Source organism: Arvicola amphibius, chromosome 8 (assembly GCF_903992535.2).
Source record: "Arvicola amphibius chromosome 8, mArvAmp1.2, whole genome shotgun sequence".
Lineage (NCBI taxonomy): Eukaryota > Metazoa > Chordata > Mammalia > Rodentia > Cricetidae > Arvicola > Arvicola amphibius.
Genome location: NC_052054.1, coordinates 78,286,012 through 78,424,481, shown reverse-complemented (window position 1 = coordinate 78,424,481; position 138,470 = coordinate 78,286,012). Strand labels below are relative to the sequence as shown.

At 50.8% G+C, this 138,470-nt stretch overlaps 5 protein-coding genes across 12 annotated transcripts in view; 3 read left to right on the top strand and 2 right to left on the bottom strand.

Moving 5' to 3' along the window:
* The window catches only part of Ryr1 (ryanodine receptor 1), a 124,667-nt gene extending 110,635 nt beyond the window's left edge, over positions 1-14,032 (top strand). For 3 of the 5 annotated variants that reach the window (XM_038339323.2, XM_038339326.2, XM_038339328.2), the window contains 14 exons: positions 390-543; positions 1,356-1,442; positions 2,425-2,676; positions 4,136-4,266; positions 5,346-5,388; positions 7,040-7,170; positions 7,270-7,330; positions 7,687-7,833; positions 8,393-8,527; positions 12,356-12,512; positions 13,026-13,090; positions 13,180-13,280; positions 13,597-13,648; positions 13,824-14,032. In XM_038339323.2, the coding sequence (XP_038195251.1) occupies positions 390-543; positions 1,356-1,442; positions 2,425-2,676; positions 4,136-4,266; positions 5,346-5,388; positions 7,040-7,170; positions 7,270-7,330; positions 7,687-7,833; positions 8,393-8,527; positions 12,356-12,512; positions 13,026-13,090; positions 13,180-13,280; positions 13,597-13,648; positions 13,824-13,919 (1,612 nt within the window). In that variant the 3' untranslated portion in view covers positions 13,920-14,032. Of the gene's footprint in view, positions 1-389; positions 544-1,355; positions 1,443-2,424; positions 2,677-4,135; positions 4,267-5,345; positions 5,389-7,039; positions 7,171-7,269; positions 7,331-7,686; positions 7,834-8,392; positions 8,576-8,664; positions 11,124-12,288; positions 12,513-13,025; positions 13,091-13,179; positions 13,281-13,596; positions 13,649-13,823 lie in introns of those variants that run through there. The other 2 variants (XM_038339325.1, XM_038339324.1) reach the window with 2 other exon arrangements.
* Positions 14,033-14,110: 78 nt separating this feature from the next.
* Positions 14,111-39,084, bottom strand: Map4k1 (mitogen-activated protein kinase kinase kinase kinase 1). 3 transcript variants are annotated; one of them, XM_038340305.1, is made up of 32 exons: positions 38,118-39,084; positions 37,899-37,956; positions 37,690-37,780; positions 37,003-37,067; positions 33,957-34,012; positions 33,821-33,868; positions 33,639-33,681; positions 33,479-33,551; positions 32,594-32,725; positions 30,953-31,015; positions 30,773-30,854; positions 29,793-29,909; positions 29,495-29,573; positions 28,417-28,475; positions 28,290-28,333; positions 28,163-28,207; positions 25,544-25,586; positions 24,663-24,825; positions 24,503-24,585; positions 21,993-22,016; positions 21,025-21,109; positions 18,982-19,058; positions 18,836-18,896; positions 17,522-17,630; positions 17,377-17,435; positions 17,114-17,217; positions 16,283-16,457; positions 15,620-15,682; positions 15,454-15,543; positions 15,299-15,369; positions 14,903-14,958; positions 14,111-14,288 (listed from the first exon to the last, which is right to left on the bottom strand). In XM_038340305.1, exons 1-32 carry the CDS (start codon positions 38,214-38,216, stop codon positions 14,219-14,221), a joined length of 2,487 nt encoding a protein of 828 aa, XP_038196233.1. In that variant the 5' UTR covers positions 38,217-39,084; the 3' UTR covers positions 14,111-14,218. The 3 variants fall into 3 exon arrangements, with proteins under 3 accessions (XP_038196233.1, XP_038196234.1, XP_038196236.1); XM_038340306.1 differs by having other exon boundaries at positions 16,283-16,454; XM_038340308.1 differs by lacking the exon at positions 21,993-22,016.
* A 308-nt stretch (positions 39,085-39,392) lies between these two features.
* Eif3k (eukaryotic translation initiation factor 3 subunit K) lies at positions 39,393-50,469 on the top strand. 2 transcript variants are annotated; one of them, XM_038340555.1, is made up of 8 exons: positions 39,393-39,548; positions 40,453-40,551; positions 43,173-43,293; positions 44,154-44,228; positions 46,570-46,636; positions 47,426-47,503; positions 49,154-49,279; positions 50,403-50,469. In XM_038340555.1, the coding sequence occupies exons 1-8, from the start codon at positions 39,490-39,492 to the stop codon at positions 50,432-50,434; spliced, it is 657 nt and encodes a 218-aa protein (XP_038196483.1). In that variant the 5' UTR covers positions 39,393-39,489; the 3' UTR covers positions 50,435-50,469. The 2 variants fall into 2 exon arrangements, with proteins under 2 accessions (XP_038196483.1, XP_038196484.1); XM_038340556.1 differs by lacking the exon at positions 44,154-44,228 and having other exon boundaries at positions 43,173-43,287.
* Positions 50,470-56,499: 6,030 nt separating this feature from the next.
* Positions 56,500-121,760, top strand: Actn4 (actinin alpha 4). The gene is made up of 21 exons (XM_038338783.2): positions 56,500-56,788; positions 98,833-98,947; positions 99,099-99,218; positions 100,921-101,007; positions 101,810-101,897; positions 103,281-103,359; positions 104,123-104,204; positions 104,889-104,974; positions 109,240-109,332; positions 110,785-111,015; positions 111,708-111,855; positions 114,917-115,067; positions 116,529-116,637; positions 116,750-116,890; positions 116,977-117,159; positions 117,249-117,383; positions 118,063-118,242; positions 118,822-118,968; positions 119,503-119,583; positions 120,354-120,512; positions 120,625-121,760. The coding sequence occupies exons 1-21, from the start codon at positions 56,627-56,629 to the stop codon at positions 120,781-120,783; spliced, it is 2,736 nt and encodes a 911-aa protein (XP_038194711.1). The 5' UTR covers positions 56,500-56,626; the 3' UTR covers positions 120,784-121,760.
* Capn12 (calpain 12) lies at positions 121,688-134,113 on the bottom strand. Its single transcript, XM_038338784.1, has 21 exons — positions 133,877-134,113; positions 132,843-132,912; positions 132,595-132,713; positions 132,289-132,422; positions 130,440-130,608; positions 129,809-129,883; positions 129,625-129,710; positions 129,455-129,529; positions 128,095-128,258; positions 127,777-128,012; positions 127,405-127,416; positions 127,030-127,238; positions 126,729-126,771; positions 126,592-126,651; positions 125,917-125,974; positions 125,519-125,589; positions 125,358-125,420; positions 124,345-124,423; positions 122,357-122,473; positions 122,208-122,266; positions 121,688-122,125 (listed from the first exon to the last, which is right to left on the bottom strand). The coding sequence occupies exons 1-21, from the start codon at positions 134,111-134,113 to the stop codon at positions 122,099-122,101; spliced, it is 2,163 nt and encodes a 720-aa protein (XP_038194712.1). The 3' UTR covers positions 121,688-122,098.
* Between the last annotated feature and the right edge of the window lie 4,357 nt (positions 134,114-138,470).

The following is a 138,470-nucleotide window of genomic DNA, read 5'->3' as shown; positions in this document are numbered from 1 at the left end:
GTGGTAATCCCATCTAAGGGACATAAGAGTCAAAAGTTGAAGGCCTGCTTGGGCCAGAGCAAGTTCAAGACCATCCTAGACAACTTACTGAGATATCTCAAAATAACAAGGAAAAACAGATGCATTTCAGAGGCGGAGCACTTGCCCAGCACGCTCCGGTCCCAGCTTTAACCCCTACTACTGCAAAGGAGTAGCTTTGCTTTGTTTAGCCCCGCCCCTACCCGCACCACTCAACTGTTTTACTAGAGTTTGTGAGGGCAGGGCCTCGGTTGTCTGGGTCCCCAGCACCATCTAGACCTGGCCTGCCTGGCATAGGATGGCCCCCAAATGAGTGACTTTGAATGAATGACTTGCCCAAGCATCCGCTGATCCCTTTCTGTGTCCTACAGTACTGAGAATGGAGAGAAGGAAGAAGTCCCCGAGCCTCCTCCAGAACCCCCCAAGAAGACACCCTCTCCACCCCCTCCAAAAAAGGAGGAAGCAGGAGGTGCAGGCCTGGAAGAATTTTGGGGGGAACTGGAAGTACAGAGGGTGAAATTCTTGGTGAGGACACAGCAGGGGCACCCTAAAACTTTCTCTTCTTGTGAGGACTCCACTCTCCCAGCTCCAAGCTCATCTCAGAGAGGAACTCACTAAAGAAAGGGCAGGATGGTCCCCAGGCACAGCTGGGAGGTCTAGACCCTCAGAGGTCCTGGGCAAGACCCATCTCATCTGTCCCTGAAGAAGGAAGGTGTCTGGGAGATAGCATCCTGTCTCCACCTCAGGCCAGTCCTGACTTGAGTTGGGGACCAGACAGGAGGTTGAATGGAAGGCCGTTCTGTGAGGCGCTGTGAGAATAGGGATAGGAGAAGTGGGGGGTGGGGGGTGGGATGGCGTGATGAAGAAGCCATCTTCTACTTCCGGTAATGCAGACCATGAAGCAGTGTGGCATGGGGGCTGGGACATGTACTCCCGTTGACCTGGAGTCAAACCCCAAGTATGGAATCGGGGTGTGGCTCAGTGGCAGAGAGTTCGCCTCTTATGAGAGTCCCAAGTTCCATCTCTGGGATCCCTTCTCCCAAATAATGGGTTTGCAGCTCCTTGGCTGTATGACGTTGAGAAAGGCAGCACCTCCCTCCCCGAGCCTCAGTTTCTTCATTTGTAAAGTGCCATCACGTCCACAAAGCCATGGTGTGAGCCAAACAAGAGCCTGGCATTTTCTATGCTCTCGGCAGAAGTCTTGGCACCCAGTGAGCGCTCTAGGGGAAGGAGATTGTGGGAGCTGCCCGTTGAGGCTCGGGTCCTTTGGTTGTGGTGAGCAGTGAGATGTGGTCAGGGATGAGGCTGCACTGTGACCGCTCTTCCTCCCTTTCTAGAACTACTTGTCGAGGAACTTTTACACGCTGCGGTTCCTGGCCCTCTTCTTGGCGTTTGCCATCAACTTCATGTTGCTGTTTTACAAGGTGTCTATGCAGTGGTCCCAGGCCCCGGGGGAGGGTCAGATCCTCGCCTGGATGGGAGGTGGGAGGCTCAACACACCACAGGGCCCAGCCCCTTCAGGGAAGGGATGAGGTTCCAGACTGAGACTTCTTAAGGGAGTCTGGACAAGACAGTTGGGTCTGGACACGCTGTGAGTCTGAGTGGGGGTGGCTGGACCCGTGGGGGACAGATGCCTGCATGCATTCAATGAGGGACACAGAACTGCTTTCCCAGACAGCTTGACCACCTGCCAGGCAGTACCAGGTGTGAGAGTCCCCTCTGCAGCACCCATAGGCCCATCGAGGCTGCTTTACTTTCAGGGCAGCTGAGGAGACGTGTGTGCAAAGAAGAAAGTGGGCAGCTCGTGGAACAGAGAGGAAGGGCTAGGAACCAGGCCTCCTGAAGTCAGAGAGGGCTTCGTGGTCCTGTCGGGGAGGGGGCTAGATAACACACTGTGTGGTAGAGATGGGCAATGGTAAGAAAATGCTTAGCTTCTCTGTGCCTCGGTCTCCTCATCCTCAAAATGGGGTCGAAACCACATTTATAGGTGAGACTTACGAAACTTAAAAGCAGAAGCCAGGATCAGGTTTGGTGGCGCATGTTTCGATCCCAGCACTTGGGAGACAGTTTGAGCTAGCCTAGGCTATATAGCAAATCCCAGGCAAGCCTATGCTATCAAGGTCCTATGTCAAAAAACAAAGTGTTGATGGCAGTGGTGGTGCACACCTTTAGTCCCAGCACTCAAAATGCAGAGGCAGGTAGATCTCTCTGAGTTTGAGGTTAGCCTGGTCTACATAGTGAGTTCCCGGCTAGCCAGGGCTACTCAATGAGACTCTGTTTAACAGAGAATTGAGGAGAGAGAGGAAACAAATAGTGTCTTATAAATATTACTACTGATTGTGAGTTCGGCATGACAGGCCAGGAGCCACCAGGGTCCCCTCTGATTAACCTCTGACCCCACTTCAGGTCTCAGACTCCCCACCAGGGGAGGATGACATAGAAGGCTCCGGAGCTGGGGATACATCAGGGGCAGGGTCTGGTGGCGGCTCTGGCTGGGGCTCCGGTGCGAGCGAGGACATGGAAGGTGATGAGGATGAGAACATGGTGTACTACTTCCTGGAGGAGAGCACAGGTTACATGGAACCCGCTCTGCGGTGCTTGAGCCTGCTGCACACGCTGGTGGCCTTCCTCTGCATCATCGGCTACAACTGTCTCAAGGTGAGACCGGACCTGTGACTGTGGTCCTGGGCAGGGAGGGCACCTAGGAGAACGGTGGGGGCAGGAGACTTTAGGATGGGTAAAGATCGCCAACCAGGACAGGACTGAGGTCTTCGGCGAGGATACTCTGGCAAATGGGAGCTAATGCTGACCATGGCTGGCGTGCTAAGCTCCAACTTATCTGCACTGTGCGTACATGGCTGTTCGTTTCCCCATCAAGGGGGCAAATTTATCATGGGGAATATTATTTTCTGCCTGTTAATCGCTTGAATTAAGATCTCTGTGAAGCAGGGAGGTGAAGAGGTGGCGCAGCAGTTAAGAGCACATACTGCTCTCGCAGAGGTTCCCTGTTCGGTTCCCAGCACCCGTGTAGAGTGGCTCACAGACTGTGACTCCAGCTTCAGGCAATTTGATGTATTCTTCTCACTTCCATGATCACCTACATACACATAATAGCATGCACTCACAAACACATAGACACACACTTAAAATTTTTTTTTAATAATAAGATCTCTGTGAAGTGAGACCCATACTGGTGTGTGCTTATAATGCCACCAAGGCCGGAGGAGATCAAGTTCTGGGCCAGCCTGGCCTACACAGGGAGATTCTGTCTCCAAAATAAGCGGGGTATGGGCATACAAGCCCCTACCCCTAGCCAAGTAGCGACAACTGATGATTGCTAGGGGGGAAAGAGACTATTTTCTTTAGGAGTATGGTCTGGGGTAGGTTGCCCATGCTCCGGGGAGGGGCCCACACCTATGTGTGGAAGGAAGTAAGGAGGAGGGAAGGAAAGGAGGAGGGAGGATGGGAGTGAGGGAAGGAGGGAGGGAGGGAGAGAGGGAGGGAAGGAGGAAGGGAGGGAGAGAGGGAGGGAAGGAGGAGGGAGGATGGGAGTGAGGGAAGGAGGGAGGGAAGGAAAGAGGAAGGAAGGAAGGAAGACATAAATAGATCTGTCTGTCACTGGGGCGTCTCTGGGGTCTCAGATGTGACTGAAGAGTGGAATCTCATGTCAGATATGCCCAAGGTTTGTCGTGCCCCCCAAGGCACATCTCAAGCCATGTCTCACGGGTTCTGCATGTCCAGAAGTTTGTGTAAATCTTGTAATTTTGCTGAATGAGCAGAGCTCTGTGCACACTGTGCCTGCCTCTCGCCTCTCCTTCCATGCCCTTCCACTTGCCTCTGTGTTATTCACCTTACAGCCTGAGTTAACGCCTCTCCACCAGAGCCCCACCTGCAACAGACAACTGGGGTGCCCCCCCAGCTTGCCCTTTCCCTTGTAATGTCACCCACTTCTGCCCACACCTCCCCACCCACCTGGCCACCCTCTGCCTGCATCTCTCCCCCTACCCTACCCCTAACCTCCACTTTCTACCCTGAGAACTTCACTAGGCTCCAGGCAGGTCACACGGCTTTTGCATAGCTCATGCCAACCGTCACCTCTGCCTCCCTCCGTGCCTAGGTTCCCCTAGTGATCTTTAAGCGGGAGAAGGAGCTGGCCCGGAAGCTGGAGTTTGATGGCCTCTACATTACGGAGCAGCCTGAGGACGATGACGTGAAGGGACAGTGGGACCGCCTGGTGCTCAACACGCCGTAAGTGCCTAGCCCCACCTCAGGGTGGCAGAGGGAACAGGGCTAGATTTCCACTCCAGTCCGGGCTTGGATTTCTGAAGAGCAAGGCTCCAGCCCCGTGGCCTGACTTGTTCTCCCTGAGCCTCATCGTTCTCTCCATCCAATGGACACTTGAAGTTCCTGTGGGTGGGGGGGTTGGGGTGACGACTCAATGGGTAAAGTCCTTGCTGCTCACCATAAGGACCTGAGTTCAGATCCTCGAGCAGTGACATAAAAATCTGACTGTGACTGTCTGGTGCAGGGAATCCCAGAGCTAGGAAATAAAGGTAGAAGGATCGATGGAGCTCACTGGCCAACTGGCCTAGCCAATTGGTGACCTTGGGGTTCAGTGAGAGAACCTGTCTCGAAAAGTAATGTGGAGAGGGCTGGAGAGATGGGTCAGCAGTTAAGAGCACTGACTGCTCTTTCTGAGGTCCTGAGTTCAGTTCCCAGCTCCTACATGGTGGCTGTAACTGCAGTTGCAAAAGATCTGACCCCCACTTTAATAATCATAGTTAAATAGATTCTAGAGTCAGGTGTAATTGCTCACACAGGTACCTCAGCACTTAGGAGCTCGAGGCAGGAGAATAGTTCAAGCCCAGGAATTTAGAAACAGCCCTGTCTCATGTTGTTGTCATCCCCAGGCCTGGCCAGTGGCTCCTGACCCTTCCCGCGGGTCTTAGTGTTCTATTGCTCTAAAGAGACACCATGACCAAGGCAACTCTTATCAAAGAAAGCACTTAACTGAAGGCTTGCTTATAGTTAGTTTCAGAGACTTCGTCTATTATCATGGTGGGAACATGATAGTGTTCAGGCAGGCATGGTGCTGGAGAAGTTGCTGAGAGCTACATCCTGATCTCCACACGGCAGAGAGGGCTTGGGGGACTGAGACAGACCTGGTGAAGGATTTGGAAATCTCAAAGTGGCAACAAGACCGCACCTAATCCTTTCCCAACAGCTCATCAGCTGGGGACCACATATGCAAATATGCGAGGCTGTGGGGATCAATCTCAGTCAATCTGCCACACCACGCTAACCTCCCCACGCTTCTCTCTTGACAGGTCTTTCCCCAGCAACTACTGGGACAAGTTTGTCAAGCGGAAGGTGAGGGGACAGTGTGGGGAAGGGAGGGCTCCTGGGCTGAGTCCCTTGCTGCCAGCAGGCCACTCCCAGCTTTGCCAAGAACTTGTTTTGTATGGTACTCTGGGCAAGGGGCAGTGCCACTCTAGAGAACTTGTACGGGTGATCATGTTCCTTCTCTAAAGAGAAGCTGCACATAAAAGGTACAGGGCGAGGATTCAGTCTGTAGGTGTCTGAGAGAGGAGATGAGCAACAGTGTGGTGAGCACAGTTAAGAATCGTGTCTTTGGGGGCCCGAGGATGTACCGCAGTCGGTAGAGTGCTTGCCAAGCATGCACAAAGCCCTGGGTTTAATCTCAACACAGTATAGTTAAGGCAGTACATGCCCGTGCTCAGATGGTGGAGACAGGAGGATCATAAATTCAAAGTTGTCTTCATCTACACAGTGAGTTAATGACTAAATTGTGCTATATGAGACACTGTCTCCAAAAAAAACCCAAACCAGCAACTACATAGATGATGGATGGATGGATGGATGGATGGGTGGATGGATGGTGGGTGGATGGGTGGATGGATGGGTGGGTGGGTGGATGGGTGGGTGGATGGTGGATGGATCATGGATGGATGGATCATGGACAGATTTTTGGATGATGAACAGATAGATGGTGGATGGATGGGCTGGAGAGATGGCTTAGTAGTTAAAAACCCTTGCTACTCTTCTAGAGAGTCCAGTTTCAGTTTCCATTCCCACATCTGCAGCTTATGATGTCATGTAATTCCAGATCCAGGGGATCTGATACCCTCTTCAGGATTTGATGGTCACCCACACATATGTGACATACACTCACACAGACAAACACACATACAGCTAAATAAACAGTAAATCTTGAAAGAAGTAAACCCAAATAGAATTTGGCAATAAGTATTTGAAAAATAATAGCGGCTTTAGTACTGGCTTTAGTGGCTATGAGCCCTGGCTACTCTTACAGTGGAGCTGGGTTCACTTCTCAGCACCCACATGGTAGTTCACAACTGTCTGTAACTCCAGCTCCCGTGTATGACATGCCCTCCTAAAGCCCCTATAGGCACTGCACACACATGGCAACACACATATATAAGACTTAAAAAAAATAACTAAATATCCCGGTGACACTATGCCTTTTATCTGAGCACTTGGGAGACAGAGGCCAGTGATCTCTGTGAGTTTGAGCTCAATCTGGTTCACAGAGTGAGTTCCAGGCCATCCAGAGCTGCATGGTGAGACCCTGTCTCAAAACAACAAAAAGTATTTAAAAACTAACTCAGCGAGGATACGCAGGAGTGTGTGTTGGCCAGGGAAGGTTGCTGTTTTGTTGGAGAGGACTGGAGTGAGCCTGGTGGAAATGTGTCAAGTGCCTGGGGTAGGAATGTGGGAAGGACGCTGGTGTGGCTGGGATGGTGAGCAAAGTGGACATTCCACCAGTCCTGATATCATGATATCAGCCTCCCTCCCCAACAATAAAGTTTGGCTACTGTCACTGCCGGATGTTTCCTCCTGCAGAAACCAGGTCCTTCTTCCAAGAAAAAGGCTCCCCCTATTTCTCATGCAAAGTTGAGCGTCCTTGGAACCCCTATACAGGCAATGTCCCCTTTTCCAGCTCCAACCTGTCTTCATGGCCTGAGGCTTTCTCCTGCAGGTTCTGGACAAACACGGGGACATCTTTGGGCGGGAACGGATTGCGGAGCTCTTGGGCATGGACCTGGCCTCTCTGGAGATAACAGCCCACAGTGAGCGCAAACCTGACCCTCCACCGGGGCTGCTGACATGGTGAGAGAGACACATCAGCCGGGGGGTGGGTCAGGGGGCACAGGGGGCTAGTGTCTGATGCCCAGCCATCTGGCTGTGTCTCCCTCCCTGTTCCCTCAGGATCATGTCCATCGATGTCAAGTACCAGATCTGGAAGTTCGGAGTCATCTTCACAGACAATGTGAGTGGGGCCTCTGGAGAGGGAATGCGGCAGGAGAGCAATGTGTCCGGATGAGGGAACGGTCCACGCAAAGCCCCTAGGATAGCAACGTTCTGGTTGTTTGAAGGGTTTTGAGAGTTCCAGGTCTCCTGATCCCAGAAAGATTCTAGGGCGCCTTGCTCCTACAGTGCCTTCTCACCCTGAGGTTCCCTGTCCCCGAAGCATCCGCTGCCGTGGGTCCTTCTTAGTTCATCTCCCACCCGTTCCCTGGCTCCCTAGGTTCTGAAGCAGATGCTCCCCTGGACAGTCCCCTAGGCGTCTGTCCTTGCTCTGGGGCATCCTTCCATGTTTCCTGACCTCATCCCTTTCATACTCAGTCTTTCCTGTATCTGGGCTGGTACATGGTGATGTCCCTCCTGGGACACTACAATAACTTCTTCTTCGCTGCCCACCTCCTGGACATAGCCATGGGGGTCAAGACGCTGCGCACCATCCTCTCGTCTGTCACCCACAACGGAAAGCAGGTGTGCAGAGGACCTGGCAGGGACCTGCGTGGAAATCTAGGAGCGGCAGTCGGGGCGGGCGGTGGTGATCAAGAACTCTTGGGGAAGACCACATGATAACAGCCCATGAGTGCTTGCGTGCTTGCGTGCCTGCGTGGGAGGGGGAGGTGAGGGTGGAGCAGTCTTTGAGGGGCGGGGCAAAGGTGCATTTTTGAGGGACAGGGCAAAGGGAATGGCAACCTGGAAGGGTCTTGAGCCAGGAGGTTAGGGCATTCTTTGGTTTATTTTTGTGTTTTATTTGGAGGTTATTTGAGATGGGTTTCCCCGTGTAGCCCTGACTGTCCTGGAACTCGCTTTGTAGACCAGGCTGTCCTCAAGCTCAGAGATCGGCCTGCCTCTGCCTCCGAGTGCTGAGATTAAAGGCGTGCGCCACCACACCAGACCTAGGATAGGGCCGTTCTAGGGGCGGGGAGAGCCAAGCAGCTGGAGTGCAGAAGAAGCTCCAGTATCCAAGGAGTCAGAGAGTTGAGGTTGCTGTGTAGAAGGAGCGAAACGTTGACCCGTGCCTGCCTCTCCCCAGCTGGTGATGACCGTAGGGCTCCTGGCCGTGGTGGTCTATCTGTACACGGTGGTGGCCTTCAATTTCTTCCGCAAATTCTACAACAAGAGCGAAGACGAGGACGAGCCCGATATGAAATGCGATGACATGATGACGGTGAGCCCCTTGCCGCGCTGGTCTAAGTTACTAACTAAGTGGCTTAGCTAGCGCTGTGGTCGCTGCGATGAAACCCCATGGCCCCAGCGCTACTGTCCCTGTGATGAAACCCCATGACCCTAGCGCTGTCGCTGCGATGAAACCCCATGACCCCAGCGCTACTGTCCCTGTGATGAAACCCCATGGCCCCAGCGCTACTCTACCTGTGATGAAACCCCATGACCCCAGCGCTACTCTACCTGTGATGAAACCCCGTGACCCCAGAGCTACTGTCTTTGTAATGAAACCCCATGATCCCAGCGCTACTGTCCCTGTGATGAAACCCCGTGACCCCAGAGCTACTGTCTTTGTAATGAAACTCCATGACCCCAGGGCTACTGTCCCTGTGATGAAACCCCATGGCCCAAAGCAACTTGGGGAGGAAAGGGTTTTATTCACAGTAGTTCCATGTAACAGTTCATCATCAAAAGCAGTCAGGACAGGAACTCAAGCAGGGCAGGAACCTGCAGGCAGGAGCTGATGCAGAGGCCATGGAGGGTGCTGTTTACTGACTTGCTCCCTGCAGCTTGCTCAGCCTGCTTGCTTGCTTATAGGACCTCTCAGCCCAGAGGTTGCACTACCCACAATGGGCTGGGCCCTCCTTCATCAATCACTCATTAAGAAAATGCCCTGCATGGCAGTTGTATGGTGGCATCTTCTCAAACGAGGTTCCCTCTTTCAGATATCTGTGGCTGTGTTAAGTTGACATAAAACTAGCCCAAATGCTAAGCTTCCACAGCCTGTCTCGAAGGGGCTTAAATAACAGCATCTCTGCCACGGGGGTGTGAGGAGGGCTCTCCAGCTGGTGCAGCAAAGACGCTTTGAACAGGACCAGCCACAACATCATTTCAGCTGTTAAAACTGTAACTGTCGCCTTGAATCCCAGCACTCAAGAGGCAGAGGCAAGGGAATCTCTGTGAGTTCAAGGCCAGCGTGGTCTACATAGAGAGTTTTCCGACAACCAAAGCTGCACAGTGAAGTCTTGTTTCAAAACAAACCAAAAAGCCTTCGGATTGTCGGTTAGGAGGCTGCGGCTGGGTAGTAGAGCTGTGACCTAGCAGGCCTGGGTCCATCCTCAGCACCAATGGTGTGTTATAGTTGGAAAGGAGAGGCACTCTCTGTACTCTTTGAGTGGGATGATCTGGAGCAAGCAACACACCTACGCTCGCTAGCCTGGCCACCTGTTACTTCACAGACAGATCTGTAGGCCTGCGAGGGACTGCCTAGCCCCACAAGCCTTGAAAGCCTTAGACTAGGGGTCAGAGGTGTAAGTCAGTGGAAGAACACAAAATGTGCTCATGAAATCCCAGTATTCAGGAGACTGGGGCAGGGGCATCATAAGTTCAAAGCCAAGCTGAGCTACATTGGTAAGGCGACTACTCCAAAGGTTTTGTGTGTGTGTGTGTGTGTGTGTGTGTGTGTGTGTTTGGTTTGGTTTTTCGAGACAGCATTTCTCTGTGTAGCTCTGGCTGTCCAAGAACTTGCTCTGTAGACCAGAGCTGACCTCAGACTCACAGAGATTCTCCTGCCTCTGCCTCCCAAGTGCGGGGATTAAAGGTGTGAACACCACTGTTCAGCTAAGGATTTTTTTTCTCCCATTGTTCAATCGTAAGCACATAGTTCTCTTTTTCTAACAATGGCGATGATAACTCACTAACTGTGATTGCCAGAGGCGGGGCCGCAAATCAAGAGAATCATTTTAGGCGTTTGTGCCAGAAGATGACTTGTGATCGTGATCTGACTTCATGGCCCTGCTCGTGGGCCGCAGTCCAGCCCCACAGCCTGCTCCCCATCACCATCACTGGCCTGAGCTCTTAGTCAACACAACTGGGACCTCTCACCTCCTGGGAACACAGAAAAAGCGGGTGTGAAGTCTCTCCCATGTGCCAGATGACCCAGCCCTTCCCCCGCCTCTGCTTAGAAACTTCTGGTGACCCACACACCCAGTGGAGAAGGCTGAATCATGTCACCATGGCTTACAAAAGCAGGGAAGAGCTGGCGCTACCTGAGTCTAACCACAGTCCTTTCTGCTTTCGATTTTTGGCTTTCTGGTTCTTTTTCAGTTCCTCTAGGACCATGTGTTTCCTCCCACTTCTGGTCCACTGCATTGACCTCTCTCTGCCCTGTACCAGGCAGCAGCCATACCCCTCACCTGACATCTTACCTTCCGAATTAAATGCTGCCTTCTACAGGAAGTCCTCTTTCTGACCATTGCTTGAGCCAGGGCCTACAGAACCCACATGACTGCCACGCCTCATCTCCCTCCTGATTCTTGCTCAGAGTGCCGCCTTGCCTCAGGCTCACCAACCTTATCTCGGTTCCTCATGGAAGCAAAAGAACGAAAAACCAAAAGCAAAACAAAACAAAAAAAAACCACGTTTTTTTCTTTTCTTTTCTTTCATGTATACATGGTGTTTTGCCTAAAGTATGTCTGAGTTATGGATGGCTGTGACCCACCATGTGGGATCTGGGTCCTTTGGAAGAGCAGCCAGTGCACTTAACCACTGAGCCAACTCTCCAGCCTCCTACCTCCCAAAAGAAATTTTAAAAAGTTTGGTGTAGCCAGGCATACCTTTAATCCCAGCACTCGATAGGCAGAGACAGGAGGATCTCTGTGAGTTTGAGGTCAGCCTCGTCTACAGAGTGAGTTCCAGGACAGCCAGGGCTGCATAATGAAATGAAACCCTGTCTCAGAAAAATACCAACCAACCAACCAACCAAACAAACAAACAAACAAAAAACAGAAAACAAAACAAAAACTTTGGTGTCTGTGTGTGTGAGTGGTGTGTGTGTGTGTATGTGTGTGTGTGTGTGTGTGTGTATGAGAGAGAGAGAGAGAGAGAGAGAGAGAGAGAGAGAGAGAGAGAGAGAGAGAGAGGTTAGAGCCCAGGCCTTGCTGCACACCCAATCCCCAAAATTTATCTTTTCCTCTTCAATGTTGACATATCACATTGTTTTTGACTGCCCAGCACACTTTCTCCCATCACCCAATCTATTCTCATAACACTTCCTTCAGCTTCCAGCAGAGGCTTGTCCTCCTGCATGAAGTCATTCTGTTTGCCGTCCTGAAGCAATCTGAGCCATTCTGATCCTCACCCAGCCTGTGAGGGCTCCTGTGCCTTCTCCAGTTCACAGTGACCACAGTGGCCCTCCCCAACGCAGCCTGACTCCTTTGTTCCTGTCACCTGTCCTGTTTCCAATCCCCAGTGTAGCCAAGGATGACTCTGAACTTCTGATCCTCCTGCCATCACCTGAGATGACAGGCATATACCACCATTTCTGTTTCATGTGGTGCTGGGAATCAAACCCAGGGCTTCATGCAAACACGAGACATACCAACCGAGGTACATCCCCGGCTGTGACCACTTGAGTTAGTCACACTTCTGCCCAGTGTGACCAAATACCCAACAAAGGCAACCTGTGGAAGAAAGGGAAGATTTTAGCTCCTAATGTCCAGGACGTGAGGTGGCCGGTCACTCTGAGACCCCAGTGAAGAAGCAGAGGAAGGGAGTGTTTTCTCCTTTTGATTCACTTTGGGACCCCACCTCACACTGGGTCCACATTCAGGATCTATCCTTCCCTCCTCAGTGAACGTGCCCAGAAGTCCCCTCCTAGGTGAACCATGAAGGCCCACAGGCATCCTTCGGTGACAGCCCTGACACTTCCCCAACTGTGAGAGACAGGGCCAGCCAGGGTGGTGTGTGTCACTGCTGTATCTCCAGGTCTGCCTCGTCCAGGCTTCTGGTAGCTGATGGTGGCTGTCTTCTGAGTGAACCCCTCCCTCCGCAGTGCTACCTATTCCACATGTATGTGGGTGTCCGGGCTGGCGGAGGCATCGGGGACGAGATTGAGGACCCAGCAGGTGATGAATATGAACTCTACCGGGTTGTCTTCGACATCACCTTTTTCTTCTTCGTCATTATCATCCTGCTAGCCATCATTCAGGGTCAGTGCCGGCTGGGTGTGTGGGTGTGAGGAATGCCTAGTGTCTGGGGGCTGGCTACTTCCCTGGCTTAGCCTCTTCTTACCCTAAGACCTCACGCTGGTGGTCTCTCTGAGCCTCAGTTTCTCCATCTGAAAAAATGGAGGCATTAAAACCGGGCACAGTGTCACATGACTGTAATCTTAGCTCTTGGGAAGCAGAGGCAGGAGAGCTGCATAAGCTTGAGGCTAACCTGGTCTACATAGTAAGAGGCAGGAGGGTTGCATAAGTTTGGGGCCAACCTGGTCTACACTCCAGACCAGTCAAAGCTGCAGTGTTTAAGATGCCATGAAGATTAAGCCATGCATTTCTTTGAAGTGTCTGCCCCGTAGGAAGTACTCAGTAACCGCCTGGTTCTATTCTGCTTGGGAAGTGTGGTAAGATCAGGGAACCCATGGAAGAAAGGCAAGGCCCAGAGGTGCTAGGTGTACAGGGTCTTGACTTGTATCCTGCCTGATCTGTGTTCTGCCACCCTAGGTCTGATTATTGATGCTTTTGGGGAGCTCCGAGACCAACAAGAACAAGTGAAGGAGGACATGGAGGTGCATCAGGGCAAGGATGACTCTGAGGGGTTGTGGGGTACCAGGGATGTCATATGGAGCTTGACTCTGACATTCTTCATTGTCCTCAGACCAAGTGCTTCATCTGCGGGATAGGCAGTGACTACTTTGATACGACCCCACATGGATTTGAGACCCACACTCTGGAGGAGCACAACCTGGCCAATTACATGTAGGGATGGGAAGTGGTGGGTGATCAAGAGGGCAGGAGGGAGGCTGTCAGCAGCCAGGGCAGGGCTACTGAGCCTGGGCCAGTTATGGAAAGGAGTGTGGGTATCCATGGTGTTTAGCCAATCAGAAGGCAAGCATCATTGTGGTTCAGTGATAAAGCAAAATCCCCCAGTGAGGGGCTGGGGGTGTGGTTCAGTGGTAGAGCCCCTGCCTAGCATGCACTGGGCTCTGAGTTTCATTCTTAGAACCAGAAAACAAAACTAAACCTCAATGCAAGTATGGTTCTTACCCTTCCCCTGTGGTCCTCTGTCCCTCAGGTTTTTCCTGATGTATTTGATAAATAAGGATGAGACCGAGCACACCGGTCAGGTAAGGAATGCTAATGAGGGATGAGTGGGCACATGGCTGAAAGAAAGCCATTCCAGCAGGCTGTACTCGAGTTCCACCCTGAGTGTACTCAATAAATTAGTCTTCGAGACGACAGTCAGCAGGCAGCAGAAGCCTCGGAGACATGACCAAAGGACTCTTGTCCCCTCAACCCTAGGAGTCGTATGTCTGGAAGATGTACCAAGAAAGGTGCTGGGACTTCTTCCCTGCTGGAGACTGTTTCCGCAAGCAGTATGAGGACCAGCTCAGCTGAGGTCTGCAGCTGGCCCTCCCCACCTCAAGTGCCTTAGTCCCACTGCAAGCTCCTGGCCAGGCTGCTGGAACAGGTGATGCTGAACTAGACAATAAAGCCTGTGCTGCACCCCAGCCATTGTTGTGTTGGATCATTTAAATTAGGGGGACTGGGAATCCAAAAATCCCACCCCCCAAGAAAAGCAAGATGACAACAGTCTGAAGTCATGTTTATTATAAGATAAGGGCATGTTGTGACCACTAGTGTGTCTGTTAGGAATCTGCAGAGGTCCGGTAGTCATGGCATGCCCTCTCAGATGGTCATTCCTGGATGTAGAGGTTGCTAGGGGCGGTGGGGTCATCCGAGGGCCGAGTCTCCACCACAACAGGTCTGAAGAAGAGAGAGGTCAAGTCATTCTCTAATTCATTCCCAAAGTAGTCACCAGAAACTGCCATTCCAATGCTGGGCTGTGACAGTGACTCAGCATAGTGGGACATGCCTATGATCCCCAAAACCAGGAGGCTGAGGCAGAAAGACCTGGAGTTCAAGGTCGTCCTCAGCTTCATAGGAGTCTGAAGAGGGCTGGTGAGACGGCTCAGGAAGCGAAGGTGCCTGCCACCAAACTTAATGACCTGAGTTCAGTCCCTGGGACCCACATGGTAGAAGGAGAGAATGGTCTCCCAAAGATGCCCTTCCCCCAGCGTAACAAGAGAGAAGAGAGAATGGAGAACAGCTGGGGCTACATGGTGGGACTCTGACAGCAACAACAGGAAAGGAGCCCTGGGAGTTCACACTCCCAACGCGAATGGTAAACAAAGGGACCACCCCAGGACGTCGGCCAAGGCTCCCAAGAATCCCAAGAATCACGGTGGCCGGAGCCTTAGGAGGGAACTTAGTAATAGAGTATGGGAGGCTGCTCTAGGCCAAGGAAGAACCAGCCGCAGAAAACTCCACTCCACACCAGCAGCCCCTCCTATTCCTCTGTCCCTCTCCCACAGCCATACCTGGGGGAGCCGAGCAGACGGAAGGTGAGGGTGGGGTCTCTCAGCTCCTGCAGCATCTGTGGAGGGAGCGTGGATGTGTCTGCAGGGCGTCCCCTCTCTACACACATGGCTTCCTACGGAGAAGTCTAACCCCACAGCCACTTGCTAAGTTGTGTGAGACTTTGAGCAAATGGCTTCGCTGCCCTGCATCCAAGACCACTAACTTGGGGCATCACAGTGCCCTGTCTGATAGGCAGCTGTAAAGGGCCTGGGAAGCCAGCAAGGTACCTTTAGCCTTCCAACTTCCCACTTCCGATGGGAGTGTCTGTTCTGGGACCCAGGGTTTCTCTGAGCCCATTTAAAGGAGGGGAAGACTGAGGAGAGGGCAAGGCAGTGGTGTGAACTGAAGGGGCCTACCTGTTCCGAGCCTGGAGCCCACACCTGAACTCCATGCTTCCAGAAGGCCTGGAGCCGGTCTCCCACCATAGCTGGAGAGAAATCAGTTGCCTGTGACCCTCCAGGTCACAGAACTCTCACCCCTGACCCCGGGGTCCTCTCCTCCCAGCACATACCTACAGCCTCCACGGCTTCCGTCATGGGAATCTCAGGGGTGCGAAGCCCGGGAGCTGGGGCCCCCTCTGGGGTCACTAGCTTCAGAGAGCCTGGGAGGAAATGGGGGGAGGGATTTGAACACAGTCCTGGGCTGAGGACCAGGAAGGGGAGGGAGAAAGCACTCACCGTCCATCAACACCATCACCATGTCTTCATTAACTTGGGTCACCTGCACTGGTCCCTTGTGCTCTGTGTGAGAGGCAGGGGCTTAAGAACTAACTGCCTGGCCTTCTGTTCAACTAGCGCCCCTCAGGTCCCTGCCTGCCACACAGGCCCCACCCTGTTATCCATCTGACCCCGGTCCATCTCTTTCTCAGTGGCTCAGGCTTAGCCCAGCCACTCTGACCCTCCCCTCCACAAGAAATAAACTGTCTCTCCCGCTGGCTGCCTTAACCGGTAGTCCCACCATCCTTTGACCCAGCCTCTTCCCACAGTCCAGTCCTCTCCCACAACCATGCCTCTTTTCTGAAGCCCCGCCCTCTCCTCGCAGCCCCACCCCTTTGCTGCCGCTTGAACCTTGTTCCAGCATCCCTGCCTTTGTCTGCAACCTTTCCCCAAAGTCCTTTATCCTGCAGCTCTCCCCGTTCAAGCCAACCTCTTTCTTCCCTACAACCCCGCCTTCTCCAGTAGTCCTTCCTCTCCCTTGCAGCCCCTCCCTCCCTTGCAGCCCCTCCTCTCTTAGCTCCTCCCTCCCTTTCAGTCCTTCCCTCCCTCCTCTGGAGCCCCCTCCCTCACTTCCAGTCCCCATCCCCTCTGCAGCCCCGCGTCTCTGTGGCACAACCCCCTCACCGGTGCTGGAGTCGTCCAACCAGCAGGACAGGGCACCAAAGCGCACGGTGTGGAAAAGCACCGACCTCGCCGCTTGCCCTGGGCTCACGCCGATGCACACCGCCGGCAGCTCGGAGCCGGGCGCTGTCAGCAACGCGAACACTGGCAGCGGCGTGGGCAGCGGGAACAGCACCTGCTGCGGGCCACAGGGAGAAGGGCTGCTCAGGGAGGCTCTCAGGGAAAACAAAATGTGCATCTCTCTCCTCTCTCTCTCTCTCTCTCTCTCTCTCTCTCTCTCTCTCTCTCTCTCTCTCTGGTGTGTCTGTCTGTCTGTCTCTGTCTCTCTCTCTCTTTGTTTTTCGAGACAGGGTTTCTCTGTAGCTTTGGAGCCTGTCCTGGAACTAGTTCTGTAGACCAGGCTGGCCTCGAACTCACAGAGATCCGCCTGCCTCTGCCTCCCGAGTGCTGGAATTAAAGGCGTGCACCACCGCCCGGCTAGGTGCAGGTCTTATGGATCAGAAATGTTTGGGGTTTTTTTTAATGATTTATTTATTTTTATTTTATGTGCATTGGTGTTTTGTCTCCACGTATGTCTGTGTGAGGATGTAGAATCCCCTGGAACTGGAGTTAGTTACAGACAGTTGTTAGCTGCGGTGTGGGTGCTGGGAATTAAACCAGGTCCTTTGGAAGAGCAGCCAGTGCTTTTAACCACTGAGCCATCTTTCCAGACCCTCGGAGTTTTCAGAATGCCTCAGGATGGGCAGGCCCTGCTGGGAGAGGGTTCACCCAGTTCTTTCTGTAAGTGCGAATGGTGCAGGTCCAGAGTGCAGCACCCTTGCCCCGCAGCCTTACCCGAACAAGCAGGAATTTGTTCATCGGCTGGTACCACTGGAGCAGGACCACAGACGTCTCCAGAGCTCCACACAGGAACGGGCCCCCAGAGCTAGCGCTCTCAGCTGTGGAAGCAGACAAGAATGGGTCGGGGTCAGCCTCCTTCCCGGAGCACTCCATCTTTCCCTGGGGCCCTGGACACCTTGCCCCAGCCTTACTGAGTGGATAATGTCCAAGCACCAACCCCACCCACCCTCCCAGCCCCCCCTGAGCCTGGCTCTCACCCACACAGCAGGCCCGGCAGCCTTTGGTATCCTGCACCTTAGTGGAGACCATGTTCTTTCTGAAGAAGAAGGAAGTGCGAGTGACCACAAGGACAGCAGGAGGCGGAGGGGGGGGGGAGCCAGTGGTGCCCTTTGGGGCTGGTACCTTGCCAGTAACCGGTGGGGGCTAATGTGAGCGATGGGGCTTCCTGTTCGGATCTCTTTCCTCTCCAGCAGGCCCAGGATGCTATGAGAATATAGGTGGGGGGTCTTCCCTGCAGTGTGTGTATGGGAGGGGGAGGAGGAAGCAGTTTTAGGACCCCTTACCATCTTGTCTCCCAGCCCTTGGCTAGCCCCAGGCCTTTGAAAAGCCCCAGAACGCAGATCCCACTTTCCTTCCACACATGACTACCCTTCCCGGAGATCCCACTTTCCTCCCACACATGACTACCCTTCCAGTCTGAAGGGACCGGTGTGATCAGGCACAGTGGGTGCTCTGCTGGGGGAGGGGGGACAATGTAGCAGGACAGGCTCTCTGTGCTCTGTTGGGGGGGGTGGGAGACAATGCAGCAGGACGGGCTCTCTGCCTGCACAGCACAGCAGCAGCCAGGTGAGGAAAGTTTAACTAGCCTGGGAAATTGCACCTGGGGTTTATTTATTTATTGCTAGTGTTTGTTTCTCAAAACAGGGTCTCATGTGGTCCAGGCTGGCCTCTGACACCCTACGTAGCTTAGACTGACCTTGAACTCCCATCCTCCTGGCTCCATCCTGAGTGCTGGAATTACAGGTGGGTGCCACCACACCTGGTACATATGTCAAAGTTTCCAAAACAAACAAACAAACAAACAACAAAAACCTACCTATGCCGGGAGTGGTAGCACTTGCTTGTAATCTCAGGACTCGGGAGGCTGAGGCCAGAGAACCACCCCAAGTTCAAGGCTAGCCTGGGATATTTAGTGGGAATTCTGTCTCAGAAAGCATGAGGGAAGGATGCTGCTGGACACACAGCTCAGTGGTAGCACATCTGTAAGCATACACTTGCCCTGGTACCAAACACCAAGCAGCAAGAAGTCCTGAAGCTTCTTCAGTCTGTGTTACAGACTTGAAGGGGGAGTAAGTCCTGCCTTTCAGACCCCCGGCCCTGTCTCTTCTGCTCTGCGATTAAAGAATGCACCAGCTACACCCAGAGATGGCCGGGATAGCCAGGTATTTAAAGACGAATTTATTGTAAAAAAATGAACTCACAACCAACTTGAGGGGGTAGATTTCCGAGATACGGAAAAGTCTGAGATCGTACAGATATGAAAACCGAGGCTCAGGGAGAGCAGCCCCGTGCCTTCCGCTCACCCAGTAGGAAAGTGGTGATTTAAACCTCAGGCTCAGTGAAGCTCAAGACTCATCCACACGTTACCCCCCCCCATCCTTACCCCCCCCATTCTTTGCTCCTGGCCCCTGCCCCTCCCCCAGCCCACAGGCTGACCTGAGAGAGACATGAGGAGGTTGTTGATGCAATACACCCAGGTTGTCCGGCCAGGGAAGAGCTGCAGAGAATAGGGGTGACTCCTGTGATTACTGGTCAGCCCTATGCCACTCCGCCCCCCTTCCAGCACTGTCCCCATCCCTCACCATCTCCAGCGTGGCCTCCTGATCATTCCGGTTCAGTATGAAAATGCCTTCCTCTGCACCCAGGAGCAGGTGCTGGTCTGAGTGGGCCAGACAAAATGGTTGCTGGGATCTCTCATTGTGGGAGCAGAACCTCCCAGATCTTTGTCCCAAACTGGCCCTCTACCCTACCCCCACCCTTTCATACTAATTCTCCCTCAGACTGACATCCCCAGTTTGTATCTCCTCAAGTCTGAACTGAAACCCTGCTCAGTCCCCTAAGCAGCCCCCACGTCCCCGCTCTGTGACTTGCCAGTGCCTGGCATTTCTTTCTTCCAACTCTAATTTTCACACCAGCTGCACACTTGCTTCCCCAGCAGCAGCTCTCTAAGCCCTGCCCCTTCTTCCCCAGCGCTCAGCTCCAACTGCTATGCCTGTCTGTGGGCTGGCTTTGACTCTGGACCCCCAATATGCCATTTTCTACCCAGTGAGACTGCTTAGTCCTGGTGCCTGTCTCTCATTTAAAAAAAAATTATTTGTTTTTATTCTATGTGTACGAGTGTTTGTCTACATGTGTGTTTGTGTACCATGTGCATGCAATGCCTGCAGAAGCCGGAAGAGGGTGGCAGATCCCCTGGAACTAGAGTTAGAAAAGACTATGATCCACCCTGTGGGAGCTGGGAACTGAACCTGGGTCCTCTGAAAAAGCAGCTGGTGCTTGTAACTGCTGAGTCACCTCCCAAGCCTGTCTCTTGTTTTAAGAGATCTGGTCACAAGACTGGCCCTTGACCTCCCTATGAAACCAAAGTTGACCTTAAACTCCTGATCCTCCGGCCTCTGCCTCCTAAGAGCTGGGCTACCAGTGCTCTGCTGTTTGTTTTTAAGGAGGCTCTTGCCATACAGCCCTGGCCGGCCTCAGACCTGTGATGATCCTCCTGCCTCAGCCTCAGGAGTGCTGTGGTTAAAGGTGCACACCTGCATTCCAAGCTTTTTACGTCATTTAATAATGACCTCCCCCAACCTTATCCCCCATATGTCATCTCCAGACTCTGTCCTCTTCCGCTGTAGTCAAACCCGTGGCCCCCCCAAAGCTGATCCCAGTCATCATGTACCCCTGACTCTAGACTGTCTTATTCAGACACCTCTGGCCTCTAAACTCCACCTTCTCTAGTGTTCATCTGTGACATCATCCTTTCACTTCCCCTCAGAGATCTCCAGATCTGACAGTAACCACAGCATCTGCACCGGACCTGACTTAGCCAACATCACTCCATTAAGACCCTTCCTCCGGAGCTAAGCACCTACCACTCCCTGAGGGCCTCTTTTGATTTGAGTTTGATTGGTTCCCAGCACCCATACCTGGAGGCTCACAACCACCTGCAACTGCAGGTTCAGGGGCTCTTGCACACTATTCTGGGTTCTGTGGACACCTGGGCTTATGTGCACAAACATGGACACAGTATCCACCCATTGATGGCTTCTTGGGGAGGAAAAGTCAATTTTCTTTAAGGGCTAACTACGTTCTAGTGGCTGGCCGCACAGTCATGAGTAAGGGACAACACAAATTAGACTCCATGACTTAAAAAAAAAAAAAAAGGACAGTAAGTTGGGAAGGGATGGAGAATAGGACTGGATTTGGGAGGAGGGGCGAAGATGATCAAACTCAAAATATATTGTATTACATTCTCAAATAATAATATTATATTTCAAAAAAACTCACATTATCTTAAAAATAAAAACCTAAGTCCTAAATAACAAAAACGATCCTCCTGGGGTTGGAGAGGCGGGCCAGTGGTTAAGAGCGCTTGTTGCTCTTGCAATTCAGTCACCAGCACCCATGTGTCAGTGAACAACCACCTCCATCTCCAGTTCCGGGGATACAGCGCCCTCTCCTGGTATCTGCCAACCCTACATGCACGTGGTAGACAAGCATACTTGCAGGTAAAATCACTCATAAGTAGAATCAAAATAAAACTATTCTTCCTGTACCCCTTTGTGCTTCCGTTCAGGTCCCTTACCCCAGCTGGCCCCTCGCTCTAGTCTCTTTTGGTCCTCCAGAATGCCCACCTTTAGTAGAGGGATGTGTCCAGGCAGCTGTGCTGTGGATCTGGAGTGGGCAGCCGTTGAATAATTTCACGAGAAGGGCACATCCCTGGATGGCCATGGTCAGTGTGTAGAGCAGCAATGAACAGAGAACAGGAAGTTGAGCACAGGGTTCAGACTCTCCCTATCCTCAGAGACCCCCACACTCCCCAACCCATCCCCCCATCTGTGTAGGCATGATCCAAAAACTATTACATGAAAGATTTCAAAGATAAAAATTTCATTTTGGGGCTACAGAGAGGGCTCCGTGGTTAAGAACACTGGCTGCTCTTTTAGAGGACCCAGGTTTAATTCCCAGCACCCACATGGCAGCCCACAACTGTCTGTACCTCCAGTTCCAGGGGATCTGATACCTTCACCCAGACATATGTGCAGAGAAAACATCAATGCACATAAAATAAATAAATAATTTGCTGGGCAGTGGTGGTGCATGCCTTTGATCTCAGCACTCTGGAGGCATAGGCAGGCAGATCTCTGAGTTCAAGGCCAGCCTGGTCTACAGAGTGAGTTCCAGGACAGATAGGGCTACATAGAGAAACCCTGTCTTAAAAAAAAAAAAAAAAAACAACAAAACAAAAATTGTTTTGTTTTAGCTTTTTCTTTATTTTTATGTGGGTGTTCTGTAGTCCAGACTGGCCTTAGCTTCTCTATGTAGCCCAGGCTGGCTCTCAACTCCTGACCCTCTTGCTTCTGCTTCCGCAGTGCTGGGTATTACAGATGTGTGCCACCACACCCTGACTCTTCAGTAAACCTCTTACTGTATCTATCAACGAGCCCCCCTTGTAGGTACATATATTGGTGGAAAATACAGGATTGGGTACTAGCCAGTTTGAGGCATCCATGGCTCGCGGGGGGGGGGGGGTCTTGAAGTGGATCCTCTGTGGATAAGGAGAATGTTTTGTTTTATGGGTGACCCTGGGTTAGCTGCTTACCTCATGGCGTTTCGCTTTATCCATCTGTGGAACAGAAAACAGCCACCTCTGGGGTCCCTCTCCTCCCATTTTTTTTAAACAGAGTCTCCTATGTACCCATTTGGCCTGGGAAGTCCCCCCCCCCCCCCCCACAACTCGTATCTTTGCATGTCCTGGAGATAGAATGCAAGGCTTTGCACTAGCAGCTGAGCCTCCTCTGAGCCACACCCCCAGCCCCTCACTGTTGAACTAGACAGGCTCTATAAGGTAAGCTAGGGCCCCAGCCTTCTCCTGCAGAATTCTAGGTAAGCTCTCTTGTGCTGGTCAGGCTGTTGGTTTGGTTTTGGTGTTTGTCAACTAGACACAAACTAGAGTTATTTGTAAAGAGGGTACCATAACTGGAGGAATAGCTTTTACCCGATTGTGGGACATTTTTTGATTACCGATTAATGTGGGAGGCCCCAGCCCATCTTGATGGTGCCACCCTTGGGCAGGTGACCTGGGCTGTGTAGAAAAGCAAGCTGAGCAAGCCCTGAGGAGCAAGGCAGAAAGCAGTGTTCCTCCTTGAGCTCTGCTTCAGTTCCTGCCCCGACTTCTCGGGATGGTGGACTGTAAAGTGGAAGTGGAAACCAAACAAACCCCTTCCTCCCCAAGCTGGTTTGGGCCGGAGTTTTATCACAGAGATGGGAAGGCCAAACTACACTTCTATATTCAGATTTCCAGCACCCTTATTAAAAAGCTGAGCGTGCAATTGTTAGTAGAGAGGCATAATCCAGCAACCTATGGAAGCAGATGCAGAGACCCACAGCCAAACACTGGCGGAGCCAGGGGAACCTTGAAAAAAGAGGGGGAGGAAGGATTGTAGGAGCCAAAGGAGTCAAGGATACCATGAGAACACAGTCCACAGAATCAATATGCAGGACTCACAGAAACTGAAGCGACAGTCGCAAATCCCGTATGTGTCTGAGCAAGATCCTCTGCATATACCTATGGTTGTGTAGCTTAGTGTTCTTGTGGGGGTGTCTCTGATTCTTTTGCCTATGCTTGAGGCACATTTCCTCCTACTGGGTTGCCTTGTGCAGCCTTGAGATGAGGGGTTTTGCCTAGTCTTATTGTATCCTGTTAGGCGGATACATATTTGGTGGATACATTGTTTGGTGGATACAATGTTTGGTGGCTATCCCTGGGAGGCCGGCTCTTTGTCTCTTTTCTTTTGTTCTTTTTTTTCCTTTTTTTTTTTTTCTTTTTTAAGGGAAACAGAAAAGGAGTTGATCTGGGGCCAAGAGGAGATGGGGGCAAACTGGGAGGAGTGGAGGGAGGGGAAACTGCAGCCGGGATGTAACTAATATATGAGAGAAGAATAAAAGTTTAAAAAGCTGGGCATAGCCGGGCAGCGGCGCACGCCTTTAATCCCAGCACTCGGGAGGCAGAGGCAGGTGGATCTCTGTGAGTTCGAGACCAGCCTGGTCTACAAGAGCTAGTTCCAGGACAGGCTCCAAAGCTACAGAGAAACCCTGTCTCGAAAAACCAAAAAAAAAAAAAAAAAAAAAAAAAAAAAAAAAAAAAAAAGCTGGGCATAGCTACGCTCCTCCCAGAGACAGGCAGATCCCTGAGGCTTGCTGCAACCAGCCTAGCTCCAATTTTAGTGAGAGACTGTCTCAAAGAAATAAGATGGTGGTTGACAGAGCAGGTCACCCGGTGTCCTCTGGCTTCCATGTATGCATCCACCAATGTGCCTGAGCATCCACCCACGTGCCTGTGTTGTGGAATAATAGTCTTTTTGTATACTGTGAAGATGAGTTGTTCTCATTGGTTTAATAAAGAGCTAAATGGCCAAAAGCAAGGAAGGAAGAGGTTAGGTGGGACTTGCAGACAGGGAGAGAGCTCTTGGATGAAGGGCAGACTCGCCAGCTGACTTGAGGAGAAGCAAGATGATAAAATGAACATGCCATGTTGAAGAAAGGTACCAAGCCATGTGGTAGAATGTCAATAAGAAATATGAGTTAATTTAAGTTGTAAGAGCTAGTTAGTAACAAACCTAAGCTATCGACTGAGCATTTATAATTAATAATAAGTATCTGTGTGGTTATTTGGAAGCTGTCTGGCAAGACAGAAAACTATGCCCATACACCTGTGCATTCACCCACACGTCTGTGCATCCGCCCACATGCCTGTGCGTCCACCCACATGCCTGAGCATCCACCCACATGTTTGTGCATCCACCCACATGCCTGAGTGTCTACCCACATGCATGTGCATCCACCCACATACCTGAGCATCCACCCACATGCCTGAGTGTCCACCCACATACCTGAGCATCCACCCACATGTCTGAGTGTCCACCCACATGCATGGGCATCCACCCACATGCCTGAGTGTCCACCCACACGCTTGTGCATCCACCCACAGGCCCGTGCATCCACCCACCCACAGGCACAGACACACATCCCATAGTCAGTGTCTGACACAGAGGAAGGACCATCTCCCACTGGGCCGCCCCAGCCCATCCCGAGCCTGTAGCTAGCTCTCACCTTTCTCCTCATCTTTTCCTTCTTAGGGGGTAGGAGTGGGGGCTGGCCTGGCTCTGGAGCAGGTGGGTTCCATAATGAGGGATCTGATAGGGGTTTAAGCAAGATCAGGCCGAGAGACTTCCAACCCTACCTATCTTCCTCCCCAGGGAGGGCCTGGTACCTGAGTGGGCTGTAAGATGGGGGTTGCGAGTGGCTGGGGGAGGCCCAGGACGGGGAGTACGTGGAGGAGGCCCACTGGCACACCGGACCAGCACCCCTGGGCTCAGTTGTCCGTCATCTCCTACCCCTCCAGAACCGTCATCAGATGGAGACCGGAACTTGGGCTATGGAGACAAGTGTAGAGGAAGTAGGCATGTGAGAGGTCCCAGAAGAAATACACCTCACACCCCAATGCCCGCCTCTTCCAGGACCAAGAGTCAGCCATAGCTATGCATGCCCTGTGACATCCTGACTTGTCCTCGTGGGAAGGGACGTCAGATACACCAGAACACAAAGGGTTAATGCTGGGCACTAGGCCAGCTACCTGACAGATCCCACAGGACCCTTCACTCCAGGCTCCCAGCCAGCCAGCCTTGCTTTAAACAAACAAATTTTTGTTTTGGGACATTGTCTCACTATGTCACTGTGTAGCCCAGGCTGGTCTTCAACTTGTTACATACCTAAGGATGATCTTGACCTCTTGATCATCCTGCCTCCACCCCGAGTGCAGCACCACACCTAGCTTCAGCTGTGTTTCTCTCCACCCATCCTGTACCCCAAAGGCTAAAGTTTTCTGCAATGTTCAGACATCTCTGACTTCAAACTCTAAGTACTTTGCTTTGTTTTGCTTTGTTGTGTTTTGAGACAGGGTTTCTCTGTGTAGCCCTGACTGTTCTGGAACTTACTCTGTAGACCAGGCTGGCTTGAACTCACAGAGATCTGCTTGTCTCTGCCTCCCAAGTACTGGGATTAAAGGTGTGCGCCATGACACCCAGACAAACTGTAGACATTGAAAGCACCCCAGCACCACAGGACTTGACCTCAGGATCCCCAGGGCCTTACCTTCGGGGGCAGTGGAGGAGGCACGTCCTCTGCTGGGGCAGGGCTGGAACACAAAGATAGAAAAAGCAGGTATGGGTGCAAGGGACAAGATGGGGTGTTTCAAGCTGGTGGCCTGGGACTGAGGGATGGTGGAGCTGGAGCAGGGGTAACCTGGAGTGACCGGAGCCAAGGACTCCATGGCTGACAGTCATGGCCACATCAGCAGTAGCAGCTCCGGGCTGTTACGTGGTCCACAAGAAGACATGAGGTCCGGCTCCATTCCTCACCCTCTCCCCCTCCCCCACATGCCAGTGCACAGAAGGTGGGGAGTGAACAGGGAAAAGGCTCGAGACTGTCCCCTAGCCAGGGCAGGGAGAATATGGGGGCTCGACATGACTGCTGGGGTGCAGGGCGAGGCCTGGGACTTAAAGCCTGATGTGGGAAATTTCTGAGGGTCAAGATTTAGTTTGAGGTTGGGTCTCCGGTCACAAGCCTGTAATCCCACCTACACAGAAAGCAGAGGCAGGAGGATTGAGAGTTCAAGACCAGCTTGGGCTACAGACAGAAGCTGGGTGAGGCAATGACAAGAGATGGGGGAGAAGAGTAGGGTCCAAGCTTAAGTTGGCAGGTAGGCGGGTAGGCTGCGGACCCGAGTCTGAGGTGGGTGAGCTACAGGAGGGTCAGGCCCAGGCCTGAGGGCAGCTCAGGGCCAACACTGGCTGGAGATCAGATACAAAGTTGTAGAAGGTAGAAGTAGCGGGCCTGGTTGGGCAGGTAATGCCAGTTCCTTAGAAAGCTGAGGCAATAGGATTGCTTGGGCTACAGAATGAATTTAGTTCCAGCCTGGGCAACCTAATGTTACTCTGTATCAAATACGAAAGTAGAAGAAGTTCGGCATGCCTTTAATCTATGAGTCTGAGTCCAGCCTATTCTAAAGATGTAGCTGGGGATACATAGTAAGATTCTGTCTCAATTTTTTTCTGTTTTTTTGTTTGTTTGTTTGTGAGACAGGTTTCTCTGAGTAACCCTGGCTGTCCTGGAACTCACTATGTAGACTAAGCTAGCCTCAAACTCAAGAGATTGGCCTGCCTCCTGCCTCCTGAGTGCTGGCATTAAAGGTAAATGCCACCACTTACAAGATTCAAAAATTTTTTTATTTAATTAAAAATTAAAACAAAGTCGGGCGGTGGTGGCACACACCTTTAATCCCAGCACTCTGGAGGCAGAGGCAGGCGGATCTCTGTGAGTTTGAGGCCAACCTGGTCTACAAGAGCTAGTTCCAGGACAGGCTCCAAAGCTACAGAGAAATACTGTCTCAAAAAAACAAAAAACAAAACAAAACAAAAACAAAAAAAATTAAAACGAGGGGCTGAGGAGACAGGTCAGTGGTTAAGAGCACTTGTTATTCTTTCAGAGAACCTGGGTTTGTTTCCCAGCTCCCACAAAAACAGCTCACAACAGCCTGAAACCCCAGTTCCAGGGATCCAATGGCATCATGGGCACCAGGAGTATATGTGTCAAAACAGGCAAAACACTGATACGCATAGAACAAATTTTAAAAATATGTTTTAAGGCTGGGTGGTGGTGCACAACTTTAATCCCAGCACTCAGGAGGCAGAGGCAGGTGGATCTCTGTACAGTCTAAGCCAGCCTGGTCTACAGAGTGAATTCCAGGAAAGCTAGGGCTACACAGAGAAACCTTATCTCAGAAACAAAAACAAAAACAAAAATATTTCAAGTCCAAATGGATCAAAGACCTCAACATAAAGCCAGCTACACTGAATCTTATAGAAGAGAAAGTGGGAAGTACACTTGAACGCATTGGCACAGGGAACCACTTCCTAAATAGAACCCCAGCAGCACAGACACTGGGAGAAACAATTAATAAATGGAACCTCCTGAAACTGAAAAGCTTCTGTAAAGCAAAGGACACAGTCAACAAGACAAAATGACAGCCTACAGAATGGGAAAAGATCTTCACTAACCCCACATCAGACAGAGGTCTGATCTCCAAAATATACAAAGAACTCAAGAATTTGGACACCAAAAGATCACATAATCCAATAAAAAAAAAATGGAGTACAGACCTAAACAGAGGACTCTCAACAGAGGAATCTAAAATGGCTGAAAGACACTTAAGGAAATCCTTAGTCATCAGAGAAATGCAAATCAAAACAACTCTGAGATTCCATCTTACACCTGTAAGAATGGCCAAGATCAAAAACACTGATGACAACTTATGCTGGAGAGGTTGTGGGGAAAAGGGAGCACTTCTGCATTGCTGGTGGGAATGTAAGCTGGTACAACCCATTTGGATGTCAGTGTGGCGATTTCTCGGAAAATTAGAAAACAACCTTCCTCAAGACTCAATAATACCACAGTGGAGGGCTGGGGCGTGGCTCAGTGACAGAGAGCTTGTACATGAGAAAGTTTAAGGTCAATCTACAGTAGGAAGTGAGAGTTTGGGGAAGAAGGCATGGGAGATCTAGGGGTCAAAGGTGAAGACAGAGGGTCCAGTGGGCTGGGGGCCAGGGATTGGAGAGGAGGGGGGAAGGTTAAGAGCTATACTGAGGTCATCAGAGCTCAAGCCACGGGGTGACAGGAAAGGTTGGGGCTGCAGTGATGCTCGTGGGGTCTTACATGTCCACGTCATCATAGTCGTCATCAGACTCTGACAGTTGGCTCCTGAAGAACGACAGGCATGAGCTTCAGGTGGCTCCCAATTAACCCATGGCCCCCCCTCCAGCCCAGGGGAGGGATCGTGGACCTGGGGCTGGTGCTCCTGCAGTCTCCAGGGGCCTGTAAGCAAACCTGTGAGACCAGGAAAGAGTCAGTGTGGCTCAGGGCAGAAGGGAGAAGAGGGGCGCAGCTGGGGTGAGCATAGAGGGTCTCACAGTGTCAGCTGGAGGTCTGGCTTCCACTCCTCTGAGCCTCTGGAACTCCATGTGCCGCCCTGAGAAATGGGGGTGAGACAAATAAGTGGGGGTGGGGCAGGGAGATGGGCTGAGAAAGAATCAGGGTGGGGTGGGGGCCTGGAGCCAGGACTTTAGGGGCGGTTACTGTTCCTTGTGGGAGGGGCCCTTGATACAGGGGTCTTACTTGGGGGTCCAAGAGTGGCATCAGAGGGCTAGAGGGGCTCAAAGCAGGTGCGGGATGTTTGTTTTCAGACTTAGGTATTAGGGGTTCTGATAGGTTGTTTTTAATTTATGAAAAAATGCATGTATTTATTTGTTTTGTGAGAGCAAGAGGCACGCACATCCTTCCACATGTGGGTTCGGGTCATCAGGCCTAGCCGTGAGCACCTCCATCCACTGAGCCATCTCACTGGCCCCCCTACTTATTTTTAAGACAAGATCTCATGGCCTCTAACTCATTACACAGTCAAGGATGTCCAGGAAGTTCTGATCCTCCTGCCTCCACTTCCCAAGGAAGCACAGCTAAATTTCATCATACCAAGTCTAGTCAATGCTGGAGCTGGACCCAGGACCTTGTGGGTGTAAGGCAAGTACTCTACCAATTAAGATACAGCCCCAGCCTGTTTAGCCTTTGTTTTTGGTTTTTGTTGTTGTTGTTTGTTTGTTTGTTTTGTTTTATGTTTTGTTTTTGATCTTTGGGTATTTTTTTGTTTTGTTCTGGCTTTTTTCTTTTCTTTCATTTTTTGTTTTTTGGTTCTTTTTTTCTTGTCGTTGTTTTGTTTTGGGATAAGGTCCCATTGTGTAGCCCTGGCCTGGAACTCACCATGTAGACCAGGCAGCTTGAACTCACAGGGCTGGGATTTGAGGTGTGCACTACCATGCCTTTACATAGATTCTCAACGTATCTTTGGGGTAGAGCTGGGAGGTCTCATGGGACTGAGCGGAGGAGACTCTGTGTCAGTTTGAAGGTTACAGGGCCAAAAGTGTCTTGGAATTTGAGCCCCTAATGGTCAGCCAGTGGGCTCAGTGGTCCCAAATTGTAGGGTTCTCTACTCACGACAGCAGTCTGTGTCTGGGACCCCCAGTGAGCTGGCCCGGTGGGTAGATCTGATCCGCCGAGGGATGGCAGGGGGTGGCTGGATAGAAAGGTAGCTGTGTCAGGGCCCAAGGTCTCGGGCGCTCTACCGCCATCCTCTCTCTTGTAAACGTTTGTATCCAGCCCTGCCAGGCTTCCCTTCCTCGTGCCATCTTCCTTCTCCTACAGGCTTCCTGAGGGCTCCCCAGTGGGAGGAGCAACCCGTGCAAAGGCCCTCTGGTCCCCACGGCCGGTCGGCCGCATCTACCAAGGCCCTCACCTCAGGCTCCTCGTCGTCAATCTCACCAATAGGCGGCCCCTTCCCGGGATTCTTCATTTTGTCAAGAAGATCCAAGATCAAGCCTCTGTTCAGCCCTGGCTGGCACACCAGCTGATGCTGTAAGAGGGGACAGGGGTCAGAGGGCTGGCCTGACAGGGGAGGTGGGGATGTGGGCCTGCTGTAAGAGACTGCTCAGAGGGCGGTACCAGCTGAGGAAGAAGGAAAGGGAAGCTAGGAGCCTCAGGGGACCAGAGATGCTGAGAAGTCTTGAAAGGTTAGAAGAATTTAGGGTTCCCAGAAGGGGAGAGGGGAATTCCAGGATATCCTAGAAGTGACCAGGCAAAAGTCTGGAGGTCTTTGGGACTTGACATATTTCAGCAACTCAGGAGAACTTGGAGAGATCTGGGGTAAAGCCAGACATGGCGGCTATGCCTTGTAGGCCCAGACCTTGGGAGGTGGAGGCTGGAGGACCAGGAGTCCAAGGTCAGTCTTGGTTGTATAGCAAGTTTGAGGCTATCCTGGGCTACATGAGACCATAACAAAACAAATAAATGAAAACAAAAGAAAAAGGCACACATACACACACACCACCACCACCACCACCATCACCACCACCACCAACAACAACAACAATCAAACAGAAAAGAGATATCTGGGTATTAATTTGGTTTGAGTTTTATCTTTTGAGACAGGATCTCATATAACCCAGGATAGCCTCAAACTCTCTACTAACCAAAGATGGCCTTGAATTTCTGATCCTCCTACCTCTACCTTCTTAGTGCCGAGACTGCAGGCTTGTGCCCCCAGGCCTGGGTCTTCTGGAACAGTTTGAAGGGTCCTGTTGGTAGAGTCCTGGGAAATGCTGAGGGATGGGATTTTGAAGGGGCCTCCAGGGCTCTATGTGCTTGTGTGAGCCATGGGAGACTTGGATAGTCCTGGGTTGAGGAGGAGATAGGAGTCCCTGTGGGAGGCTGGCTTACACTGAGCATCTTGGCAGCACCAGGGCGTTTCTTGGGGTTCTTAGTGAGGGTGACTTTGACAAAGTTGTGGAAAGCAGACGACCTTGGGAGGAAGAAGGCAGATCTGGGGTGAGGGGCTCAGAGCTCTTCTCCTCATTCCATCTACTCCTCCTCTGCCCTCCCTCAGCTCACTTCCCTTACCATTTGCCTTTTTCTTTTAGCCGAGGAGGCTGGTAGCCGCTCTTTGTCATGAGGAAGAGAACCCTAGAGCAGTAGGGAAGAACAGGGCTTCAGATCCATGGGACGAGACAGATCTCATGGCTTCAGAAGTTCCCAGATGGAAATAAAACAGGGGAGGTGACTCAGATGGTAAGAGCACTTGCTACGCAAGTCTCAGGATCTGAGTTCAAATCCCCAGGTCCTCTGTAAGAAGTAGGGCATGCTTGTGTCTCTAGTGTGTGGGGGGGAGACAGAAGGGTCCCTTGTGCTTGCTGTCCACCAGCCTAGCTCCAAGATCAGAGAGAGCAGGACACCCGACACCCTTCTCTGGCCTCTGCACACCCACAGGAGAGTGCACATGTGTGCACACACACACTCAAATACACAAAAATTAAAAATTTAAAATTATTTTGAAAAACTGAAAGTCCTTGCTGCCAAGCCTGATGACCTGAGTTCAAGTTCCAGGACACACAGAGTGGAAGTAGCAAATGAATTGCCCTTTGACCTCCAGATGTGTGTAAACAAATAAACTGGGTGTGATGGTGATCATATAACCCCAGTTCTGGGAGGTAGACAGGTGGAGCTCTGTGGCTGGGGCCAGGCTAGCCGAATCTTCCAGTGCCAGGCCCATAAGAGACCTCGTTGGGACAAACCAACAGAGTGGGCGGTGCCCGAAGAACAAGGCAGAGGCTGTCCTTTGGCCTCCACGCGCATGCTTACAGACATGGGCACACACAAGAAGGAAATACAAGCCGGGCGGTGGTGGCGCACGCCTTTAATCCCAGCACTCAGGAGACAGAGGCAGGCGGATCTCTGGAAGTTTGAGGCCAGCCTGGTCTACAAGAGCTAGTTCCAGGACAGGCTCCAAAGCTACAGAGAAACCTTGTCTCGAAAAAACAAAAACAAAAACAAAGAAAGAAAAAGAAAAAAGAAAAAATACAGTTCTGGTTTTAATTTCAATATGGCCACATTTTATTGGTGATTTTAGATAGGATTTTGTTACGTAGCTCAGGCTAGCCTCAAACTCATGACCTCCTGCCTCAGCTGCCTTAATGCTGGCATCACAGGGTGGCCATGCCTGGCTGTGAAGTCACTTCTAAGAGAAATTGTTCATGATGTTCTAGAAAATTGGAAGCTTCAGCCCATCCAGAATGAGTCTCCAGGTGGGGATGTCTATAGGCTGGGCATGGAGGGCCACACCTGCAGTGCCAGCAGCTGGGAGGCTAAGGCAGGAGGATCAGAATCCAAGGCCAGCCTGGGCTACATAGGAAGATTGGGAGTCCCTGTCTCAACAACAAATAAATAAAAGATGATAGAAATTCACAGACCTGTGAGAGGCTGGGGCAAGAGGATCTGCAATGTAGGCTATCCTCAGCTACATAGAAAATTGGAGGCTACACGAGCAACAATGTCTCTAAACACCCTGCTCCCACAAAAAGGTGAGGACCACTGAACTGGAGGTCTTGCTGTGGAAATCTGGGATAAGGTTCCTGTGCTCAGGGAGCCACAGGGGTCTCCCTAGAGGCATCTGATCTGAGGTGAGGACACAGGCCTAAGGATAGTTGCAGGGTCAGGCCTCAGCACGGTCTTGTGCCCAAGGGCACCCACCACCCCAGCCTTTACCTGAGAGGGTGCACATCAAAGAGAGGTGGCTGAAGCTCAGCCAGTTCAATGGCCGTGATGCCAAGAGACCAGATGTCGCACAGTTCATTGTATCCACCCTTCAGGGCCACAGCTGCCACCTCTGGTGCCATCCTGCAGGCAGAGACCCTCAGAGAGCAAGGAGTGGCCCAGGGACAGGAGAGAGGTAGGGTGAGGGGAAATGGGGGCACAGAGCCAGGGGACAGGGACATCGAGACAAAGTGGCCAAAGGAGGAGGAAAAGGGGAGCGTGGGGACGCTTGGGATCTGCTAGTACCCTGGAGGCTAAAGCAGGAAAGCTGCCGTGAGTGCCAGGACAGCCTGGGCTACAGAGGAGAGAGGGAGGCTGGGAGTGTGGCCTGGTGATAAAGTGATGGTATTGAAACCTAGCTGCAGTCCATAAGACAAATTAAAATCAAAGAGATCTACAATCTAGAGAGACAGAAACAAGAGAAAGAGAGAGCTACAGGCTGAGAAAACACAGAAGTAAACAGACTTGTGGAGACATAGGGATCAAGGTAAAAAACCAAGCCAAGCTGGGTGTGGTGGTGGTAATCCTAAAAAGGTAGGAACTGGAGCCTGGAGAATCAGAAGTTCAAGGCCAGCCTGAGCTAGGGGGGAACTTGTGTCAACAAACAACACACACACACACACACACACCCCACAACCAACACCACTGAAATCCTAAATGCTAAGAGAAACAGGCAGAAAGGGCCAGAAAGAGATACAGATAAATAGAAAATTCAAAAGGTAGTCTAAGAGAGCGGAAGGGTGTTTAGTAGGAGAAGGCAGAGCCAAGGACATCCTAGGGAGCCAAAATGGGAAATGCCACTGTTCCCACCCCAGCTGTTGACCCAGCACCCCTCACCAGTATGGTGTCCCAATGAAAGAGAGGCGTCGGGCCAAGGTTGCCCCAATCTGGGCTGAGATCCCAAAGTCAGCTGGAGGCAGAGATAGAAATAGTATGTATCTAGTCCATCCCTCCCCAACCTCCATCAGCTCCCTGTGTACCCCTCGAGTCCACTCACCCAGCTTGACCTCCCCGGAGTCATTGATGAGGATGTTGGCTCCCTGGGGACCAGAGGAGGGATCAGAAGCTGTCAGAGAACATCCTTCCCACACCTGTGACTCCACTCTAAAGCTTAAAACTACCACGAGCCCTGGGCGCCCCCATGACCCACCCTCAGTGACACCCTAGTCCCCAGTCTACCTTGATGTCTCGGTGTATCTTCTTCTGTGAGTGCAGGTAGGCCAGACCCTGGGGAGAGATGGGAACAATAGACCAGCGAGCCCCTTTTGCCTGTGCAGGGCCCTGCTCACCTTGGGAGCCCCCGGCCCCTTCTCACCTGGAGCACTTCCCGGCACACATAGCTGATCTGGAGCTCGGAGAGAGAGCCAGTCACTGTAAAAAGTCATCCCAGTTGTTGGGAGAGGACCAGGAACCCTGGCTCTCTGAGTTCCCTAGCCTTCCTCCACCCATGCCATCAGACAGGATGCACAAAGAGAAGGGGACCTTAGATGGGACAACTGGAAGGGGAGGTGAAGGGTCATGGCTGACTGGAAGATGGTGAGCCAAGCATGGTTACTACTGACTGTAATTCTATTACTTGGAAGGCTGATGCAGGAGGGTTGCCCTGAGTTTGAGGTTAGCCTGGGCTATATACAAATATCAATGCTAGCTGGGTAGTAGCAGCACAAGCCTTTAATCCCAGCACTCGGAGGCAGAGGCAAGCAGATCTCTGTGAGTTCTAGGCCAGCCTGGTCTACAGAGCAAGTTCTAGGACAGCCAGGGATATTACACAGAGAAACCCTGTCTCGAAAAACCAAATCACAACAACAAAAACAAAACAAATATCAAACAAATAGAGAGACCTGTTTCCCAAACAACCAAGAACATGTGCATGTGGAGGGGGAGAGAGACAGTCTTCCTCTGGACTATATCTGCATGTTCTAGTCCAGAGGAAGACAGGATAGTCATTCGGCAATAATTACAACAGTCCTACTCTGTTACAAGCAAGATAATCATCCCAAAAGGACGAGGGTGTGTGACTCAGTGGTAGAGCACCTGCATAGTATCCCCCAGTGAGGGGCTAGGATGTGGCTCAGTGATAGAGCCCCTTCCTAGAATCCTCCAGTAAGGGGCTGGGGGTGTGGCTCGGCAGTAAAGTCCTTGCCTAGCACGAGAAAATCCCTGGGTTCCATTACTAGTACATGCACGCACAAACACACACAAAAGATAAAATCCCTACTCTCGTGGAGAGAACACGCTAAGAGAAATAAAATATAGGATGGTAATTACAGCTGGAGGAATAGCTCAGTCTGGAGCGCTTGTCTGTTATTTCAAAAACTAATAAATAATAATAAATAAGATTAAGGAAAAATTTATGACATAAGATGTTAACAGAACCAGAACCAACAACAGGAAATGTGTGTGGGAAGGGCTACGGCATCTTACTCATGCTGGCCCACGAGGCTACCCTGAGAAGCAGGAGCAGGGATGTGGGAAGAAGAACAAGGGCAGGGGACAGAGAGCAATGGCCAGGGCGACGTGGGCGAGCAGCCTCCCCCATGAGGACAGTGGTATCCTGGGAGTCTAGGAAGGGGTGACGTGAGGGCAGGCAAGATGAATAAAGGCAGTGATGCAGAGACAAAGCCCAAGGGTTGGAGCAAGGAGGCAAGGGAGACAAGCAGGACTGGGGAAGGGACAGTGGAAGAAAGATGGCAGAGGGTGGCGGCAGAAGGCAGGTCCTGCGTAATGGCTGGGTGAATCACTCCTGTCTATGGGCTGCCGTTTCCCATTCTGGGGGAGATTCTGGGGTCCCCAGACAAAACCTGGGACCTTGATCCAACCTGCCAGGCAAGCATTCTACCACCGAGTTCGATGTCTGAGGACCTTTAATAAAGTTTCCCCTTTTTGGACATTTCAGGTGGGCTAGAGGGAGTGAGAGAGACAATGAGTCAGAGGTGAACACCAGAACTTCAGAGAGGGCTGAGGTGTAGGGCCTGGCTGCACAGACCAGTAGTCCTAGCTACTCAAGAGGCTGAGGTACTGAGATCACAAGTTCAAGACCAACCTGGCAACTCACTGAGATTCTGTCTCAAAATAATAATAAAAAACCAGAGAAACAGAGTGTTGGGAGAATGTCTAGAAGTTGAAGGTGTGTGATAAAAATACATTGTATATATATATATATATATATATATATATATATATATATATATAAAATTCTCAAAGAATAGATAAATTAATTTAAAAGAAAAAAGGGTTGGGGATATAGCTCAGAGTGCTGTCTAGCAAACATAGGACTCTAGGTTCAAAACACACTATGGCAAAAAAAGTAAGTGTGTGCTGGGCGGTGGTGGCACATGCTTTTAATCCCAGCACTCGGGAGGCAGAGGCAGGCGGATCTCTGAGTTCAAGGCCAGCCTGGTCTACAAGAGCTAGTTCCAGGACAGACTCTAGAAACTACAGGGAAACCCTGTCTCGAAAAATAAAAAAAAAAAAAGTAAGTGTGTGTGTGTGTGTGCATGTGTGTGTGTGCGTGTTGTGTGTGTGTAAGAGAGGAAGAGAGAGAAGAGAGAGCGAGGGATGAAAGGCCTATCCAACTCCTGCTCTCAAAGTTCCCCAAAGTCAAGCTGCAGGCTAGATCTAGAAATTCATTGACTGACTGCCCAAAAATCTGAGCAATTATTCTGAGTTAGAAGATGTAGAAACAGGCTGGGTGGTGGTGGTGGCACACACCTTTAATCCCAGCACTTGGGAGGCAGAGGCAAGCAGATCTCAGTGAGTCTGAGGCCAGCCTAGTCTTCAAAGTGAGTTCCAGGATAGCCAGAACTGTTTTACAAAGAAACCCTGTCTCAAAAAACCAAGAAAAGAAAAGAAAAGAAAGGAAAATGTAGAACCAGGCCAGGTAGCACATGCCTTGAATCTCAGCACTAGGGAGGCAGAGGCAGGCAGAGCTCTGTGAGTTGGAGGCCAGCCTGGTCTACAGAGTGAGTTCTTGGCAAGACAGGACTACATAGTGAGACCCTCATCTCCAAAATAATAACAATAATAACAAATGCTGAAATAAAAGAAGAAAAGAAAGAAAATGCAGAAATGCCCTAACCCAAGAATATGTTTTGGCAAGAAAATATAGATACCAAAACAAAGAAAAAGACATGGAAGCAGAGGGGATTATTGCCTGGGGAAAGAAAGGCAAGACCCACAGTGCTAGAGGGCTGGGTCATCACAGGGTTCCCATCATCGTCCAGCTGGGCCCAGGGGAGGGACTCATGCTGGACATGAAGTGTGGACCACAAAGGCACTTCCCAGAATACAAGCTCAAAGGGAGCAGAAGGGTGGATTGGAGGTTGGGGGGAGGGGTTGGGTCCCCTTGTCCTTCCTCTAACCTTGGTAGATGTCCTGGAGAGAACCAGCCCCACAGAATTCCATGCAGATCCAGAGCTTCTGCAGCCTACAGGGGGTCAAGAGAGCAGGGATAACAATGATGGTGACTTCTAGAAGAGGCTGGGGGAGGAGCTTGAGGCTATCTTACTTCCTTTGCCCACCAGAGTGTCCTGTTCGTTCCTTCCCACAAGAAAGGAGGTTGAGGATGGGCCAGGAAATGCACACACTGGAGCAATGTGACTAGAACTTAGGTCTTTGGGTTCCAATCATAGGGCACCCCTCTGCCATCCCAGGCTGACTTAGAGGACAGGGCAGAGAGTTCACGGAGAGGTAGACAGGATAAAGAGGCCCAGAGCACAAGGTCTGAGGAATTGATGTCATCAGCAGGGCAACTGAGACATAATCTTAGGGGCCAAAGAATTTGGGGTTCATATTAAGGAAGCAGGGTGATATGGGCGATGCAGGGAGCGGACTGATATTTGATTGGTCCCTAGATTAAGGAGTATTCAGTAAGAAAAGATGGAATTTCAGACTGGGAATCAGACTGGGATGCCCCAGTTAAAAGCAGGGGTCCTCAGGTCGGAGGTCAAGTTAGGTTATCTGGATCACAAATGGTAGGTTAGGACTGAGGACCTGGTTAAGGATGCTTGATCAGAAATGAGAGGCTGGGGGATGGGCTAAGACATCACCAGAGGTAACTGCCGTGGTAAGCCACGATGTTGGCATGCCGGCAAGTTTTCAGCATGAGAATCTCCTTCTGAAGGGTGGACACATCGTCATCTGTGAGGAGGGCAGGAGAGAACAGTGGCTATGAACACTGCCTTATGGACACATGATCCCTGTCCTAAGAGGTAAGGATAGGTAAGGGTGGGGAAGGAGTTTCTGAGGACTCTCTCACCAGGCTCCATCTTCACCATCTTCAAAGCCACCAGGTCCTTAGACACCTTGTCACGAGCCTTGTAAAGGGGAAGTTGGCCGTCAAGCAGGCTCCATAGCTTGCCACCCTCAGCATCTCTGAGCCAAACCCAAGGCCTGGCTTCCTCTTGCCCTGCCGTTTGTCGGCCTCACCCCAACTATCCTAGGTTTGACAATGAAGGAGGCAGAAGGGCTTTCTCACCTTGAAGACTTCTCCATAGGTTCCACCACCCAGTCGCTGCAATAGATCATAGTGTTCCCGGGGGTCCTTATTAAAGATGTCGGCATCTACAAGTGCCATCCCTGGAGGCCGCGGCTGGGCTGGTGCCCAGGGGCCAGCAGGGCCTCAAGGCTCGAGCTTTAGTATTACCCTCTGTCTCCACAAGTCCGGGGCCCGCCTTGACTCTGCGGGCTGTGGCCTTCCCCCTCCCCACTCTCGCTTCCTGCCCCAGCTGCAAGGCTGTGCTGAGGGCTCCACCCCTGTCCCCAGGGTTCTAAGAGCCTGATTGCCTAGGGACTCCTGGGACTCCCCTTTACCCCCAGAAGGGCACTATGTAAATAAAATGCAAAAGATCTTAATTGCAACCTGAGGCTGACCCAGCATCCTTTCCCCAACTCTCTCCTATTCTGGGAGGAGTCACAAGTTACAGTAGGACCTCCGCTAGGTACTTGAAGATTTGGAGTCAAGATGTTGCACATCTGCACAAAGCTGGCTAAGTAGCGCGTAGGCCTGTTTACTCGTGGCACATACACGTCACTTAAGTGACAGCTCCAGCATGCATGCGAAGGTGTCCGCGAGGTGCACACGTCTGGGTTCCCGGGTGTACCAATGTGAATGCACTCAGGGCACCTGCCCACATGACACATGCCTGCGCATCGCGCCTAAGTGTAAGGAATCTATGTTAAACACGGGGCGCTTGTTAAGTAGCCACTATCCGGGGCCCGGAGACTTCAGAGTGCCACGGCAATCGCGCCAGGTGCATGAGCCATTCGCCTCCCCAGCGAACAGGGTGACATCACAGACCAAGAACTTAATAGTGAGGAGGTACTGGATACTGTTTCAGAAGCAAGAAGGGCTTCAGAGAGCACCTCGCACCCGAATGAACGCAAAGAGAAGACCGCTGCAGCCTTCGCGCGGTTATACGGGTTTATGGCTACGCATGCGTCTAGAGAACTCCGGCGTCTTTCGTGTCTACCTCCAGCGCACGCGCGTCCGGAGCTTCTGCCCAAGGTTTGCAGCGGCCCGGGAAAGCTTAGCTCCGCCTCCCGGCGCCTGCGTAATAGGGCAAACTAAACCTTTTCTCACGCCGTTGGTTCCATTCAAGTAAGACCAATGCGCACACACAAAAAAAAAAAAAAAAAAAAAATGACGACTGCTGGGAAGAAGTCACGTGGTAACCGAAAAAGCTGGGGCGGCTGCCGGAAGTTCCTTTCCCTTCGCCTTTCCTGTAGGAGCTCGAGCGTGGGCATGACGTAGTTTCCGCTTCCTGCACGTTTTTTCTTCCGGCGCTCGAGTACCGTGCACTGGGCCTGGTGTTCGACTCCAGCTGGGGCTGTAGAAGGCGACAGTGGTCATGGCGATGTTTGAGCAGATGAGAGCAAACGTGGGCAAGTTACTCAAGGGAATCGACAGGTCTGAGCTCGGCTGGAGGGCGCTCTCTGGCCAAGCGGAGTGGAGAAGACGGGGAACCAGCCAGGGGTGGCCAGGGCTCTACGCGCATCCAGAGTGGTGTTTCTCCAAGTTTCCCTCCGTCCCTCGGCTTTCCCTTTTACCACCGCCTAAGACTATCAGTGTCTTTTAGTCTCTTAGTCTATCACTTCTTCGCTCTTGTCAACCATCAAACATAAGGTTCACTGATACCTACTCGGCCAGTGGGAACCGGAGGTGATGGAGACAACCACGGGTCCTGCTTTCCTGGACTTAGGTTCTCGTTCCAGCCGGGCGACAACACCTTTCACCAGTGACAGCAAGGACCGATCAGGGCCAGGCCAGGGCAAGCCACATATAGTCCTAGGCAGGAGAGAATGAACTGGGTCAAAAGGGGATCCAAGAGGATGTCAGTAGATGCTCAGGAAGCCACATATACAGGCTGCGGAGACTGGCTGAGGTTGGAGGTATCCTGAATGGCTCCAGTAGGGCTACTGGACAATGCACAGTTGGTCAGCTCTCTGGGTAGATCTAATGGATGGTACTAGCTTTATTATTTATTGTAAAATCTAATGAATGTAGGTTTATTAAAAGGCTAATAAAGGGAGGAATACCCCAGGGCCAAATTTAAAGCTGTAGAATGGTAGAGAGTGATCTTCAGGTTAACGAATTACAGTGGTACCCCCTTAGCCCTCTGTTTACCCATCGCTGTCTGTCTGTTTAGTTGTCTCCCGCTTTCCTTTTGAGACAGGTTCTCACCATACATCCCAGACCAACTCAAGCTTGCAGTCCTCCTGCCTGCCCCTGTCTGTCGGATCGCCCCCCCCCCCATGAAAGAAAGGCATGCAGTGCCATGCCAGGCCACTCACCCATCATGATTCCCTTCCAGGTACAATCCTGAGAACTTGGCGACTCTGGAACGGTATGTGGAGACACAAGCCAAGGAGAATGCCTATGATCTGGAGGCCAACCTGGCTGTCCTGAAATTGTGAGTGTCTGTCCTCTCCCCATCTTCATGCCAGCAGCACAATGCCACTCTGGGTAGGGAACTAGGTGCCTACGCGCCTGGGGCAAGCTGCAGGATGTGGCTACTTTTTGGTGTGTAAGCTAGGAAGCCAAGCAAGTCAGGGCAGGGTTTTTTGTTGTTCTTTATGTTTTTAATTAGCTACAAAACTTACAAGCTCATCTTTTAAACAGTTCTGTTGTTTGACAAAATACTGTGCATGAACAACCGTGTTGCTGGCGCTGCTGGCTCTCTGCCGCATGCTCTGCCCTATCAGACCCCCACCTTAGTTAACCACTGTCGAGCTCTATGGCCTGGCCTCAGGTATTAGCATCCAAATCAGCTTAGCTCAGCCTGTTTGCTATGAGCTCGGCTGTAATCACGCAACACAAGCTCTGTTCCTAGCATCTTCCTGTCAGCAATGAGTTAGAGCCCTTTGTCTTCTCCCATTTTTATGTGTGTGTGTGTGTGCATATGCATGTGGCACCCGTAAGTTGATGTCAGGAGTCATCTTCAGTTGCTCTTCTACCTTATTCCTTGAGTCTCAGTCTTAGTGAACCCCGCATCACTGAACCAGCTCCTCTTCGCTAAGCAGCTTGCTCCTGGAATCTGCTGTTTTCACCTTCAGAGCCTGGAATTGCAGTCAAGTTTCTATGCCTCCCTGGCATAAGTATTTGTTTCATTCCTTTTTCTTAGTGTGTGAGTGCAGCAAATGTGGAGGTCCAAGGATAACTTGGAGCAGTCAGTTCTTGCGTTCCATCTTTTTTTGTTTGTTAGGTTTTGGGGACAGGGTCTCTACATATCCCTGGCTGTCCTGGAATTCCCTCTGTAGAGCAGGCTGGCCTTGAACTCACAGAGATCCGCCTGTCTCTGCCTCCTGAGTGCCGGCATTAAAGGCCTGTGCTACCTTGCCTGTCACGTTCCACCTTTTGGAGTTTCTGCCTTTGAAGGCTACCTGGCCTCTGGCCTCCACACTTCTAGAAGACTGTTGTTACCCGACTACAGGAGTCCTGGGATTACAGATATACCCACTACAGCCCATCTTTATTGCTTCAGGAGAGTGAACTTGGGTCATCGAGGAGTTTACACAGTAAATGTTTTTACTGACTAAGCCATCTCTCTGCCCCCTTTTGTAGTTTGGTTTTTATATTTTTAGGCAGGGTCCTATAGCTCCCACTGGCCTTAAACTTGCTTATCAAGATGATCTTGAACTCATTCTCCCAAGTGTGTTGCTATCGGGCTCCATTTCCCCCTAGACCCACCCAGCATTTTACCATATAGCTCAAGTTGACCTTAAACTCCTGGGGTTCCCCCTTCAGACTAAAAAGTACAGTGGATACAGGTATACACTGCCCTGCCTGACCGCCCTCCAGTGCTTTCCTGGCACACTACCAGCTGTATAACTTAGTTTATTTTGGTATCTTGGATTTTGGGTCAAGGTCTCTCACTATGCAGTTGTTGGCTCTGGACTTGCTGTGTAGACCAGGCTGGCCTTGAACTCAGAGGTTCCCCTGCCTCTGCCTTTGCCATTAGTATGCCCCAGTTGATGTGCCTTAGCTTTTACAGCTGTGCAGTGGAGACGTTTGCTGGCAGTGCTGGCTGCTCCCTAAGTGCTCACTGTGTGCTGGTCTGTATACAGGTCGTGTGTCGTGTGGGGAAGTCTGAATGTAGGTGGCCTGGTCTAACCTTACTCCTTTGTGAGTTATGTGACAGTGTCCACCCTTTTTGGTGGCTGTGAAGATTAACTGTTCTGTCCAGAACAGGGAAGTTAAGTTTACATAGAAGATACAGTTGGTGTTGGAGCCCACACATTCCTAGCTTCCAAACTCCAGACTAGAAGAGCAGCTCCCTGGTGATTTCTCAGAAAATTAGGAAACAACCTTCCTCAAGACCCAGTAATACCACTTTTGGGTATATATCCAAAGGATGCTCAATCGTGCCACAAGGACATGTGCTCAACTATGTTCATAGCCAGAACCTGGAAACAACCTAAATGTCCCTCAACTGAAGAATGGATAAGGAAAATATGGTACATTTACACAATGGAGTACTGCACAGTAGAAAAAAATAACAACTTGAATCTTGCAGGAAAATGGATGGAGCTAGAAAACATTATTTTGAGTGAGGTAACCCAGACACAGAAAGACAATTATCATATGTACTAACTCATAGGTGGTTTTTACACATAAAGCAAAGAAAGCCAGCCTACAAACCACAATCCCAGAGAATTTAGACAACAATGAGGACACTAAGAGAGACTTACATAGATCTAATCTACATGGGAAGTAGAAAGTAGAAAAGACAAGATCTCCTGAGTAAATTGGGAGCATGGGGACCTTGGGGGAGGATTGAAGGGGGAGGGGAGAGTCAGGGAGGGGAGCAGAGAAAAATGTAGAGCTCAATAAATATCAATAATAATAATAAAAAAAAAACAGCTCCCTGCCTGTCTGTCATGGCATTCAAGGGCTATCATTTTATCCATTTGTATAAATAAGCCCAGATTGGCTTTAAAGTTGCAATCTGCCTGGGTCCTGGGATGGCAGGCACATGCCACTACAGCCAGCTTTGTGAGATGCTGCCATTGTTACATCTCTTGTTCTTCTCAGGTACCAGTTCAACCCAGCCTTCTTTCAGACCACAGTGACTGCCCAGATTCTGCTGAAGGCCCTCACCAACCTGCCGCACACCGACTTCACCCTGTGCAAATGTATGATCGACCAGGTACATGTATCCTTCCTTCCAGCGGTGGGGAAGCAGGGCAGGTGGAGGGACCTGGGCACACCTCCAAACAGCTGGTGCCTGCTCTGGACTCAGCTTAATGCTGGGTCAGCCTCAGTTGCTGGTGGTACTCGTGTGTCTCACATAGCGCAGGTCTGAGGACAACTTGGGATATTTAGTTCTCCCCTTGCACTGTGGGCTCCAAGAATTTGGGTGATGCTCTATGGCACTCATGTGTCTCCGAGTTTATGTGGATTCCAAGGACAATTAAATAGGCCGCTGTGGGTTCTGGGGATTTGGTTCGTTAGACTTGTACCCAGCATTTTACCTGCTGGTCCATCTCTTTTTGTTTGTTTGCTTTTTTTGAGACAGGGTTTCTCTGTGTAACAGTCTTGGCTTGCTGTGTAGACCAGGCTGGACTCGAACTGAGAGTTGCCTGGCTCTGCCTCCTGAGTGCTGGGATTAAAGGTGTGTGCCACAACCAACTGGCACCTGCTAGACCATCTTGCTCGTTCAGAATTTTTTATCTACTTTTATTCGTATATTTATTTTGAGGGTCTTGACTGTATGACCCTAGCTGGCCTAGAACTTGCTGTGTAGGCCAGGCTGTGCTTGAACTCCCAGAGATCCGCTGCTGCTTCTGTCTCTCAGGTGGTGGGTATTTTTGTGATGTTGAGGATGGAACCCAAACCCTCACACATGTGAGGCACGTACACAAGCATTGAAGTACATCCCTATCTCATTCCCAGTTCTTTTTCTGATTTAAAAAAGTGGCAGCTAGGAGAAGATGGGTGAAGAGGGGTGGGCTAGATCCACACCGTAGCCTCCACAGGTTTCTGCATTGATTCCTTAATGCGTCCTGACGCCAGCAAGAAGAGCGGCCCATCCGACAGATCTTGTACCTTGGGGACCTGCTGGAGACATGCCACTTTCAAGCCTTCTGGGTAACGTCCTGTGGGTGCTGGAGTACTTGCCCTGCATGTGGGAAGCCTGGGTGCCATCCCCACCCAGTTCTTAATAAAACCAGGCATGTTAGAGCACGCCTGTAATTCTAGAAGGTGGGGGCAATAGAGTCATCCTCGGCTGCACGGAGACTCTGAGGTCAGCCTGAGCTACATGAAAACCTGTTATGCAAAACATGTAAAAGCAGTGGTGCCTGCTTAGTCACAGGCTCTGTCCTCTGTCACCATCTTCACATAGAGCCAGGACTGGCAGATCAGCCCTTGCGCCCATGTGGCTTAGTCTGACCCTGACCCTGTCTCCTTGTCCTTTGCTGTCAGGTGGAAACAAGCTCTCTGCTCATCTGCTCTGAGCACTCTGTCTGTCCAGCCTTCACACAGGCAGCTGCCCTTGCCTGAAGTGCCAGTTCTTTTTTTTTTTTTTTTTTGAGACAGGGTTTCTCTGTAGTTTTGGAGCCTGTCCTAGAACTAGCTCTGGCCTTGAACTCAGAGAGCCACCTGCCTCTGCCTCCCGAGTGCTGGGATTAAAGGCGTGCACCGCATGTGAAGTACCAGTTCTTAGGAGGCTGAGGATAGAGTTCCAGGCCAGGAACTGGAGAGATGGCTCAGCAGTTAAGCTCTTCCTCACAGCTATCTGTAACTCCAGCTTCAGGGTTCCCGCATGCTCTTCTGGCCATGCACATGGTACATAGATATACATGCAGGCAAAATACCCATATACATAAAATAATATATGTAAGTATATGTAAATTTTTTTTTTAATTAAAGAAAAGGGGTACTGGAGAGATAGCTCAGAGGTTAAGAGTACTGCCTGCTCTTCCAAAGATCCTGAGTTCAATTCCCAGCCACCACACAGTGACTCACAACCATCTGTAATGAGGTCTGTAACACCCTCCTCTGGCCACAGGCACACATGCAGGCATAACACTATATACATAATAGATAAGTCTTTAAAAAATAAAAAAGGTAGGTGTTGTTGCAAAGGATCAAAATGTGGTTCCTAGCATCCTTGTTGGGCAGCCTCTTCTGGCCACTGGGCACCCACCCACAGTTGCTCATAGTCACATAGACAGACCCACATACACACAGATAAGAATAAAGTGCTACCTTCTGGTCAGCTTTTGCTACATAGTCAAAAAAAAAAAAAAAGTGGGAGAGGAGGGAAAAAATAAAAGCTCACAGTTCTCGTGGGCCTCCAGTCTGCCAGGGTCTGCAGTGAGCATGTGTGTTTATACAGTCCTTCCTTGAACAGCCGAGAAGTGGTCGAGGCCTTGCTCTGCTCCATCCAAGGCAAGGCTATAGAAATATCAGAGAATTGCAGGTTCAAAGCATTAAGAAATAACAGAAATCAGAAAGTCACATCCCAGACCTTGTTCAATGGTCAAGTCAAGGGCAGTGGCTCACCCTGCTCGGTGTCCCCTTCTGCCCTGTTAAATTGGAAGCCACTGTTCAGTTCCCTGAGGGGTTTGTGGTGCCTTCTGTCCAGTCCTCGACTCACACCAACTCCCCATAGATCCACAGTGACCTTGGCCTTGCAGGTGCCCAGCTTCCAGCCCCTTTCCTACCCTGTTGGTCATTCAGCAGGACAGTGGCTCTCCTAGGTTTCCTCTCTTCTTAGTAACTGCTTCCAGCACAGTATAGGCTCTCCATTCTCCCACTCCGTGCTGGGAGCTGAAACCTGAAGCTGCAGAGAGGAGAGTTCTAGCCAGAGCCCCACAATAGGCCTGAGGTCGCCACATGTGGCTTCTTGGAGGAGGAGGGGAAGTCCTGAGGCGGCATCTGTCGATGAAGGAGGGGGAGGCAGCGGAGAGGATGCAGATGACTCACCAAGACTCATAACTTAGACTTCTGTGCTTGTATATGTACATTTTGTGATTTGGTTGTTGGATGTCCCAGCAATGTACATGGGTGCACGCCTTTAATTCCAGCACTTAGGAGGCAGAGGCAGGTGGACCTCTTAGTTTGAAGTCAGCGTGGTCTACAGAGACAATTCCAGAGCAGCCAGGGTTACAGAGAGAGACCCTGTCTTTGGGGGTTAGCAGGGAAAATAGGGTCTTCTGTAAGCAGGGTGGTCAAACCTGCTATGGAGCTGAGATTGGCTTTGACCTCCTGATCCTCCTGCTTCTATCTCATTTCCAGATTGCAGACATTACCACCATACCCAGCAATAGATTTGCTTATTTGTTGAATTTTGAGACAGTTAACCTAGACTGGCCTGGAACTTGAGGTCGTCCTGCCCCAGCCTCCAGAACATCCGTACTCTGGCTGACGACTACAAGTAGTGGCACTGCTGGTGTTAATGCTGTGGGCGTCATTTCTCTTGCAGCAAGCCCTAGACGAGAACATGGACCTCTTGGAAGGCATAACTGGCTTTGAAGACTCTGTCCGAAAATGTGAGTCTTCCTGAGTCTGGGTTCCTGAGGGACTTGGTCAGCAAGGTTCTAAGAAATGGTTTCTCTTCACTGTTCCAGAGTCAGTGGGACCTGGGAGAATGGAGCCAGTGGATGAGGCAGGCTGAAGCCTCTTGCAATAGCCAGCTTTACTCAGAGCATCAGACAGTTTATATTTTGAAGGTTAAGAAGAATCATATGTGCAAAGTTCACATGAGTTCAAGCTGCTGGGAAACATTTTTTTTTTTGTTTTTTACTTTGTTGTTTGATTGTTTTTGAGGCATGGTTTCCTCTGTAACCTTGGTTGTTCTGGAACTAGTTCTCTATAGGCCAGGCTGGCCACAAACTCAGCTCCACCTGCCTCTGGCTTCTGAGCCACCACTTCTGGCTTGGAAAACATTTTTGGTTTTTCGAGACAGGGTTTCCCTGTAGTTTCTAGAGCCTGTCCTGGAACTAGCTCTTGTAGACCAGGCTGGCCTCGAACTCAGAGATCCTCCTGCCTCTGCCTCCCGAGTGCTGGGATTAAAGGTGTGCGCCACCGCCGCCCGGCTCATTTTTTTTTTTTTTTTTTTTTGAATAACAAAAGTAAGCAGCTATATGTTGTCTGAAACAAAAGGGCATAAAAGTTCTTGGAATGGGCATAAAAGCACATTCCAAGAACATCCCTTGTTTAGAAGGAACAGAAACGAAGGTCACGATACAGTTTTCCTGGCGTTTTCTCATAAGCACTCGAATTCCGCACAGCTTCATCAGACTGCTTCGACAGCCTCTCACAGTGTGTGTCTTCCACAGTTATCTGCCATGTGGTGGGCATCACGTACCAGCACATCGACCGCTGGCTGCTTGCTGAGATGCTTGGAGATCTGACTGGTGAGGCCTGGTGGTGGTTGTGTCGGTCTGCAAAGGTGCAGGTAGTTGGGGCATGGGAGCTCAGCCCGCTCAGGGGAACCCATCGTGCCATTCCTAGGGCATTATGTGCTCCAGAGGGGCTAAGGGTTTGGTATAGGATGTTGCCCTCTAAATCTCTGAGTTGAAGACCAGCTAGAGCCATATAGTGAGACCCTGGCTCAGAAACAAGGTGCTGCCCCCACCAGGTGTGTCCACCTGTAAACCCAGTGATAGGAAGTTGGGGCAGGAGGATTGTCAAGTTGCAGACAAGCATGGCCCTTAGGGTCAGCTGTGTCAGACAGTGGTCCTGATGCTAACCATGGTTGTGACGACAAAAGCTCAGATCTTTTTCTTAGATGGAGCAAAATGGACAAGATGTTTGCATCTTGCAGTAACTGGTGCTGCCAAGGGTAGTGAGGCCACTTTAGAGGGACAGCATTTGGCAGGGGCCCCAGTGTCTTGAGGTGGTCACCCTGAGAAGAAAGTAGATGTGGTGATCCTATGGCAAGGGCCTGCCTGTTGTGTATGCTAGTGGCCTGTGTGCTATGGAAGCAGAGCAGCAGGATTCAGGAAGCTGCCCTTGCAGTCTTGTGAGGGTCTCAGGAGTGACAGTGGGCACGGGTGGGCCTTGGTCGGAGTGACTTCAAAGGTCCCTCCAAACCAAAATCATTTTCAAAAAGAAGCATGGGAGCTGGAGAGGGTCCTGCAGTTGCTCTCAATCTCAAAGACAGTTTGATCCCAGCACCTATGGTGGGTGGTTTACAAGCACCAAGAAATTCAATGTTCTCTCTAACCCTGTGTCCATTCCCACTTGCACACATAAATAAAATTGGCTGGAGAGATGGCTCAGCCGTTAAGAGCACTGGCTGCTTTTCCAGATGTTCTGAGTTCATTATAGATGGCTCACAGCCATGTATAATCAGATCTGATGCCCTCTTCTGGTGTGCAAGCAGGATACCGTATACATAAATAAATAAGTCTTTTTAAGAAATAGAAAGGGCCGGGCTGTGGTGGTGCATGCCTTTAATCCCAGCACTCGGGAGGCAGAGGCAGGCGGATCTCTGAGTTCAAGGCCAGCCTGGTCTACAAGAGCTAGTTCCAGGACAGGCTCTAGAAACTACAGGGAAACCCTGTCCCGAAAAACCAAAAAAAAAAAAAAAAAAAAAAAAAGAAATAGAAAGGAGCGCTAAGAGAAACTGGGCCTGGAGTCACACACTTTATAATCCCAATACTTGGGAGAGAGGCGGGAGGATTAGTAGTTTAAGTCTTCCTTAGCCACATGATGAGTTCCAAGCCACCTTGGGCAACAAGAAACCACTTCTCAAAAATGAAACAATAAGCTGGGCGGTGGTGGCGCAGGCCTTTAATCCCAGCAGTTGGGAAGCAGAGGCCCGTGGATTTCTGTGGGTTCGAGGCCAGCCTGGTCTACAGAGTTCCAGGATAATTTAAAAGGGTGGGGGCTAGTAGCACCCCCTGGTGGCCAAGTGGAGAATGAGCCTCCTGAAGGCAGGAGTTGCCTAGAAGCCAAAGGGGGCCTAGGTTGGTAAACCCTGACTTCCCTGCTTCCAAAACCTCTGGGATTAGATAGACTTCAGGCAGCCAACACCTCCACCCTGCCCATGTCACCTTTAGACAACCAGCTTAAGGTATGGATGAGCAAGTACGGTTGGAGCGCCGACGAGTCAGGACAGATCTTCATCTGCAGCCAGGAAGAGAGCATTAAGCCCAAGAACATCGTGGAGAAGATCGACTTTGACAGTGAGTGGCCTGGGGCCGTGGACTGGGGAGCTGCAGTACCCTCATCGGAGCAGGCTGGGGTGTGCAGACCTGGGTGGAACCTAACTTCCTAAGCTGTGTCTGCATGCAGGGAGAACCAGTGAGGGGTGCTGGGCGGCCTTCCCTGTCTCTAGCTCTTTCTAGGATCTAGAGGGGCCTGGCAGGGTATATCCATTCCCTGCTTCACCTGTGCCAGGCTAGTCTTGCTTCTCCGCCTCAGTTTCTCATTTTAAAAAGGCAAGTGATGGTAACAATTATGACAGAGCCTGTGGTTCCTTGTGTATGAATCATTTGGTCCTACCATAAGGTAGTTGCTCATTGTAACATGGAACTAATAGAAATAGCATGGTGCCTACCTCCTGGAAGGGGCAACGTGAAGGGGGGTCATGTTGTAGGGCATTTAGCCTAGGGTCAGGCGCAGAGCTCAATGAATGTCAGTGACCACTGTCACTATCACTGAGTAAACAGAGACCGACCCAGAGAGAACAAAAGCAGGTGTGGCGGCTCATGTCTAGTCTCGGTACTCAGGAGGTGGAAGGCCAGCCTAGGCTACCTAGCAAACTACTGTCTTTAAATAAGTGACACGGGCAGTTAGCTAGGTGCCCTGCCTCACTCTTCTGCCTGGGGAGCAAATGCCATGAAGGGAGGAAAGGAGCGGCAGGTTCCCTCCCCGTTCTCCTAACTTTGGCTGTAGTGATGAACACCAGGGGGCTAGCAGCCAAGTTGAGCAGCAGAGAGCTGCGTCATATCCACACGGGGCACCCTCATTGCTACGGGCAGTGCTCACCATGTTTGTGTCTCAGAGTTCTATAGAAGGTTCTGTCTGCAAGCCAGTGCCCAGTGAGTAACTTGTGAAGTAACCAGAACAGGGTTAAATGCACACAATACTTAGTACCAGGCGTGTTCAAGCACTTCATTTAATCTATAATCCTATAAAATAGATGCTTTATACAGATGGGGAAACTGAAGCACAGAACTATTAAGAACCACTAAACTACAGCACCAAACTGCTTGTGTGTTTATGACCTGCCTGAAGGGCGTAGTCTCCCTGGGAGGTGGCTCTCCTCCTCTTCCCAAATTGACCTGGGTTTCTCCTTCTCAACAGGTGTGTCCAGCATCATGGCCTCCTCCCAGTAACTGTGTGTGCCTTTAATAAAGACTTGTTCACTCCACCCTGCTGTCTCCTGCCTCTGCCTTCAGAGAGCCAACTTGTGGCCTGAGCTGAGGCCTTTCCCCCTCCTCCTCCTCTTCTGCCCCACCCTGTAGCCTTTCCCTGCCCCTCCTTCCTGACGGTGAGTCAGCCCAGGATGAGGCAGACTGATGGTGAACAGCTTGGGGAGTTGCCACCGTGGGGCCCTGGGCTCTTGAGGGAGCAGAGATCAGGCTGTGTCTTTAACACGTCATTGGTGCCCTCATCTAGAAAGGAGAGAGTATGGCACTTCCTCAACTGGCGGGGGTGAGGTTGGAGGTGGCATCTGGCCAGTGTCCACCTGGGAGTGGTGGCCTGCCAGTCCCAGCACTTGGGAGGTACAGGCAGGAAGATCAGGGGTTAAAACTACTCTCAGCTACATCAGACCCTGTCTTTAAAAGCAGGTGAAAGGGATTGGTCAATAAACTGCTTGCTGCTCCAATAAGATGTATGTACCTGTAACCCCACGCTGGGGGGCCTCAAGGGGTTCACAGAGGCTTGCTGGCTGCCTGTCTGATTTGTTCAGTCCTGTGTCACAACACAGCTGTAATCGCAGCCCTTGGGAGGCTGATCTCCATGTGTGCACATCTGCCGCGCTTACAGCTTTAAGTGGCTTGCTCCTCTTCCTCCAACAGCCCTTCACCTGTTTCTTTCAGTAATCCAAAACCCCTTGATTCACCAGTCATCGTTCACTTCGCAGTGGAGTCTGTCACCAAGGTCGTTTTCTGGCCTCTGCTGTTCTGTCAGAGAGGTTACCAGACTGCCTGCCGAGTCAGCTGTCTCCCTGCCACCCAATCCAGGTCACACCCAAGGCATTCCAGGTGTTCTGGCCAGGTGACCTTGAGCAGAGTCAAGGTGAAGTCACTGGAGATAAAGTGACCCAGTAAATGTTCTGCCTTGGCCACTCCCGTCTCCCTTGGGGCCCCATCTGTCGTACCAGTGAGTGGGTTGATTGCCTGTTCAACCTCCTTGTGGCCAGCAGTCACCCAACATTCCTACGAGTATCCCATCCTTGTGAACCTGGGTGGGGCACACACCCTTTGCTCTGGTCTCCAGACCAATCTGAGCTAGCATCAAATAACTTCTGTTGGGAAGTCAGCTCTGAGGTGCGACAGGAGGGACGCCTGGTATGCCGCCCCACCTGTCAACCATCTTGTAGAGATGACCTTTCGTCCTTTGACAGCCATATCTTACCCTGCTTTCAGTCTAGCTGGTGAGTGACTCATGGCCATTAGTCCACTCCTGTCTTACTGACTAGAGAATGCGAGTGCACGCACGCCTTCACGCCGCTTCCAGGGTCACCATGACACTCTGCTCTCTGCTCTTGTCCTGAGAGACAGTCTTCTCAGATTTCTCTTACAGTGTTAACAGGGGACAGTCACGGTTTCCTGGTATTCTGGAGGCTGAGGCAGGAGGACTGCTTGGAACTTAAGATCAGCCCTGGCTACAGGGAGACCTTGGGTTGTGGAACGCTGACTAACAGGCATACCAGCCATTGCTGTCTTAAAAGTCTAGAGTAGTTTTGTGCTGGTCATGGTGGCACACTATAATCCCAGCATTCAGGGACAGACGCAGGTGCATCTCTGTGTTTTCCAGGCCAGCCAGGGGTACATGGCAAGTTCTCAAAGAAAAAGGTGTTGGGTTGGAGAGATACCACAGTGATCACAGGCACTCACCACTCTTGTAGAGAACCTGGGTCCAGTTAGAACCCACACGATAGTCCACAGTCCTCTAGTCCCACAGTATCTGCTCTCTTCTGTCCTCAGGGCACCTGGGCACGTCACCCTCAACAAAGAACCACCTGTGCTTATTTGAGACCCTCAGAGGGCTGCTGCTAATAACACCCTAGGCTAAGCAGGAAGCACTACACACGCACACACACACACACATCCTCAAATAGTTTGATGTTAGATGGGCTACTAGAGACCCTACCTTTAAAAAAAAAAGTTAGTCTTTTCCCTGGAGCCCTTATTTTAGTAAAGGTCTCACACTTCTTTGTTCAGATCCCAAACCTAGGAGGTCACTCTGATTTTCTCAACAAAGTTAAAATATTTCAAAATTTTTTGTGCTTATTTGGGTGTGTGTGTGCACGCCACACGTGGAGGTCAGAGGACAGCATGCAGGAATGCTTCTACTGTGAGATAAAACGCCAGTCATTAGGTGTGCTGCATAGTTTTATGTCAACAGATACTAAAGTCATCTGAGAGGAAGGAACTTGAGTTAAGAAAATGCCTCCAGCTGGGCGGTGGTGGCCCACGCCTTTAATCCCAGCATTCAGGAGGCCGAGGCAGGCGGATCTCCTCGAGTATGAAGCCTGCCTAGTTTACAAAAACTAGTTGCACGACTGGCTGCAAAGCTAAAGAGAAATCCCGTGGGGGTGGGAGGGGGGCAAAATGCCTCCATAGGGCTGGGCTGTGGGCAAGCCTGCTGGGCATATCTTAACTAGTGATTGATGGGGGAGGACATAGCCCTTGTGGGTGGGGCCGTTCCTGAAGTGATGGTCCTGGGTTCTATAAGAAAGCAGTCTGAACAAGCCATGAGGAGCAAACCAGTAAGCAGCACCCACCCATCAGCTCCTGACTCTAGGTTCCTACCCTGTTTGAGCTCCTGTCCTGGCTTTGAAGAGTGTAAGACAAATAAAACTCTTGCCTCCCAAACTTGTTTTTTGGTCCTGGTGTTTCCTTGCAGCAATAGAAACCCTAAGACAACCGGGCGGTGGTGGCGCACGCCTTTAATCCTAGCACTCGGAAGGCAGAGGTAGGCGGATCTCTGAGTTCGAGTCCAGCCTGGTCTACAAGAGCTAGTTCCAGGACAGGCTCTCTAGAAACTACAGGGAAACCCTGTCTCGAAAAACCAAAAAAAAAAAAAAAAAGAAACCCTAAGACATTAGGCTTGGCATTATCTTTACCTGCTGAACTATCTCACCAGCCTCTAATTGCAGCAGTGTTTGGGTTTTGTTTTGTTAACAAGGTCTCCTTGTAACCCAGGCTGACCTTGAACTAGAAGATCCTCCTGAGTGTTGTAGCTGTAGACCTGAGTGACACACCTGGTTTTCAGTCCATTCATTCATAAATTCACTTGGGATTAGTAAGTTTCCTCTGGGTACCAGACACTGCTTCAGAGGCCAGGGCTAGACCAGAGTCTGAAGCAAAGGTCCCTTTCCCTCCCTTGTGGGTTGCTATTTTGGGGAAAGAAACAGCCAAGACAGAACAGCAATGAATCAACAGTGTTAAAAGGTGAAAAGTATTACGGACAAAGGTGCAGGAGGCAGTTCTTGTTTAGCGGATGTCTGAATGCAACTTAAGCACCTCTAGTTAGGCAAGCATTCAACCTGTAGGCCATGCCCGCAGGCCCTCACTGCTGGATTCTAGCTAAACGCTTTACCACTGAGCCATGCTCCCAAACCCTCACTACTGGATTCTAGGCTTTACCAACCGAGGCACACCCCCAATCCCTCTCTGGAGAGCTCCAACAAAACACTCCTCCACTCCTCCAACCCACAAAGCTATTTTCTACAAAGCGGTCAGGGACGGGCTCTTGGAAGAGCAGAGATCTGCAGAAGAGGAGGCTGTGAGTCATGGAGATTCGGAATGTGGGGAAAGTACAGCAGACAGACAACACGGTACTGTGTGCAAAGGCCTTGCAAGCTTAGGAGCTTTCGGTCAGGAGGCAGGAGCGAGGAGGCCAGCAAGCTAGGGAGAGAGTGGAAGGTAGGCTGAGAGGAAAACGAGGACCCGGATGTGGAGGACCCGCTGGGTCTGAAACCCCAGGACCTTCCCCCATAGTAAATAGAAACTCTTACTATTTTAAAACCTATGCCGGCATGAGAACCAAATTTCCACACGTAAGAAAAAGTGGAGGTTGAGCGGTGCCTTTAACCCCAGCATTCAGGAGGCAGAGCCTGGCCTCTGTGAGGCAGAACTCTGAGTTCAGGACCAGCCTGGTCTACAGAGCAAGTTTCAGGGCAGCCAGGATTACACAGAGAAGCTCTGCCTCAAAGAAAAGAAAACGTGGAATGGAAACCGTCATGTCAAGTGAAATCCTCCAGACTCAGACGAATGTGTGTTTTCTAGAGGAGGGGGAGGCCTGGCCGTATAGTCAGTGATCCCAGCTACTCCGGGGGCTGCTGCAGGATTATCCCAAGGCCTAGGCCAATGTGGGCAATTTAGTGAGACTTTACTTCAAAATACAAAGGAAAAAAAAAAGCTGGAGATAAGGTTCCATTGGCAGAGGGCTCATCTGGCAGATCCTAACTTTAATCTCCAGTTCAGGGGGAAAGAAAAGATTCCTCAAGAGAAGGGGTTAGCAAGCCACGTGGCCCAGCCTGAAGGTCCAACCCAGGATTCCCAGGACCCCCAGTGGTAGATGCAGAGGATAAACTCTGTCTGACCTCCACATGTGTCACGCTCACTCCTGCTCCCGCACAATAAATAAATGTAAATTAAAAAAACAAAAAAACAACTGGGCGGTGGTGGCACATCCCTTTAATTCCAGTACTCGGGAGGCGGAAGCAGCCAGATCTTTGTGAGTTTGAGGCCAGTCTGGTCTACAAGAATTAGTTCCAGGACAGGCATCAAAAACTACAGGGAAACCCTGTCTCGAAAAACTAAAACTAAATAATAATGATAATAATAATAATAATAATAATAATAATAATAATAATAATAAAAACAGCAGCAAACTGGGGGCTGGAGTGGAGGGAGAAGAAAGAGGAAGGCAGGGAGAAGGCTGCAGGGACGATGGCTGCTGACTGTCGCTTTTGAAGAAACCCTGTAGAGAGAGAAGATGAAGCCGGCATCTGTGTTTAAAGATGGAGGGGACCTGGACAACAAGTCAGATTTCAGATGCCTGTTAATGAGGCACCATTTTTTCCCCATGTGTGCTTCTTTTCTTTCTTTCTTGTTTGCATTTTGGTCTTTTGGAGACAAGGTTCCTCTTTGTAGTGCTGGCTTTCCTGGAACTCACTCTGCAGACCAGGCTGGCCTTGAATGCTGGGATTAAAGGCGTGCACCACCAAGCCTAGTTTCCACGTTTCTTACTGTTGCCCACCTCCACTACAAGATTAGTCATTTGATAATTGATTTGGCTTTTCTTTCTGTCCCTAGATGGCCAGCGCCTGCACATTGTAGGTGTTTAGTGTTTGTTGAATGAGGACAGACAAGTCCAAAAAGATCCTCTGCTTTCCCAGCTGGCTACTGTTATAGTCCATCTATTCCAGTCTAACCCAACTCCATGTCTATCTTGTGAATCCTTCGAGAGTTTTCTTTAAATATAATTTTCCATGAACCTACCCTAAAGACTTTGTAGTCCAGCCCATTTACCATTTATTTCCTTTTTTTTTTTTTTTTTTTTTTTTTTAAAGAGAGTCCTCATATAGCCCTCTAGATTCAAACTTGCTGTATGCCAAGTCTGGCCTTGAATTTCTGATCCTTCTGCCCACACCCCCAAATGTTGAAGATACAGGTATTTGTCACCATGCCTAGCTTTAAGCTCAACCATTTATTTGATTTGAGGCAGGGGTCTCCCATATAACCTAGGCTGGCCCCAAGCATGCTATATCTATCCTTCAGTCTCAGCGGCCTGAGACCAGAGGGCCCATGTACCATAATGCAGGGATTCTAGACGATAGTTTCATGAGGGGCTTTTTCTGACTTCTTTAGGGCCTAAGCATAAAAAAGGGTTTCGCACACAGTAGGCAGCCAATAAATCTTGATTACGTCTGAATGGCTGAATGGGAACACTTTCCACCCCGAAACAGGTTAAAGCCGGACAACGAGCCCCGCCTTATGAATCATTCATGACTTGGGCTCCGCCCACCGTGGAAAGGCGCGCGCGGCGGGGGTCTGCGGGCGCGCGCATTCACGCGAGAGAGGCGCCTGGGCTCCCACGCTAGGCGGGCGGCCGGAGGTGTGTTCTGCGCAGGCGCCGAACGTCTGGGGTCGGACTCGGCTCCTCAGGTGCGCGCGCGCGGGAGGGCGGCGGCGGCGGCTCAGTGCGCAGGCGTCGCGAGCGTAGCGCGCAGGCGTCAGTCTTGGGCGGGCTGAAAGCTGCTGAAGCGGCGGCTGAGTCGGAGGCTCCGGCACAGGGGCGGGAGCTGAGGCGGGAGCGGACCGGCTGGCGGGCTAGCGAGAGGCGGCGGTATGGTGGACTACCACGCGGCGAACCAGGCGTACCAGTATGGCCCAAGCAGCGGCGGCAATGGCGCGGGCGGCGGCGGCAGCATGGGCGACTACATGGCCCAGGAGGATGACTGGGACCGGGACCTGCTGTTGGACCCGGCCTGGGAGAAGCAGCAGCGCAAGGTGCGCACTGGGTGGCGTCCTGCGGGGGAGGGGGTGCGGGGAGGCGCTGGATGGGGGGGTGTCCTGAGAACAGTTAGCGGGACCGGGAAGGGATTTGGAGTCCCGGAGAAGGATAGCAGAGGTTGAGGAAGCAGTTGGCAGTCTGGAGGAAAAAAAAAAAGTGGAGGCTAGGTATGAGATCCGGGAAACCTGTCGAAGGCTGTGGAAGGCTGGGCGGGGAACTGGGGCAACTGAGGTGATGATCGTAAAATTGAAATAGAACTGGGTTTTAAGGCGGAATTGCAGGGTCAGAGGAAGGTTGGGAGGGCCCAGGGAAGCAACGGGGTCGGGGAAGGGAATTGGGGAGCCTGGGTAGTACTTGGGGGTTTTTGGAACCCCGGGGTGGAGGAGATGGTCTGGAGGTCAGAGAATCAGAGATTGGAATTGCGGAAGCCTTTGTGTGTGTTTGTGAGTTCTAGAAGAGATGAAGAATCAGGGAAGGTGAAGAAGGGGGGCTAAGGAGTCTGGCTAGGGATGGTAAGATGGTCCGATGGGACTAGGGGTCTGAGAAGGTCGGGTTTATTTATTTTCCAGTGGGGCCTAGGCACGAGGTATTTGTGAAAGGGGTGAGAATTACTGAGAGTGCCCTGTTGTAAAGGGAAGAGAAGGTTGGTCGGTAAAGAAGTGGAATATTGATGGAGAGGCCCAACAGTGTTTGTGGGTGCTTTGAAGAAGGGAGAGGTGGTGAAACAGGAAGGAGTTCCAGGCACACGAGGGAAATGTAGTCCAGTAAGGGTGAGACTGGAGGGAGACAGTGAGAGCTGGAATGCAGGATGAAGGAAGGAGGTTAGCTTGGGAAAATGGAAGTGTGGTTATAAGGCCCTGGACGATGCAGAGCCTGAGAAAGGGGTTGTTTTGTTCGATAAGGACGAAATAAGTGCTCAGGGAGAGTAGTGGCTTCGGATGGGAAGGGGGTCAGGGAAGGGACTGCTATGCTAGGCAGTGTTTTCTGAGGATACTGTGAGGTGAGGAGGCAGTGTAGAAGAGCAGCCACAGTGGCAAACGGGAAGGTCAGAGTAGGAGACCACGGGTGGTGATGGGGACTGGGGTCTAAAGTGGTTGAGGGGAGCTCTGATGAGAGAGGGTGTGAATGTATTCAGGCAGAGCTAAAGAAGGGTGTGTTGAGTGGGTGAGAGTGTGTGGGAGTTCACGAGTGTGTGACGAGGGTGGGAGGTAGTTGAAATTAGAAGCGATTTCATGCATTCTAAAGTTTGAGACTTTCTCTCCAGATTTGTAATGTTCTGATGGGCACTGTAGCTTTGACAAGACCCTTGATCTCTTAGGGCAATGTGAGTATAAAATGGGAGAGGATCAGAAAGACCCTCTTGGTGACTTTGCAAAGGGGATCTGCAAGGAATTTGGACGTTGGGAGCTGGGAGCGGGACCCTGAGGATGTGGGAGAGAGCCGGTTTGGTGACATTTCCCAGACCTCCCTGGGGGCAGACTCTAGGGAGTTGGTGCTCTGTGACTGGGCAGCCTGAGGTGGGGCCTAGTGTAACTTTGGCTCAATCACCAATGTCAGCAATGAGCAGTCGTAACGGGTGGCAAGTAGCAGTGGTGTTGGTGTCTCTCAGTTGAGCTAGCTGGTGAATGGGTACATTTTCAAAGGAAGGGGAGATCTAGTCTGGATTCCAACAATAATTTATTGCCTGAGGCCATACCAGATTGGAAAAGATTGAAAGTGGCCGAAAGACTTTGAAAGTTGGAAGGAAACTGGATCACAGTTAATGTTTAAGAAAATGTGCTGCCGCCATGCCCCCACCCCCTTTGTTTCTTAGATGCTAGAAGGGCACCCTACTTTCACATCTTCCACCAACCTTTGGTGGTTCCCTCTTTCTGTCCCACCCTTAAGGGAACCCACATGGTGAGACTGCTGTGCATTCAGGCCCTGGCAGGAACCAGAACTCACCAGAACCCGTTGCTGCCTGTGTCATTCCCACCTGCTCCTTCCTGGCTCCTTCCTTCCCATCCAGGAAAGGTGGAAGACCAGGGTGGCTTATACCGTCCTCTGCCTGCAGTTGCTTCAGCGTTCTAAGGGCCTGGCTCTAGTGAGCTTGCTTTATAACCCACTGCAGCAAATATTTACACTTAGCTGTCCTTTAGGGGAAAAGCATTGCTTTACCTCTGTACCCTGGCCTGCGCGGGGGCAGTGGGGAAAGGGGTCTTCAAAGGAATCTATCAGTGGGTGCCTTATTTCCTTCCTTCAAGAGCCTCCGACCCAATCCCCAGTAAGATGGCTGGGTCTTTCCTCTTTTGTTTTGTGGCTGTGCCTTTACCATGCTTATGTACAACCTTTGTGAGTGTGAATGACAGATCACCTTTCTCGCCTCTCCTGGTACAAGGAAAGTGACAGTCCTGGCTGTACTTGTCTGCACACTCAGACTCTGTGACTGCAGCAGCTGAAGCAGGAGTTGGCCCAGGTCAAGAATGTGTCTGTAAGCTGTTGCTCTGAATCCTAGGGTCCCCATACCCAAGGCATCATCAATATGGAGGTTATGCAGCAGGTGTTCCTTGGCAGCCATGCACACTCTGGATGGACGGGACTGATCTGGTCTTTAAAAAAGTATTGTTGGGTGGCAGTGGAGCACGCCTTTAATCCCAACAGTGGCAGGAGGATCTCTGAGTTTGAGGCCAGCCTGGTCTACAGAACGAGTTACAGGACAGGCTCCAAAGCTATAGTGAAACTCTGTCTTGATCCCCCACCAAAAAGCAACAAACAACAACAAAAAGGATTTAAGAAGGTTTTAGTATTACTGTTTTAGTCTATAGGTTTATGTTCAGGCCGTCCCTGAATCCCGGGCTCAGGTGATTCATATGTCTCATTCTCCTGAGTAGCTTGGAACTATAGGCCTATAAGCAAACCCTTGAGCAATCAAGAGTCCTTAGTTCCCTTTCCTAATTTGTCCCGTTCAGGTACTGGTCATCCTTAGGATTGCGTGGCTGTAGACCTCTGTCCTCACATGTCTTCCCCTGCTTCTGTGGAAGGCTGAGTTCTCTCCTCACAGTAAGAGGAAACGCCTTGTTCTGAGCTTGAGTGTTCACTGGCACACCATTGTTTACGGACCTCAGGGTTAGACCCTGACCTTTGGCTCAGCCTGTATTAAATGTGAGTTAATTATTTGAAAGTTCTGATAGTGTTTTGTTTTTTGTAAGCCAGCCCCGCCATTTTTTCTTTTAGACCCCAAAGTAGCCATCTGGTATTTTGCTCCATTACTCTAATTGTTCCTCTCTAAGGAGCTGGCTAAGACTAACAGCTCCTTAGCAGCTTTTGAAATTGAATAACATACTTAACAACAACAAAAAAAGTAGCCAAACTGGGTTGTCCTCTGGAAACAAGAGTAAGTATGTGATCTGGGTGAATATATGTGCTCTGTGCCCTCTTGGGAGAAGAGAGAGGAGGAAGCGCCTCAGCAGCCAACATCCTGTTCCTTCCGTCCTGCTGGAAAATGTGTGTTCTCCTGTAAGCCCAGCACTCAGGATCTTGAGTCAGACAGATCTCAAGTTCAGGACCTACCAGCATGGGCATAAATAGGGTATGACCCTAGTTCAAAAGACAAGAAAAAAGCCAGCCAGTAGTGGCACACACCTTTAATCCCTGCACTCGGGAGGCAAAGGCAAGCGGATCTCTGTGAGTTTCAGGTCAGTCTGGTATACAAGAGTGACTTCCAGGGCAGGCTCCAAAGCTACAGAGAAATTCTGTCCCCCCAAAATAAAATAAAACAAAATAAAAACAAAAAAGAAATGAAAAGTTTCTGAAAGGGTAGGCTTCTTCTTGCTTAGTTGAGAGTTGAGATCTGGCTGTGGCCCGGGGTGGCATCTACCACTTTACTAATCCTAGGCAGTATAGGGTGTGGCCCAGGGGTTGCCTTTTACCTTTTGCAACGCCCTCTCTGGTTCCAGCTTCTGAGACCAACTGGGAGGCTTCTTTGGCAGCAGGAACTGACTCATTCTCCAGTTAGAAGGCATGCTAAAAGCTTTCATTTAGTGGCAGTCAATTGCTTGGCCTTGCAGGGAAAGTTGGGTGAAAGTGTTAGTGGGCAAAAGCAACCCAGGAGAATCACAGCACATGTTTGTGAGCCCAGCATTCAGAGTGCTGAAGCGGGAGGATCATTAGAGTTGGAGGCAAGCCTGGGCTATTTAGAAAGACTCAGCTGGGCATGGTGGCGCACACTTATATGCTCACTGGAGGCAGAGTCGGGAGGATTATAGACGAGTTCAAGGCCAGTCTACAAAGAGTTTAAGTTCTGTTAGGGCTGCATAACAAAATCCTGTCTTTTTTTTTTTTTTTTTTTTGGTTTTTCGAGACAGGGTTTCTCTGTGGCTTTGGAGCCTGTCCTGGAACTAGCTCTTGTAGACCAGGCTGGTCTCGAACTCACAGAGATCCGCCTGCCTCTGCCTCCCGAGTGCTGGGATTAAAGGCGTGCGCCACCACCGCCCGGCTTCAAAATCCTGTCTTAAAGAAAAAGAAAAAAACACATCAAAAAGCCCACCAGGAAGTGAGGCTGTGATACTTTGTCTTCCCATCCAAGGGGGAGGCTAGCTGGGAGATCAGTTAAAATACATCCTTGCAGCTAACATATTCACTTCATCACCCGGCAGGGGAGCAGGGCCTTTAGTCTTAGATTCCAAGTCTAAACCTAACAAGCCGGTAAGGAGAGTTTTGCCATTTCAACATACACTCAATTCATGGCCAACTTTGGCCAGACAGCGACCTTTCCAGATTTAAGTGAGTGTGTAGTACAGGTTATCTGGCAGTGCTGTCTAGCAGATGACAGCCAGGAGGAGGGAGCCAAAAAAAAGCATCAGTTTGGGAAGGCCCAAGGAATTTGAGAGGCTGTTGAGATGAACACTCTAGGCTTTTGTCATCTGATTTATAGTGTGCTGGGAATTGCACAAGCCTTTGACCAGATCTCCTTTTTTTTTTTTTTTTTTTTTTTTTTTTTTTTTATTGCTTTGCTGCTGCTGCTGGTACATTGAAGGGGAGAAAATAAGCCAACATCTGTTTGCTGTAGTCCCACTTATTTTCAGGTGTCTGAATAGTCAGAATATCAAGATGCTGATCTCCCGGTCCTGCTTGCTTGTGTGTCCCAACTCAGTGTCCACCTGCGTGTTCTTGTTTCCTTTGTTCTCCGTGTCCCTGTTCCCAGCACTCAGCTCCTTTCCCTCAGTTTCCTTCCGTTGCCTTTATTTATATGTTTAGTCTTACAGAATAATAAAAACACTCACATTACCTTGTTCAAGATTTTTTTTCTCCACCTTTCTCATGGAAATGAGAGGCTAGTGATAATAGCAAGTTGGCGATTCAGTGGATAAGGTAACTGAAACACTGACCTATTAAAGCGGAGATGGAGGCAGATACAAAGCCATCGTCCCTGGACTAGTGAAAGAAGTCTTTATTACCTGGGTAGTTCGAGAGCTCAAGTTGGTTGAAACATCAAAGCAGAGTTATAAGGAAATGTAGTTACAGTGTTGGCAGTGTAGACGGGCAGCTTTGTTATAAAGTATCAGAAAGTGGCAGGACAGCACTTAACACCACTTCAAGAAGGTTCACGAGGGACATTTTAATCTATTGCCCAGGTATCTGGAGTCTAAATTGAACAATTCAAAGAGAAGCAGTATTTTTCAGTTGTAACCTCTTTTTTAAAGAGGAGGTGTGGCAGACTGTCTGGGGAGGGAGGGGCTTTCTGACAGAAAGTGCCATCTCTGTATAGATGAATAAAACCTGGTGCCCTGGTTTGAGTGCTTGAGGAGTTTCAGCCCAGGAGCAATCCCCCTGGGATTAGAAAAGTCCCTGAGACATTTATTTTAATGCTGTGCACCCCACTCCGCCCCCTTTGGCTGTTTTTTTACATCCTTCTCTTTCTTGTAAACAGAGGCATTAACTTGGATTGTCTGCAGAAAGTCCTCAGAAGCTGGTCGATGGAGACCCATGGCCTTTTTCTTAGCTATGATGTATTGAATGTTACCTGAAAGGCTGCTGACTGACCTTACAAGGGACTTGCTACTTAACCACCTGTTGTCCTTGCTCCTGTGTTTTTGGAATGACCTTTCCTACCCACACATTCCCTAACCAATAGCTGGGGAGTGTGTGTGCAGACTGACTGACCCTATAGTCTCTGCAATTACCTCAATCTCCTAAACAATTCCATATCCATCGTTACCTTATGTACTTAGTCAACTTGAACTTTTTTAGGCTTTAAAAAAAATTGAGCCGATTGGTGGTGGCGAACATCTTTATCCCAGCACTTGGGAGGCAGAGGCAGGCTGATCTCTTGAGTTTGAGGCCAGCCTGGTCTACAGAGTTCGTTCTAGGGCTACACAGAGAAACCCTGTCTCGAAAACATAAGTAAAATAAAGAATAAATTGAAAACTGGAAGTGATGGCGCGTGCCTGTAATCCCAGTACTGGGAGGCAGAGACAAAGGGAGACAGAGTTGAAAGTCATCCTCAGCTGCATGCTGAGCTTATGGCCAACCCGGGCTACATGAGACACTAAGTTTTCTTGAGACAGGGTCTAACCATGCAGTGCCAGGTGGGTTTGGAATTCCCAGAGATCCACTTGTCTCTGCCTCCTGAGAGCTAGGATTAGCGGTGTGCACCACCATGCTTGGGACTAAAATCCTTTTTTAAAAAGAGGGAAATCATGTGGTGTCTGACAGATTTGGTTTCCCTGGCACTAAATAAAGGGAACTGTAAAAAAAAAAATCATGAAGAACAAAAGAATGTTAGGTTCAGCGAGATCCTATTCCGGCCAGAGACTCTGGTCCAAGGCCGACTCCCTTGTTCAGAGGGTTTTACATGCTAGCAGGTATTGAAGACCCTTTTCTGAAGTCACCAGGTTAACGGTGACTTGAAGGGAGTAACCTCCACATAGTTCAGGCTGCACAGAGGATGTGGACAATGCTGAACATCCTTGTATGCCTGCCGCCTTCGGAAAAACTTTATCTCATCTCACCCCAGAAACATTTCCGGAAGTGGGCAGAGCAGTGACTCACCCAGGAATACTCAGTCCCTTAAATGTCCCACCAGATTTGCTCAGGATTGGATGATCCTTGATTCATCCATGCTCAACTCCCCTCTTCCCAATTTTGTTTTCTGTTTTTCTTTTTGTGGCAGACTCTGATGTAGCCCAGGCTGTCTCAAATTCAATATGTAGCTGAAGATGACTTTTCCTGTCTCTGCCTCCCTCCCTGGTGCTGGTATTAGAGGCATTGCTGCCTTGCCCAGTTTCTGCCATTGGCTACCACTCCATCTCTAGGTCCCCTTCTGGTCTTTTGAGACAGGATTATGATGTATAAACTAGAATGGCCCCAGACTGGCCATTCTGCATCTGCTTCCCAACTGCTAAGATTACAGACCATATTATAAATATAAAAATGTGAGTTGTCTGGGGGCTATAACAGTGGCTCAGTGGTTAAAAGCACTGGCTGCTCTTTCAGAGGATCCAGGTTCAATTCCCAGCACCCACAGGGCAGCTCACAACTGTCTGTAACTTCAATTCCAGGGTTTCTGACACCCTCACACAGACATAGATGCAGGCAAAACACCAATGCACATAAAATAAAAATAAATTAACCGGGCGGTGGTGGGCATGGTACACCTTTGATTCCAGCACTTTTAAGGCAGAGACAGGCGGATCTCTGAGTTTGAGGTCAGGCTAGTCTACAAAGCTAGTTCTAGGACAGTTAGGGTTGCTACACAGTGAAATTCTGTCTTGAAAAATCAAAAAAAGAAAATTGTGTGTGTGTTTAATTAAAAAAAAGAATGTGAGTTGTCACTTGCTCCACACGTAGCTTCTCTTCAAGGCCTCAGTTTTCTTAGTCCTGCGTGCTGGAATCCTGGTCACTGCAATGAGTAGAACATACTGCTGCACCATCTAGAAGGGAAACCGTGTTCTGTGGAGTTAAAAAAGACTTACCAAAATGTTTTTTCTTCCAAATATCGGAGCAGAACAGTTTCTTTGTCTTCTAGTAGAACCACAGACGTGGGGCAGTAGTAGTTGGAAATGGCAGTTCCTGCCCCGTGGAATGCAGTGAAGTCATCTTGGGAAATATCCTTGTGATGGTGTCGCAATGACTGAATGGGTGCTGGAACACCAGTAGTACAATAGCATTTGTGTCTTTGCTGCAGACAGAAAGAAAGGCGACATTGTGGTTTGTTTCATGCTTTTTAAAGTTTTCCCCTCAAAGGTGTGGGGCTGAGTGATGTCTTTCGCTGACTTTCTAGTGGGTTTTCTTTCTGAGTGGGTGGTTCATAGGCAACCGGCCCCACGTACACAAGGTGCAGTTTCTCTAGAGTGCAACTTGCAAATGTTTCAAACAGTGAAATGTGTCCCTCACTCCCCACCATGCTAGAGGAAGCCAATTTGAGGTTAGACAACATCATGGAAGGAAGCTTGCAAAAGTGATTCAGCATCCAGCTATGGCAAGCGGGCCGGCAGGGTTGCTTGAGGGAGTGTCACAGGCAGGAAGAGGAGTTGTGGCGCTTCTGCTCAGGGATGACAAGCCTTTGATCACTATAGGCCAAAGGCGGTGCTGGAAACTAGCTTCAGTCATTGTCATTTTGTGTTTGTGTGTGTGTGTGTGTGTGTAAGATGAGCACGTTAAGCACATTAGCACTCTTGTCTGACTAAGTCTGGTGTGAATAGAGGGTATTTAATTGCTCTCACCACGGAAACCTGTTTGCTTACTATTTGGGAGAGTGCTGCACCCAACCCAGGGGCCTGGGCAGAAAGATATACCAGGTGGTCTCAGGAAAATGCCACATGCTGCACAGTGGCTGTGCCCAGTAGGGGCTTGAGTGGCTCTGTTCCCTGACAAGAAGAGAATTTGGACCGCCTACTTTGTTGATAAGGGGTGTGCACAGCAGCTGGTGGCTTTGTAGCTACTGCAGGGTCTGCATAGAGTTGGAATTTCAGCTATGTGGCCTTTTGTTATTTCAGTGCTGTGTGTCGAACCCAGGACCTCACATGTGTTAGGCAACTGCTCTACCCCTGAGCTATCCCCACCCCTGCCTGCTTTCACAAACACAAATTAAAAACTTAAAGTTCCCATCAAACTCAAAGAGAGAATAAAGAGCACTATTATAAAAAAAGAAAAACTCCACATCTGAGAACGCCCCCCCTCCCCTTCCTTTACGATGCTCAGCTCATTAAACTCCTGATGAGACTGGAATACTGAGTAGTTCTGCTCTGGCTGTTGCCGACATGGCTTACTTTGGGAAGGCTTGGATTTTTTTCCTTCCCTTTCTTTTTTTAACTTTAAGACTTAAAATGATCTTTTAGTTTGGGCCTATGAAGTAAGCCCAGTTTCAAAATTCAAAATGTCTGGGAGCAGTGACTTGCCAGGCTGGTTCAAGGGCAGTCTGATGAATTGGCCCTTCTTACAGGCTGTCTGTGAACCAGTCATGATTCAGATTTTCAAGTCCTGGAAGGTGTCCAGACAGTAAACATCACCAAGATCCTGAGGCAGTTACTTTTTTTTTTTTTTTTAAGCTGTGCTGCCAAGACTGTGGTAGATTTGACTTTCTGTAAAACAGAATGGCCTGTATCAAAATGTCTTTCTCAGAGATGTTGGCTTTAGTCGTTCAGCCCCGTGGCTCTTGGTGGGGTGGTCAGGAAATACCTACAGCAGTGAGGACAGGGCCTTCTCAGCCACTCCTTGTCCCTTTCTAGACAGGGTCTATTCTGTGTAGTACTAACTCGTCTGGAATTTGCTATGTGGACCAGGCTGACAAAGAACTGAGATCTGCCTGCCCCTGCTTACAAAGTGTTTGGGATTAAAGATGTGTGCCACCCTCCCCCACAACACATCCCACACACCTGCCTTGGCCACTTCTTAAAACACGCACACACACACCCTCACATACACACGTGCACACACCCACATACACGCGCGCACACACCCACATACATACACATGTGCACACACACAAGATTAAATCCAGGGTCTCATGAATGTTCTGCAGAGACGACCACTGTGCCACGTCTCTAGCATGCCAGCGTCTCCTCCTCACTTTGAGAAAGGATCTTGTACAAAACCCTAACTGATCAGTTACTACATAATCCTCACTGGCCTCTAACTCTCGACAGTTCTGTCTCATCCTTCCATGTGCTGGGATTATAGGCCACCATGCCCAGCTTTTGTAACTCTGGGATGGGCATGGGCCCGCTGATGGAAGGGTGTTCAGTCCATTGAGAACTGGACAGTTTCTGGGTGATTGGTTAATGGATCTTGGTTCAAAATTGAGAAAGGTGTAGAAGAGACACTTGGCTTCTGCTGCCACACAGGGGCACCCCCAAAACTCAACAGGGAGCAAGCTTTGACCGTAAGGATAGAAAACCCACAGGTCACTGATATTCCCTAAGCAGCTACCTTCCACTTGAAATTTTTGGGCCTTTTTGATAAACAAGCCCAAGGCAGTCTTTGCCAAATACGGCCTGTTCTGTAGGATTTTAGGAGACAACTTTCTTGCCTAAAAATAAATGCCTTTTCCTATCAAACATTCCAAGCATAGTTGAAACATGAGATTTCTGAGGAATAGCAGTTCAGATTCTAATGGGTTCAGTTTTGTCAAGAGTCCAGAGCCTTTGGGGACTGTTTTGGGATTGGTCTGTGGCCACTAAGGAAGTCAGAAGACCAAATGCAGACCATTTTCCATCTCATTCTATATGTTCTTAATCGTGTTGGAGGTTGGTGGAGAAAGAAAGGCTCTACACATATGTAAATAAAGAAGGTAAGGGTCTGGGGATATGTTTGGATCAGTGAGCAAAGTGTTTGCTGTATAAGCATGAGGACCTGACTTAGGGTCCCGAGCACATAGATAAGCCAGCCATGATAACATGAGTCTGTAACCATAGGTACACATGCACAGGGAGACAGACAGATTCTAGGGGCTTACTGACCAGCGGGTATAATCAAATCCATGAGTTCCAGGCTCAGTGAGAGACCCTGTCTCAAAAATAAGTCTGGAGAGATGGCTTGCTTGGTGGCTAAGAGTATGTACTTCTCTAGCTGAGGACCAGGGTTCCATTCCCAGCACCCTCTTAGCTGTTCAAAACTGCCTGTAATCCAGTTCCATGGAATTCAACACACCCTCTTCTGTCCTCTGGGCACTCAGAGGCACATGGTGTACACACACACACACACACACACACACACTCTGCAGAGCCAGGCAGTGGTGGTGCACGCCTTTAATCCAAGCACTGGAGAGGCAGGGGCAGGCAGACCTCTGAGTTTGAGGCTAGCCTGGTCTACAGAGTGAGTTCCAGGACAGGCTCCAGAGAAACCCTAACTCGAAAAACAAGCAAACACCACCACCCCCCAACTCAGAAAAACAGGCAGAGAAGAAGTTGAAGAGGTTGGCACCGTGTCAGCCTCAGGCCTCCACCTGTGCCTCATAGGTTAGCATGGATACACATATAACTACACACACATTGTGCACTAACATTCTACCTTGGTGCACTGTGAACTGATTACACACAGTCCTCTGCAGTAGATTTTATTCTCATGACACTCCTCACAGCACGTGCGCAGCAGTGGACCCAGGGATTGGGCTGAGAAATATAAATCTTTAATTCAGGCACTGAGGAGTTGGAGGAAGAAGAACCATAAGTTCAAGGCCAGCCTAGACTAAGAGAGACTTGTCTCAAAAAGAAAGAAATTGATTGTGTTTAGCCCAAACAAACAACATAACAAATTAAGGAAGGCACCTGTGGATGTCTAAGTCTGGTGTAGCCCAGTGTTGAGCAAAGGTGTCTGGCTCCCTGGGTTATGCTCTTGTTACCAACTACTGTCAACTAGAGATTGGGAATAGCTCTGGAGGAGGTTGGTAAGGACTGGTGCTGCTTTTGCTGGAGAACTGGGAGGAAGGTCTCTGAAGAGGGCATTTTAGCTGTTCCCTACAGTGGTAAGTTCCCCAGGAGAGGAGGAAGGCCTTTGTCAGACCTATGTCCTGAAGTACTGAGAAGGTAGGTGGGAGCCAGAATTTGAGCATTGCAGCCTTTTCCTCTTGAGCTACGTGGACAAGCCAAACCAGAACTGACTTCTGAAGTGGGAACCCCCAAACTGCATGGCAGTAAAGCGAACAAAGGCTTCAATTATCTCTGCAGTAGGCACCTGTGTCTGATTAAGTCCTGGATGACTTTGGAGTCTGGAGTTTTACAGCACTGTGTGCTCATTTGCTTTGTAGTGTGACTCTGCACCTAACTTCTACCATGTGGACAGGTCCAACCCCCTTCCCATCAAGAGGCATATATATATATACCTGGTGAGATGCCACAAGACATCTTTTCCACCCTTAGTCTTCAGCCTTTTTTTTGTTGTTACCACTATTGGCTTTTTGAGTCAGGGTCTTACTGTGTCATCTACTCTTGGCCTCCACCTCTCAACTGCTAGGAATCAGGTGTAAGTCACAGTGTCCTGTCAGAAGGCTTGATTTTGGGGTGGGCGGGGGCGAAGCAGGGATTCTCTGTAGCCCTGGCTGTCCTGGAAATCACCCCTCCCCCACTCCTGGATTCTGGGGATCAGATCATCAAGCTTGGGTAACACTTTACCTATCTTGCATGGAGTCTAATTTTGTTTTGTTTTTCGTTTTTGGTTTTTTTTGAGACAGAGTTTCTCTGTGTAACAATTTTGGCTGTCCTGGAACTGGCTCTGTAGACCAGGCTGGCCTCAAACTCACCAAGATCCACCTGCGTCTGCCTCCCAAGTGCTGGGATCAAAGGTGTGCGCTACCACTGCCCAGCTGGAGTCTTGATTTTTAAGAGAGCTCTTCTAGGCCTTCTCTGTAAACCCCTCTTTCGCCCACTCCATATCTCCTACTTTTCTCTGGTCAGCTGTCACTAGGGTTCCTTAATTCACAAGAGGCAGACTTGGGTGATTCTATCTCAGCAATTCCGCTCTCCGCCTGCTGTTGGAAGCCAGCAGAAGGCCCTGTTTAAAGGTTCAGCTTGTCTGACTGGTTGTGTGACTTTTACTCTGGAGGAAGAGCAGAGACAGAACTTGGTAAGCACACTGTACCAGAGGGAGAAGGCAAGTCCTGGGTACTCTAAGCATGGGCTTGGATTCACCCTGCCCTCTGGAGAAATCCTACAGCAAACATCTCCCTGTCAACAGAAGCCAAAAGAGTGCTCCAGTCTGAAGGTGTCTTGGTGGCTTAGGCAGCAGCTGCTTCAGGCAGAAAGAAGATGGTGCAGTTCCTGTTCTGTTGGCAGAGTACCCATGTGACTTGTTAAATCTTTTAGTAGCTGTCTGGGAGAGTAGGTGTGGGGGGGGGGCAGGAGAGAAGGGGGGTTTATTTTCATCCCTTCAAATGTGAAAATAAAATTTCCTCTTGATAAAATTGATTCAGAGTGGGCAAAAAAGATATGGCAAGTGTGTCAGAGTCTGTTGTGGGTTTCCCTAGTGTAGACTGCAGCTTCAGTTTCCATGGTGGGTGACTTATACATTTATGCTCGGCTGAGCCCCTGCTCCAGGTAGAAAAGTCTCCCCCCCACCCCCCCGTGGAAAGCTGTGTTTCTATTATATTGTAAAGTGAAGGCTTTTTGAAAGTGGCCGCTTAGGTAGCAAAAAGAGGGACCACCGATTGTAGAGTACATCTGCATTTTATAGCCAACCAACTTCTTGTGTAACTTGAGTTGGGGCTTCATGGGCCCTGGAGTCCAGCACTCAGGTAGAAACATGACCGTCAGGACCAAACAACAGCCCTTGCTGGGCCTCTCTGCTGAGTGGAGCTCCGTGCAGAGCCTTTGGGTTATGAGAGAGAAACCGGAGACCCAGTCCATGCTCTCGAGGAGCTCACAGCGTAGATGGGGAGAGAGCAAAGCTACATGAGACCGCAGAAGGCTATTTAACCGCACACCGACAAGCCCACAGCATTCTAGCCGTGTCCTGGGAAAGGAAAGGGGTGACTAAGGGCAGGTGGGGTCAGTCATGGAAACGTTCATAAAGGAGGTGAGTGTACAGAGGTGGGGGCTTGTACCACAACTTTGGGCAAATTCTTGGGACAAATGTTGGAGGGTCCCTCCTGCATAGCGGCCTCTTTCAAACAGTGCTTCTCCTGATGAACATTGTCTTTTGGGGAGCTCCAGGTGTGAGGGGAGTAGTGGCATGCTTGCTTTAGTTCAGCTGTGTTTAGAACCTTCTGATTAGCAAGACCCTAGGCTCTGAATTTAAGTCCATGTGGGGTCTTCTTTTTACAGATATAGTGTCATAGGTGGCTGCCTGTGTTTTTAGACAGCTAGCCTAAACTTATTGTGGAATTCACTGTGTAGTTGGGCTGGCTTCAAACTTGTAGCAGTCATTCTTTATAGGTTTTAGTGAAACCAGGCAAGATATTGAACATGTGTGATCCTGGTGTTTAGGAGATGTATCAAGACTTAGTAGAAATTTAAGGTCATCCTTAGCTTCATAGTGAGGTCACTATAGTGAGCTTGGACTACATAAAACACTATCTCAGAAAAATTAAAAACAAAACCGGGAACCGGGCAATGGTACTCAGGAGGCAGAGGCAGGTGGATCTCTGAGTTCAAGGCCAACATGGTCTACAGAGGGAGTTCCAGAATAGCCGGAGCTCTATAGAGAAACCCTGTCTCGATACCCCCCCCCCCAAAAAAAAAAAAAGACTCATTCAGTTGCTCATGGTCAAACGTGTGACGAGGTACTGAGCTACTACTATTGAGCTTTCATAAACTGACGTCTTTAGGCTGTGTTCTGGCCCAGTGTGAAATAAGGCCAGTGTCACTAGCTGCCCCTTTGTCCAAGTAATATCTTCTGCTCCACCCAAGCAAGGAGGAAGGCTGCAGCTATCCAGTAGCACTGGGTCTCATTCTCTTCCTCTACCTGGGCTTAGTAGGTTTGTTATAGAGCAATCCAGCAGGGGTGGGGAAGCTGGCAAGTGCCACCTGCTTTGAGATAGTCTCCATAGCCTGGTGCCATCAGGTCCAGAGGGTGGATTGGAGGCTGTTCCACATAGCCAGTTTCTGTTTCCTTTTCTACCTGTTAAGGCATCTGGTCGAAGCTGCCTAACAGTCTTTATGGTACTACTTCTCCGCTTCATGAAAGGCAGAGAAGTTAGGGAGGCGACAGTTCTATTAAAAATGCTTGTAGTTAGAGAATGTATTGTTTAGTCCCCATTTTGAAGGAAATTCCTGGGGCGTAAGTTGTGAAGTACTCTTTCATGAGGAGCCAGGAGTGGGGCAGAGGTGTGTGGGGAAAGGGGTTGTTGTCCTAAGTTCAAGGCTCACTAAGATTTATTGAATGGACCCAGGCTCCTGTGGGGATGTCAGTTGATAACTCCCTGTTTCTCGCTAGACATAAGAGGCGGCTCAGGTGGCACCTGGATTCAAGCTGTCTCCTGACCCTGCAGCATTTGCATTCTGGGAGGCAGCTTTGAGGTGAACCCGCCTTGGGTGAGGGCGCTTCTCACACCCCAGTCCACACTTCATCCTAGTCTCCATGCAGGAGGCAGTGAAAGATGTAGGTGGGAGGGTACTGCTCAGAGCAGTTCTTGGAAGAAGTCAGATCTGGACTCCACACCCACTCCTGCTAGTCTCTTGCTGCTTGCCCTTGGGCAGGGATCAGGAATTATCCTTTACCTCAGGGCTGGATCCCGAGGAGGGATAAATAGGGATGGAGAAGCAGGTTGGAAGTGCTCCATCCCGCATCCAGGTAGTGTCTGCTGTTCTGGCCTCCTCTGCAGAAGGGTTGAAAGTGCTGTTGAAATGTTCAAAACAGTGGAAAACCCAGCATCATCCCCTTTCCTTTCAGTTGTCCCCCAGAGAGCTCTAGAGCCTAAACCCTTCTAGCAACTTCAAATAAATACCCTCCATCGAGTGGTAATGCGCACTGGACTGCACGTGACATGGCCTCGTCCTGTCCCTGTCCTCTGTTCATCAGGGCCCTTGTTTCAGACTTTCAGGTCCTGAGCAGTTTTGTGTCTGGATGAACCACAGACAGAACCAGCAAGACTCCTCCATGGCCAATGCAACTTGCCAAGTGTGCTGTCTACTGAGAGTCTCTTTCCCCAGGTCCTCCTGTCCCCTTTCTCTACAACAAATAAATGAATAGAAATACTATGACCTCAGATTAGAAGCCAGCCCCCACCGCACTCCCTTACAGTAATAGCTTCTAAGGGATGTTGAATCCCAAGTAACTGCCCAGAAAGGCTGGCACACAGGGCCAGGAGGCACACAGGAGCCCATGCCCAGGTATCAACGCTAAGCAAGTAGCTCTAGAGGACTTTAGTAGAGCTGTGTGCCCCCTCCCCCCACCAGCCTTTTCCCCCAGTGAGAAACCTCTCACGCCTGTTGCTCATCTCCTTTCCTCCTTCCTCCCAGCCCCCCTTTTCCTGGGGTCACTTCCTGATGCCATTCCTCAACTTAGCCCCTATCCCCCCCAAAAGCAATCAAATCCACAACCTAATAAGGCAAAAGAATGAGGAGAATGTCCGCCTCCCAGCCTCTCCCCTAACAGGGCGCAGGCCCACAGCAAACTTGGAAAATGTTACAGCAGAGTGACAACTGACTGGGGGGTGAGGTGGGGGTGGTGCACAGGCACAGCCATTCTTAGGAGCTCCCATTGTTGGCAGCAGACTGGACCCTGAGGGAGGGCCACCCTGCTTGCATTTTCCAAATCAGGCTGTTGACACTCCTAACACAAAGTATATGGAAAGTAACAGCCTGAGTCAGCTGCACCTCCAGTGGTGGGGTTTGCACATCAGAACCCTAAGTACAAGCTTAGTAGTGCAGTGGGAGCAAGCATGCCCTCTACATGATGGGGACCATGCAGATCCAAACACTTTTGCCTCTGAGATGAGTGGTTTTCTTATCCTTTACTGTGCCAGGGTTAAATTATCTTCAGCGTTAATTAAAACTTGTTAACGTTTAGAGTGGGCCCTTCAGAAATCTGTCACCTCTCCTGCATCATTATCCCAAGCAAGTCAAACCTTCCTGAAGCCGGATCCATTTTGGACTGGGGAGGGGGAGGACCAAGCCTCTCTGGTAGGACCTCTTAGGGAGGGGCTCTCTGGACCAGAATAGCTTGTTTGCGAGGTCAAGCTTCCTAATTACCCTGAACTCTGGGGTGGGGGAGAAGGAACAGGCATAGGGATATGCCAGCTCTTTTCACATTGCTAATTACAGCAAGCATGAGGTCATCCGTAAATATATCTAATTCTTCAGCTTGTAATTAAGGTGCTCGTTAAAAGTGCGGGGAAATTGTGTGTGTGTGTGTGTGTTTTGTTTTTTTAAGGGAAAAACACAGAAAGTCTTTGTTTTACCCTGACAGGATGGCTTAGATCAGGCAAGGGACCGAGGCACAGGGCTGGTTTCCTGTCTTCAGAGCTTTCGCAGGAAACTCAGTGTGAACAATATTGGTGACCCTTGCCAAGGACCCAAAACCTGGATGATGTCATTGTTTTGAGTTGTCACCGCCAAAGGTCTGGCCTGGGTTGGGATGTGTGTCTGTTGCAGAGGCAGGCAGGTCTCTCAGTTTGAGACCAGCCTGGTCTATAGAGCGAGTTCCAGGACAGCCAGGACTACACAGAGAAACTCGAAAACAACAACCCTCCTCCCGCCTCCCAAAAAAAGACCAAAAAAAAAAAAAAAGATTCAGTTTTTCTTAGCTAACAAAACAGCAGACTGTTACTATTCTTGTTCCTCAAAATGCTGCCTTTTCAGAGACAGCCTTTTTCGCCCAATCCCCTTTGGCTAACTGACAGTTCCCTTATGGGATCTATGGCTGCCTAGTGAAGCACTAGGCAGCTGCTCCCTCCTGCATTAGGAAGGATGGAACCTGACACAGAACTAGATTGATGTATCCGCTTTTCCCACAGAAAGCATTTCAGAAGCCTAACCAGTGCCAGTGAGTTGGCATTCTTAAGTTGTTAATCTTCCATGTGCCTCCAAGAACCGTCTGGATTGTCTCTGAGCAAAGGACAAGCCCTGCATCTTGTCATTTTCCCCGGCTGGAAGTCTAACAGTGAGGCACAAATGAAAGCAACAAAAATAAACTCAAAGCAGCCCTGTGTAAAGACATTAATGCAGCACATGCAAGCTGGTGAGCTATTTATATGGCAGCAGCAGTCTTAAGATCAGGCCTGGCTGAGGAGAGTTAGGTCTCTTGAAGGGCCTGCTTCCTTTGAATACCAGACAAATCATGGGCAGCCACTCAGATGACCGTAATATGGTGTCTCCTTTCACGCTCTGCATCGTGTGCTTTCTGGACAGACTGGACTCCTGAAGCTACTGTGGTTCCGGATACAGTTGGAATACACCCCTCCTAACAGCCTTAGAAGGAAGTATGAGGATTAAACAAGGGAACCATGGAAGTTTCCTGTGGTTCATATCCTGTGTGTGGAAGGGGAGGGAGTCCAATTGAGCTGACATTTACTCAGAAGCTGAGTTAGAACTAGAGAGAGGAAGGGAGGGGTCAGGAGATAACTAACCTAGTTGGCTTTAGATCAGTAAAATTACTGCACACATATACACACCTGCACACCAATGCTGAGAAGGACCCAGGACCCTGGACATGCTAGGTAGGCATCTGCCACCAGTTTCACTCCAGTGGTGGATTCTCGGCAAGCCTTCATGAGCTTCCACCCTAGCCGTTAGATTGTAAAAAGGAACCAGTGAGTTAAAGGATCAAAGTGTTTAGGTTATGTAGATTTGAATTTAAGCTTTAGTTCAGCATATACTGACTGATCTACCAGAACCATTGATGCTGCCTCCCTGGGTTGGGAAAGGATCTTAGGTGTTCAGGGTTACCACCCTTAGAAACAATCTGTAGGTGGGTCCTGAGTGGTATGTGGTTTCACAGGGTGGTCACTTAGAGATCCAGACTTTTTTTAGTTCCTGGTTTAGGTTGCTTTTGTTGTTGTTGTTGTTGTTGTTTCTTTGTATGGAGTCTGTTCAGAAACTAGCTCTGTAGACCAGGCTGGCCTCGAACTCGCAGAGATCCTCCTGCCTCTGCCTCTTGAGTGCTGGGATTAAAGGTGTGTGCCACCACCGCCCGTCTCTTGGGTTGCTGTTGCTAGAGAAGAATAAAAGACAGATCTAGACATAAATGGTGTATCACCTGGGCAAGGCAACTTGATTGCACTTGGAGCTTGCTGGGAAGGAGCCATTGGAGACCACAGTGTGACAGTGACAAGAACAACTGCCACTGCCACGGTTGTCCTGGGCTGCTGCGAGCTTCTTGGCTGTCTTGGTGCAGTTGGAGGCATGTTTTTATGGTGACTCAGGAAGCTGAGCTCAGTGTGGCCTCAAGAAGTTGGTGAGGTTAACGAAGTTGTTTTTTGTTTGTTTGTTTGTTTGTTTGTTTGTTTTGATGGGGAGGAAACAGTACCAGGGCTGACTCTGTCATGGTTGGAGCCTTGGGATTTTGTTCTTTGGGGCCATTTTGGAAAGTCTCTTGGAAACTTGACTTACTAGTTCTAGTTCAGTTGGTAGCTTGAAGCAATGGGGGAAGGGGGAAAGGCAATTACAGCCAAGACTCAGTGCTCATGAGGTCTTCAGTATATGGGAATTTAGGGCCTCTCTGTTCTTTGTAGAAAGTTGTTCTTTCTGAATACATGTTGGAAAGTATTGGGGCTGAAAGGGGCATTCCCCAAACCTGCCGAGTCAGGATATCTGGTGTTTGTAACATTTTTCTAGCCATACCTTTCTCCTCTGTGTGCTCTGTCTTGGCTTCTGAGTTCCACTATTTGGACTGTCTCTTGCATCCCTGAGGAAATGCAGTGTTTCCTCTCAGAGAGTTAAGAAATCACATAGCACCCTCCATTTCTCCTTGAGCTTCTGGGCCATCTGTAGGAGGCGGGAACATGGCGTCATAGAGGTCAAAGACTGGAAGCTGAGCCCAGGTTGCTGTTCCCTCAGTCCCCTTTCAAAGACAGGACAGATGGGTTTTCATTTTGGATCTTGTCAATCAGTGGGAAGCCTGTTCATTCGGGACACCCTTGGGGGAATAGATGTGAATTCCTTTGGCGGGAGGGACTGTGGTCCTCGATTATCTATGGGATGGATGACCCACAAAAAGGTGGAGTGGCTTTTTTTTTTTTTTTTTTTTTTTTTTTTGCAGCCCCAGTTAACCCCCACTGATTGCCACTATGTGAGAATGGGTCCTGAGATGTCATTTTCCAACAAGAGGCTAGAAGTCCAGCTTTTTAGGACAATGAATTCAACTCTTAAACCAAAGTCTTCAGGAGTATGGAGTATACTGTAGGCCACTTGCCACTGATTGCTCTGGCCTCATGCTCTTGGCCCTACTGCCGCCACCTTTCCTTTAGTGTTTTTTTTTCTCCTGTAAATTGCTGCTTCAGAATCCTCTTAGCAGAGGGAGAGAATCCCTTTCTCGTGATCCTTAGTGGCAGCCCTGATAAAAAGAGGAGGGCATAAAAGAGGTGAGCCTTATGGCATGGGCTCTGTCTCGGGTGACTGACTTGGATTCTCCAGATTCTTTTCTCATACAAATATGCATATTCCTAGGCTCTGACCCTGTGTTTATTAATACGGTGGGAAGTACTTTTGTTTGCTTGTTCTAGAGGGTTATATATTCAGGTAGCTGTTTGCACCCACAGTAGCTTGGGAAGCAGGGCCAGCCTTCACACAAACTGCCAATTCAAAATCTACACACAAATGACATGCGGGCAGAAATAATTGTTTAGGATTGATCATTTAATTTCAACCTCTGAAGATGCTGACAGTCTGTGTTTTGTGAAAGTCACTGCCAAGCCCTGGGTAGAAGGAATGCTTGAACACAGTGCTTCCTACTGATGAGAGTTGATAAATCTCAGGAAAGCAGATTATGTAGGTATGTGACAGTGACTCCTGATAAAGAATGGACACGCACCCTGAGCTCTGAATTGAATCCTGTGCTAATTGTGTTGACTGGCCCCACTGTATTCATCGAGCTTTGCTTGGAACTGCCTGTGAAAAGCCAGGAAATGTCCCCATAAAGGCAAAGCCCTCAACTTTTGACTTTTTTGGTCTCTGTTGCCTTTGAGCTGGTCGAGTATTTCCTGATTCGATTGTTTTCTCAGGCTGGCCTTGAGTCCTTAAATGTTCTCTGTGTGCCTAGAAATAGCTGGAAGAAAAATGGTTGCAATGCTTTGAGTTGCTCACCACTTTCCTGTGTATGGAAACTGTTTGGGGAAAGGGCTGTACATCCAGAGAAGCAGTTGCAGGAAGACTTGTCAGCCACTGGCCTGTTAGAGAATCCTATAAAGAGACATTTCCAGATCACCATGGATTTGCAACTTAGGGAACATCAGGATAGGAACCAAAGTGCTAGCTAGGGGATCAGTGCCAACTGTGTGGGTCACGTAGCCAGATGTGTTATGTGAGGGTTTGGGGGGGGGTTGTTTATTTGTTTATTTTGACAGTCTCAATAGCCCTGGCTGGTCTGGAAATTGCTATGAAGACCAGGCTGTATTCAAATTTTAGATCCTTCTGTTTTAGCTTCTTTAGGTGCCAGGGTTCCTGGTATCCACCCATCATACCCAGTTTTATAAGGGTCTGTACCCCTCACAATGTATTCTTTTTGGTGGGTTTGGAATTGGAGGAGAAAGCCTCATATATTTTATTTTGTTTTGTTAAAGTAATGGGAACAAAATAGGCCTCCTCTCCTCATGGGGCTGACAGTGCAGCCCACCACTCAGCTCTCAGATGATGTCATGTTCTACATGTGCACTTTCTGAGGTGAAGCGAGGCGGGGAAGGTGAAAAGGGCACAGCCTGGCGTCTCCAGAACAGGCCTGGGAGGCGAGGAGTAGTCTGGGGGCCAGGAGGACAGAGCAGCCAGAACCAGGCTCTTGTTTTGGATTTTGGTCTGAAAATACCAAAAAAGCATCAAATCCACAAACATTTAGCCAGTGTTTTAGGCACTGAGTACATATAGTGGCAAGAAGACCAGAACTAGCCCTGCCCTTGGAAGGCTCCCAGGCAAGAGGACACCACAGAAACTTGGTGTTTGTAGCTGGGACGGATTGAACACTCGCTCAGAAAGACGCCTTTAGCCTAGCCTTGCATGCACTCAGCACTTTTTGTATTTATATTACATCTCCCCTTGGAGATGGGAGACTGAGGTTCTGAGAGGTCACCCGGCTTGCCTCAGACCACCCAGTCTGTAATCAGCAAAGCTGAGAATCAAATTGGACTTTGCCCTTTTTAGGCTATTTCAGTAGGAATGAGCAGGCACCCTCCTTCTCACTTTTAGTCCTAACACTGCGAATTGGTCTCTTGGAAAACCTGGGATTCAGACTTGTGATGCGATCATGTGCAGAGGACAAGGTGTGCGAGAAAAAGCTTGGGTTTCACAGCTCACTCTCTCCATCCCCTAGGCCTCTTAAGTAGGAGAGGGGCATTTTGTGCTGGAGAACCTAATTACGTGGTGGGAAGTGGAGAGTTGAGCTAGACAGTCTGAATCTGGCTGCCTATATATGGCTTGGTCTCAAGGAACAACAGGTGATGCAGTGGGAGTTGTTTTTTTGTGTTACTTGTGGGAGGTGCCCAGTAACATTCCTTTGTAGACAAGCACAAACTAGATAGTTTTGAAATTGAAGGTTTGAAACCAGCCAAAGAATTAATCCTGGTCTGAGAAGCACATGGTGAGAGCACAGCCAACCTGGATTGGGTGTGGCTTTCTTGACTGTTGCTTTTTAATAAGCCCAGAACTATCTTTTGAGAAGGAGGAGCTGTGTGAGCATCTTGCTGCATTCTTCAGAGCTGACCTGGGAACCCCCAGCTATCTGAAGGGCTCAAGTCCATGTTGCAATCACAAGCTCCTTGGCTGATGAGGCGCCGCCGGGCAAGAGGTTTCCTGATGAAAGTTCAGCCGAGTGAGACCAGCGCTGCACAGCCCATGGGAGGCCTGACCCCAGGGCTCATACGCTAGTGAGCCCTGCTGCCAGGTGCCTTTACTTGGACCCATATGTACAGGTTCTGAGTGCTACCTCACTCTTGAGCTTGGTTTCCAGGAATACTGGCTGCCATGCTGGAGAACCCCGCTTCTTCTTCCCTGAGGGACTCCAGGCAAAGAAGCCTCAGTTTCCACATTTACAAAATCATGGCCAAGAGTTTCCACCCCAGGCTGGTTAGGATTCAGGAGTATGGTACCTTTATGGGTTTGGGGAGGAGAGACTTTCAACTGGGAAACTCAAGTAGAGTACTCTCCAGCAATGTGACCATGGGGTCACATTGGGGGCCAGCTGTTTATGGAAGATTGGGTTCTAGTCAGCTCAGCTGCTAGATGGTAAGCATATCTTCCTCTTGCCATCTTTGAGGTGATTGTGGATGGAGGCAAGAGAGGACTGCACCTTGAATAGCAGTGTCCTTCGGGTGGGCTTAGAGCTTCCTAAGGAAGCCAGTGGCCCCAAGAGCCCTCAAATCTCCCTAAGCATATGCTGAGCTAGCCTGCATCATGAAGAATACTACATGTATGCAGCCTCTTCTTGAGAAGTCTCAAGCCAGTATGGTCTCTAGATCAGATATTAGGAAGCACACAGATAGCTTTGCTCTGCCATAGACAGGCCCGGAAAAGTTGTAGCTTTTCATCCCAGGAAGCCCCGAGGGCCTACCAGTTCTGAAGCAGCTTCTTTGTCCCATTGTAAGAGCACAGCCTGACACTCAGGTCCTGGCACCAGTTGGAAATATAGTGGCCTGAGCATTGCCCAGCCCCTGTGTGTTGTTTTCATGAGGGCCGAGTGTCGTCCTTCTTGGACTCCTCCTAAGGTACCCTTCCTTGCTCCCGACTATGGGTCTCTGGAGCACGTGCTCTGTCCACCAGTCACAATCACTTTGTCTCAGACACAGCTGTCTCTGTCATGTTCCCTCCTGCTCGGCACCTTCAGGGGAGGCCTCTGCCCTAACCTCTTTCCACCCCAAATCCCCTCTCCTCTTCATTCTTCAGACCTCAGTTTTCACTGTCCTGCTGTAGAGTATCTCTATTACCTCTGCCCTCCCTCCCGCCCTCCCTCCCTCCCTCCCTCCCTCCCACCCTTCCTTCTGACTGCCCATCTTCTACTTTTAATGTCAGTCATCCTTTCTCTCCAACCTCTATGATATTGTGAGCATCGCAAGAGCAGAGGCTCTGTTTTGTCCACTGCTGTGCCCCTAGTGTGTGGTTTGACATGAGTGCTCAATAAGTCAGTGTTGAGTAAATGGATAAATAGCCAGTCAGACAAGTGGAGTGAACTGGTACTTATCTGGCTGTCTGACCATCTTCCACAGAACAACCACTCAGTGTGTTAGGGTAGAGAGTGATCTGTCCTTGGCCTGCCCTCTGAGAAAAATGTTCTGTTACCATCACCTGCCAGGCCCAGCTCACTCCTACAGGCCTGCTCTATTATATATACATCTAAAAGCCAGTCCTGTGTCTAGCTGTGAGCTGTGAAAATCTTCTCTGGGACACTTCTATGCTAGTAAGGCAGCGAGCATGAGTGTCTGACCAGTTGTGGGGCAAGCAGTATGCTTTCCCAGCAGGCAGGGGAGAGGACCATTGCCTTCATCTAGAGAGGTGGGGATTTTGTCCCATATTTGCTGAGGGTCCAAGCAGTAGGGATACTTGGGTGAGGGAGTCAGAAGGCCCTGCCCTCAGAAGTGATACTTAACTTTTATTGATGCTGTTATTGTTCCTTTGAAAAACTTTTTCCTTGATATAGAAATTGCTGCCTCTAAGTAAACTTAATTTATGTAGCCAAAGACACAAAGTGTTTTTGTTCCTAGGGACAGCTAAAAAAATGTTAAAAAGCATAGTCTGGTGAGCTGGCTGACCATCTTCCTGAAACCTGGCCTCCAGTGCCCCAGGTTAGGTTCCGGGGCCCCCACCCAGCCTTGAAATGTGCGGGGCAGGAAAGGAGGAGCCGGCGGACTGTGTTTGCTGAGCATTGTCATCTATGGGGCATTGGCAGAGAAGCTGGTGCCACGGAAAGTGCAGAGGGAGGCTGAGGCCATGCGGTGTGGCCAACCAAAATCTGATAGTGCCCAGCTCTCCCTGGGCCATGGGACCCAGAGCCACACAGCTGCTCCCCTTTCTTTCACTGCTGTCTGGGCCTTTTGCCTTGGGCTGGGGCTTTGTCTCCCTTGTCCCTCTACACCTTCTTCATGGTCAGAGATGACCCACCATGGCGAACTAGCTGCTTTGTTCCCTCAGACCTTGCCCTTGGGGCCTTCACTGTTTGGGAGACAAAACCTGAGACTGTTTCTCCTTTTAAATGCAACCTTGCTCTGCAGGAAAGGGAAAGAAAGAGGTGGTTTGTTATGTGACCATGGTGGGTGTGCTCTAATCCGCCTTTACAAAGGGCACAGCCTTACCCTAGCATCCTTTGCTGGGTAATGAATGCCAGAAGGCGAACACAGGGAGTTCAGTGTGAATTTGAAGCTGGAGTGTGGGCTGGAAAGTCTGGCTTGTACCTGGGTACCTTTGATTCTTTCTCTTGCAGGAAAATAGCATGGTGCAGCAGTGCCCACAAGCTGGGTTAGGGTTTGATCCCCTGGGAAAAGCCCTGCACTCCTGCATTTGGATATTGGCTTTGGTGTGTTTTTAACGTGTAAACCTTTGCCGATAGCACCTATCTTTTTGCTTCCTGAGTGCTTCTTAGCCCCAGTGTCCACCAAGGCTGGCTGCTCCATCATAGAAGTGTCTTCAGCCCTTCAGCAGTCACCCAGGATACATGACAACATCCTGGCCCTCCTTTCCTCAACTTCTCTGCATTATAGGAGACTTAAAGACCATACATTCATGTGCATACCTTCAGATATGCTGATCTTTGTAGTTATCAAAATGGGGTAGTAATCACATATCTGTCATCCAGCATCAGTTTTGCCAAACTGCTGTTCATCCCCTCCCCCCCCCACACACGCCAGGAACATAGTGTGTTTATCAGATAGCTATGGGTCCTGTTTGTGTGTTTTTTGTTCTTGCAGTGCTGGGGGCGGAATCTAGGGCCCCACATCCAAGTTAGATAAAGCATGTGCCAGTGAGTTGCGCCCCAGCCCCTAGGTTGTATGCATTTTAACATAGACCACAGTTACTATATGTAATGCTTTCAGTGTCAACTCCAAATGCTCATCCCTTGGGTTTCTTGATGTTTTCTTTATTTCTGTGACTTTTCCTGCTCATCCTCTATCCCAGAGTCTACACCCCCTCCAACCCCAGCTTTCCTCTTGGATGTTAGCATTTCACTTGCTTTTCCCTGGGGTCTTAGGTATTCTCCCCTTGGCCTTGAAGATCTTGTCTGTGACCCACTTGTTATACAGTTATTCTCTCCCCTGTTAGGTGTGGAAGGCTCTCACTTTCCCAGTGTCCCCGGCACCAGCCGCATGGCAGGATGTGTTTGGAATGAAAGCATTTGTGAACGGATGCTCTTCTGCTAGTTTTAGACAGAAGTTTCCGCATGCCTGCTGGCTGCAAAACACTTTGATTCTAGCAGTTAGCGTTCCTGGGTTTGCCACACCCACATTTTATCTTGTCCTTCATAATCCACCCCTGTCAGAAGCCTAGGAGCCTTTGACTCCTCATCTTGATTTAGGCACTGAATTTTCTGTCTTTCTCCAGACCAGTGGTTCTTAGCCTGTGAGTCACAACCCATTTGGGGGTGAGGGGGGTCAGACAACTCTTTCACAGGGGTTACCTACAACCATTGGAAAACAGATATTTACATTATGATTCATAACAGTAGCAAAATTACACTTATGAAGTAGCAATGAAAATTTTATGGTTGGGGGTCACCACAACATAGGAAGGTTGAGAACAACTGCTCTAGACTGTTCTAGAATCCTGACCTTCTTCCTGTTGTAGAATGTTCCTTCCATTGCCCTAGTAATTCGGGGCACAGGGTAGGTAGTAGAAAGTGAAGATTGTACAGCTGCAACAGCCCGCAGGGTGGAGGAGTCAGCCGCTCTGTGCATGCCTGGTGCATGGACTCAGGCTCTGGTTTTCCTCCTGCAGTGGCTCCCTAAGTGGCTTGATTCTACTCTCCTTGTTGATGCTTCAGTGAACATTATCTTTCTGAGATTCAGTGTCTATTTAGGTCACTCTGAGTTAACCTGCTTTGCCCCCATGTGCAGAGGACAGGTTCTGAACTCATTCAGTCTGATACTAGCTGTACCCTACTAGTACTCTCTGGGGTCCTTAGCTTTTGCCCTTTTTGGGGGGTTTTCTCTGTCTTCTGACTGTAGAATGACCCTCTTCCCAGGTCACCGTGCATCAGAACGGGGCTCCTCTTTCAGGGCCAGATCAGGTGTCGTCTCACCTTTGTTCTGTATCACACCGCCCTGCGCCGGCTGGCTTTCCAGTGCCCCTCTCCAGCTGGGCCTTGTTCTCTTTGAGGACAGAACTGTCGAATTCCACTCTGACCCTTCCATGTCCTGAACCTCAGTTCTGGGTAGTGGGGCTACTGACTCCAGGGCTCCCCTTGGCAGGGGAGTGCTTCTCATTTTTGGTTCTTCAAGGTGATGGTGTTGAGGTTGGAGAGTTGGTCATAGCAAGGGTTTTCTCCCTGATTTGACAGCTCTGCTATAGAGCCAGGCTGCTGCTTTCCCACCTCTCCTATTAGGTCCCATGTGTTGGCCCTGGACTGCGTTTGCCTGTTGAGAAATTTAGGATACAGACCTCTGCATAGGGGAGTGTGGCCCAGGATATGGAAGACTGGGATTACAGTCTAGTGTTTGCCACCCATGGAGCAGATGGAAGGGAGAGGGAGGGGACCAGATATCACTCTGCTTTTCCATTGGCTCTGCCTGGGTCTCACCAGGTTGTATATCCCAATGGCATATAAAGGCCACAACCATTTGGAATAGATTTTATATAGAGAATGTCAGATTTAAAGTAATGATATCTTGCAACAAAACAGCTGCTTTTCAAATTGAGTCTCATATGGGTCTGCCATGTTAGAGATTAGACAGAAGCGCTCAGATCTCTATCCTCTTCCGGAACTCTGGTCCAAGATACCCTGTTTTGCTCCACCCAACCATGGGGTGGGTGCTCTTTTCATACTGTAGATCTGCTCCTGTCCTTCCCCTAGCAGACCTTTAGCTCTGGGATAAAACTCAAACCCTCCATGGTATGAACCAGTGTCTTGTGCTCTCTATCTCTATTCTTGCTCCCAATGGTGGGTGTCAGGCCCCTAGGAGTGGCCTTTCTCCAGTTGTGGGTTTCTTTGTTTTGTGCTGATATATACACACAGAGAGAGAGAGAGAGAGAGAGAGAGAGAGAGAGAGAGAGAGAGAGAGATCCCTTTTACAATCCCTTGTTGGGCTGCTCTGTTCTTTTGCAGCCACTTCTGTCTAATTGTAGTAGTTTCTGCTTCAAGAGGGCAGGGGTACTTGACAATTTAACCACACACATACACGCCACCTAGGGAAGTAGTCAGTATCTTTGTATATGGAAATAAATGAATGGAATCTGGCAGAAGCTCAGATCTGTGGTTCCCTTCTGGGGTAAGGCCACATCTTTGGGGATGCCTGTAGGGCACAGCTGGTTTCTTTGGCTCTGACACAGTATTTTTTTTTGGGGGGGGTACATTGATGCTTTGGCTGCTTGTCTGTGTGTGAGGGTGTCGGGTCCCTTGGAGCTGCCATGTGGGTGCTGGGAATTAAGCACAAGTCTTGAGGGAGCAGCCAGTGAGCCATCTATCCAGCCCTCACCCCCTTTTAGACTGGCACACATTATCCTCCTGTCTCAGATTCTTGAATGCTGGAGCCCTGAACTCACACTGCCTATTTTGTCCCATTGATCTACAGAGCTGTGCCTCCCAGCAGCCTCTGCTTGTTCTGACCCTTCTCGGGGAAAGCAGGCACAGGGGCCAAGCCTCTTAGAACCCAGACAGAACTGCTGTTCAGCTATAGGCTGAAGTGGATTTCCTCCAGGTCCTGTCTTAAGCCAGGTCTCCCCACCAGGTGTGGGTGGAGGAATGATAAAGCCACTTGGTCTACAGGCCACCAACCCTTCCCCCTGTCTAAGTCACACATGCAGTTGGACTGCACCTTTGTTTTGTGAGTCACTGGTCATGGCCTGTCATAAGTTGTTGTTTCCTATACTTTCAAAGCAGCTTTATCGGGTGTCACCCAAGCAACCTGGACTGGATTTGATACAGGGTCAGTTAGCACCTTGTGTTGAAATCTGTCGTTGTGCCCATATAAGGCAAACTCCTTGAGTTACTTTTTACCTTGGCAGAATCACAGGAATGTCAAGGTAACCAGGCTACCTCAGGAGCTCTGATTCTCACCTGGTCACCTGACTTGCCCTCTCTCTCCCATGACTCACCCTGCAGTGCAGACAGCACACACCATCTGGGCCTGAGGTAGTCTGCCTGAGAGTCTGGAACCGCCATTGTGTCGTCTTGGCGACCAGATGAGAAGTGCCCTGACAAGCCTGATGGGAACAAAGCAGGCAGCAGGCGTTGTGAAGTCAGTCTGCCTAGGTTTTGGGACTCTGGTCCCACTAGCAGGCGGCTCCTCCAACATTGGGAGCCTTACCTGTAAAACCAAAGCACAGAGAACAAATCCCTATACACCATGCATCATTTATATAATTATGTTAGGGTTAGCTTAATATGACACCTAACCACAAAAATACCTCTTGGCTCCTTGAAACTCAGCCCCTCAGTAGCTTTGAGGGCAGGTTGAGAGGGTACGCCACCCCCTCCCGCACTCCCATGTCCTTCCATGTTAAAATGGAGTCTACACCTTACCATGCCCATTGCCCTCTCCTCACAGCAGACCAATCACCTGCCCATTATCCTAAGGCCAGGTGTTCGCTCCTCCCCAGAGTACCTAAGCCCCCTTCTCTCATCCAAGTGTCCTGGAGACAGCCTGATGAGTGGTCTGCTCATACACTAGGACCAGGCTGGGAAAGTGTGGGCAGCACAAGGGTGAGAGTTTGCCCTGTCACTGGGCCAGCGCAAACGGTTTCACCATTTTTAATGGAGCAGCTATGAGTCAGAGGTTTCAGTCGCTCCCTGCTGGTTCCTCCTAGTCCTGTAATTACTGACTCTACTATAGAATCTGACTTTGGCTTTTTTTTTTTTAATTCTCTGTAGACATCATTCTATTGTCAGTTCAGGTTTTACATCTTCAGAGTCTAAGATAGACTGAATGTGTGTTCAGAGGTGGGGAAACCTCCAAGCCCAGAGTGCTTAACCCACAAATTGCGTACCTCACAGCATCTCCAGGCCAGGGACTAGCCAACGCCCGTTCACACAAGGCTGGGGCAAGATTGGATAATTCCTAACTCCACCAGTTGCCTCTTGGCAAACTCTTCACTGGAGGCTGGGGTTTCTGGCCAAAGGCCTCTCCCAGGTTGACTGGGTTTCTTTGCTCACCCAGTGCTCCCTGAGCCACTGCTGGGTGCCAGCCTGAGGGGAGGCTTGGTTAGCTCTCCAGCCCCCACCAGTTGACCTTGGACTCATAAGCAGGGGAATTGAGAGTGCAGGTATGGAGCCCTGCAATCTCTTGATGCTTTTGAAATGGACCTTCTAACCCCAGGCTCAGGGAATAGGAAGCCAGTGGCAGCAGTATTTGTTAGACTTGGTTCCTGTGTGCCCTGAGAGGGTCAAGACCACAGATTTCTAGACTCATTTTTTTCTCTACCCTGGGCTGTATGGGCCCGCTCTCCAGGTCTCACCTGCTAGAGAATACTATGAACTAGAATCAGAATATACCAAAAGGGAAAAGGTCACTGAAATGTCAGTTGCAAAGGTGAAAACAGCCCAGTGTTAACAGTTGCTCTTTGCCTGCATACTCCCTTCTAGCTGGAGAGCCCAGACTCTGGATCTGTGAGCACCAGCAGAAAACACGCTGCCTGCTAACATGTGGATGAACAAAGGGAGAATGGAATGCTTCCTCTTGGCCTCGATGCCCTGATGCCCTGGCCTGTAGCACTTAAGGCCTATGGGGAGTTCTCTGGGTGGCCCCGTGGCCTGGAACAGGTGTGGTACCTACCTAGACGTCAGCCCATCAGTACTCATCTGAGTTCATCCTCCCTCTTGTCTGGATGAGCAAGGCCCTAGGGAGATTGGTGGACACTAAAACCTCAGTTTTAACACTGGGTCTCGTACCGGTTGGGATTGCAAGCCACATTCTCCAGGTCAGAATCAACTGCCTTGTCTATCTTTGTGAAGGATCAAAGGTTGACCAGATATTTAGTTCCCCACCCCCACCAGGAAACTTAGGCTCAACTGTAAGCAAGGAAGATAAATGGGCTTTTTGTCCTTGGAGCTGGTTACTTGTCCTCCAGGTGAAGGGGGCCAGGCTTCTGAGCAGAATACCAGGGGTTGGGCAGAGCTCTAATTTTAAAACTCCTTTGGGAGCGGAAGTTTCAACTTTTAAGAGTAACGATCAAGGTGGGCCTCACCCATTTCCTTCCTCCTGAAAAGCTCTGCAGGGAGGGCTAAACCTGCCTCTTTTCCCTCTCCCTTCTCTGTGTATGTGTCCCCTCCCCCAACCTTAAAGCTGGCCAGTTTCTTTCTAGACAGGTGGCCTTTGCTTTGAGAGGCTGGACATAGCTCCTTGGGGAGGACCCAGTTCTGTGACTTGTAACCTGAGTAGCTTTGGGCTGCTTAACTAGTTCCCTGAGTGTGAGGTGGACTGGGCAGGAACAGTTGGAGCACCTTCCAACCCCAGGCTGCCTGTCTCTGCCCCTCTTAGCTCAAAGGGATTCATTCATCCAGTTTAACAAGCCCCATTAGCTCTTTGCTGAGTCTCAAACCCCTGTGCCTATATAAGAACTAGAATGACTCTCTCAACCCTAACTTCCTGTGCTACCTGATAAAATGGGATCCACCTCCAGGGAATCTGGCTCATTTGATCTTTGGTAAAATATTGGTATTCTTTTTCAAATTTATTTAGTATGTGTGCATTGCCATGGCATGGTGTGCATGTGAAGCCCAGAGAACAACTTGTGAGTCAGTTCTCTCTACCACGTGGGTCATTAGACTTGGTGGCAAGTGTCTTTACCTACTAAGTCATCTTCCTAGGCCACTTGTGGGACTCTTAAAAAGCAAAGCTTGCAGGCAATGCAGGTACATGTCTTTAATCCCAGAAGCAGGAATATCTCTTGTGAGTTAGAGGCCAGCCTGATCTACAGGGTGAGTTCCAGAACAGCCAGGGCTACACAGAGAAGCCCTGTTATAAAAGACTGGGGACGTGGGGAGCAAAACTCCCCAAATTCCATATATCGATTGTCAGTTGACTTTAGCCAAAGATGCAAGACATTTTTATTAAGGAAGCGAACAGTTTTCTCAACAAATAGTGCCTAAACAGATGAACACTTCCTATATGCCAGGGGCAACTTTCAATGGCTAAGATTTCCAAAAGCAAACCCTAACTCTACAACTAGAGAAGAAAACACAGGTGCAAATTCTCATGATCAAGAGTTAGGCAACGGCAGCAAAATATCCAGGTAAGTACTTACTATGCAGCTGAGCCAAACCCTCAGCTCAAAGAACGTTTTCAAAATGAAATGACAGTCCACACCAATATTTGCGAATCATGTATCTGATAAAAGTGTAATGTCCTGTAGATACAAAGAGCTTCTACAACTTAGCAATAAAAAGATGATATTTAAAATTGAGCAAAGGATTTGAATAGAAATTCCTTTAAAGATAAACAAATGATCAGGATGCTCTGATACATGTTTGACATCATCAGTCAGTAGTCCAAACAGGAGGTGGGGGTAGTCAGTGTCAAATTAAGTGTTCGCCCAGCATGCAGTAGGCCTTGGGTTAGATCCCCAGCATCACAAAAACAAAGCAAATGCCCACAGTAAGGTATGAGTTTACACTCACAATGGTAAAAAGGTCAGGCAGGAACATGGTTTGACAAGGAGATGAAGGGACTGGAATTCTTGTGTTGCTGGTGGGAATGTGAAATGTTGCATCTTTGTTAAACAGTTCCTCAAATGTTAAATCAGTCATCCAACCTAGAGATCCCTCTTCCAAGTATACCCATTCACACAAAACTTCACAAGTCTTCAACAGCCAGTTCATAAGAACCAAAAGATAGAAGTAAGAATGTGCTTTTAAAAGGGAGTAATAATCTGATACATGACTCAACATGGCTGTACCTTGAAGACATATTAAGTGGAAGAAACTAGCCTAGAACGGCTACACGCTCTCTTTGAATGGAATGTCCACAGAGATGGGAAGTGGGTCACTGTGCCTAGGAGCTGAGGGTTTTCAGTGATGCCGATGTCCTGGAAGTAGGCAGTAGAGATTGTTGCACATTGTGAACATACCCAGACTTCATGGATTTTTTTTTTTTTTTTTTTTTTTTTGGTTTTTCGAGACAGGGTTTCCCTGTAGTTTCTAGAGCCTGTCCTGGAACTAGCTCTTGTAGACCAGGCTGGCCTCGAACTCAGAGATCCGCCTGCCTCTGCCTCCCGAGTGCTGGGATTCCGTGCGCCACCACCGCCCGGCTGGATTTTTTTTTTTTTTTAAGCTAGATTTTTGTTTTCATTTATATACTTGTGTGTGGGTATATGCACCTAAGGTGCTGGCAAAGTCCAGAAGTGTGACCTGGCGTTAGAGGGATTTGAGCTGTCTGACTGGATGCTAGGAACCAAACTCCCATTTTCTGCAAGAGCAGCACTTTGTTTTGTTTTTTAAGGCAGGGAGTTTTGTTGTTGTTTTTGGTGGGGGGGGGTGGTTTCGAGACAGGGTTTCTCTGTAGCTCTGGAGCCTGTCCTGGAACTAGCTCTTGTAGACCAGGCTGGCTTTGAACTCACAGAGATCTTCCTGCCTCTGCCTCCCGAGTGCTGGGATTAATGGCGTGCGCCGCCACCACCACCTGGCTAAGAGACAGTGTTTCTTTGTGTAACAGCTTTTATGTGTCCTGGAACTCACTGTGTTGACTAGGTTGTCCTCAAACTCACAGATATCCACCTGCCGCTCAAATCCTGGGATTAAAGACATGCGCCACCAAGTCCGGCTAAGAATTAATCTTAAATTATGTGATTACATCCACACTGACTCTGCAAACCATGTATTTTAAGAAGACCAGCTCTCTGTTTGAGGCCTGTCTCTCAGATCTACAGAAAGAACTCCATGCCAGCCAGATCTGCATAGTGAGGCCCTGTTCAAAAGAAAAATGGGGTGGGAGAGAAAGAAGAGTCCAAATCTGTGACCTAGAAAACTCCTTCATCCAAATGACAGTGTATCTGTAGTCTCACCACCCTGAGCTGAGGGAAATAGAAAAGAGCTCCCAGGTGCTTCTCACATGCAGCACACTGAAAACTACGGGATTTGAAGGATCTGAATTTCTGAATCTTTTACTCTGGCCCAGAACTTTGGATCCTCCTATATCTGTGTCCCAAGTGCTGGCATTACAAGTGTGCTCCTCCCTTCTCCCCCAGGGCCTCCTGTGTGCTGGGCAAGCACTCTACTACCAAGCTACAGCCTCAATCCTCAGATATAAGAAGCAGATAATGCTAACTTCTTTTGTCTTTATTATGTTTATTTACTTTTACCTTTGATCATTTTGTCTCTGTCTAAGGGGGTCTCATGTAGATAAGATTGGCCATAGGAGCTCATTGTGTGGCAAGGGTGACCTTGAGCTCTTGATCCTCTTGCCTCCACCTCTCAAGTGCCAGGAATATAGACCCATGCCCCTGTGCCAGTTTCCTATATTTGTTTGATGGTACAGCCAGCAACTTGGCAAACTCCAGAAAGCTCTGCTTCACCTGTGGTGCTGGTGCTGAGGAGTGGCATGCTCTGCAGGCTGCTGTTAGAGCAATGAATAGCACCTCTATTGATCTCGGCCAAGAGGTGGAGGGTGTTAGGTTTTGTTGTTCATTTGAGACAGTCTTACTCTGAGGCTCAGGCTGGCCTCTCCCATTGGAGGGACAAACCAGCGTTTTTTTCCCTGACTTGCTTACAGAGTACATATAGTTCCAAGGTTGTTCTTGTGACTTCCTGTAAAGGAGCAATTTAATCCTCACATAATGAAGACTGTTATCAGTGTAGGATAGGACCAGAAACTGAAGTCGAGCCTGATGTGGTGGTGCACTTGGAAGTCTGAGGCAGTGGGCTGCCCGAAACCTCTATCAGACACCCCCCGCCCCACCAAGAAAAGAAGAAAACCATTAAGTGCTACATTGGCTGAAAATGAAAAGCGCCAACCCTGAGCATTCTTCCCAGGAAGGTGCCTAGATACAGTCGTCAGCTCCTTGTCACGTTGGTGTGGGATTATTTGTGAGCAGATAATGTAATTTCTGATCATAAGCGTTGTGGATAAAGCAAAGTAAAGTGATAGCTTGGTGGAGATTGTCCTCAGAGAAGGCCTCCAGGGGTGGTGACATTTGAAGAGAGTTCTGAGTGATGACACACAACCAGCCCTGTGACAAGCCAGAAGAAAGCCTTAGGCCAGCATTTCTCATGAGGAAAGTCCAAAGTCCATAGGGGTGTGTATGCTCTCTGACACCCTTGAAAGAGATTGGCCTGGCTGGAACACGGGCTGCTGGGGGGGGGGGGGGGGAGACTGGTTCCAGGGTAGACACGCAAGACCTTTGGAATGCTCACGACTGCAGCTGCAGTATTTATACCTCTCCTCCAAAGGGGAAGTCAGCCTTTTCATGTAGACTGAGAAAATGCCGAATAAGGCAACTTCAGACCCGAACATGAGAAGCATAACATATTTCACTGTAAATGCTTTCGAGTTGTGTTGTCATGGGGCAGTCAGTCACACCACAGTTCTTTCTGCCCCTGGAGTAGGCTGGGCTCAGTGTCCTGGTGCAGCAGTGGCATCCCTGGGTCCCTGTGCTGCCGAACTATCTGTGTTTCATGTTGCCATGTCTTCCCCTGCCATGAGTGACCATGAGCATGCTGTGATCAGTTCACCTGCTCTTTAACTGTGGCCCCTGGGTTCCACCCTCTCTAGGATCTGGTGCGGTAATGGAGCTTCAGAATATCACTCACAGGTACAAACTTACAGCCTGTTCCAGAGGCCTCAGAGACTAGCCAAAGCGATCATCTCTTTGCCTGGGCAACTGGTAACCTAGATTCCAGAAGGCTGAGCCCTGAAAGCGCCTTTATAGTTAGTGATGAGGCCCAGGGCCCCACAAGCAGTCTCTGCTTTCAGGATCTGAAAGGCTCTCACTGGGTCCAGCCTGGCCTGAGGCCTGGCAGATGGGCGATAAGGTTCTCTACCCTAGAAATAAATACTCTGCCTCTCCCATGTCCAAGCCTTGGACATCCCTCCTGAGGACCCATGGAAGTAGGAGCCATGGGCACTGTCAGAGGCCACAGCAGACAAGGTGGGAGTTCAGGAGGTGGGACGACGCCCTACACCTCAAAGCAGCTGGTGCCCCAGCGGAGCCGCAGACCCAACACACCCAATACGGTATTTCAGAGATGAGGTTTGAAACTCCAGGACCCTTGGGTGTTATGCCTGGACTTAGGGAAAATGCAGTCCAGCCTTCTGGGTCAGACAGTAGATGGGCCTGTTGGGTGGGTGGAAGGAAGGAGTGGATCTTGAGATATTGAACAGTTTTTTCCTCAAATTGTGTCAAGTGAGAAGTTGATGGAATCCACATGTGTAGTGTGTTGGGTAGGTAGGTCTAAACCCCTTTGTCCCTTAAGAGTCAGAGTCAACATGTATGCCTTAGCTCTGAGACACAACACAGTCTTCCTAAGTCCAGACAGACATTACAGGGCTTCTTTTCCTGTGCTGAGTGCAAAGAATGAGTTTTGTATTGGGAAGTCAGAGAAAATGGAAGGGACACACCAAGCTGGGTCCCCGGCACTCTGTGTCAAGGACCATCCTTGTGTCTGTCATCACAGCCTGCTGTAGCACTTGACTATTGCCTTTGGAAGTGTTTGCTTCTTGCTCAGGGACAACTCAGAGAGAGTTCACCTCTCTGGGTTGGGGGAGGCGTCGTCATCAATGAAAGACTCATTAAAGCCCACTGCTGCCACATTCCTGGCCACTTAAGTCACCTCCCAAACAATATTCATTATTCATTCACCCAGCCACTGCACATCCTGGTAGCTGGGAGGGTCCCCGTGACACAGGAAGGACTTTATGACCTGCAGTGCCAAGCCCTCCCCCCCCCCCGCCCCCCAACACCCAAGCATGACAAAGCAGAAAGCCCTACTGAGGCAGTACCAGGCACACACTCCTTTTTTCCTCTCCCTGCCTTTTCACTCCTGCCTCCAGCTCTCCTAAAATTAGAGAAGGTTCCAGCTTGCTGCAGGCAGGGCAGGCTCTGAAGATCATCCTGTGGGTTTCTACGGGCCTTCTCAGAGGCGAGCAGCCCACATCCTTCCTCCCAAGTTAAGTCAGAGGCCAGGAAAGGCTACCTTCGTGGGGTGCTTCATGGGGTGGTTTCCTCTTTGGGTAGTTCTGACAAACTGAGAGCAGAATGGCCACCCCAAAAGGACCTTACATGCTTCATCAAGGACGGCACCTTCTTGAAATTTGTCAACTTTCCAGCACCAACCCAATGCTACACGACCCATATTGACATTCTGGTTCCTTCCTGATAAGACTGAGACCATAGGTCTGCATTTTTCAGTCAAACCAGGCATCCCTGACATGGTTTCTCCCTCCTCCTCCTACGAGAAGGAAGTCTTTCCTTTCTTCCTCTTCATGACATGTGGGCCTTTTGCTCTTTATGTACATTACAGTAGTCCATATGATCTTTGAAAGACCACATGAAGCTGGTCTGCTTGTTAATCAGGTTCTGCCTCTTCTGCCACAGGGCCTTTGCACAAGTTGGTGTCACCATCTGTCTTATTCTTTGTGACTCCCTCACACACACCTGCTAAATTCTCTGCAGTTGTGGTATTTAGAGGAGCCTCAGTGCCTGCTGCAAGTTCAGGTTGGTGAGTATGACTGGTGTGGGCAGCTGCCTCAGCTTTAGGCTCTCCATTTCTTCTCCTGTCAGATGACAGCACAGAGATGCTAGTATGCCACAGGCCTGTGGGGTGGTGCCGACGGTGACTACTGTGATTCATATGCTGTGGTTCATGTTCTCCTCTCTAAAGTGTGCTTGATGTGGAATGTGACTGGATCGGTCGTTGTTGGCTCTGCTTGGGGTTAGGGCTTGTCAGCTCAGCTTCTATCAGGTATTGTTGGGTTTTTGGTTTGTTATTTTTGTTTTTTATTTGGTTGGGTTTTGAGACAAGGTCTCTTTACATAGCTCTCGCTGTCTTGGAACTCTGTGTAGACCAGGCTGGCTTCAGACCCCAGAGATCCACTTGAGCCTTGTGATTAAAGTCTCCATGTTCATCTTTTCTGACAGGGTTCTGTTCCTGCTAGGCGCTTCACAGGCCTGGAAATTGTGCATAGTAGAGGAAGCTGGGGTGGGCACATGGATTGGGGCCTCCAGCTATAGAAACCACCCTCTATAGAAGTCACCCACAAAACAGTGCTGGTCTGTACTGGGGAGAGAGAGGGAATCTGAGCAGAGGGTTATTTTTGTAACCAATTATAAGAAGCTATGAATTTTTAATGTCCTTTCCAACCCTACCGCTCCCTTGCTAGTCTTATTGCATGGAGCAGTGGTGACTGCAGTTGTCCCCCATGTGGCTTCGTGAGTGCACACTGTTCTTGCTCTTAGCTCAGGACAGGAGAGCCACACATCAGCAGAAATCCCTGGAACCTCCCTATCCTCTTGCTAAGTGAGCGCCCTCCTGGCACTTGCTCTGTTTTCTGCAGGCAGAAAGACAGATGCCCGTGGCACAGCCTCCACTCATCAGAACAGGCCTTTGGCATGCGTACGACATTGAAAACCTCGCGTGCCAGGCCCAGGGCTAAATGGCTGGTTCGCATCACTCTTTTTAATCCTCATCTTAGCAGAGATTATGGTCTCCATTCAGTTTTCTCATTCACCCAAGGTTATGGCAGTTTACCTCAGTGGCAGAGGAAGACTACCTCGTTTACTGCCCAGAGCAGATGAGTAAAGGCGGAAGGTGTGTTTCAAGGGCAAGTGGTGTGGCAGCCCCTGTGAGCACAGGTGGCCTACACCTGGCTACTAGGATTTATCATCGTCTCCTGCAGTCTCATTTCTCCTCTAAAACTGCAGGAGTGGGCTGCGGACCTGTACAGAGGGAGGGCATCCTACACTTCCTGGGGATTGGTTAGGAGTGAGCCACCAGAGTGCATGATTCATCTGGCACTGAATATCTGCCAGGGCCCGCAACAGATGCTCAGCGTGCCTTTCCCCACAGTTAATCCTTAGAACCACTACAGGAGGTGGGTTCTGATCAATCTGTCTTACAAGACAGGAGACAAGCTGCACTGGGGGAAGTCAGTTGCACAGGACACCCAAGAAGCTGGCATTGAGATTCTCATCTGTGCTCCTCCCACAGCATGCTGGAGGAACCCATGTAGACCTGGGCAGCAGACTCGTGCTCTGGGCTCAGAGCAGTATCAAGAGTACCGGGGAGCTGCCCTATATGCTCAGGCCTTCAGATGTGACTTGGTCACTTTGTGGTCTGTCCATATCTTTCACACACATCAAGTGCGGAGACCCAGCATGCTCAGCCCCGCCTGCTACTGTACTGTGAACCACATTCCTTTAAGCTCTATCCTTATAATCAGCAGGGTTATGGATGGAACCCAAGGCCTTTAATATACTAGGCAGCCACTTTATTCCCCCCAGCTCATCCTCTGACTGCCGTACTTGCCCACTCTGTTTCAGACAAGAAGGCTGAGAGAGTTCACATGTGGGCAGAGTGGGCTGTGTGCCTGCTAGAGCCCAGTAAGGTAAACAAAAAGACCATGGTAGTTTACACCTGTCGTCCTAGTACTTGGGAGGTGGAGGAAGGAAGATCAGGAGTTGAGAGCTATGGCGGAGAAGTGAAGAGCACTGACTGTTCTCTCAGAGCCTGCGTTCCATCTCCAGCTCCCACGTGGAGCTCACAACTGCGTGTGATTCTAGTCCCTGGAATTCAGTGCCCTCTTTCAACCTTCAAAATTAAAAGAATTCAAAGCTGACCTCAGCTTCATAGTGAAAGAGAGGCTAGCCCCCACCCCAACCGCCCCCCCCCCCAAAAAAAGAAAAAATAAAGATAGGGAAGTGGGTAGAAAATGCTGCTTGAGGAGCACCATAGTCTGTGCCTGCAGTCCCGGGGGGCAGAACACAGAACAAGCTCTTGGAGGAGATGTTGACATTGTCGTGCCCGGAGTACATGACAGCCCCAGTGGCATCTTCATTGCCACCTTACAGAAAAGGAAATGGGTGTTGGGGAACTTGGCTCAGAGAATTATAGCCAGGTCTAGACCTGGTTTGTCTGTATTCAGAGCAACCAGGAGAAAGTAAGGGAAATGGGGCTACACGGGGAGGGATTCCACAAACAGCTAGATGAGAACCTGCTCTGGGGTTCCTCCCCTGGAGAAGCATGCCACTGGGGATGGAGACCAAGAGAGGTGCTCTGATGCCCATTGCACAGAGTGCTTGTCTGAGTACCTCAGTTTGTCCTCAAACTATGATCTTCCTGCCTCAGCCTCCTGATTGCTGGAAGTATAAGCATGTACTAACACACCCACATTTTGAGTTGTATTTTGAGTGATGGGTAAGTGGTGGTTCTATTGCCAGGCCACAAAGTAGGCAGAGGCATGGTTAGTTGAGAAATAGCAGTGTGCAACCAGGAGGGGTCTCTGTCTCACAGTCAAGGAACCCTGCATGGCAGTGGAGGTGGGTGGTTGAGTTTTACCCCTGTTTGTTGAGTCCTCGTTGTAGGTTGATGTATTAATTAGACAGCATCTTTGTCTGGGAGGTGCCTTGTGTGGAGTCTCTGAATGAGCAGGCCTGACGGCAGTTGTCAAAACACATAATACTTGGCCAGAGGCTCCATGGAAGCCCTTGGCACCCCATGTGGCCTTTGCTTATACCCCAGGCATGGAATGTGCTCTTGCATGTTCCTGGCAGGTTGCCTGTTTCTGTTCTGGGGGCTCCTAGGAGAAGCAGGGGCTTGGGTTTTCCCAGATTGTGCTATGGGAGGGCGAGGGCCAGTTTCCCTAGAAGACGCCTAGGCTTGTTGGCATTAACTGACGTGAGTCGCTTCTATGGCAGACAACACGCTCCAGCTTGCAGGTGCTGCGTGGCCCTGCACTTGGGTGTTCTACCACTGCTTGCAGTATTGCAGCTCTCAGTATTGCATCCCAGAACATCTGCTTTCACCTTCTGCCCGTCTTCAGAAACTCCTCAGATGTGGCTGCCTTCCACTTACCTTATCATCCCAAAGGCACATCTAGTTTCCAAGATTTGTAAGAATGGGCCGTATAGAGAGGCCAGGTATTTGACCTGCAAGACAGCAAACTGTGGGACAAAATTGGACCTTAACTGGGAGGGGTTGGCTGCCAGGCTACCTTATGTCAGGTCCGAGAAAGGCCAGTGTGTCTTGATTTGTGGATTGCTTTGTTCACCCTCGTATCTGACAGCAATAGGAAGGCCATAGCCGAGGTTCTCCTTCAGCAGGGTGCCAGGTAAAGAAAGCCCCCCCTGAACCAGTGTCTGCCTAGAGTGAGGTCCTATGTTCCTAGGCCTGTTTGTAGCATCCAGAGCCTACAGTCAGGCACACCAGGCAGTGACACTTTCTGGAGTCTGGGCATTGAGGTCCACATTTAAGTTATTCCCCACGTGGTTTTGTGGCTGGCACGTTTGGGGGTGGGGGTCAAGACAAGGTTTCTCAGTAGCTTTGGATTCTGTCATGGAACTCGATCTGTAGACCAGACTAACCTTGAACTCACAAAGATCCACCTGTTTGCCTCTAGAATGCTGGGATTAAAGGCATGTGCCATCACTGCCCAGCTTTCAGTGCCCTCTTTAACTGCCTGCCTGGATCACTTTTAAGACCAGGAAGAGAATTTATGTAGCTGGATGTGGTGCCAAACTTTTATAATCTCAGTATTTGGGAGTTGGAGGCAGAAGGGCTGTGAGTTTGAGGCCAGCCTGAGCTACATGAGACCTGTCTTAAGTCCTGGTGTTTGTAGAAGGTGGCTTCAGGGTCAGTACTGCTGGTGGAAACCCTGATGCTTGTTCACCTTCCATCCCCTCTCTGTTCTCTTCCCTAGACCTTCACAGCCTGGTGCAACTCCCACCTGCGGAAGGCTGGCACTCAGATTGAGAACATTGATGAGGACTTCCGGGACGGGCTCAAACTCATGCTTCTCCTGGAGGTCATTTCAGGTGAGGCTCAAGGAGCACTGGGTAGCCCACGTTGTACCCTGTCCTAGCAGGTACTGCTGCTACCCTCTTGCCACTGGGAGGAGCTTCAGCCTGTGTGAAAGGCCGGAGTGTCTTGGGCAAATATAAAGACCCTCGTCACCTGTCTTCCCAGGGGAGCGATTGCCTAAGCCAGAGCGGGGGAAGATGCGGGTGCACAAGATCAACAATGTGAACAAAGCCTTGGACTTCATCGCCAGCAAGGGAGTCAAGCTAGTGTCCATTGGGGCAGAAGGTGAGCGGGGATGGGTGCCCAGGTACTCTCAGGCAGAACTTCTTTGTGCTAAGTGCAGAAAGCTTCGCACTTTCAACCCCAATGCCTTCTCAACAGTGAGCAGCAGCGGCTACTGCCTTTGATAGCATGAAGGATCCTCAGCCTCTGCATCCGTAAGGAAAAGCTAGTATGCACTAGGGGTGAGGAAGAATCCTTGTGAATTAGACCCTCTGTACATGACCTGGTTTCTGTCTGCCAAGAGCATCTCTGCCTAGTCCATATGGGTAGAAGGAAATACAAGGAGAGAAGGGAGCAAACAACCTGAGCAGGGTGTTGGTACAGGATGTCCGAGGTCAAAAGTCAGCCCCTAGGCTTTGATCCAGCTTCATAGACTGAGTACATGACCTAGATACCCCCTCCTGAATGGACTCCCAAATCTGTGCCACCAACCCCAGGCCAGCCCACTCTAGAACAGCAGCTCCTTAGGGCCCAGGCACCTTTAGATGAAGCAAGACCCATGGAGCCCAGAGGCTGCCAGCAGCCTGGGCCCCCAGCTCTGCTCATTAGTCAAAGCAGAGTTTCTTTCCCTGACACCCATGTCGTTCTAGCTTTTAGAAAAAGAAAGAAAACTAATTGCCGTTAATGATAGGACTGAGAATTTGGCCAGGACTTTAGGCCAGAATGTGTACCTCTGAGTTCCAAGGCCCTGTGCCAGCCTGGGACCTCCGGAGAGGAGTGCCGAGCCTTGCATGGCACAGTAGAGGTGGTTGGTGTTTGTTTAAAAAGCCCAAACCCCAGCATTCAGTAAGGACCAGAGATTTTCTGTCCTCTCATGGATCTTTGCTCCGGGCTCCGCTCCAGCTCTGCGCTCTCACAGCTGCGTTTGTTTTGATCAGAGGCTTGTCTGTAAACACAGGGGTGAAAGGAGGGACCCGCTTGCCTTCCAGTCCCCACTTCATTTGGGGAAAAGCTATGTCTGCAAATGTTTCCGTCCTCTTGAAGCCCTTAGTGATTCTGTCCCAGTCCCTATGACTGTCACATGCCTAGACAAGGGTACAGGGCAGCTTCATGGAAAATGTTTAAGAACGCTGGCCCTGGCCCCTTAAATGGTCTGACAATCGAGGAACATGACTTCTTCCTCAGGATTATGAGGATCAGTTGGAAGCACAGCTGTAGGGCACAGAAGCACCTGGTGGATGTATCATGCGTCTTCTTCCCAGAACTCTGCCCAACCTATCCCTGTGTCAGCTGTGGGGTAGGGCATGTCCCTTGACTGAAGGACCCCAGCCCTCTTAAAGCTTAGCTTAGCTTTTCTGATAGGAGAGCTTTTTGGTCCCATGCAGTAATGGGGCAAGTAGCCCTGCTTGGTATCTGGATCTCCAACTGGGAAGCCTGGGAAGACAGGACAGACACTGCATTCTCCTATCTTCCCTAGAGCTCAAGTGGTAGAATGCTTTCCTAATACTGTCTGCTGTATACAAGTTTTAAATAGGGACCCCAACTGTGCATAGATGCAGGCTGTAGACCCACTAGAAGACAGCACTGTCTAGTTGTGCAGGAGCTCATGTGCATGGTGGCAAGGGGATTAAAAAGGAAGTGGCTGGTCCTTAGGTGATAGTATAGCCAGTGGGTTGAGTAAAGACCTACTTAGTCCTGGGGTGAGGTAAGGAGCCTGATGCTCACCAGCAGCCTTCTCTGCGCCTGCCTTCTGTCCCATGTGCAGAGATTGTGGATGGCAATGCAAAGATGACCTTGGGAATGATCTGGACCATCATCCTCCGCTTCGCCATCCAAGACATCTCCGTGGAAGGTAAACCATGGCAGAGAGCTGCCTCTTCACTCTTAGGATGGGTAAATTAAGAAAGAACTCCCAGTTTTCTCTCCATGCTTCCATGCTTGCTTGGGGGCCCATCTCTCCCACAGCCCAGCCCTTCTTGGTCCCAGGTTACCCCAGTTCTTGAACCAGTCCCCTGTTTTCCTCATGAAGAGACCAGAATGACTGGCACTGTTGTACACAGAACAAACGCAGGTGGAGTTGGGCTTGGCTTCTTCTCTTTCTGCTCAACATACCCATCGAGGGTGTGTGTCTTGGCCTGCTTAGGCCATCCAGGAATGCTGCCACTTCCAGCTAGCCTTTGTGTGCACCACAGAATGAAGCCAGTGAATAGTGGGACTCCCGGGTGCTGGGTCAGTATGGTGATCCCATAAATGTGTTCCTGTCTCCATAGGACCCCCACAAGGAAAAGATGGCTTCCAGGAGCTTACTGGAAACAGCCTGAGGCTAGTCTCCAGGACTCACGCACCATGTGGCCTAGTGACTGATCATAGCCTAGTCAGGGACAGGGAGCAGGTTCAGATCCTGTCCTTGCCACTCTCTGGGGTAACCCCAGTGACAAGGCTTCTTGGAGCTGGGCTCTGTGTACTGGCAGTTGGATGGGCAGAAATCTATCCACATCCAGAATGGGAGTGGCTGCCTTTGCTGCTGTTGTTATGATATCTGCTGTCCTTTCCCTGAGATTTTGTTTGTCCCAGACCTGAGGCTAAAGGCCTGTTCAGCTTGAGCCCTATTCTGGGGTTTAATTTTGATCTTTCTGTCGTTGTATGCTTTGCAGAGACCTCTGCCAAAGAAGGGCTCCTCCTCTGGTGCCAGAGAAAAACAGCCCCATATAAAAACGTCAACGTCCAGAACTTCCATATCAGGTAGGTGCCTGGCAGCAACTTGTCTTTCCTGGGATCCAGGTGTTTCCTTATGTTTCCATCCTGGTCTGTGATATAGCAATCCTTAGTAAGTCCCTGATAGGCCCCTGTGTGCTCACTGGAAAGTCTGTTCAGACAGGAGTTTTTTTTTTTTTTTTAAAGAGCTGCAGGATCTCCTGTACTTCTTCCTCAAGCAAGGTGGCTCTCAGAGCCACAAGCTTTTTGGACTTTGCAGGAGGGACCAGTGCGTAGATTGCTATTGTGTTTAACTTAAGAGAATGTGCCCTCCATCTGCTAAGGTGAGCAAAACTCAGCCCGCCAAGGGGTCTGATGTTCCTGGGGTGAGGGAGTCAGGATAGGTGCAATAAACTGAGGTAGACAGAGTTTGCCATGTGAGACCAGAGCAGCAGGAGGCAGTTGTCTGCTTGGGGTACTCCTGAACTTAGACTTATTCAATGCATGACTTTACCTAAGCCTCTGGGACAGGATCCACAGGACCCTGCTGTGTTCTTGGCCTCTCTGGGGGCCCCCTTGCTTGTTGTGCTCTGTCCTTCAAAGCACATGGTTTCCCTTGGTGGCTCTGCTGCCTGCAGTTGACCTCACTGTTTGGCTCGCTGCAGGGTTCACCTGCCTTCCAACAGAGGACCAGTAGGCTACCCAAATACAAATAGTTGGGCTGCTTGTTTCATTTCAAACAGTGAGGCAATGGGAAGTAAGTAGGAGAGCCATTCTGAGTAGGTGATAGAGAAATCCATCCTGGAAGGAACCAATCCTAACAGGATCTTGGGGAAGGGAATGTACCTAATCTAGCCTGTGACTTTGTAGGGATCATTTTGCTCTAGAGAACTTCAGGCCACCCAACTCCCAGGCACTTTGCCCACCCCTGGCCTGTGCCTCCATGATTGGGTCAGCCAGGGTTCAGGATCCCACCCACCTTCCATAGTGAGCTGTCCCTTGGTGCAGGCCTATCCTGTTTGATGAGCCCTTGTATGCAGGGCTAGGCTGCTTAGGCTGTCTCACTGATGAGCAAACAGCCTAGTATGTGACCCATGTAAGGTTCTGTGAAAGCATTAATCTAATCTTCGTAGCAGCTCTGAGATAGCTGCTGCCACCATCCCCACTTTACAGGCTTGAAAACTGAGGAAGCAGTTCTGTGATTTGTTCAAAGTCACATTGTCGGTGCCAAATCACTACCTTACCATACTTTACCCCAGACTGTCTGGCTTCTGAGGTTGTGCTCAGTCCTGGCATACTGTGTTGCTGCAGTGCCTGCTGTACACTGATCCTTCTGTTTATGGGAAATAGTCATTGCTGTTGGCTCACAGGGGTGAGCAGGACTCCCAGGGTAGCAAGGACCCAGCTCATAACCTTTGCCTTCTCTTATAGCTGGAAGGATGGTCTGGCCTTCAATGCCCTCATCCACCGGCACAGACCTGAGCTGATTGAGTATGACAAACTGAGGAAGGTAAGTGTCTCTGGTTCCTATCCGCAAGGGCTGCCCATTGCTGACAGTCACCTCCTAGACACCCTAGGTGGGCACTGTCTGTCTCCTTCATTGGCATTACGACTGGCTGGACTGATTTAGGTCCTGTCTTGCTTGACCTTTGACCCCCTTTCTTGACCTTTTGGATTCTAAAAGCATTCTTCTGTCTGGGGGAGGAAGAAGGAGCTTCAACCCTTCCAGGTGGCCACCATTTCCAGTGCAATCTTGCTCTTATTTTCTTACACAAAGCTGAAAGCCTAATCTGGAAAAGGCAGGGAACCATGTCCAAAGCAGCCAGGCAGCTGCTGCATCATGTCGGTACCCTGAGCTGCTCTTGTTGGAGAAGGGCCCTGGAGACCGAGAGAATGCAGTCAGGAACATTGGGGAGTACCTGCGCCCAGCCTGCTTGGGTGTGGCGGGAGCAGGGGTTCTGCTGAGACTGAGAAGTAGTGAGGGGAGTGAAGCAGATCAGGCTTGTTGAGCAGCCCTAGCTGTTCCTGCAGCAGTGGGGTCCTGCACAGGCACTGGGGTGTTCTACTCCCAAGCCTGGACCTCACCTGCAGGGCTTAGAACACAGGGTTTGACTGAGGAGGCCTTTCTCCCTGTATAGCACACAGGGATGAGAATTCCTAAGGCACTTTTCCAACCCTGCTCCTCGGGGCTCTTCTGTCTCAGTCCAGCCCCTTGTCCTTTACATTTATCTGGGTTCTGCTCCTGATGGAATTCTCCATCCTTGCTCCCCCAGGATGATCCAGTCACCAACCTGAACAACGCTTTTGAAGTGGCTGAAAAATACCTTGATATCCCCAAGATGCTGGATGCTGAGGGTGAGCACCTCCCTATGTTTCTGGGACCTCATCTGTCTGGGCCTAGCTTTGGCTGGACTCTGCAACTCATCAAGCCTAGGGAACCTCGGGGATCTAACTGAGCCAGAGAGAAAGGTCGTGTGAACCCAAGGTGGTAACATGAGCCAGAGTTGGCCTGATGCATCCAGAATGCCAGAAAAGGGGAAAAGGACGGTGATTAAATAGTCAGTTTTCTGGGATCACGGACTGTCTAGACTCGCAGAGGGGCAAGGTGGCTGAAGAGGCTGACCCTTGGTTTCCTACGAATGACCCGGGCCTCTCCTGACCAACTGAAGACCTGGGGTCTGGAGCCTGCCAAAGTGGAATGTTGTTTTTTCCTTTTCCGGCTCTTTGCTCCATTTCCCAGCCAACACTATCCCCAGCCAAGACCCATGCCTCTGGCCTCTGGTGGCCCTTGGAGTTCACTGTCCCGTTGCCCCTCGAGGCCATTCTCAGAGAAAGGAAGTGGCTTCATTCCAGTTCAGTTCCCACAGTTTTCTGAGACCATGGGGGGGAGGGGGGGTTAGGGCGTAGCTCATCCTAACTGGCGTTGAATCAGCTTAGGGGGTCTTTCCCCTGGCTTAGTTGTAACTTTGGGGGCCTGTGGGTCCTAACAGGTGGCCTCACCCATGCTTGGGCCATTTAACCCTTGTTGTTCACTTACAGACATCGTGAACACAGCCCGGCCCGACGAGAAGGCCATAATGACATATGTATCCAGCTTCTACCATGCCTTTTCAGGAGCGCAGAAGGTACCGGGCAGGGCCAGGCAGCCCTCCTCGCCGCCACTGCCCAATGCCGCTGCTGCCTTTCGCCTCCCATGCTCACTTCATTTCTCTTGCAGACAGCAGTGACCTCTCTTGGACTAGAAGCCAGCTCCCTCAGTCCTGGGCGTTGCCGCCTATCTAGTCCTTGCTCAGTCAATTGAGTGCCTGCTGTATACTAGGCTCTGTTCAGGCAGCAAGGGTACAGGCAGGTTCCTGCCTCAGGGAAGCTTACTTCCTAGTAGTAGCTGAGACAGACAGGTCATGTGATGTGATGAAAAGTCAGTGGAGGCCAGGGGACAGGGTGGTGTGGTAGAGGCGGCTGGGTCCGCCAGTAGCTGGGACTGTCAGCTGGAAAGGGGCTTCACCAGAGGCAGAGACTGCACAGGCAGGGTGAGGTGAGTGTGGAGGCGACAGCTGGGGAGACTGAGGCAAGCAGAGTAGCAAAAGGCAGCTAGTTGTAGGCAACTGCGTCACTCTAGGGCCTGGGAGACCTTTGCCTAGGGTTCTCTATTTTCATTTTATGTGTGTGTTTTGCTGGCATATGTGTCTGTGTACCACGTGTACCTGCTGCCAAGGGAGGCCAGGCGTTGGATCCCCTGTAACTCAAGTTACAGGTGGCCGTGAGCTGGATGGGTGTGGGTGCTGGGAACTGAACCACAGTCTTCTGGAAGAGCAGCTAGTTTTTAACTGCTGAGCTGTCTCTCCAGTTTTGTTTTTTGTTTGTTTTTTTTGGGGGGGGTTTATTGTTTTGTTGTTGTTGCTTTGTTGTTGAGACAGGGCCTCACGTAGCTCAGCCAGCTGTAGAAAGTCCTGATACTCTTTGTCCACCTCCCAAGTGCTTGCAAGTGCTACCACTGGGGTTTTGTTGTCGGTTTTTTGTTTGTTTTGTTTTTTTATTTTTTGATTATTTTTCAGTACAGTTTCTCTGTGTAGCCCTGGCTGTCCTGGATCTAACATTGTAGACCAGGCTGCCTTGAACTCATAGAGATCCACCTGCCTCTGCCTCCTAAGTGCTCGGATTAAAGGCGTGCGCCACCATTGCCTGGCCTGTTTTCTTTTTTCAAGAGAGCATCTTTTGATGTAGCCCCTGGTATCCTGGAATCCTAGGAGGATTTTCTCTGTAGACCAGGCTGACCTTGAACACTCAGCAATCTTCTTATCAAGATTGCCAGTGTGTGACACTGTGCCTGACTCTTTGAGGCAGAATTTTACTCTGTAGCTTCTGGTTGGCCTCAAACTTTAGCTCTTCCTGCCTCTACCTCCCAAGTGCCCAACATCATTAGGAGTTTATGCAAAAATGGTTGGTAGTTCAGGTGACCCAATTCTTTCTACTCAGGTTTTAAAAAACAGCCCTTCTGCACACATTGGCAGTGCATTATCCCCCAGGCCTGAGCTCCACTGGCTTCCAGTCCAGAGCAAGCACTATTCTTCCTGCATGAGCCTTGGGCCGGCTGGCCACCTTCCTCCTGCGTCTTTCACTCTCTCCTGTCTCTCTCTTTCTCTCTCTCTCTCTGCGCAGATATTGTGGGCACTCTGAGGCCAGATGAGAAGGCCATCATGACTTACGTGTCCTGCTTCTACCACGCTTTCTCGGGGGCCCAGAAGGTGAGCCAGGGTGGGAGGACCCTTCTGTCACTCAAGTCAGCAGTGTCGGTCCACAGGTACCTGAGCAGAGCCCTGGCTGACCAGCCTCAGGCTGTGTCTGTCCCAAAGCCTCAGACATTCCTGCATTTGAGCATAGCCACCTTTGGGAGCTGATGACGCAGTTCTAACCACAGACAGAGAAACAGAAGTCCAATATCACTATGGATGATAAAGCTGGGGCATGATCCCTTGCTTGTTGGTACCTCTACTTCAGGGCTACCTGCCTGGTGAATCTCCTTTCAGAAAACTCTTTCCTTCCAAGTTGCTCAGGAGACTCCTCAGAGTAAGCTGGTTCTGGGGCCTGAGTGGGCAGGACAGGTCAACTTGTCTATTCTGCCCTGCGTCTCCCTGAGGTCTACTGACCTCACACCACCCCTGGCTCCTGTCAGGGACTCAGGTTTCTATGTAGAAGGTTGGGCACTTCTATGCCCTTTTGATCTAGAAAAGTGGCTTGGATGGTAGCATCATTTTAGTGGCCCGGGAGCTAAGGAGGGGTGGTACGTGCTTGTTTGGGGAACATTTGCTTCGCTGGGCCCTCTCCAAGGAAAGGAAACTGAGGCTCAGGCACTGTACCTGTTGTCTTCTCTAGACTGCCTTTTTAAAAAAAACATTTTTAATGATTAATTTTTATTTCATATGCAATGATTTTTTGCTGCCTGCATGTATGTCTGTATAAGGATGTCAGATCCCTGGAACTGGAGTCACAGACAGTTGTGAGCTGCCATGTGGGTGCTGGGAATTGAACCGCAGATCTTCTGGAAGAGCAGCTGGTACTCTTAACCACAGAGCCATCTATCCAGCTCCCTGTAGATTGCCTTCTTAGACTGTTATATGCAGTGGGTGCCTCACTGTGGACAGTATGGCCCGACCCTGCTTTGCCACCTTGTGGCACATGATTTTGCACAGGATACTTTACCTCACTTTCTCATTTATAAGGTAAGAATCCTATCACCCCTCAAAGGATTTTCCTGGGCATAAAATAATGAGCTTCGGGCCTAAACAGCAAGGCTTCCCAGTTCTTTCCAGACCCCTCCCCAAATGGTCAGCTTTCAGAGCCCCTTTCCCATCTGCCCAGCATGGGTTAGGTTTTGTATCTGTTTTGCTGGCGGACACTGGGAGGGAGGATGTGCCCCATCTCCCCTGCATGCTGGTGAGGAAGACTGAGTAGGAATAAGTAGTACAGCTCCAATTAACAGCACGACTACCACTGGACACACCCACGGCCCCCTAGCCTCATGTCGTGATTGCTTTTCCTTCTGTCTGAAATGCCCCCACACCTGGAGCTGACCTTGGGCCTGGTAGAGGGAGTAGTTGATTAGTTACTGGCAGAAAAGTCCAGGGCAGAGCAGTTGCAAGTTTGGAGACATCTGAGCTCAGAAAGCTGTGTTTGGCATACCCTCTAAGGTAGATGTCAGCCTAGTCGTGCAGGGAGGAAAGTGGGGAATTCTGCTAGATTAATTTTCTCATCAAAGAATGTACCCTCAGGACACCTAGCAGTGCCTTTTACTGTTACTGTCATTTCCCCAGAGGTCAATTCATTCTCCTCAAAAAGTGTTTTATGGGTGAATTTAGGCTTAGCACAAGAGTGCTATCTTCCCTGTGTGTGGTCACCAAAACATTCGTTCTTCCTTTACACACTTAAATTTATCAGTCCTGAGCACCTAAAATGTCCCGAGCCCAGCAATGAAGCAGAACAGCTGGGTGACAGCACCCCAGCAGCAGAAGAGGCTAGAGCTTGGAGTACCAGCAGTAAGGGGTATGCTTGGTTTTGGTCAGAAGAAGCTGACCCCAGCAGCACCTCCAGCATAGGCCCTTGTGAGTCTCACCCCGGAACAAGTCATGGTGTTAGTCCCTGGTGCTTCCTGCAGCATGGCCTGTGGCGTGCTAAATTAACACCGCCTGTGACTGCTCTGTCGGCCCCTACCTATTTCTGTGCCACATGTGTGTGGGAAAGTGCACTGGGCCTGGAGCTAGCTCCCGAGCCTCTGTTTTCCTCCTCATCACTCTGTAGACCCTCCTCACTATTTCTGTTCCTGTTCTGTTGCCGTTCCAACTCTTCTTGGACCTTTTCTGTGCTGCCTGAAAGGTACCTGCCTCCCTTCTCCTGTGTGGCACTTTCTCCTCACCTAGGTCTCTAGAGTTTGAGACCAGGGCCCAGCTCTGTGTCTCTGCCCTCCCTGTGCTTCCTTCTGTCCCTCAAATCATGATGTACTCGTATGAGTTTCTATAGTCAGCTGCACTTGAGTAGGAGCCAGAGGGGTAGAGCATGCACTGTCCACAGGGACTCCATGGTACCAGCACCCCCACCTCCAGTGATGCTCCCATTCAAGAGGAGACCCTTTCCAGTTCTTAAGTTCAGAACAGCCCTACCCATTCCTGGGCACTAGAGGCTTGGTTCTAAGCAAGGGCTTGCCACCCTTCTGCAACAAGACCCCTGAGGACATGGCCGCTCAAGGCCATCATCTTACTGGACACGCACTTTCTCTCCTTTCCTCCTTTAAGGAGTTCTCTGTGGGTCTTGGACACACTGCTTTCAAGGGACCTGCTTGTTAGGAGGGAGGGTCCTCAGCCCCAGGCAACCCTGACTGTGTGCTTCCCCATCCCAGGCTGAGACTGCTGCCAACCGGATCTGCAAGGTGCTGGCTGTGAACCAAGAGAATGAACATCTGATGGAAGATTACGAGCGTCTGGCCAGTGATGTGAGTCTGCGCTCCAGGTCCCACCAGAGTGAATACAGGCAGGGAGGGCTCGGAGTAATTATTGCTCTTCCAGAGGACTTGGGTTCAGTTCCTGGTCTTTGGGGGCCAGTGGCACATAGACATACATGCAAGCAAAGTACCCATACACATCAAATAAAAAAATGAAGGTTTAGAATTTGGCTGGGGGCTGGGGTGTACAGGAAGGCAGGAGGAGTAAATGTAGTTTTATGTAGTCCAGTCTGGCCTTGAACTTCTGATCCTCCTGCCCCCAACCTCTCATATACTGGAATAACAAACATTTTGCTGTGAAGCAGATGTAACAGTGAGACCTAGAAAATACGGAGTGCAGGTCTTTTGGTTTGGCAGTCACCATGTTTGAGTCCAGAGCTTGGGTTCCCATCGAGATGTTCAGTTTCTGTTTCCAAAGAGCATGTCTATTCATAGGAACATGATTCCTAGACCTGAGGACTTCAGGGTTACTGGTGTGAGGTGCCGGATGTCAAACATGGGTCCTCATGTATGCTAGGCAAGCACTTGTGCTCCAAGCACATCCTCGTCTCAGGCTTTAAGGTTGCAAGGACTGGGAAAACTTGAAGGATGTTCAGCAGTCAACAACCCAAAGTGGCTAGCTACGTCCAGTTGAGGATTTGATACTGGCGGGGCTAGGGCTAGGATGTGGTTGGTTGTCGGGCTCTTGTTTAACACGCACAAGGCCCTGGCTTCAGTCGGGGCTGATAGAACAAAAGGCAAAAAGAAAAAAAAAAGAAAAAACAAAAACGGGCCACTGTCATTCCCAAGACAAGGTGGAAGTCACGTTCTTGGGTGCCATTCACCAGCCCAGTGCCTCTGTTCTTGGCTTTGTCTTTGCCACTGAGAAGCCAGTCTGTGCTTATCTGTGCTGGTAATAACTGACTTCTCTGTTCTGGATTATTTTTGATGGCCCAGTTTGTTGGCTTGTTGGTATTCTTCCTCACCCTGTCTAAGATCAGAGTAGGTCATAAGAATATGTTTGGTTTGTTTGTTTGTTTGTTGTTCTTTCGGTTTTCTATTTTTTGGTGACAGGCCTTGTGTATGCACTGGCCACCTAACTGAGGCAAACACACTGTAGGCCCTTACTATTGTGTCAGCTACCGTCCCTAAACCCAAGCAGACCAAGAGTCTCAATACAGCTGTGGTCAGTGAGGCCAGCAGTCACAAGTCCTATGTCAGTGAATGGAAGGGGGTCTTCTGGGAAGGGACAGTAGATTGGAACTACCCACTTCAATCTGGGCAAGAAAGACTGGGAGCAGAGGCATGAACTGGAAGTAGGGTCAGCCCAGTGCTCCAGTAGCATCTGTGCTGAAGGGTCCCGGCAGAGGTAGTAAGTTAGCCCTGAGGACCCTGTAGGCCGAGGGAGGCCACACCAGCACTGAGCACTCTGCAATGGCCACCGTGTCTCCTACGGGCCCACAGCTTCTGGAGTGGATCCGGCGCACCATCCCCTGGCTGGAGGACCGTGTCCCCCAGAAGACCATCCAGGAGATGCAGCAGAAGCTGGAGGACTTCCGAGACTATCGGCGTGTTCACAAGCCCCCCAAGGTGCAGGAGAAGTGCCAGCTAGAGATCAACTTCAACACACTGCAGACGAAACTCCGTCTCAGCAACCGGCCCGCCTTCATGCCCTCTGAGGGCAGGATGGTCTCGGTAAGTTTACCCCTCCCCCTCAGGGCCCAGGGCATCACAATGCTTGGCTGGCATCATCTTAAATCAGCCTTTAGGCAGGGATGGTGAGGGGTGCTTCACGTTTTCCACTGTTTCTCCTTAGTTACACGCAGAATTCTCAGCACTACTACCCCTAGCCACACCATAGTTTGTGAGGACATTTGAATCTGGACACCACAGCTAACAAGTGTCTTGAGATCCTTCATAAAAGGAGAGACAGCAAGACACCTTTTGTAGTCTCCTTGGCAGAATCCATGCATTGATTTGTGAGCATCATTCAGGTAGACCAGAAGAATCAATTTTTATGTTTCTAGAGAGATGGTCAGTAGTTAGGCATTTGCGGAGTGTATGAGTTCAGTTCCAACATCCATGAGGCAGCTCACAGCCACCTATAATTCCTGCCCCTGGAGATTCAAAGCCATCTCCTGGCTTCTGTGAGTCTCTCTCTCTCTCTCTCTCTCTCTCTCTCTCTCTCTCTCTCTCTCTCCCTCTCTCCCTCTCTCCCTCCCTCCCCTTCTTCCCCCCCCTCTCCCCCTCTTTCTCTCTCTCTTTCTCTCTCACACACACAGCATTAGTACATGCTGACCCATGTAGACAGAACTGAGGATAAGGTTTAGGTAGGCCTCCCCACCAACACCTTGTGAGAGCCCTGCTCTCTGTCTCCTGCCCCCCAGGACATCAATAATGGCTGGCAGCACCTGGAGCAGGCTGAAAAAGGCTATGAAGAATGGCTGCTGAATGAGATCCGCAGGCTGGAGCGACTTGACCACCTGGCAGAAAAGTTCCGGCAAAAGGCCTCCATCCATGAGGCCTGGACTGATGGTACATGCCCCATGTTCCCTCGCTCTTTTCTCCACTCTCAGGTGTGCATGCACACATAGTCCCTGCCATGTGGGGTCTGCTAAGGTCCTCTCCGGACTGCAGAAATGCTACTTTGGGTTTATGGTTAAGCAGGTTTTGGTTATGGTTTTTGGGTTAAGCAGCAAGGCACTCCGTTATGCCTCTTTGCTCTGACCTAAGATAGCTTATAGGTGAGCCCATTCCTGGATTATCCAGAACACAGCCAAGACTCTTCCCTGCGCCTGTGCACATGTCCTGTCTCTTCCGAGAACTGTTCCCAGCCCACCACCTTGGCCCAAATGTATAAGTCTTATCTCTCCAGCCGCCTTCTGGCTCTACAGGCAGATCTGAAGCTGGCATTCCCTGACTGTCACCACCCTGTCCCAAAGCCTGCTTCCCAGCAGGCCTGCAGCTGCCTGGCTTCTGGCTCAGGATGTAGAATTCCATCACGTCCTTGGCCTCTGGTCGAGACCCACTCCATCACTGAGATTCCAGATGCCCAGGAGACCTAAAGGCCTCAGAAAATGAATGTTGAGAAGAAAGGGCACACCGCGCCACACTCACAGGCAGCTGTCACTCAATGGTGGCCCTGGGTTCAATCTTGATGCTAAAACATGAAAATCGCTCCAGAAGAAACCTCCCTTTCCTCGCCCCCACTGCCCACCACTGCTGCTCTTCTGATTTGCCCTTTTTGGCTGCTCTGTGTGGTTTTCCATCTGTCCCATCAAGGCTTTACAGGGAGCCTCCTCACCTGGGTGGGCATATAGCCCCAATTGTAGCCAGATTCCGAGACCCCTCCCTAGAGACACTGGGCAACTTCATAGCCCACATAAACTGCATTCCTCCTGCTCCTGCTCTCACATGAACTCAGCCCTGCTGTTATCCAGAGCAGCCCAGCTTTCCCTTCTCTGCCAAGGAGAGAGTGTAAGATACAGAAGACGCCGTGAGCTAGGTCCATGCCTCCTGCCTCACACGTGGTGCCCCTTCAAGGAGGTGTGATGGCACCTTCCCTGGCTATGTATGATGCCACATTGGAGGGAACAGGGGCCCTCATTAATTTATTCAACTCATTCAACACACATACATGTCCAGCCAGATGTGGCAACTCATGCTTGTAATCTCTGTACTTGGGAAACTGAGGCAGAAGGTCAAGGTCACACTGGGCTATATAGAGGGCTCCAGAGTATTCTAGACTACAGTGTTATAAGATCCTGTCTTGAGAATCCAAACAAAATACCCCACATACGCTTGTGGATATGAGTCACTTAGCTGTGCTTGGCCCTGTGCACTGTCGTTTCCCAAGTGGGTAAGTCCTGCCCTGAGAAGATCAGGCGCATATATGCTTACACTTCTCTTGTGAGGCCCCTAAGTATGTAAGGAATGCCATAACACCTGTGCCCCACACATAGCCCCACACATCTGCTGTCATTTTCTGAAATGTCTTGCCAGCTCATTTTCTAGATTATCCCATGGTTCTCACCAAATGAGCTGGTATACCCAGCTCGGGATTGCCAGAGGCGTGGGCAGCTAGTTTCATGAGGCTGTGGACATGGTAACTCCTGAGACTCCTCTGGGAATAGTTGGGAGTAGGCTTGCACTGGAGGAATTTAGGAATGAGCCCTAGCTGCAGATAGGCCCAATCTCTGTTGACATCTTCACACACCCACCCATCCCTCCCACCATCCCTGAGTCCCCAGGCAAATGTGCCCACTCTTCTGAGCTCAGCCTGTATTCTGAATCATTGTAAAATCCTGAGGACAGCTGATCTATAGCCCTCTCCACTTCTGGGTCCTAGTTACAGCAGCCTGCCCTGGGGGAAGGGGCTCAATAGTGGCAGGGCTCACATGGATGCTTTGCAGGAGGACGTGACCGCCTGGGAATAAAACCAAACACAAATGAGTCTCACGTACATCTCATGGTTGCCCTGCAAGACACACTTGCCAGTTCACTGATGAAACAGCTGAGGCCTGAGTTTTTCTCAGCTGCTATTTCTGGTTCCCACCCTTGCGAGAAAGCAGTTTGGAGAAGGGAATTGCAAGCTTGCCTTGTGGTTAAGCCGTCCAGCCTGGGGCAGGGGTGGCAGGCCTGTGGAGTCAGTTTTCCAGGCCCACCTCTTGCCTGTTGGTGCCAGCCCTGGCCTGGGGCGCCTGGCAGTTGCTAGGCAGATGAGCCTGGGTGTGGCTGAGACAGGGGTGGCACTGACTCTGCTTTCTATTCTTAACCATCACCTAACTAAAATTCAGGATGGCTCAAGGCCACATAGGTGCTGGCACTGGCACTGTTTTACAAATGAAAGATTGACCAAGACTGTCAGCTGCTTGTCAGGTATCTGGGAGCAGATCTGGGGGTGGGCTCAGAGGCTCTTGGAAGCAGGGCTCCTTGAGGAAGAAGTGCAGTCCTGACTGCTGTCCTGGCTAGCTTTTCCCCCAGTCCTCGATACTCCCTTAACTTACTAGCACGGCTGCTTGGGCTTTTGCTCTGGGCATGTAATTAGCCTGGCTCCAGGACTAATAACAGTGTTTCTCCCTTCAAAGAGTCTGAACAGCCCCACCCACTGTGCCGGGAAAGTGGGTGTGGCAACAAGATTGGGATAGGACCACCACCCAGGAGAGCAGCCTCCAAAGAGCTGGCACAGGCACAGCTCCTAGGCCCAGATTCTTCCTACCCCTTTCCTGATCCCGCTGGGCCTGGCTGCAAGCCCAAGGGCTTCTCCCAGTCTCCGTCCTCCACAAATGGGTATCTGTAACTTTTCAACTGTCCTACCCTCTGTGTCTCCCACCGGTAAGAGATGCTGTTGAGAGCATGGGAGCTAACACTGACATGTCTGTCCCAGACCCATGCCACCAGGAATCCCCTAAGCCTGCACAGAACCTCATGGAGCATAGCTGGGCTTAGAAATCCCTGAGGAGCAAGGAAGAAGGTTCCAAGAGTTTCTAAGCTCCATTCTCTAGAATAGATGTGGTCCATATTGCTGCACCTCTCGTCTTGGATAGCTCTGTGGCTGACAGGCTGTTGTTCAGATGCCCCTCTGCCACACCTGCAGGGAAGGAGGCCATGCTGAAGCACCGGGACTATGAGACAGCCACCTTGTCAGATATCAAAGCTCTGATCCGCAAGCACGAGGCCTTCGAGAGTGACCTTGCTGCACACCAGGACCGCGTGGAGCAGATCGCTGCCATTGCCCAGGAGCTCAAGTATGTATGCGTCTGTGCACCGTAAGCGTAGAGCTCTATCCTCACACATGCCGGGAGAGCCGTACATTTAGATTCTCCAGCAGAGGGATGGACTCTGGTTGCTTGTCCCTCTCTCCCCTGCCTGCCTCGTGGTGTAGCTCTCCAGGCCCCCCCTCCACGTGGGGAGCACTGTACAGTGAGCCTGTTGTTCTGCCTGCTCAGAATACACTCACTGTAAGGGTTTCCAAATGGCTGCTGTGCCCCCCTCCCCCACCCCAGTCAAATAAATTTGTGCATACAGTACACTGCGCCTCAGGAGCCAGTGAATGGGGCCCTTATTCTACCATTGCAGTGGGCCCGGGGAGTGGGAGCCTAGCCCATTACTTCATGGAAAATCCACAGGTTCTGGAGGAGCTCCTAAAATAGCCGTCTGCTCCAAAATAAGCTCCTTGTTGGAGCTGCTTTTTCTGCAGACACCCCCACCCATTAGTCACCCCAGACTTGTACAAACTGCAGGGCCTTCCCACCTGTGCCATTGGGGCCATAGGAGCAGGGCTGGTTCCTCTTTCCTACCACTGTGGGCTACAGGGTGCTCATTTGCATACCAGAGGCTGAACTATGGTACTTGGGACCCATAACTTTGTTTGGTACCATGGTGTTAGCCTCCAGATACCTACTTGTCCAAACTAAGGGAAGCAATGGAGGCACTTTCATATGAGTGACAAGTGGGGTGCCCCTAAACAGACGTGGAAGGCCAGGTTAGCCTGTTCTTCAAATATTAGGTCCCAGAAACAGTATTTTAGACATGGCTCTAGGGGAAGTACCCTCGGGGTGGGGGGGGGGGGAGGAGAGGAGAGAATTTGTCAAACAAGCATGCGGACACATTTGTATCCCAGAGCACATAGAAAAATCTGCATGATGAGACGAGGGTCCCATGAGCTCTGGGTTCAGTAAGAGACCTTGTCTCAAAAACTAAGCTGAAGAGAGCCAGTGCTACATTAGCCTCACAGCCTCGGTTTAATCCCCTGAATCTACTAAAAGCTGGATGCTGTGTAACCCTGGCCTCCTGACTTCCCAGAAGCTCTCAGGCCAGCTAGCCTGAAGTATGCAGCCCAGCAGCAGAAACCCCAAGGTAGGAGGGAGGCAACAAATCTGGAAGGTTGTCCCCTGACTTACACAGTTAAACTGGGTATAGTGGTACACACTTTTAATACCAGTACTCAGAATGTATGTAGGGGAAGGAGCCAGGTGATGGTGGCGCAAGCCTTTAATCCCAGCACTCAGAAGGCAGAAGCAGGCGGATCTCTGAGTTCAAGGCCAGCCTCGTCTAAGGAGCGAGTGCCTGGACAGGCTCCAAAGCTACCGAGAAACCCTGTCTAGTCCAGAATAGGGTGTTCTTCGCTGCTGTCACCTGATACATGGGGTGGTGTGTGTGCAGTCCTGCCCACCTGCTGGGCTCATCACAGTCTGTGTGTTTCACAGTGAGCTGGACTACTATGACTCCCACAATGTCAATACACGGTGCCAGAAGATCTGCGACCAGTGGGACGCCCTGGGCTCCCTGACCCACAGTCGTAGGGAAGCCTTGGAGGTGAGGAGGGCTGTGTCACCAGGGAGCCTGGTGCCCTTTGGGGATGTTGGGTGTCTGTAGGTCTGACTGACCCTGCTTCCCTTCCCTGTCCGTCCCTCTTTGCACACTGTAGAAAACAGAGAAGCAGCTGGAGACCATTGATCAGCTGCACCTGGAGTATGCCAAGCGGGCTGCTCCCTTCAACAACTGGATGGAGAGCGCCATGGAGGACCTGCAGGACATGTTCATCGTCCACACCATTGAGGAGATTGAGGTGCCCTACCCCGCCCTCTAGGGGACACCCCTACCCCAAAGCTTCAGGAGGGCAGGCTGCACTCCTTACTCCCATCTGTCCTCTAGGGCCTGATCTCAGCCCATGACCAGTTCAAGTCCACCTTGCCAGATGCAGACAGGGAGCGTGAGGCCATACTGGCTATCCACAAGGAGGCCCAAAGGATCGCCGAGAGCAACCACATCAAACTGTCGGGCAGTAACCCCTACACCACCGTCACCCCCCAGATCATCAACTCCAAGTGGGAGAAGGTGGGCCGGGGCCCTCTGGGCACGCAAGGGCTGGACTGGCCAGGTGGGGGAGCTACCACCTGACCTCAGCTGCTGCATATCCCCCACAGGTGCAGCAGCTGGTGCCAAAGCGGGACCATGCGCTCCTGGAAGAGCAGAGCAAACAGCAGTCCAATGAGCGCCTGCGCCGACAGTTTGCCAGCCAAGCCAATGTGGTGGGGCCCTGGATCCAGACCAAGATGGAGGTGAGCCCAGGCAGGCTACCTGTCAACTGAGAGAGCTGGGTGTGGTCCCTGTGTCCTGGGCTGCAGATTTATTTCATGACTAGCAGACCTGATTTCAGCTCTTACTGGTCAGCAGATGGAAAAGAAAGCCTGGCTAAAGATTGGCCTGATCTGAGCCTGGAGCTGGCCTGCCTTCCACTTGGGTGCTTTTGCTTACCACTCTGTGAGGGCTGCAGTGTAGCTGTGAGGAATATGGTACTCAAGGAGCCTCCTGACAGGCATGGAGGGTTTGTAGGGCGGCCAGTAGCAGTTCAGTGCACCTTCCTTGCATCCCAGCAGACCCTGATGGTCATGTTGGTGGCTCCAGGGTACTAGTTTCAGAGTACAGTGATGGGGAGCCATGGGCACGGGGCTCAGCCAGCAGCCAAGTCCTGATGCCAAATGCCTGTCTTCCATATATATATATTATTTTACTCGTTTTTAAGGAGCAGAGGAGCTTTATGTAGGGTGAAGTTGTGTGCACTCAAAAGGTGGATGCTGTCAGCCTGTCACAGTGCAGGGCCTCACAGATTAGCTGTGTAATGCAGGCTTCCTGCCGGCACCAGAGAGTGGCATGAAAGCTGCAGGGAACAGCAGGCCTTCCAGACGGGGCTGCGGGGCAGCAGCCTGGGCTGGTGTCACCTGGATCTCCTCCCTGCAGGAGATTGGGCGCATCTCCATCGAGATGAATGGAACTCTGGAAGACCAGCTTAATCACCTGAAGCAATACGAGCGCAGCATTGTGGACTACAAGCCCAACCTGGACCTGCTGGAGCAGCAGCACCAGCTCATCCAGGAGGCCCTCATCTTCGACAACAAGCACACCAACTACACCATGGAGGTGCGCCCACACACACTACACCTTTTAAAAACTGTGGAAAGGTTACTGAAAAGCTGGACAATGGCCCAAATTCTGTCTTCAGGGCAGAAGCAGGAGGAGTGGGAGTAATTCTAGCCAGCCTGGAGCACATGTGGAGGGAGACCCTGTCTCAGAACACCAAAAGTTTAAAAAGAGAAAGAGATCTAGAATTACCCGAGTCAGACTGCCTTTTGTCTGGAGGGGTCATATTCCCACCTACTTGAGCAAAAAGCCCTGGCCCTTGTTAGACAGCCCCCTAGTATGAGGGGCATTGTTGTGCTTGGACCTGAGAGTCCAGTTCCACATCCAGTGTGCCAGCACATGGTGCCACAAGCCACCATGGGATTCCACCCCCTCGGAGGGTCCATTATTAAACAGTGGCCAACATAGCTCTAAAGAGTTGTGTATGATACAAGCATCTTGGCATTTGTGCCCCTGCCACATACATAGGTGTAGGTGAGGCCCATGATTGGCAGGGGCTGCCAGGAGATACCAGGACCCTTGCCCATAGATATGGTATAGAGGCTCTTCTCCCCCAACCCTAACTTGTTCCTCCCTCAGCATATCCGTGTGGGCTGGGAGCAGCTGCTCACCACCATTGCCCGCACCATCAACGAGGTGGAAAACCAGATCCTTACCCGAGACGCCAAGGGCATCAGCCAGGAGCAGATGCAAGAGTTCCGGGCATCCTTCAACCACTTTGACAAGGTAGGCTGTCCCCCCACCCCCCGTGCTGGCACAGTATGGCCTTTTTTCCCGTTGTTTTGTCCTGTCCTACCCTCTTCATCTCTGCGTCCATCCATCCATTCCATTGACCACTGTCCACAGGGTGGGCAGGAACCCTGCCCTCCAGGCAGATAGGACTCTGGTCCGCCATGCAGTGTTTTTAAAATTCATATCCTGATGACCTTTTGACCCAGTACCACAGCTGCTCAGCTTCTGTGGGTACCAGTGTGCAGCCACCTATCCCTCTCTCCTAAAGTCAGGAAAAGGTTCTCTTATCTTTGAGCCCTGGACTTGGTCCTCCATGATACCCACTCTAGCCCCACTGAGGCCATGGGACCCTCTAACTGCCTCGCCCATCCCTGGCCACCACCTCGTCTACATCACCTCTAACTGTGTGTTTCCCTTCCCCATGTGTCCTCCTCCCCTGCCCACTGCATGTGGCCTGGCCCCTCTCCCACTTCTGTGGCCTGGTCTCTGCACTGCCCCTGTACGCCTGCCTTCGATGGCCCCCGGCAGGACCATGGCGGGGCACTGGGGCCTGAGGAATTCAAGGCCTGCCTCATCAGCCTGGGCTACGACGTGGAGAATGACCGGCAGGTACGCACACCCTGGGGCCCCAGCAGACTGTGGCATTAACTGCTCTCTTCTCTCTCTCTTCTCTCCCTCTCACCATTCCCCCTGCCATTATGTGCTGTCTCCCTGGCTCTCATGTCTCTCTGGTCACTTTCCCCCTTACCTGGTCTCTCATGCCTCCCTGCTCCTCCACTGTGCTCTGTCCGCTGTGCACATGGGGCCTACTCTGGGCCTGGCCTCTGCTATGCCTGCGTCCTGGGAGCAGAAGCAGACAGGCAGCATGGACTCAGATGACTTCAGGGCTCTGCTTATCTCCACAGGATACAGCCTGGTACGCAGCCTCTGCCTCCCCTGCCTCTGCTCCTCCCCCAGCCCCTTCACTGCCTCCTGAGCTTCCATATCTTCCTGGGGACACTCCTCCACCCTCTAGTGCAACACGGCCTTGCCTGCCTCCTCCTCTGCTCTGCTGCACTTGAGGGGCTGGGGTCCTTCCAGTGACCCCCAACCCCGCTCTTCCTACAAATATCCAGGGAACAATCTTCCAACTCTATCCCCTTCTCTTCTGTTTCTCATTCTCTTTCCCCACCCTCCAGAGCTGGGACAGTGGACCCAAACCCGTCTTCCCGAAACATGGGGGGAGGAGACCAAGGGGCAAACTCCCAAGGCCTGGTACTATCTAGCCAGGCGTGGCCAACTGGCTGATGGCATGACCTTTCTGTTCTTGAATTCTTCCAAACTGAATTTGTAAGCAGCCTCATTAAGTCATGCGTACCCTCCCTACCCCCTCTCCACAGGGTGATGCTGAGTTCAACCGTATCATGAGTGTGGTCGACCCCAACCATAGTGGCCTCGTGACCTTCCAAGCCTTCATTGACTTCATGTCCAGAGAGACCACAGACACAGACACAGCCGATCAAGTCATCGCCTCCTTCAAGGTCCTGGCAGGAGACAAGGTGAGCAGGGCCTACAGAAGCACTGGGGCGAGCGATGAGAACCTCAGCCGACTCTGGGCACTAGGTCATGTGGGTGAAGTGGGTGCTTCAGAGTCCTGTCCTGTGCCTCCAGAACTTCATCACCGCTGAGGAGCTGCGGAGAGAGCTGCCCCCCGACCAGGCAGAGTACTGCATCGCCCGCATGGCACCCTACCAGGGGCCTGATGCTGCTCCTGGCGCCCTCGACTACAAGTCCTTCTCCACGGCCCTCTACGGGGAGAGCGACCTGTAAGGCCCTCAGCTGCCCCGACTGGACTCCCTCGGCCTCCAGGAGGGGCTGAGGAGCCCTGCCCAGTCCTGACTCTGTATCTATGCAAAGAGCTCTTTGTGGTCCTTCTAGGGGCAGGCAGGGAGGGGCGAGGGAGGCCTCGAGATCAGCACTGCTGGTCTGCTAAATATATGTGTGATGAGTTGTCGGGTTTTAACCTGTATGGAGGGGACACTGGGCCCTCGGGCACCCTCTGTGTCCCAGAGACACCTTTCCAGCCCAGGTCCCTCCTTTGCCCCTGAGGCCCCTCCAAGGCCTCCCCTCACATCCAGGCCAAAGCCCCATGTGCCTTGTCCAGGAACCACCTGCCCTGCAAAGTCCAGCAGAGGGCACCCGCTCCCCTGGACCAGATGTCAGTGGCTCCTTTCTCCCCCCTCCCTTGCCCCTTTGTGATTACCAGGAGCAGAGGACCTGCCATCATCCCTCTGCCCCAGGAGTGCCGGTGGGGCAGTCAGCCCCCAGCCCATCTGGGCTCTGGGTCTCAGATTTTTAAGGACCAAAACCAACAAAAACACAAAGAATGGAACAAACAAAAAAATCTTTAAAAAAAAAAAAAAAAGGAAAAAACCTAAAAACCTATAAAAAAAAAAACTATAAAAATTAAAAACTTCCAGAGAATTACTATTTACTTTATTAACTTACGGATTTATTATATAAATATATATCCATCTAGCCGCATATCTCTGCCACCTCTCTCACTCTCGTAATGAAGACATAGTTGATTCAATGCCCTCCCCAGCCCCCTCCTGATTTTCCCCTTGTTTGCGGTGGGCAGGGGTCTGTGGGGACCTCCTGAGGTGGAGGTGGGCTGCTGGCCTGCCTGCCTGGTAGTGGATGGGTTTCACCCCTTTGAGTTTATTCTGATTGATTTTTATTTTCTTGGTTTCTGGATAAACCACCCTCTGGGGATGGGAGAATAAAACATGTAATATTTTTAAGAAGGAGTCTAGTGCCATCTTTTCTCTCCATTGCTTTCACACCCTAGGGAGCTTGCAGGGCCCACCACATGTACCCATGTGTGGACGTGGGCCTTTCTAAACAGGGACTAGCATATGCGCAGGCTTCAAAAGGAAAGAAGGCGGTTCTGTTTGTGGAAGCTCAGGCCGTGATTCCAGTGCTTGAGAGGACATCACCAGAAGAAAGACAGCAGCGCCACCACCTGTGCAGGGGTGGGTTGGGACTAGCCCCAGGGGGGTGCATGTCCAGGTTCAGCTTCCACCACTGGTGCCAAGCAGGGCAGCTCAGGCCTGGAGGAGGGTGGCCTCCCTCAGCTTCTGGCCTAGGAGAAGGTAGCCACCTCCGACCACTGAATAGAAAAGAGAGAGAGAACCTTGAAGCAGAGTCCTCAAGATGGTGCTGGAACCACCCTGTCCCTCTTGCTAGCTCACCTGTTTGTGAGTCAGGCAGACGACCCCCTCACCACCATCCAGGTGTTGGCTGCAATGGCCTGTGTTTGAGAGGCAGGGTAAGTACCCAGCACTAGTCCTGGGGTACAGTACACCCCAGCATACCCCACCCAGCCAGAAGCAGCACTCACGGAAGATGCAGGTGAGCCGGGCTGCACAGGACACAAAGCGTTCAAAATCCACTCTGAGCCGGCTGTCCCGGTAGCGGCTAGTGAGGGACTGCGTCAGCTGGTTGTTCAGGTGGAAGCCTAGGAGGAGGCTGTGTTGGTTATGCTGCTTTTTGTTTGAACTGGGCGCGGGGGGGGGGGGGGGGGGAGAAGGTAGGTGTATGTAGTGTGTGTGCCTGTGCAAACTAAAGGCCGACTTGGTGTCTTCCTCAGTCATACTCCACTGTGTGACACAGTCTCACTGAAATCCTGAATCAAGCCAGTTTCTTTTAGCTAGCAAGTTTCCTCTGGGGAGGTCACTTGTCTCCTCTCAAGTGCTGGGCATTTAGGTGGGCTACAGTGTCCCCTGACATTCACATGGGCACTGGAGATCTGAACTCTGACCCTTATACTTTAATATGTAAGTATTTTACCAAAGCCATATTCCTGGCCCTGTGTTCTATTTTGTGTTATGTTTAAGCAAGGCATGGCCTCCAACTCCTTTTAAGTAGCCAAGGATGGTCATCAACTGGTTCTCCTACCTCCACCTTCCAAGTGTGAGATTTAAAGCCTGGGTTTAACTTAGATGCGAGGTGAGCACTCTGCAAATGCAGTCTGGGCTTTATGTTGCTGTTTTGGAATGTTAGAGAACCTGGGCCTTTGCACATGTTAAGCAAGTGCTATCCACTGCACTGTGTCTCAGACCCTCACTGGGGGATTCTAGGCAGGGGCTCTACCACTGAGCCACACCCCAGCCCTTCAGTGGGGGATTCTAGGCAAGGGCTCTCCTGCTGAACTGCATCCACCCCACAGCCCTTTGTGTATTTTATGAGACATTAAGTTACTTGACCTACAACTTGCCATCTTGCCTCTGCCTCTCAAGGTACCAACAGTTGCGGCTAGCTTTGTGGTTGTTCCTTCAGAGGTTGACTGTCTCCCTGCTGGGAACATTGGAGAACCCTGCTGTGTACTTCTCTTCTGAAGCCATGCCTAAAGTATAGTCATGGGCCTTGTCACCTCTGCTGTAGAATCACAGGTTTCAAGAAGCCCAAGGCCTGAGGACTTGTTCCTCCCAGCTTCTATGTACCGCTTACAGTCCCAACGGTAACTGCACAAGTCTGCACTGTATCTTTGTGTCCTCACTCAACAAACTCCAGGTCCCACCCCACACACAAACACCTTGCCCAGAGCTAGGTTGCTTGAAGCAGGTCACTCCCTTTGATGTTCTTGTACCCATTCATATTAGCATATGCTGGTCCAGGCCGGGCTGAAGGAAAACCTGGCTAGATGGGGTAGAAGGACATGAGAGCCCTTGGCCAACCTGTTAGAATTGCTGAATATTCCTAAAAAGACATCAGGTTCCTTCTGTCTGGAACAACCTTTGGCTTGTGCCACTCACTTGGGGTTTAGCACAGGACACAGAGAAGGGGGCAGATGGATGGGTAGGTGATCCAGTGAATGCCCGTCCTCCCTGTCTATCCTGTGTCCTGCTTCTTTGGGTTCAACACCCTGGCCCCAGCTTTCTACTCTGATGCTTCCGGATAACGTCTTAATTGTTCCTGGACTCTTGGCCACTTTCTCCAGATCTCGTACTTGGAATCTGTCTCTTCCACTGGGCAATTGTTCCACCCCTAAATCTCCCTGGCTCCTTGTACTTGGTGGTCACAGTTAGAAGCATGGACCCAGCCATCTTCGAGAAGCTTTCAGCAATCCCACTGAAGTCCCCTAACATACATCTCCCCGTGGCTTCGGGTCCTGGGTGGGACTTCCTCTGCTGTAATGCAGGTGCTTTGGGATGTTTGGAGAATGACTGTCTTTGCATTCCACCCTACACATTAGCCATGTCACAGAAGCAGAGGGAAGTTAGTGCTGGGCCTTGGGAACATCCCCAGTCTGGGATGGCCACAGGCTGAGGTGTTCTGAGAGGAGGAGTAGGAGCTGTCCTTACAAGCATCCCAGGTCCCCATCTGTACCTGCAGCATTCAGTGCCAGCCTTAGCTCATAGGAGTTCATTGTCCCGGAGGCATCTTCATCGAACTTGTCAAATATGGCCTGGAGGGTGGAGAGGCAGATAGATGGGAAGGAATTCCACTCATATCCCTGAGCATTGATACTGCACTGTGAAGTAGCCAAGAGAGGGCCTCTGAGGCCCCGGCTCCCCTGGCTCCTGGCTGGGGACCACTGTTCACATGTATATCTGACAAGAGAACAAGCTCCCAGGCAGGCCCTTGGGAACAAGTTCAAATCTTTCTACCCACAAAGGCTTAGGGGAGGGCTTTATAGCTGGGGGCTATGGTCCCACAGGATCCTGCAGCTACTCCTCCCTCGCTTAAAGGAGTTCCCATTGGTAGCTAAGCAAAGGCTAAAGGCTTCTTGGAGGGAACAGGTCTATAGTCAGAGGGCAAAGGAGGAGCTGAGTTAGGAACAGATCAGTCTAGTTCCTGCTCTCAGAGGGCCACAGTGGGGTGACAAGAGCATTATATCTTTTTCTTTTTTTTATATTATTTATTTATACAGTAGTCTGCCTCCATGTATGCCCGCACACCAGAAGAGGGCACCAGATCTCATCACAGATGGTTGTGAGCCACCATGTGGTTGCTGGGAACTGAACTCAGAACCTGTGGAAGAACAGCCAGTGCTCTTAACCACTGAGCCATCTCTCCAGCCCCGCATTATATCTTTTTCACTCCCAAGTTGGCATGGGCGGTCCAGTGCTCCATTGGTGGCCCGCAGGACATTAGTGTCTAGAGCAGAGGTTCTCAGCTGGTGCATCGAGACCCCTTTGGGTGTCAACCCTCTTCTACAGGCATAGCAGACATCCTACGTATCAGATATTTACAGTTCATAGCAGCAGCGACATCACAATCATGAAACAGCAACGTGGTTTGGGTCGCCACAGCCACAAGGAACTTCATTAAAGGGTCCCAGTGTGAGGAAAGCTGGGAACCTCTGCTCTAGGAGGGAGCTGGTCCCTATGTCACCTTACCTGCCATACCAGGAGATGGCTCCAGAGTTCCTGGAAGTGGTGTAGGGCCAACCTTCGCCCGTGCTGCAGATGAGGACATCTGGTTACAATTAATGTCCCATGAGAGGCAAGGGAGAACCCCAGCATCCCTGTCCCTCCTCCCCGTACACCGTCTCACGTACCCCAAAACATTTCACAAGCTGCTCACAGGTCCGAAGCCCAATCTCTCCAGAAGTCCCGGCATTGGCCCTAGCTACAAAAAAGAAATCCCACACCTCTTGCATATGGAGAAACATCACAAGAGCTATGTGGACTAACTCCCACAGTGGGCATTTATAGGAACAGGTGCAGAGTCCACGCCTGACAAAGCCAATAAAGCTGGGGTCCCAAGTCTTTGCACATGGTGGTTCTCAGAAGCCGGGGGGGGGGGGGGGGGGGAGGGGGGTGAGTGATCGTAGCCCTCATGTGACCATGAGACCACAGAAAGCTCAAGCTGAGCCTTGGTTCCCCTCCCATCATGCATAGAGGCTCTGGGTGTGCCGCTCCAGTTGCAGAGACCCCCTCCCCTGGCCAAACTCACCAGGCTCCAGAGCAATGCTTATTAAGGTCTGCAGCTGAAGTGCATCGAGTTCCTCCTCCTAGTCAAGAAAGAGCTACTTGTGAGGCCACTGGTTCAATCATCTAGCTAACGAAGGCTCTGGGCCAGGCCCTGTGCTATGTCCATAGTGCTGAGGCAGCGGTGGCTACCTTCGTAGGGTTCAGCTAGAGGAGGCAGGTCTAGCCCCTGTGTGGTCACGACAGCGATGGTTAGGGCTCCATACGCTGGCTGTGGGAGCCCACAGTAGATAGATGACAGAGGAGGTCACTTAGGAAAGACTCTGGCGGGGGGTCTGAATCTCCAGAGAAAGCAGGTGCAGATGGAGAAAAGCCCGGTGGCAAGGGAGATCGTTGAGCACTCCCAGAGGAACACAAACAGGAAAGCATCACGGAAGTAAAGGGGGTCACCCAAAGCCCCAGCATGGAGGCCCAAGTCTGTAACACTAGCACTGGGTTACCTGAAGGAGGCCAACCTGGTCTGCAAGATGCAGAGTTGTTCCAGGGCACCCTGCTCTGGAGTTTTGTTCATTTCTTTGGTTTTTTGTTTGTTTGTTTGTTTGTTTTTAGTTTGTTTTGTTTTTTGTTTTTTTGACACATAGGGAGAGAGGGAGCTTTGTATCATTTGGTCAGACACCCCCAGTCCCCGACCCCTCCTCACCTCTCCAGCCAGCTCCAAAAACAGCTGTGCCAGCTCCAGCTCCAGAGGCTTGTAGGGGACCTGTGGAGGGGAAGAGTTCAGTCCCCTCCCAAAGTTCCACCCGCTGCGTCCAGTCCCCGCCCACAACAGTCCGGCACCTGGAGGGCGTCCAGGTCCGCGCTGATCACGTCGTCGATCTCCCTGCAAATTACGAGGTGGAGGAGGATTTCAGGCGGGGAGTCTCAGCAGAGGAAGTGAGTGGAATCAAAGGGCAGTGGGTTTTATCGGGGTGAGTATGGGTGGCAGAGATTCCAGGGAGGGCGTGGCTGGGATGCAAGGGCGGGGCTTTGCGGTCCCTGAGCGGGATTTGGTACCAGGGGCTAAGTGGATGATTCTAGATTGAGGTCCCTGGGCCGAGGTCGGGGTCGGGGGGGCAGGGGAGGTGGGGCACGGGCTCACACTGCGGTGTGGCTGCGTTCCGAAAAGATGCGCAGTGTGAAGTCGGCTTCGTCGCCCACGCGGGAGGCGCTGGGTACCACCAGGTAGTGGCCCGGTGGCAGGCGGCAGCGGCGGCTTACGTCGCGGCGGGCGCAGAACACCGAGCGGTCAGCTCGCAGCAATCCCGGCAAGAGCGCGCGACTGCGCGGGGAGTCCCAGAGGCCCAGCAGCTGCGGGCGGGGCTCCATGACCACCACCACCCTAAGCTCCCCACCCAGCCCCCTGGTCCTCCACACACACACCCAGACTGTCTAGCCAGGCCCTCCCGTGTCCCTGGTCTTCCAGCGCTGGTCGACCAAGCCCTAGGGTGGGTCTGGGGTCGCATCTGAAACCCACCTCCTCGGGAATCTGCAGAGAGGAAAAGTGGGGGGGGGGGCGCAATGTGCAGATTCTCCCCCCTGAGCCCCCACCCCTCACACCGTTCTTTTTTCTCAATCTTTAATATTTCCCTATCCTAATCTCAGATCTAGGTCCCCTCCGACCGCTTCCCCAGCCCTTTCCTTTCCACCTATATCCTAGTCCCTTCCCAGTCCCCTTAGTCACCTCCTGCCCTCTGACTCCGAGCCTTTTTCTGTCCATGTCCCTGAATCCGTCTCTCCAGTTCTCTCAACAACAGCTCTCCTCCATGAGCCCCCAGTTCCCTCCTTCCCGTTACGACACTCGTGTGACCCTCTGCCCCTCCAGACCTCAACTTGACCTTGGCCTCACCTGGAACACGTGGAAGCCCACAGTGAGGTAAGTGAGGCCCCTGGCCCTCAGACACCGGCGGTTGCGCTGGATGAGCGACAGGAGGACCGTACACTTGGGCATGCGTCCTCCCCTTGCTGGGCCCCGCGCCCCTGCTGCTCCCCAACCCCCCCAGGGTCCCTCTTCATCATCTTCATCCTCTTCCTCATCGGGCTCCAGCAGCGTCAGCCGGAACTGGGGATTGGTCCAGAAGGTTTCTGACAGAAAAGAAGGAGGTGGAGTTCCCAGCCTGCCACAGCCCCCGCCCCAGCTTACTTCTCAGGGGCCCGCAGGCCTCACCAGCACTGGGCTGGCTCCCGCCGGAGTTGAAACCTCTCACCCAGCGGCCCTGGAAGATGTGGATGTGCCAGCCTCCGCCAGCAGGGCTAGGGCCCAGCACCTCAGGGCTCAGTGAACAGATCTGGACCGTGTTGAAGTGCGTGAGGAAGTCCTCAAGCTCCATCCTGGACAGCACCGACCATGGGAGATGCCCAGTCACCCCGGAGTCCAACTTGAGGGACCCCAGAAGTGGTCTCCCACCACAAAGCTCCCAGTTCCTTAAATACTGCCAATTAAGCTCCACTCTCCAGAAACCCTGAAGGTCTGAGGCCTTGTCAAGTCATCCGAGTCACAAATGCCCCACTACTGGGGATATTTACAAACTCTAAAATATCTTCAAATTAACTTTAGAAAATCTTCAAGTAGGGCCAGGAAGATGACAGAGCCGGTGAAAGCTATCCTTGCAGCTCACCTTTGGTTGCACGCTAATTACTTTAACCGTATAAAGGTGTTGCATTTGTTTCTGCTGCTTTTGTTAACGGTGCAAAGACATGTGACATTATTTGAGTAATAAAATTAACCTGGAGTCAGGAGGCTGAGTTAGCAACTAGCTGACAGGAAGTGGTAAGGAGGAACTATGAATGAGGGTGTGTAGCAAGGGTTCTTTAGTGGGGGCTGAGCAGAAGAAAGGCCCCTTTGTGGGGGAGAAAAGGAGAGGAGGACGCCGGGGGTAGCTACACAGCCAGCAACTAAAAAAGACGTAAAGAAAGACATAGAATAGAGAAAGGTAAAAGCCCAGAGGCAAAAGGTAGATGGGATAATTTAAGAAAAGCTGGTTAGAAACAAGCCACGCTAAGGTTGGGTATTTATAAGTAAGAGTTAGTCTCGGTGTTTATTTGGGAGCTAGGTGGTGGGCCCCCAAAGAGTAAAGAGTTAAACAAACAAACAGGAAACCAGTTACAGCCTGACAACCTGAGGGAAAGGTGATCTCTCACCTCCGCGCATTTGTGCACAGATGCAGTAAATACAACGTATATATCGAAAGCCCCAAATGTCACTAAGCCTCCTCAGACGCCCCAAATATGATTCTGTCCCTCTCAATTCCCCAAAACCAGTGTTTCCAAATTCCTTTAGATTCCTTCCATGGGCTAATCATGGTGGGCTCATGCCTGCAAGTCCTGCACTGGGGAGACTGAGGTAGAAACTGGCCTGAGTCTGAGGCTATGCTGGTCTATGTAGTGAATTCTAGGCCAACTCTCTGAAAACAATGCCCTTAACAGTCCTGTTCCTACTGCTTCTGCCCTGACTTGTCCAACCCATGCGTTTCTGTCCTTTCTGTCCCAGTGTCCCTCCCACAGGTAGAGAACTCACCAGAACTCACCAGAACTCACCGTCCTCCTTTTTCACAAGCAGGGCATCTCGCCACTCAGAGGGAAGCATGTCCCAGCGTGGACAGCTAAAAGAGACCAATGTGAGATGTAGGCAGGTGGGGCTGAGCACCCCCCAAGCCCATCCCACCTATCACCCCCACCCACCCTACACCCATCCCACCTGTCACTCCAGGGCCCAGACCACTCCACACGGCCCCAGGGGTTCCTCAGCCGCAGCAGCCGCACCTTGGTGAAGCCCAGGAACATCTGAAGACAATGTCATCAGTGAGGGTGGGTGGGGGCATCATCACAGAGGGTAGCATGGGGACACCCGTTAGCCTAGCCCAGCAATGGGTGTGACTCACCTTGTGTGTACCTGTGACAGAATACGCATGTCCCTTTACCAGCCCTTCATCTGTGCGGATCTCGCCCCGATCACTCTGAAGGAGGATAGGATTGGGAAGCTGGGGTTGGGGACAGGTCAGTTTCTCTCTCTGGCCTCCCAGTTCTCTCTCTCTCTCTCTCTCTCTCTCTCTCTCTCTCTCTCTCTCTCTCCCTCCCTCCCTCCCTCCCTCCCTCCCTCCCTCCCTCCCTCTCTCTCTCTCTCTCTCTCTTTCCTCCCAGGACTGGTCAGTTCTCTCTCTCTAGCCTCCCAGAACAGGTCAGGTTCTCTCTCTGGCTCCCAACCCTGCTCCATGCTTCCTGCCCAGGAGCTGTGCCAAGGCGCTCAGAGAGGGTGACAAGAGACACAGAAAGGAGAGGGAGAAGCCCAGGCCCTGGGTCACAGGCCTATGATCCCAGCTACACAGAAAGCTGAGGCAAGAAGATCACAAGTTCAAGGCCAGTGTGGAGGGATGCAGTTTCTCTGTAGAGCACAGGCCTAGGATCTGGAGGTCAACAGCAGAAGGTAGGAAAGACAAGACACTCTGCTCCCCTCCCAACGCATCCCTGACTGTGATGGTTTAGCGGAGGTCCATTTGGGGGCTCGGCTCTCACCAGGGCAGTGGCACCCACAAGGGACTCCTTGGCCAGTGCATGGCGGAGGGCAGCAAAGAGACCTGGAGTGTTTCGTCTCAGGTAGAGGACCTCACCCACGCCTCCCGTAAAGTCCACAAAAGCCTCATTCATGTGACCTCCTCGCATCACCTCGTAGGAGCCATGGAGCCTGTTGGAGCAGGTGGAGATGGGTCTGAGGCACATAGGAAGATCTCTGTCATGGGTGGGGGACTCTATCAAGGTAGGGGTCCCTAGCAGCTATCACAATTATATGTGTGTGTGTGTGTGTGTGTAATATATATATGTGTATTGGTTTATGTATTAGTTAATGTTTATATGTTTTGCCTGCATGTATGGCTGTGCACTACATGTGTACAAAGTCCAGAGAGGTATTAGGTCCCTGGTACTGAAGTTAGAGACAGTTGTGACTGGGAATCAAACCTGCAAGAGCAGCTACCACCCTGAACACTGAACCATCCCTCCAACCCCCTCCAGTACCCCTCTTATTTTTGAGACAGGATCTCATTATGCAGCCTTGACTGGCCATGCACTCGCTCTGTAGACCGGGTTTACCTCACACTCACAGAGACCCGCCTGCCTCTGCTGTCAGAGTGCTAGAAATAAAGGTGTTCTCTGCCATGCTCAGCTTATTTTTTGTTAGTCATGGTATTACTACACATTCCAGTCTGACCTTGTACTTGTAATCCTCCTGCCTCAGTGTAGTCAGTACTGTGATTACAGGTATAGGCTACCAAGCCTGGCTCAACCCCTGAAATATTCAGAGATGAAGCGGGGAGCTCTAACAGCGTTAGGCCTGTGATCTCTAGAATCAATGTGTCAGGAAGCCATGGGCCCAGCTGGGCCAGAATTGTCAGCCTTTCGTGAACCTTCGAGGCTCTGGAAGGCTGTGAAGGCGAGGCCTATGGGGACTTGTCAGGGCTTCCACGGCCTGAGATGGGAGAGAATGTGCTATGGATGTCTCACGGATCAGGAGAGATGGAGCGGGGTTCAAGGCCCTTCAGGGAATAGGATTTAGCAAATCCAGAGCCTGATAGATGTGTGGGATTTCAGGATCTGTAGGAAATATGGGTATCAGCAGACTTCCAAGAATGTTTGTGGGAAATGTCAAAAGGGGAGACCTTTAAGATTTGAAGACTCATAGGTTGAGAGTATGCCTCAGTGGTAGAGCCCCTGCCTAGAATCCCCCAGTGAGGGGCTGGGGTGTGGCTCAGTGGTAGAGCTCCTGCCTAGAATCCCCCAGTGAGGGCTTAGGGGTATGGCTCAGCATGAACAAAGTCATGGGTTCCATCTGCACATACACACCCTTCCTAAATTAGCCAGGAGTTCTGCATGCCTGTAACCCATGTCCACAAGAGTCCAACAAAGAAGAGTTATGAGTTTGAGGCCAGTATGGGCTCCCTAATGAGACTCTGACTATAAGTAAATAAATAGAGGAGTTTCCACAGCTTGGGGATATAGTTCAGTTGGTACAGTGTGTGCCTGCCTAGCATGTATGATGCCCGGGTTCAAGCCGCAGCACTGCATAAACCTGTAACCCCAGCACTCCTGAGGGAGAGGCAAGGACGTCAGGTCTAGAGCCTCCTTGACTGCATAGCTAGTACCTAGGCAGATGAGGCTGCGTGAGGTCCTTTCTCAATAAAATACCAAATAATGAAAGTTCTTCTAGGAGAGTGTTGTGATGCTAGGGCCCTGGCTGCTGAGACTTGATCTGGGGTCCTCAGTTGTATGTCTGGAGGACCCCAGATGACCCCAGATGTTGGTACTCCACATAGCTTGGGGCCTGTTCCTGAGACTTGGGGTGAGAGCTCGGAGGGATTGGCATTCTTACTTGGCATAGGCCTTTTCCAGCAGAGGGGCCCAGAATTCATTCCTCTGTTCCGAGCGCACAAACATCAGCTTCCCCTCACGCACAGGAAGCCTGTCGTCAACCACCACGTCCACCCAGCGGCCAAACTGCCAGAGCTAGGGCAGAGAAAGGGCAGGAGTGGGCTCAGCTTCCAGGCTGCCTGAGTCCAGTCTTCCTTTCTGCCCACCACTTCCCAAATTCCGGAATCCCAGCCCCCAGGGGAGAACTGTGAAACCAAGGTCATCTTCCAGGGGAAACTGAGGCATGGAGCAAGGAACTGAGCTCTACCTGAAAGTGGAAGACCCCCGCGTATCCATCTTGGAAGCTTTGTCCAGGAGGAACCACGCGGTACAGGAGTCTGGGGTACAGTGTCAGGGAGGCGGCGGCCGCTAGAAGCCAGCAGTTTCCTGGGAAGGGAATAGGCTTAGATTAGATGAGGAGGGACCAAGGGACCAGCAAACTCAAGAAGACAGGGAACGATGGAGGGGAGAAGACGGAGGTGTGGAGCTGTCCAGACCCTGGGTCAGAGGGCTCACCCAGGCTTCCCTGACACACATCTGTCCTGCTCATGTCTTCACAGATGAAGTGGGGTTCAGCACAAAACTCCTGGAAGATGAAGACTCTGGTGAAACCAGGAAAGGGAAGACTGGAGCAACTGAGACGCCAGAGGCCCAGGCCCCTCCTGACACCAGTATCCTAGGTAATAAGGGCCTCTAACTCTCGGAAGGCCTGTGGGTAGGAACTTGGCTTTCCTGAACTCTCCCCGCCCCCAACCTCAGGCTGAGCCTGTTGTTATCCATCCAGCCCCACTTCCTCAGAACCAAGGTCTAGGCCCAGCCTCTTTCTTCAGACCCAGAAACCTAGGCCCTCCTCCCTCAGACCCAGCAGTCCAGGCCCAGCCTTTCTCCCTCAGACCCAGGGCTCCAGGCCCAGCCTTCTTCCCTCAGACCCAGGAGTCCAGCCCCAGCCTCTTCCCTCAGACCCAGAAACCTAGGCCCTCCTCCCTCAGACCCAGGGGTCTAGGCCCAGCCTATTCCCTCAGACCCAGAAACCTAGGCCCTCCTCCCTCAGACCCAGCAGTCCAGGCCCAGCCTCCTCCCTCAGACCCAGGGGTCTAGACCCAGCCTCTTCCCTCAGACCCAGAAATCTAGGCCCTCCTCCCTCAGACCCAGGGGTCCAGGCCCAGCCTTCTTCCCTCAGACACAGGGGTCCAGACCCAGCCCTCCTCCCTCAGACACAGGGGTCCAGACCCAGCCCTCCTCCCTCAGACACAGGGGTCCAGGCCCAGCCTTCTTCCCTCAGACCCAGGAGTCCAGCCCCAGCCTCTTCCCTCAGACCCAGAAACCTAGGCCCTCCTCCCTCAGACCCAGGGGTCCAGGCCCAGCCTTCTTCCCTCAGACCCAGGGGTCCAGCCCCAGCTCTCCTCCCTCAGACCCAGGAATCCAGGCCCAGCCCTCCTCCCTCAGACCCAGGAAAGCAGGCCTAGGCCTCCTCCCTCCGACTCAGGGATCAAGAATCCAGGCCCAGCCCTCCTCCCTCAGGCCCAGGTCCCGGCTCAGCCCCACTTTACATAGGGCCTCTTCCATTCCACCCCTTTGGCCTTCTCTGAGTCGGGTCCCAGCTTGTCATAGCCAAGGGCATCAGGACCAGCAGAGAAGTAAGGGTCACGAAACAGGATCCCGGATTCCAGGCAGGCTGTCCGGATGGCTTCGTAGTTCTGGCCCTTAAAGAGCTGCGGGCCCCTGGCTCCAGCCCCGGGCCCGTCCTCCACCAGCTGGATGGTGACCTTCCTGCCGCCACTCTCCATCCGGATTCTCTGGACTCACAGAAGGACCCAAGCCCTTTAACCTCCTGAGTCACGAGGCGGGGCTTCTGTTCCATTTGTACCCCGCTGGGGGTCTTTAGGCAGCCAGGAGCATTCTGCCTTGTTAATATTAATTGGTGGTTTGGGGTGCGATGGAGCAGGGACGCCTCTTCAGTGGTTTCCTCCCTGGGGCGTGGAGCCTTCAGTTGTGGCCAGCTGAGCAGCTTAATGACCGGCAGCGCCACGAAAGGTAGGCAGACCTAGAAGGACCAGCCGCCACCACGGGAGTGCCGGGAAGGAGGTCAGTGTGGGGGTGGATTTCTGTTCCTGTTGCCACATCTCAGCACCACCTGGCCTCCCTGTTTCCTTGTCTGCCTTTTGGGGAGCAGTGCCTGGTAGGCAGGTGCTCTCTCCTGGAACCACATCCCCAGCCCTCCTTTTACTTCTTTTTTTTTTTTTTTTTTTTTTTTTTGGTTTTTCGAGACAGGGTTTCTCCGTGGCTTTGGAGCCTGTCCTGGAACTAGCTCTTGCCGGGCGGTGGTGGCGCACGCCTTTAATCTCCTTTTACTTCTTATTTTCATACACGGTCTCACTGAGCATCTGAGGCTAGCCGCTCTCACGTCTCCTGCCTCAGGCTTCAAGTGATAGATCTATTGTGTGTGTTGGGCTTCTGTTTTGTTGTGTTTGACCAAGTCTTATGTAGCCCGCTGGGCTGGGAATCAAACCCAGGGCCTTGTGTGTACTCTGCCGTTTGAGCCAGTTCACAGGGAGACTTTATTTGGATTTTTTGTTTTGTGTCAGCCCCCCTCCCCCCATACACATAAGATGACAAGTGACAGCCCATGCCCGCCCCTTAATGGTTTTCCTTTGCTTCTCTCTACATCTGCGTCTTTGTTTATGCTTGTTTTTTTTTAATGGGGGGGGGTATTTTGGGTTTTTGGGGTTTTTTTTTTTTTTTTTTTTTTGAGACAAGGTTTAGACCAGGCTGGCTTTGAACTCCCAGGGATCTGCCTGCCTGGAATCAAAGGCATGTGCACCACCCTTAGCTTGCTTCTGCCTCCGATTTTGCCTTTCATCTCCGGTCTTGTCTGTCAACTCCACTTTTTGACACTGCAGCCCACACGCAGCCTCCATCACTCACTGAGGATGCAGAATTCCTCCAGGCCTTTCTGCTGGCTCTCAGGCAGGTAGACCGAGGTCAGCTAGGTCACCCAGGCAGGACTGACTACAGAAATCCTGCCCTGTGCTCACCCATGCCCAAGCTGCTGGCCCCTTCCCCAGCTGAGCAGGGGCTGAGCAACAGATGTAGGCAGATCCCTGATAAGGTAGACCCCTCCCCCCCCATCCTGGTCACCTTGGTGACACTGAGATGCCACTCACACTTTCAGCAGCCTTCCATCCAACCCCTTCCCTCCCAGCACCATGGCCAACAACAGGGGTTGTGTGAGGCAGAAGGATCAGAAGTTCAAGCCTCAGCTACACAGCAAATTCCAGACTAGCCTGGACTACAAGGGACCCTGCAACAAAACAACAAAGAAAACTCCACAAATTTTTCTTCCAGGGTCACACAGGGCCCCAGAGGGCAGGTATCCGATTTAAACCTCAGCCACTGACTTTGTCTGAAGCCAGGTGTATATGCTCTTCACACCTGTGATTCCAGCGCTTGGGAGGAAGAGATCAGAGGAACCCGAATTCCAGACCAGCCTAGGCTGAACAGTGGGGCAAAGGATTGTATGCTTTGGGCTGACCCTCATAGGCGTCAGGTGCCTCCGTTTCTTCAAATAGTAGTGTCTGTAACTTGCCTTTCTCCCTCTCTTCGTGCCTCTTATTTATGTTTTTGCCAGGGCTGGCGATGGCCTCCTACATGTTAGTCAAGCCTCTACCACTTCCCTACCTCTTGAACCCCCAAGCCTGTCGTTGTTAGATCCAGCATCCCTTACATGTCCCCCGTCCCGTCCCATACACCGCCCCCCCCCCCCCCCACCAGTGGCTTATTCTCTTGCCGGTGGCTCTCTTAAAGGCTGGTTCCGCTAAGACTACCTCGGAGAATGAGAGTGATATACAAGCACAGCCAAGCGATGGGTCTGCCTGACGCCCCCGCCCCGCCCCGCGTATGGGGATTGAAGATGTGCACCGCACATCCAGCTGTGGTGAGGACGTGCTTTGGAATGAATTATCCAGTAGTGGAGCTGTATCGGCCACCTCCTGCTCTTAGCAGCTGCCAATACCCGCCAGACAGAACTGATGCTTGCAAAAGACAAATTTCGGGGAATTCGGGGCATTAAGCCTGTCCTTAAAGGCTGCGATACAGTTCCGTTGGTAAAATTCCAACATGTAAGAAGCCCTGGGTCTCAACCCGACACTGAATAAACTGGGTTCAGGGTGCGCAGCTGTAGTTCCAGCACCCGGGAGGCGAAGGCAGGAGGATCGGCAAGGTCATTCATTCCTGGTTACAGATGGAGTTGGCCGCACGGGTTTGGAAATGAAGGCCGAATGGTGAGCAGAGCTGGGATGAAGCAGCTCCGGGTGACACAGGCAGGCACAAGCACAGCCACACAACCTGTTCTGTGAGTCGATGAGGTTGCAGATTTGTGCTCTGAATGTACCTTTCGTACAAGGTTCATTTGAGGTCAACTCGACTGTGTCCTTGGAAAACCCTATGTGACAACCCTAGAGGTGGCTTCAGGGACTAGTGAAGGCAGGATCAAGACACCATCCCCCAAGATGGACGCGATCCCTGAACTCTACTCAAAGAAGGGTAGAAGTATCTAAAATATTTTTGCTTTTGAAAATTTATTCTTTTTTTTAATTTTATGGCCATGGGTGTTGGGTAGCCTGGAACCAGAGTCAAAAACAGTTGTGAGCTGCCATGTGGGTGCTGGGACTTAAACCCGGGTCCTCTGAAAGAGCAGTCAGTGCTCTCAACTGCAGGGCCATCTCTCCAGCCCTGAATCTAACATATTTTAGCCAGCGTTGCACACCGACTCACCAATGTGAACTCATTTTTAACATCCGCCATGCTGATTAATAAGTCACTGAGCACACAAGTGGAGACTGGTTCCTGAATTCCTCCTTGGCGACTCAGTAAGGCTGCTGCTTCTGAGAGCAGAAAGGTGGAATCTCTGGCCATAAATGCCCTTTTAGCTTTTTTAAAAGGTAGCGTGAAGGGCTGGAAGCATGGTTCAGGGGTTCAAAACGCTTGCTGCTCTTCCAGAGGCTCTAGATTTGGTTCCTAGCACCCACAACTGTCTGTAACTCCATGCAGGGGGTCTTATGCTGTCTTATGACCTCCTTTAGCGCCTGATGCAAATGCATACGAGCAGACGAAACACTCATACACATAATCTTCTTAAAAAATGACTTGTGTGGGTGAGGCTTGGTGGCACACACTTTTAATCCCAGCACTTGGGTGTCAGAGGCAGGAGGATCCCTGTGAGTTCAAGGCCAGCCTGGTCTACAGAGCGAGTTCCATGCCAACCAGGGCTCCATATCCTCCTGCCTCACTGCGCTGAATGCTGGAATCATGGGAGTGTGCCACCAAATCCTGTTTCCCATTTGGCTTTGGATTAGCTGCTGGTTGGCTTCCCCGGGAACGAGTGCGCCACACTGCGACAACTGCTGGCCCCTGGCTGGTGACTTAAATGACAAATACTAACATTACCGTGACATAATAGATTGAGTTCCTGGGAAACAGACTCTGAGGGGTAGCTGTGTCCAAGAGGAAGTGAGAGGCAGGGCTAGCTGGGGAGAAAAGCTGACACCTAAGCTGGGATGTGGCTCAGTAGAAGCCTGCTCAGCATGCATGGAGCCCTGGGTCCGACCCCAGAACTTGTTCCTCTGGAAAATCAGCAAGCGTTCTTACCCAGGGAACTCCAGCCCTGAATGAATTAGCTTTTGGGACATGGTCTCAGGTAGCACAGGCTGACCTTGAGCCCACCAGACAGGCGGGATTCCTGAATTTCTGGCCTCTACCTCCTGAATAGATTATAGGTGTACAGCGCCGGCTTCATGAGGACAGCTAACCCAGGGTTTGTACCCTAGACAACAAGCCCTCGAGGCGCTGGGCTACATCTTCAGCCCTCATTTCAACTTTTTCTTTCTTTTTTCTTTTCTTTTCCTTTTTTTTTTTTTTTTTTTTTTTTTTTTTTTTTTTTTGGTTTTTCGAGACAGGGTTTCTCTATAGCTTTGGTGTCTGTCCTGGAACTAGCTCTTGTAGACCAGGCTGGCCTTGAACTCAGAGATCCACCTGCCTCTGCCTCCCGAGTGCTGGAATTAAAGGCATGTGCTGCCCGGCTCCTCATTTCAATTTTCAGTCACCTCATAGGGACTGTGCATATTCACGAGGCAGAGAATGGCTTCT

Coding starts and splice junctions, on each gene's coding strand:
- Map4k1 (XM_038340305.1), bottom strand. CDS start 38,216: ATGGCACTTGTAGATGCCGACATCTTTAATAAGGACCCCCGGGAACAC. Junction 31,016..32,593: donor TTTGATGTGCACCCTCTCAG/GTAAAGGCTGGG, acceptor CTACTGCTCTAG/GGTTCTCTTCCTCATGACAA. Junction 28,208..28,289: donor TGCAGGAGCACCAGCCCCAG/GTCCACGATCCC, acceptor GTCGTTCTTCAG/GAGCCAACTGTCAGAGTCTG.
- Actn4 (XM_038338783.2), top strand. CDS start 56,627: ATGGTGGACTACCACGCGGCGAACCAGGCGTACCAGTATGGCCCAAGC. Junction 103,360..104,122: donor AGTATGACAAACTGAGGAAG/GTAAGTGTCTCT, acceptor TTGCTCCCCCAG/GATGATCCAGTCACCAACCT. Junction 118,243..118,821: donor ACACCAACTACACCATGGAG/GTGCGCCCACAC, acceptor TTCCTCCCTCAG/CATATCCGTGTGGGCTGGGA.
- Eif3k (XM_038340555.1), top strand. CDS start 39,490: ATGGCGATGTTTGAGCAGATGAGAGCAAACGTGGGCAAGTTACTCAAG. Junction 39,549..40,452: donor TTACTCAAGGGAATCGACAG/GTCTGAGCTCGG, acceptor ATTCCCTTCCAG/GTACAATCCTGAGAACTTGG. Junction 40,552..43,172: donor AACCTGGCTGTCCTGAAATT/GTGAGTGTCTGT, acceptor TGTTCTTCTCAG/GTACCAGTTCAACCCAGCCT.
- Capn12 (XM_038338784.1), bottom strand. CDS start 134,113: ATGGAGAGTGGCGGCAGGAAGGTCACCATCCAGCTGGTGGAGGACGGG. Junction 132,714..132,842: donor TGTGTGTCAGGGAAGCCTGG/GTGAGCCCTCTG, acceptor TTCCCTTCCCAG/GAAACTGCTGGCTTCTAGCG. Junction 122,267..122,356: donor CCGGCTCACCTGCATCTTCC/GTGAGTGCTGCT, acceptor TCTCAAACACAG/GCCATTGCAGCCAACACCTG.